Source organism: Leguminivora glycinivorella, chromosome 1 (assembly GCF_023078275.1).
Source record: "Leguminivora glycinivorella isolate SPB_JAAS2020 chromosome 1, LegGlyc_1.1, whole genome shotgun sequence".
In the NCBI taxonomy this organism is placed as follows: Eukaryota; Metazoa; Arthropoda; class Insecta; order Lepidoptera; family Tortricidae; genus Leguminivora; species Leguminivora glycinivorella.
This window is the reverse complement of record NC_062971.1, coordinates 10,274,346-10,418,524: the sequence shown is the minus strand read 5'-3', so window position 1 is coordinate 10,418,524 and position 144,179 is coordinate 10,274,346. Positions and strand designations below refer to the sequence as shown.

Below are 144,179 nucleotides of genomic sequence, written 5' to 3'. Positions count from 1 at the left end.
TTCTACAGTCATTTTCTCTAGCAAATCGGGGATCGTTAAATCAACCATTTTATCTAAAGGTGGCCTTTTAGCTGAATCCTTGCTAATTTGTCGAGTGATTGTCGATAATTCTGGTACTTCATCGTTTTTCTCAGCTAGCTCTGTCAAAGATATTTTAGACTCTCTTTCTTTGTTATCGTCTGTTTCTTGTATAATAATCTCGGGCCCATTACGGCCTTTCTTTGGTTCTACTTCTATCTCTTCAATAACTAAACTTACTTCAGTTTCGGGCTTCTTGTCGAAAACATCTTCATCTTCTGGTTTGATTGTCTTATCACCTATTGGTTTCTTACTATCTGAGCTATCTTGGCTGGCCATGCTAGGTGTGGTTAGTTTAGGAACTGAATCAACTATCCTGGGTTTGGTGGGAGGTATCTTCCAGTCGACCGGCTTGCGTTGTGGCGAATATCTTTTTACAAGTTCCTCGAACATCTTTTGATGGTCTAGTTTCTTCAAAGCGTCAGTATCTGGCAAGCTAACGATTTTGGACCTGAATTCAGGATCTTGGTTCTCTTTTCCACTATCGACTTCTGATGGACCTAAGTCCACGGTAACTTTGCGCACAGGAGGTGGAGTAGCGATTCGCTCCGCAAATGGAAATTTGTACAAATTTGGACTCTCTATCTTATAGTTTACGGAGCCGCTTCTTACTGGCATGGAAGCACGTGTGCCGGCGCGCGTGAATGAGATATCGTTGCTGGGTTCGTGCAAGTTCGAAGTTAAGAATTCTCGTCGTAACTTGGATAAACGCCGAGTCCGCTCAGTCATGCTCCGTCTGTAATCCACATCGTCATCCTGGTTCGACTCCGAAGTGAAATTGTCGGAATATTTACGTGTTCGGAATTCGAAAATTTCCGAGTTGTCTGTTCGCGATTCTCTCATGCTTGAATATCCAGGGCTGTTACGTTTGAAATTAGTGGTAGTCTTTCCGTGGTTGGACGTGACGATAGGCTCGACTTCGACGTAAGAGGGCGCCAGGTTGGTGGGCGACGGCAGCGGGAGGAACACGGTGTCGTGTTTGTCGAACACTTCGCGGCGCTGACTGAACTGATCCACACCGATGATTTCCCGCGACTTCAAACTTAATGTAGGCGATTTGGCCGCCATTTCCGCTCGATTACAAACCGCAACACTTTTGTTATTGACACTATTTTCCTGTAAACGCACGGTTCTATTTTTATACGGCGCACATTATGACTTCACCGGTAACATCGCGGCCACAAAAGCGTTTTAAAGTTAAATTGAACAATAAGGCTGGTTCTGTCGTCCGTTTAAGGCGAGGCGAGCGCGGTTTATGGTGAGCGATCAATAGAGTGTTCGCGATAAGATACTGGCGTGAAACGTAGGCACTTTGGTAGTTTCTTTATCTTTCGGCGGGCGAAGCAGTTGAGTAAATAGAAGCGCTGCGCGTACACAATCGTCTTCGTAATTAATCGCGGATGGAGTGAAAGCCGCGCGCGCGCCGGCGGCGGCGCGCCTCGTTATGTAACGATAATGAATATTAAAAGGCAAAATGCCCCAAATACGCTAGACCTACTTAGCGGCTCATTGTTAATTACTATAACTAACACATTAACACCAGCGAAATAATTTTATTATAATCTTTACACTTGCTAAATACTTAGATTAAATAAAACCCATGGGTACCTTTTTCGATACAAAATTACAATAACAATAGTACCCGGGTTTTAGTCAGAATTAAATCTGCCTAATGAGGTCAATGGGGAAGGATAAATAATATTAGTTGTATGCCGGATTAATTATGTTTATGTTGTTATGTCAAGGTAGGTTTTAATAATATGCTTCATTTGTTTATAGCAATGTGTACAGTCGACAACAACAATGTTTGGACTGTGTATTAAGAAAACAGTCTGTACCTGGAAACTTATGAATAAATAGGTACCTACATAATAATGTTAAAAGCATCTAATGAACTCATCATTAAATGATACGCTGAATTATCTAATAAAAGATGTTGTTGACATTTTAAAATTGGGTTGCCCTGGCGCCTATTGCAACAACAACTTTTTCACAAGGCTATGTCAACTCCTAGCTATAAGAGATCCACTCCGGATTGACCTCCGTTTGCGCTTTTTTGTGATGAATCTCGAGATCATTTAATATTTTTTGATGAGTCTACTTTTCGCGTGATACGTTATGTGAATAGATAACAGAGCTTTTCCTCCAGGATTTCGATGAATCTCATTTCGTAATCGTCACTTCGCAATTTTGGTTTTACGTAGCAGTAAAATACTTATTATCCAAGCGACAGGTTGGAAACAATATGAATACCTACCTAATTGGTCAAAGAAATATTTTTTACGATACCTATTTATAATTTCTGTAGGCCTATTTCGGGATTATAGATTGTGAAATTGATCTGTATAAAGTTAATTTCGAGTTAGTTGGCGAGCCCTAGAACGCGCAAGTAGCGTTTAATCAAATACCTAATATTCTTCCTACTCTTATAGAGGCAATGTAAACCGATTCACCTAATATCCTAAGTCAAAGTAAGACAAAGCGACGAAAACCTTGTTGTTCGTTCAAAACAATTTTAAAACTTGTATATCCAAAATGGGACTCGGGTTAGCGCCAAAATGTGAAGGCTATATTACCATATCAATGGACAGACAATGATCTCATTCCATTTACATACAGTTTTGGCTCGAACTTCTCTTTGAATTATTAAAAAGTATGCTCTCACGTAAGCGTTACAAATAACATACCTACCATATGTTTGCCTACTTACAGATCTGAATGAAATTCTCTCTTCGTATATTTTTGGTGTGAGATCGACACATGTGAAAGATTTATATGAGCGTGCGCATTTCCGGTTATATTTAGATCTTCCCATTAAGGATTAAGTAATGTGTTTAAAAGCTGCCGTAAATCTATCTAATTAAAGCTCTAAATCGCTAAACAACGACTAAATCAGTTTTGTAGGAAGGTACGGCCGGAATACGATGTGAAGAATCTGCTTTAGAACTCTGTCACATTAAAGTTCAAATAGGTTAATTCATTGACGAATTATTTTACCGTTAGATTGATTGAACTGATTGTTTACAGCCTATGGATATTTCATTATAAGTATATAATAGGTATCTAAGGTCAGTGCGGGCAAGACCGGCATAGTTTATTTGAAATAAAGTTTGAGTGGATAAAACTCTATAATTAATGTAGTCTGGCGTAATGCGCATGGTCCTATGAGATAGCAAATATTATATTTTACAAAGCTTTTATAATATTTTGGTGAAATAAGGTACTTTTAAGTCATAAAAATCACATTTTATAAGGCTCGGCGGGTTGACTGTCCTCCCGCGATGAGTACAGAAAGACCGTCTAGTGCTTGTTGTCGCGTAATTTCATATGAGACTGGGTTCCAAAATCATGATCATTGTTATTTTACGTAATAACAGGGCAGAATGTGCTAGATAATTAATAAAATAATGTTAAAATTTTGAACGTATAAGCATTTTTCTATTTATAAGGCAAGACCGGCATAAGTCCCGTAGATGGGGTTCATAACCTTTTTTTTTCAGGTCCAGATATTGCATAATACTGTTTTTACAACGAACACCTGCGATACAATTTAGTCACGATATTACAGACTCATATAAATCCAACTACTTATCTGTTTTTGAAACTTTTTTATTAAGAAAAGGTAATAGGATATTAAGATGTCGTGAATTGGTTTGGTAACATTTCTTAGCAATGCTTGGTTTTTCTATAGTTACTACCAGAGTTACCACCTACCTGAGCTACCACCCCCGAAAACCTATTGACAACACCCATGACGACTTTTTGTCAAAGTGACAGCCAGCAATGTCAATTAACGGTCGGGTAGCCGTAAAATAGTCGGCCAAAAGTGTCAAAACCGTTTTAAAGGGTACCCATACGGTCCCTGTTGGGTAATGCTGATTATAAAAATAATAACCAACTTGAAACCCTACTCTCTTTTGAAATATTTGTCGCCGCATGTTGCACAATCTAAATATAGTTAAACAAAAATAATAAAAAACGGTTAGAGCTTACGATAATTCTACCAACTTAAATATGATGATGAATAATGCAGTGTAGGCTTACTTCTGTTCACCTCTTATCATTCTTCACAACCATGTCACATATATTTTATTTTTACTTAATACTTTCGAATGATTTTAGTAACACCATACGAATCATTATCAAAACTGTATTTCGAAGTTAAAATCAAAAACGGTACAACTATCATAGGCCAAAAACGTACCTATATATTGATATTGTTTACACTCTACTTATTTCCAATAAAGCCTAAAAAAGGTTGGCAACTCCTTGTTTATCATATGCCGGTCTTGCCTTTCTCTTTAATGCCGGACTTTCTGACTAGGCACAATTTCTAAGTTACATATTTCAGAACATAAAACTAGAATATGAGCGCGTTTTGAGTAGAATAATAGTACTAGTCAGAAATAATGGTTATTAAATGACTGCGTTACATACATGATATACAAATATTCCGACTGCTTCTATTTTATTTTATTTTTTTGCGGAACCATGTTGAACTTGATGTTCGAGTTCGAAACGAGAAACAAGTTTATTGTTAACTAGTGTTCGTCCTAGGGATATGTGTTGAAGACCAATGGATTAAAGATGAAAAACTGCTTGTACCTCCAGAGGTGTGAGAGGCGTAGATATATAAACAAAAAAGTTATAGTCAATAGACGGTCTTTCCGGGTAGACGGTCTTCCCCACACTGACCTTATATTTTAAAACTAACTTGTTTTGTTATCACTAAAATAAATAAAAATATATGTTTTAAAACTAATATTGAAGATTAATTTCATAAAGCACGGCACAGGTTCTAAGCTAATGTACAAGTTAGATTTAGGTTTATAGATCTTTATTTTTTCTCAAAGAAATTATACATTTCACTTTAGAGAAATATAACTAAAACAGAAATAAAATGTTAGGTATAGTAAGTATAACGAGTGCACACTCGCTTTAAAAAAATAACTTAACTAAAACTTAAATTAAATAAATTATAGTACTTACAACGCGTCTTTTTGTAATTCAACAATTACAATTGTGTACAAGAAATGCAAGGTATATTTACTTTTTATGTTTTTAGCTAGCTAATAACGTTTAAGTAGGTAAATGTGCTTTCATAAATTTGCCTCATTTTTTACTAGGTATAAAACAATTTTAGTTAACATAGCCATTAAGTAGATTTCACTTTCATATGTGTGATCATTTGTAGTATACCCCTGCCTGCTACACCGCGGCCCCGGGTTCGAATCCGGGTAAGGGCATACTTATTTGTGTGATGAGCACAGATATTTGTTCCTGAGTCATGGATGTTTTCTATGTATATAAATACCTATTTATAAATTATATATATCGTTGTCTGAGTACCCACAACACAGGCCTTCTTGAGCTTACCGTAGGCCTCAGTCAATCTGTGTAAGAATGTGCTATAATATTTATTTTTTAATTATTTATTTGTCTAAACTTCAAGTTCTTACTTTACCTAGTCTAGTATCCATTTAAGTTCGAAATATATAAGTACTGCAATTAGCAACGAAGGAAAATCAGTGAATAAAGATGTAGTTCTTGTCTAGACAAGGAAAATTAACACACTTCGTTAACTCTGACTTTAGAAAATCCCAGCCTTGTGTTAAACCGCTTACTTCAATAGGCTATTGTAGGTGGAGCATGTTAGCGGGTAGCTAATATACCTACCGAGTCTACCTACTATATATTACATCCATTCCATTTATAACTTAGACAAGAACTATAATGAGACTTCATCTAGACATTCCCTTATTTTCTTTCTATTCATTTCAAGCCAAAGTTAGTTTCGGATTGTACCTACTATAGTAGAGCGGCGAGAGGGTCTCGGAAAAAGTTGATGTGACTGGAGAGTATACTGCTGACAAGTGGTATCTTTGTGATCGGTAGATTTTACTGAGTACGAAATAATGACTTGTCGCATTCTCAGACTGTGGGGGGGTTAACTATGACGTCACAAAGATCGCGGTCCCGGGTTTCAATTTTTTGCCAATTTGTCTAGAACCCCTTATCCAATTTTGAAAAATGAGGTGTCGATTGAAAGCGTATAACATGCTGATTAAGATTTATTATATGTGAAAAGTATAGTTTTGTTAGTTATTTTTTAATTAACAATAATGCAAAAAATACTTTTTTTTTACTCTCTTTTTTGATTTTTGTGACTCAAAAAGGCAATGAAAACGCCCACTTAGCTAAAAAATATGTTATATAAATCATTTAACTACATTATTAAGCTATCTGTTGCTTTTTGAATTTCTACGATCAGATAATAAATGAGCAAACTACAACCACATACCTGTAGGCGGGGAGTACCGCTTGACACGCGTTCCCATACATTCGGCGTCTACCAAATTACACCTCGCGCAAAATTCGTTTCAAGCAGATATACCTCTAATCTTATTCATCGTAACCTATCAATATTGATATCATTTGAAAGCACAATTAAAGTACTTTAAAAAACAATGTCAATCATTTTTTTTAAATCAATAATCGCCAGTCTGTGGTGGTTACAAAGGAAAAAAGTGGGTATGCAATTTGACTGGTTTCCTAGGTTTGATACCCTAGACGAGTTTAAAAGGGGAGGTAAAGGTGACATATGGGTTTTTCTCTGGCCTAAAAGCTACACAGAGGGTCAGGGGAGAAAAAACTAGGGTTTAAGTTTAGTTTTAAGTTATTTTTCCTTTATTTGTTGATTTTGTGTTTAATTTTTTTGTAATTTTATCAAGGATACACGTTGGTTTCTTTTGCTAAAAGTTGCCTTTTTTATGAGAAATGTTATGAATTTTATGGCTTTTTCCGATAGAGACTAAAATTAACTTTCAAATAAGGCCACATAGTCATACTTTTACTTATATAATATTAAGGGTATGACTATGTATCAGTAGGCCACATAGTCATACTTTTACTTATATAATATTAAGGGTATGACTATGTATCAGTATGACTATGTGGCCTTATTTGAAAGTTAATTTTAGTCTCTATCGGAAAATGCCATGAAATTCATAATTTCTCATAAAAAAGAGAATTTTCAGCAAAAGAAACCAATGTGTATCCTTGATAAAATTACAAAAAATTAAACACAATAAAATCAACAAATAAAAGAAAAAATAACTTAAAACTAAACTTAAACCCTAGTTTTTTTCTCCCCTGACCCTCTGTATAGCTTTTAGGCCAGAGAACAACCCATATGTCACCTTTACCTCCCCTTTTAAACTCGTCTAGGATATCAAACCTAGGAAACCAGTCAAATTGCATACCCACTTTTTCCTTTGTAACCACCGCAGACTGGCGATTATTGATTTTAAGAAAATGATTGACATTGTTTCTTAAAGTACTTTAATTGTACTTTCAAAAGATACCAATATTGATAGGTTACGATGAATAAGATTAGAGGTATATCTGCTTGAAACGAATTTTGCGCGAGGTGTAATTTGGTAGACGCCGAATGTATGGGAACGCGTGTCAAGCGGTACTCCCCGCCTACAGGTATGTGGTTGTAGTTTGCTTATTTATTATCCGATCGTAGAAATTTAAAAAGCAACAGATAGCTTAATAATGTAGTTAAATGATTTATATAACATATTTTTTAGCTAAGTGGCCGTTTTCATTGCCTTTTTGAGTCACAAATTAAAAAAAGAGAGTAAAAAAAAAAGTATTTTTTGCATTATTATTAATTAAAAAATAACTAACAAAACTATACTTTTCACATATAATAAATCTTAATCAGCATGTTATACGCTTTCAATCGACACCTCGTTTTTCAAAATTGGATAAGGGGTTCTAGACAAATTGGCAAAAAATTGAAACCCGGGACCGCGATCTTTGTGACGTCATAGTTAACCCCCCCCACAGTCTGAGAAAGCGACAAGTCATTATTTCGTACTCAGTAAAGTCTACCGATCACAACGATACCTCTTGTCAGCAGTATACTCTCCAGTCACATCAACTTCAAAACTAGACGACTTTTTTCAATTCCGCCGCCTTACTACTATGCAGTCTATGCATGAGGTCAAATGTCTTAGTTCAATATATTTCGAAAGCTGATTTTTGACCTTTCTGTCTAAACTCTCAACGCTATGACTCTGTACATAGTTCACTCGATTATGTAACTAAAACGAATCCGAGGTAAATTTCGTTTATATTTAGTGTTATCGTATGAACTACAGCGCGGAGGTCGAATCAAATCGCTAAAAAATGTGCCTATATCATTAGAGACTTTTGTACGTACTCAAAACTTTTGTAAAGACTATCAACCAGTTTTAATGCCCAATAACTTTGCACTAAAATAAAAGTATAAAAGTTCTATTGGCCAATTTATCTAAGCGTCGTGGCGTCAGTCTTTGTATATGTATAGGTACCTACCTATAGGTTTTGGATCCGGACAATCCTTTTCAGTCCGAACATGTTTCATGATTTTTGTCATTTCTTCATGGATAAGAAATGAGGCCATCAGGCCACCCGTGTTATCTCACTAAGTGTCGCCATCTACATCAGCAGTGAAACAAATGTTTATTGACAGTCTTTATTACCTGCGTGCTCTTATAATAATAATCCTCTGGTCACAGAGAAAAATGCTAAATAGTGCTTAGTTGCTTACATCATTACAACGATAAAAACCATTTAGAAGTTTTAAATAAGGATTACAGACATGCGAGTTTTATAGGAGAACTCGTGATGCATCAGTGAGCACTCTATAAGTAGTTACTAATTTCTCTATACTTTGGTCTAGTAGGTCAATACTCGATGTGACCCAACGAAATCAGCCTTCGCGTTGCGATCGGCATATACGTACATACATATATCCGGTCATTGTGCACGTGAGTTCATTGATATCGCAGCTAATTTCCGATTCAAAATATCTATGGACGACTATAATAGCCAAGGAATAGAAGCGATTTTAGAAATATTTATAGCGAGACTGGTTCCGTTTCGTATTAACTTTCTTATACATTGAAATAGGGACCTTGGTATGAATGCATAAGGTTCATCGCAGGTTGTTAACTATTATGGACCCGGAGAAATCGAAGTGTTCGATTAAGGAATAAAAAAATGAATAATATCGATACTAAAGTTAATAATAGAATAGAAAGTGTTATAGTATCAGATATGTTGTCACCTAGTTTAAAGACAATTATTAGGAAAACTTTTAGTTATGGACATCGTATTGAAGCTAGAAGACTAGGCCTAGAAGCTAATTGTGAGGGATCTTATTAAACTAGTCAACTAGTTTGCAAGTAAGTGTGGCCAATGGCCACTCTTGCTACTAGTTAGATAGAGTCTACTATTTACAGCGCGTGAGATGTCCAAAGAGTTTTAGGGTGAAATCGGACGTAACCGTAAAATAATCCCGTATTATCGCTCTAAAAACCGCTCCGAAGGCCCTTTTGAAAGCACAACCACTGTATGTATGTTTTGGACGACACCCAGTTGTCTGCGTACTAGAAAACTGGGTGTTTAGGATGCATACCTTCAAAATATTAGGTACTTATCAGTGGATAAAATTGGAAATCAAAACCTGAGAGTGCGGTAGATATTTAGTTTTCGACTAGTTCTCATTTCGGGGCCATCTACCGAATACTTAGTCTAGAAATCCAAATGGAATTCATGTCATTCTGCTAAAACGCTCAACGTGATTGATGGTGTCTTGGTGTCTCTAGCAAGGGTTAAACTTGCTTCTAGCCTTGACGAGCGTTATATGAGACGTTATATGCGGGATGCAGGAGATAGCAATATCGCTTGCCCCTTTAGCAAGTATAACTATGTATATCCCTTCGATTGGTCTAATTTGGCCCAATATGTGTATTGTAGTGCCACAGATACCAACCATCATAGACAACAAAACATCTGACTACCGATAAAAACACGTCGAAAGAATCGGTGGTCTTGTGACGAAATTCCACAATCATGCATCAATGTCCATACATAATGTTTTATTACAAGTGCTGATAATCGACATATAAGTAGGGTAGGCAACTCGATAACACAGTTAACGATTTCAAGTACGTTGATAAAATTAAAATTAATCTTCTAGAATGTGTTACGTAAATCTTAAGAAATAGAATATAACAGTATAGCTTTGTATAAATTCTACTAGCATGATAATTTAACTATACAAAGATAATAATGGTAATAAAGGAGTAAATAACAAACAGAAGTAAGTTATAATATGTTAAACATTTATTTATATTTTAAATACATTTCGCATACAATCTAACATCACATTATTATTTGAGATATAAATTATTAGAGAGGTACACAATCAAAGTCAAAAGGAAGGCAGAAGACCGGCACGCATGGAAGTTGCTCCACCGACAAGAGTCCAACTCTTAAATGATTGATGATGACACAATCAAATCTCTGCACTAGGAACACCTACTGTAAGCTTATAAATAAGGATACATAATGTATGGAAATTTTACGATTTGGATAATATTTCTTTCATAGCAAGTTCAATTTTAAGTTGTATACAAGCAACTCTTTCTTGGAATATTTGATTTATCAAACTCAGTCTTTTCTGTTCTAGCATGGCGTTTTCTTTGATCAGTCTCTGTCTCAATTCTTGCTCTTCGGGCGTATAGTTTTCCTTGTTTTCCTTATTGCAGTGCAAATTGCCTTCCTGTTTGTTTTTCAATGCCACATGGCTTCGTAGTTTAACGATTTCAAACTGTTCGGAATTGATTTTGGCTTGCAGTAATGATTTTAACTGTAGATACTCTGCGTTTTCTAATTCTAGACGTAATACTTTTAGTTCTTTTTCGGTTAGTTTCGGTTTGTCCTGCTCCGGTTCGGGGAAAGCTTCATCGGCCGGCGATTGTTTTGCGTCTTCGAATTTCAAATCGAATTCGTTCTTATTGGCAGCCAATCTTGGCGGTTCTTTTGGTGGCTCTTTATCGTCGAATTTCTCTTCAAACTTTACTTCGAATTCGTTTTTGTTCGGGATAACTCTATGTGGTTCCTTAGCGTCTTGGAACTTGGCATCGAAATTGTCTTCAAATTCGACGGGGAATGTGGGATCGGGGGCGTTAGGGGAGTCGGTGGCGTCGGGGAAGGCTTCGGCGGCGGACGGCGTGAGCGGCTCGGGCTCCGTGACGGCCTCGTGCGAGGTGCCGGGAGCGGGGGAGTCTTCGGTCTTCTCGTCGATCGATGGTTGTTGTGGCTGCAGTGAATTTGGCTCCACTGATTTCTGCTTTGATCGGAGTTTTCTCTGCAAAAAGAAACGTAAAAATTCAAAATATTTAACACAAATGAATACGTTGTAAGATGAAATAGATGTCATAGATATACTGAAGAAAAAGTGACCAAGTATATAGATTTCCAAATAGATCTACAGCTTAGGTGATATTAACCCTCTCAACCTTCAGTTCATAATATACATAGTACGAAAAAAGCTACCCTAGTTGTGAAATTAACAAGGTTTGGTTTGTTATCAATTAAGAATCATATCAGATAATAGATACTTACCTACGCTATCAATAGTGAAAGAATAGATAAAAGCCTATATAATTTATATTAAAACTCACTAGACATTTTCATGTTCATCTTGAATTCTGTATTAATTTATGGACACTATCGCATATTTGTCTACAAATAATCGGGTAAAATTAATCTTATCTCATCCTGACAGACCATAATCCTAGCGTGGAGTAACTAAAGGGCACCTCCATTATATCAAGGCCGTTGATAGCCGTATCAGTCACCGTCCAGTTATGAGTAAATATTTAACAGATATTGATACTTAAGCAAATATCGAGTTCGCTAAATATGAATAATACTATCAATTATGCATTGATTACGAAAAAAGGTATGTGCATGGGACTGGTTTAAAAAAATGTTTTGACAAATATGTAGTAGTATAATCTTTTGAAACATAAAATTATTAATTGTATCAATTGTATTTATTGATTTTGGCGTTGTACATACTATTCGGTAGATTAAACGCTAAGCATGTTAAAATATAATAATGTACGATAATTCAATCTTATTTCAAACGGCACAAAGTCCTACGAGACATTAAGGACGAAGTAAGGTCTGCAGCATGGATTTGGTTGAAGAAACACGTGACAGAGAGGAGAAATGTATGTGCGTTGACGTTGATCTATCTTATTACAAACGTGTATCCGCTGCGCCTCATAACGTAGACCTAGAGATAATTTTTACACTATTCGGAGAACTATTATAGTTATTAGTTATTATCCATACAGTATAGTCTGACTTAAAACGTACCTTGAGTTGTGTGACTATCCGCTGCGCCTCCCGTAGCCTCTGGTCTCTCGCATTAGTTGTAAACCCGGCGTGCATTTCTGCATGGATCTGGTTGAGGAGAGATTCTTGTTTGCGCAGCTCCGCGCTGATTTCGGTAGCCGAGTCGAACGGAGCTGTGTGAATCCGCCGCCTCCCATAGCCTCTGGCAGGTTGGGGCGTGCAATGTATCTGGAAAAAGTATAACATGAAAATACACAGTCTAATATGCATAGGAGTAATTGATAAAAAAAGGTTCTTTAAACTTTGCTTTTTTATTTTTTTGTTGTGGTAATCAAAATGCCAAATATGATATTAGCAATCAATTAGCAAGCAATTCTTATCGCATTATTAAATATTTTTTCATTGTTAAAAGTTAGAATAAACTCAATAAATCTTTTGTTGGTACTTAACGACAACTTTTTAATCAAGACATATACTCGTATTGGTTAGCTAGGAAAAGTTGAAAAGAGTATTAAATCAAAATTAAAATAAAAGATCTAATGAAATAAAACTATGGAAACGGATTAAACGGATTATGGAACGGATTAGTTTTATTTCATGAGTAACTATCGCAGTAACCGAAGACAATATTAAAAGATCTAATATTAAATACCAGTGCACTGATTTTGTTTACCGACACCATTATGCTTACTTTTGTAAAGTGACGTCAGAGAAGAGTTTCTCGGCTTTGTTGATGAAATAGGTGATCAAGTTGAGTGACATGTTGAGCGCCGGGCCCATAACTGTCGCTATGGTCTGGATGTTCACACTGTTACTCTGTAACCAAGAAATTGACGTCATTTAGCCTAATGAACTGAAGTATTCGGAGAAGAAACAACATGCTTCGATTAAACAGGGTTAGCATACTGGGTGCGACTATATCTCGCGCGCGAGATAGACGACTGCTCTTTTGCTTTAATTAATACGGGTAGTCTAACTCGCGGACGAGATACTTTCGCGACAATCCGTTTCCTGCGCCGTTTGTACTGTATGCCTACCATCTCCAATTCTCCCTCAATTGCTCAAAGGTTAACTGGAAGAGATCCCTTAAAGGGATAAGTTCGCCTTTGTACTTATAATAAGCTCTTTTTCCTGTGTGTTGTATTATTTTCTGGCACAATAAAGTGTTTTACTACTACTACTACAATCATGAGCTTGCTCTGCTGAGGCGGCAACTCTGCTGTGATCTTACTACTGGTCGCTTCTCACTGCGTCTTGGCGATAGTAGTCGCTTTCTCGATTTGCCGATGAAGGGTACGTAAATATCTGAGGGATTGTAGTGGATAATATGGTACCTAGAATTATGGTAAGATCGATCCTTATAATCCTTACCTGCTCATTAGCGACGAAGTGTCGTACGAGCCAGCTCAGCATGCTTCGATTCGGTGGGGGTAGCTTCGCCATGAGCGCTACCATGGTCGCGATGGGCGTCGCTTGCTCGAATTTTCCTTGAAAGTCTAACAGTTGTACCGTCGCAGGGAGTGAGTAATTTGCCTATATTGATGGTAAGATTGGGTCTTACTTGCACATTAGCGACGACACTTTCCAAGTGTCGCACGAGCCAGCCCAACATGCTTCGGTTAGGCGGCGGTAGCTTCTCTATGAGCACTACCATGCTTGCTCGGATTGTCATTGAAGCACTAACAATAATACCGACTCAGAGAGTGAATAAATGCCTATAATGATGGTAAGATTGGGTCCTACCTGCTCATTAGCGACGACGCTTTCAAAGTGTCTCACGAGCCAGCCCAGCATGCTTCGATTCGGTGGCGGTAGCTTCGCGATGAGCGCTACCATGGTCGCTTCTCGCTGCGGCTCAGCGATAGCCGTCGCTTGCTCGAACTGTCCGTGGAGTTCTTGTGTTAATATCGATTCTGGGAGTTCGCTGTAAAAAGAAAGTCAGGATACAATTGGTTGACAAAATAAAACAAAAATTACATGTTTTACGCGTTTGATTATGGCTTGATATGGAACATTTTAATGATTTCTTAAATGAGAAAGAGCAACAATATGATCATTAATTGTGATATTTCGTTGATATTGTCCCGTTACAGAGCTGCTGTATAGCATACGAAGCTCTTGCAGTTTGTTAGGAGCGGGTATTCTGTACACCATTGACATACCTTATACATAAAAGCCTTCAGTATAGCGCACGCGACGGGCACATTCCATTTAGGAAAGGCCACCATGCGATCTGTACAGCTTACGAAGCAGCAGAAACTTGATATTGTCGACCTCCGAGTGGGTATTATGTACAATAGGCTAGTTTCCTATACTTAAAATAAAATATTTTATGCACTGCACGAAATAAAGCTCCACAAAATTTGAAGAAATATATGGACAGTAATTATATTTCAACAAAATTTCTATTTAATAAGTCAAAGAGAAAGATAAAAAGTAAATTAATTGGCCGTGACGTCACTCCTCAGTATTTCATAGTAATTCCATACTAGCAAATCGTTTTGACAGTTCTTAAAAAGAAGCTGATTTGACTAGTAGGAAACTAGCCTATTTGGTTGATAAATCCCAGCTGGTGATATTTGGTTTCGATCTTGTCGGCTGTCGAACTGGTATTTTGTACAATAATGTTGACATACCTGATAAAAGCCTTCAGTATAGCGCAGGCGACGGGTATATCCCAGTGGTAAGGGAAGGCCACCTCGCGGTCAGTGTACAGCTTGCGAAGCTGTTGCAGTTTAATCTTATCGGCTTCCGAGCGGTAGATCTGGTTGGACTTCAACCGTTTGCCTGCGAACAAAAAAACGGTAACAGGGTAAATTAATTTAATAATGATTATTTTATTGCTTCTTTCTATCAAGTCACAAAATTCTTCCTAGGATAAATCCACTATACCTTCTTACCCTTCTTACTCTTACCTTTTCATAATCATAATACCAAAATCACTAAACCTGACAATTAGATTTATCCGAGTTTAAAGTTGACCGACTCCATTGTATGTAAATGCAGCATAGTTGACTGAAAAGGTTATTTTGATAGGCCAACCAATGTAAAAAGTTAAACCGCTTTAGATGTCGCAGATTCCTTCACGGTTTGAATTGTTTGAAATTATCTTATCGATTATATTTAGGAGCACCAGATTTCAATCAATTATGATAGGTTGATTGTGCCCTGATGATGATAAAAACACTTTCAAACGTTGTTGGCAAGTTGGCATATTATATCATTAAACATCAAATCTCACAGAGTATTTATAGTATCACCATAATTCATGTTTATCACTTTAACAAAGTCGCAAATATACAAACTAATTTTATAACTTAGTAGGATATTCTCTGCCTAATATTTCGAACAACCATTTAATAGGTATTTGGTTAGTAGTAGTCAAAGTAAAATGTGTAATCACAGTGCATAGACAGCCATCTCTCGATACAGGCTTAAAACTTTGGAACCTCAGTTTTGACAATTTCGCCCGTATTCTTAGCTTGATATGTTTTAACTATAAAACTCCCGTGAGACTCATACATATTTAAAAATATAAATATATTTTTAAATAGCTTGATATGTGTTAAAATTTCAAATATTAATATTAGCGCCATCTCGCCGAGCGTCCCCCAAAGTTGTATCGCCATCTAGGTCACCGTACCTTTTTCTGTATGGTTTTGAGGTACGTTTTTTCTTAGACTTTATCTTTCTATACGGAGTTAAATATGTCTTTGGTATCAAGCTAACAATATGGGCCAAATTGTCAAAACAGGTTCAAAAGTTTTAAGCTTGTGTCAAGAGATGGCAGTCTATGCACTATGATTACACATTTTACTTTGACAGTAAGGGCCCATTTAGACGGTACGAGAACTGGCATACGAGTTTTATTACATTGCGGTATTTGATGGCTGTGCAAAATTGTATGTACCCTCAACATCCCGCAATGTAACTAAAATCGCATACGAGTTCGCACGCCGTCTAAATCAGGTCTAACTCTCTATAATACTCGATCCACTTTGGTAGTAGGTAGTGTAGGTACTCCTACATTCGAGGTAACTATGACCTTCAGATTATGCACGCGTATCTGTTTGGTAAAATTGGTGTCGATCATTATCTCCAATGCCAATATTAATTCATCAATTAATGCGTCAATCTATCCTTCAGATATAACACTTTGCTATTTATCATTTTTATGACATACAGATTAAGCGCTTAGCGAAATTGCAATAAGTAGGTATTTCGTAATATAATGAATAAGAAGTGCAATTGCCGAGGGAACTAATATCCCCATTTGCTGTAGCAGAATACCAGGGCAATGTTCGAAAAATAATGAAATTAGATTTTTTTTATCAAGGGTCTAAAAATACCTACAGGCCTACAGCACATGGGGATATTGGTCCCTCGGCAATGTAAAAATAAAGGTAAGAAGTAATTTTTACAAAAGCTGATGCTGCTATAGGCATGATCATTTGACACGGGGTTTATATTTGGGTCAGTTTGTGATTGTAGTTTAGTTTGCTTAAGTATAGATTCACTCTTCAGAGACAAGTTCAAAGGTGAAGTTCAGGTTTCAAATGTGAAGATCCCCATACCTGTATGTAGTCGATACTGTCTCGTACGACCAAGGGAAGACTGGTGTCGTCGTGGCATCGTGATCGCTCCACCGACTGGCTCAGCGGAACGCCGAATATTGGCAGCGCCACTGCAAGGAAGAAAAGGGTAGGGAAGTTTACTATGTAGTTCATTTCAATTTTAAACCTCGTAGGTTATTCAGAAGTCGGGTTCTTCTCAAAATGAGCATGTGCTTTTGAGTATTGCAAATATTGTTTTGAAATAAAAAAGTAACCTTGAGTTTTCAAAGTATTGCTGATGCTCAGAAGGCCTCAAAAGTACCAATTCAACAACAATTTGGTCTTTTAATAACCTGTCTGTCTGATTTAAAAACATAAAACATCTACAGATTTTCAAAAAACGTCACTAACGTCAAAACCAAAAAAATAACACTCACAATTTACTTTACTTCCTGATGGTTTATCTTAACTGCCCTGATAGGACACAAATTAATTAATTACATAACAGTTTCATTGGAATATTTGTCACATCATTATACGCGGTCAATGCTTCACCTTTGACATCCATTAACTTGACGAAATTATCAAATATTAAACGAGTGAGACGTCTATAGTTCAGGTTATTTTTATCTAGTCCACGTTTGAAATGTATATAAGGATAAGGACCTAAGATTATTAATTTTGAATTTTGCATGTGTGTAGGTATCGACTGTACCTACTATACAAAATATTTTTTTAAGTTTATCTATGTACATACCTTGGCCTATTAGATATATTTGAAAGCAGTGCTAGGTTACTTTGATTGTGTGTATTTTCAAAACTATATACTGTAGGTACTAGGTACCTAGGTATGTTTGAAAATCATGTTAGGTTACTTTGACATATAAACGCAAAGGTTAGGATACACATTTACATCGAAATAAAGATGTAATTTGTAATTGTTACAATTTTTTATCTAATCCCAAAACACGCCGTTAATTAATGATCTCATTAAGTTACGCGTAGTAACTCTCAATAGAGCGATCATGATCATCTAGTTAGTAATAGTAATACACAATCAAATAAAACAATGCATCTTATCAAACAAACAAGATGGTTCTTACGATCAATATTATAGCCGTTAGCGAACGGGTTCATAACTTTCACTGAGATTCAGGGAACCAACTCATTAGGCACTGCACTGTTATCTTCCGTCAAGACTTGATAGTGACACTGACTTATCAGTGTTATCAGTGAAAATAAAACATAGGTGTAAAAAGTTAATGGAGAATTTAATTACGTCAGACAATTATTTTAATTCGATAGTTGATGTTTTGAAATGTTACGTAGTTATATCATACATGATCTGTATGCTTAAATATGATTACCTAATTTACCTACCCACTATGGTTAATCACACATAATGTAAATATGTACTATGGTTATAGTATACCTAATATAAATAGGTAATTAATACTCTAGTAAGGACTAGTGCGCCATACGATGAATATACTCCATATCCGGGTTTAAAAAAAACTATCAAAATTAGCAAGTTGATGTTAAAAGGAGTTTCCAACTTTTAAGTAATTGTGATAACCAAATGATACTTATTGTTATTTTTCATATTTGTTGGAATTAGTACCTAGAGCTTTTATAATATAAAGATGACACAAAATAGATATATAAACCTTATAGTAAGAATATCGCGGGTTCGAACCCCGGCTCGTACCAATGAGTTTTTCGAAACTTATGTGCGAAATGTGTTTTGACATTTGCCAATCGCTTTTCGGTGAAGGAAAGACGTGAGGAAACCGGACTAAATCCAATACGAATTGACGACCGGTCTGGCCTAGCGCGTAGTGACCCTGCCTGCTACGCCGCGGTCCCGGGTTCGAATCCCGGTAAGGGCATTTATTTGTGTGATGAGCACAGATATTTGTTCCTGAGTCATGGATGTTTTCTATGTATATAAGTATTTGTATGTTATATATATATCGTTGTCTGAGTACCTGCAACACAAGCCATCTTGAGCTTACCGTGGGACTCAGTCAATCTGTGTAAGAATGTCCTATAATATTTATTATTTATTTATTTATTATTATTTATTTATTATAATAAGGCCTAGTTACCCTTCGGGTTAGAAGGTCTTCGTAAAAACTAGTGCCAACTCCAAATCTTGGGATTAGTTGTCAAAGCGGACCCCAGGCTCCCATGAGCCGTTGCAAATGCTGAGATTACGCAAGGAGGATGATGATGATGACTGAAGCGTTAGCGACGGTTTGAGTCCAGCAGTTACTACGTTAGTGCTATGTAGCGTAGGTATGTAACCAATGCAAATGTAACTTCATGGGTCCCTGCTCCATCATAGCATGTAATATGTTGTGAACTAATAATCTGTTATAGACAACTCAAATTAACCTAAAAAAACTAAAATAACCTAAAATTAAAGTAAAAAAACCTAAAGCATATTATACAGTATGATTTTTAGTAGTGGCTCAACAGGCGGTTGTTGTTTGTTTACTCAATATCGAATCGAGATTAGGTATGAGATTTTAACGAGTATTGAGTGTTGGCAGATTTGTTTATATGTAACTAGTTTTTTCCCGCAGCTTTACTCACGTTTAATTCGAAAATTGCGGAATGCTCCATACAAACTTCCACCCCCCATTTTGGGGAATTGGGGGGGTTAAAAAGAGACAAAAAGTAGCCTATGTCACTCTCCATCCCTCCAATTATCTCCACTTAAAAAATCACGTCAATTCGTCGCTCCGTTTTGCCGTGAAAGACGGACAAACAAACAGACACACACACTTTCCCATTTATAATATTAGTATGGATAATAACATTTGACTCACCTCCCAAAGTAAATATTTCCTCGAACGGCACTCCCGAGGTCACAGTGGAGGGCACTTTCGTGAGTTTCTTATCCTTTTTGTCCTTGTCCTTCTCCTTCACTTTGTCTTTTCCTTCTCTTTCACTTTATCCTTGTCTTTGTTTTTCATCTTTGAGTTTCTCTTTCGATTCCAACTTGAACTTAGCTTTTTCTTCTTTTTCCTAGAAACAAAAATACATTAACTGTTATTTTTTTATACCGTATCAGTAGCAAACTTGCATACGGCGCGCCTGATGGTAAGTAGTTACCGTAGTATATGCAATTATGCATGCCTACGCCGCTGCCAGTGTTAAGAAGTTATTGCTACTGCGCATTGCCGACACTTAAAAACCTGTGCACTAACTGTAGGAACAGACTTTGTAATGGGTACGCTTTTCTGTTTCGTTTTTATATCACTCAGTACTTATAATAAAAAAACAGTTGTTAAACAATTGATATCACTGTACCTATAACATGAGCGTTGTTGACCAAGTGACTAAACACAGGACTGCGTACAAAACGATCGTTTACGGAATTTAAGGGATTGACTTAATAATTTTAAGGTATTACTCAGCATATCACAGGTGTCGAAAAACGATCTAATAAGATACACTTGTGATGGTAACTAATAAAAACAACGAGGCTATACGAACTTTACAAACATACGCAAAAAACAAATAGGACTCGTTCGGACGCATAATCGCATATCTGCCCCCTATCTGACGTCAACTCATTAACGAATACGCACGTAGGGTAGTCACACACAGTTACATAAATCTATAACCGATAGAAAATAAAGCACCTTAGTAAAAACGGTCCGTAGGTGGTGCATGACGCAGTTTTGAAGCGCAACTGAATCAACCTGGTATTGTCCCGCCAAGGCCGTACTACCTACTAACAAATTATGAATAATGAAACCTTCTCAACCGTGAAATTGATACAGCTTTAACTTTATGCAAGTATATGTAAGGCCCAATGTTGGTATAGTGGTTTTTAATGCAGTTTTGGTGACCGAATACTTGTAATGTATTCTAATGACCCAGTTTACATTAAGTCACATCTTAATCTTTTTTGCTATATTTATTTTAATCCGATTCGCATTATAATCGCTAATTTCTTTGGATACTGATGACAGGTAAGGTAATAATGATTAATGATGATGATGATGACTATTTCCGGTTGTTTGGTAACTGTCAGGAATCTGTCTACCAATTAAGTTAGGTAGGTATACAGATAAACATTTATAGTGCTAGTAGAATTTATATAAAATTAGAAAATCGAACCTCATAATTGCGCAAATATTAAAACTCGATAGATATAAGTATTCGGTTCTTTCATAACTTAATATCTCAGACCTTTCCATGTATTTGATGGCGACTGTACTGGAGAATATAGCGTGCCATCTTAGAATACCTAGAATATTGTAGAAAATTTTCAAAGCCGCATTTAACTACCAAAGGCCTTGTAACCATCGAAGGATAAAGCGGGCTGCCATGTCCTGTGTTACTTCTGTAGGAAGGAAATCTTTTGCAGCGATTGCAGCGAACAATATAAGCGTTCAAGGCTTAGTTACTTATCTTTGTCAATAGAACAAAACGTGAGCTAACAACGGTAATAAATAATAATTTATAAATGACTCACAAGCAAAGAAATTTGTCTGTTTTAATTTTCTTTTTATGAAGAAGTACCGTACCAAATACCAAATGAAACAACTTATTTATAATACGAGGTCGTGCCTAGCCTACCTATTTGTGCGAAAAACTAGTATTTTGTGCATAAGAGACAATGTCACTATGCTGAATCGAGCTTAATATAGATACATTGGTACATATATGTATATTTAAAATATTGACTAGCTCTAGCTAACCTCTGGGTAAAGGTAAAGATGTGTGAAGTCTACACGGCCGTATATGTTTTGTACCTAGTGAACCTGGTCTAATAATGTGATCATACACTACGACATACAAGTATAAAGTGGCCGTAAATTTAAGGATAGCCTGTGACAAGTATTCTAAATTTGCGTGCAGCTGGTAAATGAATAGACCAAATTGTTTGCGTGGAAGTACCTAACATAGGAGATATGGTGTACAGTAGATCAAGTAGATATTATGGAGTTCATGAAAAGCGCTTTAGCATCGGTTTAGCCAGATCGCGAAATTGTCTATAAAATATTTCACTAATTCTTCAATCAATAACTCTGGATGTTTCTTATTAAGTATGAGTAATAAAAACCCTTCAATGAGTCACACCTTGACCCGAGTTATTAAGTACATGTCTGTCACCCATAATTGGAAGGGATCAATTGGTTTAATTTAGGTGCCCTTTAATGGTCAAAAGGGCTTCAGAAAATATGCAAAATATAACCATTCGAAATAAAGTTCAATATATTTATGCTAACAATAAAAAAGTCCCTATCTGTAAATTCATACAATTATTTATATTTTATACTGTTCAATTTTATTATTCTTCTTCAAATGTTTTATTCAAAATTTTTAAATCTTTTGTACATACTGCATGTACAACATTCATGATAAGCAAGGCATTATAAGTATTTTAACCAAATTTAAATTACTTTTATTTCTTCCAATATTAAAACAACAAAGTAATAATAAGTTACCTTATCTTTTTCCCTCAATTTCTCGCGCTTTTCTTTTTCTTTCTTCTCCCTCTCCCTCTCTTTCTCCCTTTCCTTTTCTTTTTTCTTCTCCTTCTCAGTCAATTCTTTCTGCTTGGTGGCATCGTCAACAACCTTCTCTTTGTCTCTGGATTTCTCGCGTTTCTCCTTGCTTTTAGTGCTAGTGGGGAACTTAAAAGACTTTGTCTTCTTGTTTTTGGATGGGCTCCTATGGAAAATACTTTAACTCAATGTTATATTGCTACTTTGATACCATTGTGGCAATAATACAGTTGTAAAACCAAACAGATTGGCATGAGTTTCCTTCTGGTTGAAATTGTGCACAATAATGCAATTCATGCTTTTCGCTCTGAAGGATCTGATACATAAGAACACTAAGGGCCAGTTCCAGTTGCATCAACCACATTTGACAGACATCAACGTTATGCAGCAGATGTCTATGGAACTTCCTATACAATAAAATTTAATGAACACTTTAACGGTAACAGATGGTTTGATGCAACTGGACCCAGTGCCGGCCCGTGCGCTCGATCAGAGTAGAGCGAGTTTGAGTTTTGGCGCTCTTGATAAAATCTTTCTGCTTTCCTTAGGCAGTAATTTCGGTGTTTTGTCACTGCATGTATGCCCTTCGGTTTTTAAGTGCTCTGAAGTTCTCTCATCGTCACGCTTACGCTCTTTGACTTATACAAAATTGCGCCTCTCTTTACGATTTTGGCGCCTAGAGGGCCACTTCACTCACTCTACCCTTAATTCGGCCTTGACCAGACCTTAGACTATAATATAATTATGTATGATGATGTAAAGCATATGTGTACACATTGTAAATGGAGTACAGTAAAAAAAATAGTGTTATTAGAATTAATGCTAAACACACTAACACCATTATTCATAAACATTCACTAGTTAACAAGCTTATAAAAATTGTTTGTCTTTTCTATCACACTAATACATGAGAAAGGGACAAACAATTACTATCGACTTGATAACTTACTTTAGTGAACATTTATGAATAAGGGGGTAAATTATTACTGTATTTTATAAAAATATATGTTGAAATTGGAATGTTAATAGCTACTACTACAATTTAATATAATATCAGCTACGAATATCTTCGAATTTGGTAAAAGGTTATAATTTAAAATGAACTAACTTGGTATCAGTGTCTTCTTCTGGTGAACTATCTCCCTCTAATGCAGCATAGCCTCTATCTTTTTTCTCTTTCTTGTCTTTCCTGCGGCCCAACAGGTCTTTTTTGCTGGGTTTTTCGTGGTCATCACTGACTAAAATATTTAAAAAAAATTGAGCATTTCCTATACATTCTACATAGTAGGTATCTGATCTACATGTACATTACTCAAATTACTAAGTTAAATTTTCAGAAAAATTCTTACAGATAGAAGATAGAAATAATAAAATACTAAAGAATGTATTCTTCTGTATATATTATGTTTACACTATAGTATATGAAATGTATAAACGGCAAGGCACATTCTTCTCCTCATGTCTATATCGATTTTGTAGATAGTTACTTCTACAGATGCTTTTAATCTTTAAAAGAAGACGCAGAAGTTCTATTTTAACTACAGTTAAGGTTGATTGAACATTAAATTACGATATTCGAAAATATAAAGCAATAAACATTGAAATCGTTCTTATACGCAGTTTGTATCAAAAACTTACAATCACTTTCATTACTCTTACGCCCAGTTTCTGAGGCGTAGAGTCCTGGGAAATCTTTCTCTACATCTGGACTTTCGAAATCCATGGTAAATGCACTGAAATACTGAATTAATTAGGAAATTGTGATTACACTTTACCGTAGTAACCTCATTTTTGACAATTATAAGGAGTTTTTTCAGCTGTTAAACTTTATAGCATCGGTGTTGCCAGTATTAATTTTATAACTTTGCTACTCGACACTAGATGACGCTGTACGGGTAAAATTTCTAGTTCCGAATTGTACATTAAAGTTATCTCCTTGTCTGAATAACAAATTATTTTACTATTTTTTAATGCTATTATTCTTGTTTGTTATAATACTGTGAAAATATGTTTATCATTCTTATCTTCAATCAGTTATTGGTTTTGTAAATAAATACGGGACATAATAAAATTCTTCTGGATTCAAGTATTTTCATGTCCATTTCGGACTGTCAGTTAGTATGTTCTATGGCTGTGGTGTGGCTTGTTTACGTGTAAAATGTCAAAGTCAAACGTCATTCGTATTTTGATTTTGGATTAGCTTGAAAATAAAATTGTAGAAACGAAATTTATTAGAATTGATATGTATCTTAATGATATATACTTGTGAGTACCGATAACTAGATTTCTTAACTTTAAAATATAACATGTATGTGTCCTTAATAATTTGAATTAGATAATTTTATTGATTCTTACTGTTTCTTACTTGGTTTTCCAAACATAGTCTAATATTTCATTTCAGACGTGTAGATATTTGAAATGGCTTGGCTCGCTGACCTTGCCGGTAAAGCGGAGACGCTGCTTAATAACTTAGATGAGCAGACAGGAGCCGCACTGCGAAGCAATGGTCCAAGGAGGAGACATGAAAGGGAGTTGCCTGTCCCCATTGGGAACCGGCCAGCAAGTCCGAGTACACGATTTCCTTTATCAAAGGCAACACGAACTGAAACAAAACCAAATTATCTCTCTAGAAAACCAATACTGTCTTCTAAACCATTAGACCAATCAAGCAATCAATCAAATCTTAATAACTATAAAAAAGAAAGGTCTATGAAGGTTTTGAATAAACCAACCCATGACAATGATCCTGAAAATTTTGGTGGTGGTGCCATGCCCAGTGAATATTATGGAGTCAGACATAGAAGTAAGAAATATTAAATTGTTCTTAATAAAAGATAATATGTCTGCAATCTAATTACCAAGACCCATATTTTGATACAAGCATAATTCCACATAACAGAGGAATGTTCATTACTAATTATTTTAATGTATTTTTTTTTAATAATTAATTGTGCAAATTTAAGTATCTATAAGTCGCTTATAGTCACTAGAGATAAAGTAACACTTACAAATGTATTATGAATATAAATAAACATAAGGAAGTGGTCACTTAAGTAACAGTTATGTGAAATTGCTCACAAGATGTATGAAGAGTCATGGCAATTAGACTCAACCATGGTTATGTTTATAGAGAACTTGAATCTTTTTTTTTGATCATAAAGACCAATACAGTTTTTTTTTATAAATAATAATAAATATTGGGGACACCTTACACAGATCAACTTAGCCCCAAACTAAGCAAAGCTTGTACTATGAGTACTAAGCGACGATATACATACTTAAATAGATAAATACATACTTATATACATAGAAAACATCCATGACTCAGGAACAAATATCTGTGCTCATCACACAAATAAATGCCCTTACCGGGATTCGAACCCAGGACCGCGGCTTAGCAGGCAGGGTCACTACCGGCTGAGCCAGACCGGTCGTCAATAGAAATATTGTAAACCCTGATAATATCACATGACAACAAGTTATTATATCTATTGTGATAAGTTTTTAGTACAAATAATGATTTCACCGCTATCATTTAATTTCAGGATCAAGTTTACCAACAACTAGAGAACTGTTGTATCAACAAAACTATGCATATGAAATGAATGATGTAATGGTTGAAAACACTGTATTGAAAAATGAACTCAATGTTTTACATAAAGAGGTATCCCAATTGCTTGACAGGCTGGGGCAGACGGAGGATGGTAATGATGTAGTTAGTGAACAAGGTATAGTAGTACTTAGTATGGTATGTTTAGTATGGTGGTTAGGTTAGTTAGTTAACTTAATAGTTGGTAAAGCTTAATGGTATTATGGTAAAAGCTTAGATTAAGGAATTTGAACACATTAAAGTGATCAGAGACTAACCCCCTTATTCATAAACACTTACTAATGTTATCAAGCCGATAAGGTTTGTTTGTCCCTTTCCGACATATTGGTGTGAAAGAAAAGAAACGGACAAACAAACTTTATCAGCTTGATAACTTTAGTGTATGTTTCTGAATATGGGGGGGGGGGGGTCCTACTAAAGTTTTGAGTAGTAGATATTAGCAGCTTTTTAGTATCATGAGATTTATTACTTATGGATAGCATGCAGGTTGTTTTTAGCAATGCTTATTTTAAGAACCTTTAATGAGTTTTGTTGTTTGATTCATTTGTGTCAAATATCATATTCATACATAAATAAGTTAGAATAAATGTATATCAAAGTTATTAAAAACTTTAAAAAAACATCTACTGTTTGTCAAAAATTACCCACAAAAAGGAAATATTTTTTTAGGCCAAATTGACTTTCAACTCTAATAACTTGGCCCCAGAAATGTACTGTTGAAATCATTCAGTTTCCTCATCGCTGTGTATTAATGACCATACATACATGTGGTACATGTCAAGACACACATAATATTCTTACAAACATTTCAAATGTTATGTTATGAGTCATGCATTTAGGCCTACATTTCCATTTCAGAGCTATCAAAAGCGACAGTAAAGCTTAAAACAGCAGAGCAAGCGAGCCAGCAAAACCAAGTAGACAAAATATCTCTTTCTGCCCAGTTTGAGGAGTTGAAAATGAAAATACACGAGCTCACGGTCACAGAGATGGAAAGGCAAAAGCAGCAATGTAAACAGCTGGAGTTGGAAGTGGAGCTGATGAAGAACAGAAATATGGAGCTGGAAAATCTGTTAGTGTTGAAGTTATTTATGATACTGTGACTACTGATGTGCCGACGGAAAATTTTCAAAATTCTGAAATTTTCACATAGCAAAACTTCGGAAACTTTCCATACTTTGTACGGACAATTGCATGATGGAAACTTTCCATTTCACAAATTTAAATTCCCTTTATTTTTCGTGAAAGTTTCGTGAATTTTTTTCATGAAATTTAATTTTTTTGGAAAGTTTCCGCAACTTGCACATCACTAACTGTGATCCACATTTGAGTAGGCAATATTCAGATTTTGTATGAGAGGTCAAACTTTTCGTGTCTCCTTTTCTTTAACACATTCACAACTAGAAAAAAAAAACCGCACTAAGTCAGAAACCAGTCGTAATTTATAACCGCCCGCTTGTATGGCGAGAACCCGTCCACCGGGTTCTCCGGCATTTGAGCAGAGTTCAAGAGTGCCCACCAGCATGGTTAGCACATGATTGCCGCGAGTCGCCGCGAGATAGACCACACGTCTTCTTCTAATGTTATTAATGACATTTCTATCTCGCGGTGACATCTCCGTTCTTGGTTGCTGTTAAATGGGCATCTATGTCTTCTGATAAAGTACATATATTTCTTCTTAACATACTTTATGACTAAGACTTTTCTTAGTTTTATAGCCTTTCGACGTATGACGTTGATTCTTCGATATCGCGTGTGTCGATCTTATGTTAGGCATTACTTATTGCCGTGGCAATATCGCGTCTGTGGGGCTCAAGTACGCCTAACGCTGAAATGAAAAATCCACTATCTTTTTAGGAAATATGTGTTTCCTAGCAAAAAGTCCCACTTTGTCGCTTGCCATAAGGACCCTTTAACAAGTTAAAATATTCATATAAAGATACATGTGGATCTTGTTCTTATTGTAAGAGACAAAGATAAACCTTTCACTGGACTTCAACACATAAGTATATACCCCATCACTTTTTCTTAATACCTTCCAAAATCTTTTTCCGACTTTGAAGTTATCTACTACCAATGTTTATACACTGTGTTTCTATTGAATTCCGTTAATTTCGGCATATAGTTAGGTTCAATATAGGAAACAGAATGGCATAGTCAGTTTTCTTAAATTCGTATTGTTTTTTCTAAAAAAAACCATACACCTGCGATAGCTGTTACATCAATTACTGTTCAAAAACGGGCTTTACAATTAACTTTACTAAGTAAGAGTCAAAACTACCTATGACATGTCAATCTCATATCAAACACACCAAGCCCGTTTCTCAACAGCAATTGATGTAACATCTATCGCAGGTGTATGGTGTTTTTTAGAAAAAAACGAATTAAAAAAAATAACTATGTTATTGGCTGGTTTTAATGTCACGCGAACCGACCGCGCGGAGCGATCCGCACCTGACTAATATCTATTAAGTTCAGGGAGCGTTTTAAAATGACGCGGACGGGACCGCGCGGACTACAAAATCAACTTCATACAAATTGGTGGCGCGGACACTAAAATCAACCATTCTGTTCCTTATAATGGACCTAACTATAAACCGAAGTTCGCGGAATTCAATAAACGCACGGTGTAGAATATATCTAGTATATCTACTCGATTTCAGTGTAAGACAGCTCAACAAAGAAGCGTCCGAACACGAGTCCCACCAAATCAAAGCCGAGAAAGATATAAAACACGCACAAACAACGATAGACGAACTTCAGTCTGACCTAGAGAAGAGTACAGCGGAGTGTAGAAGGCTCGAGGCGGAGTGGGAGGCCTACAAGTCGAGGGTCAAGAGTACGCTCGCGGCGAAGGACAAGGAAATCAAGCAGTTGCAGCAGGGACTCAATTTGACTGAAGATACTAAGATTTTGATTGAGCAGTTGGAAGTGTTGAAGTGAGCTGGGTTTTTGTATGATATTCTGAACAAGTTTGTGGTGAAAGACGAATTAAGATAAAATTGAAGCAATTTAAAGTACCTGTAACAACAGATAGGCATTCCGAACTCGAAACAGTGAGATACGGTAGTTTATTTTTTTTAATTTTGAATATCACTGTAGACTTCCAATGTTTTCACAGGAGTATATCGTCACTACTTTTAAAAAAACTCGTATCTTCGTCTGTCAATGAAAAGAAAATTGTAGTAAGTATGTATGGAATGCATATATATATAGACTTACTGCGTTTGAACTTTGAGGAGCAGCGTGAGATACGAGATTTTTTCAAAGTAGTGACGATACGTCAGTTAGTAGTCTTAGTTTCTCCGCCTAGGAGATTTAGGGCCCATCACGGGCCCATATATACTGTAATTTTGGTAACGGGATCCTTTTAATTTACCGAAGATTTTTTTGTCGAATTTCATTTCCCAAACGAATTTTGCCAACTACACGTTTGTCAACTCAATCTTTCCCATAATAACATTTGACAACGTTAAAATCCGTCAAATGATAATTTCCCAAACTGTTGTAATGCAACTTTTATAACCCCAACTGTTAATTTCGCAAATGTTTCACTTAGACTAGAAAAGTTTGCTCAACTTTACTTTCGTCAAATTAATTACTGGACAAAATTATTTTGTCAAATAATTTGTTTAAGTAAAAAAATGTTTCTTTATAAAAACACACAATGTAAACCACTTTTTGACAAGTGTTTTAACATGATTGTTTTCATTTACCGAATTTCATTTCCCAAACAGATTTTAACAACTACTTACACGTTTGCTTCCCACTGTAAACACTTTTGACGAAAATATCATAATTATGACGAGTCAAATAATCTTTAAAAACCGAAAAATAGCCTAAAAACCTAAAAGTAGGTTTAGGTTAGGTTGGATTGGAATTGTGAGCCCCACAAAAAACTGTTGCTAAGAAAGTATAGGTTTAGATTAGGTTGGAACTGCGACCCCCACACAAAACTGTTGCTAAGAAAGTAGGTTTAGGTTAGATTGGAATTGCGACCCTCACTCAAAACTGTTGCTAAGAAAGTAGGTTTAGGTTAGGTTAGAACTGCGACCCCCACACAAAACTGTTGCTAAGAAAGTAGGTTTAGGTTAGGTTAGAACTGCGACTCCCACACAAAACTGTTGCCAAGAATGTAGGTTTAGGTTAGGTTAGAATTGCGACCCCCACACAAAACTTGCTAAGAAAGTAGGTTTAGGTTAGGTTGGAACTGCGACCCCCACACAAAACTGTTGCTAAGATAGTAGGTTTATGTTAGGTTAGAACTGCGACCCCCACACAAAACTGTTGCTAAGAAAGTAGGTTTAGGTTAGGTTAGAACTGCGACCCCCACACAAAATGTTGCTAAGAAAGTAGCTTTACCCGCAGCGTCGGAGCAGACGCGGAGTCCGACTTGTCACTAGAGCCTGACTGTTTTTTCTATTTTTGTCAACTGCTCATTTTGAGTAAACGAGATTTGTTAAAATAAAAAATGCCCAAGAAATGTTTTACTAAATGTTAGATTTGGCTTTTTTCTTTTGGGATAATATTCGTTGGCAATTAATTATTTTGAGTAATTAAAGTTTGATATAATGAACATTGCCAAAGAAAGGAAATGTCTAAATATTTATTTGGATATCATTATTCTGGCAAATATGTATATGGCACATGATAAGTTGGGAAATGATGAGTTGCCTTTTAAATTTTTGGGATAGATTGTTTGGGATGTGAAAATCTGGCAAATAACTTTCGGTAATACATTAGTAACCCTTTGGTAACATTGGGTACTCAAGTGTACTGTTGAAATTATATACAATTTAGCACACCAATCAAACACCGGAATGTAATCGCGCACCATGTAACGATTTGACCCTAAACTGCTTTTTTATTCTATGCCTCGATTTCAAGTCGATGATGAATGGCGTTTACCGATTTTGTTAAAATGTATGGTTTTGAACCTGAGAAAATGAAGCCTTATGAATTGAAGGTTCAAATATTTTGTTAATTAGCCGGGTACACACAGAGTTTATGTAGACGTGACTAGGCCGAGGCAGTGCGCGCGTTTTGTTCGGCCGAGAAACTTGCCTCAGCGTTGGCATATCTACATTGGACTTTTTCGGCGCGAGCATATTGTTCCGTGACGTGGACATTATGGGTGTTCAAATCATTAAATTAGCAATTCTAATCCTTAGGGAAGAACGAGAAGAATTAACGGAGTTAGTGGCAAGCATTCGGCGTGACAGCAGAGAGACTAGGCAGCATGTTGAGGCACTAGAGTCGCGCTGTGACGCCGCGGAGCGCGTGGTAGCCGCATTACGGGAGGCGCTCAAAGACGAACGGAGTCTCAAAACGCGCGCTGACGCGCAGGTGGCTGCGCTTACTAAGGTAAAGATGTCTGTAATCCTTAGCTAATGTATAGTCAGCAGTACTAACCGTCAGGGAGGAGTGGGAACTAACCGAGATGGTGGCAAGCATACAAAGCGTAAGCAACACTTTGAGGCATTAGTCGCGCTCAAAGACGAACGGAGTCTTAAAACGCGCGCTGCGCTTACTAAGGTAAATTAAACAAGCCTGTTCTTTAGAGCACTGTATACAAACATGTATACTGTATAAGTTTAGGGCAGAGATAGTAAATTAGGGCAATGACACAAATTTGTAGCCAAGTTTGTACTAGTTTGTGACGTATTTTTTTACGTCAACAAATAATCCGAACAATACCTTATAAGGAAAAAGGAGTAACCAGAATTGAGGACAGTATTTAAAAGATGGCAAACTGTATTATAACTCACTTTCTAGAAACATCAGTCAGTTTGTTTAGTTTTACGAATCCAATTTCGTAAATGTTGACTTTCTAATAATTATGTTATTTTAGGGCTCCTAGACAATTTTTGTAAAAAGAGCCTTTTTCGTTGATTTGCATTGTTAGTTTTCAATCAAAACTATTTTTGTAGGCACATTTTTTTTAAATCATTCACTCTCTTTCAGGAGCTAAAAGCCCTCCAATCCGAAACCAACCAAACGCTCTTCGCGCTCCACGCGACCCTGCGAGAAAAGGACAGCGAGATATCCCATCTGAAAGAGATAGCTGCGCACAGCGCCGACACTAGCGCCCTCAACGTGGCGGATTACGACGACCAGGCGAGCATAGACCACGAGAAGATACATTACCTAACGCAGACCTTGGTGCAGAGGCAGGGGAAGATTGACTCGCTGCTGGCGGATAATAATATGCTGAGGATACAGATGGAGAAGTTGGAGGTAAATTATATGATTTTTAGTTGGGTTAGTGGGGATAGTTGCGGCTGGCAGGATAAATGCGTCTTTTCAAGATATCGTTTAAAAATATTGGCATAAAAAAAGAGTTTATAATTTTTTTTTCTCGTACGTATAGTTTTTTCAATATCGGTAATGACCAATCTTCATTTATTTGAAACTGGCTTTTGCCCGCGGCTTCCCTCGCGTTAGAAAGAACCGAAAAGTAGTCTATGTCACTCTTCATCTCTTCAACTATCTCCACGTAAAAAATCACGTCAATTCGTCGTTCCGTTTTGCCGTGAAAGACGGACAAACAAACAGACACACACACTTTCCCATTTATTAGTATGGATCAAGGCACAGAGTAGAAAGGCAGTTCCGGGTCAAATCGTGTTATCCTTAACGGTTGTCAAAAATCACGTAATTATCAGAGTATTAAAGAGTGGCCGGCCCCTGACCGAAGTCTTCTAAGATTGTTTTCGCATAACATCACGGGATTTGGTAGATGCCCTCACTAACCCACTATCAATACATCCCGTATATTTAAAGTATGGTTCTGCAGGTTCTGCTAAATGTTCTACTATGCTTCGTTTAGAAGATATCTTCAAAAAACGCTTTTATCCCACCAGTATCATTTACCTATCTAGTTTTAAGGGAGATCGGGTATTATAGACCCCAGACTTTGATAAAGAGCATTCTCTGATTAAAATCCATAAAATATTTAGTGATGTTTCTTATCGAAGCGTGCGAATGTTTGTGTTGATAATGCTCGGTAAAATGACTGCAGTATTGGCATCCCCGTAGGTAAATAGATAGCAAATGTGGGTCAGAAGATATTGTTTTAATAGGCATGATGCACCTAATACCTAAATGTCATTTTAATTTTGAAAGGTATAGAAGAAAGAAATAGAAATTTTATGTAGTGCACGAAATAAAGCACCACATAATTAGAAGAAAAATATGGACAGTAGTTATGTTTATACATAATTTCTATTTGACAAGTTAAAGAGAAAGATATAAAGTGACGACCGGTCTGGCGCAGTCGGTAGTGACCCTGCCTGCTGCGCCGTGGTCCCGGGTTCGAATCCCGGTAAGGGCATTTATTTGTGTGATGAGCACAGATATTTGTTCCTGAGTCATGGATGTTTTCTATGTATATAATTTATATATTAAATATATCGTTGTCTGAGTACCCACAACACAAGCCTTCTTGAGCTTACCGTGGGCCTCAGTCAATCTGTGTAAGAATGTCCTATAATATTTATTTATTTAAAGTAAATGAATTGATCGTGACGTCACTCCTTAGTATTTCATAGTAATTCCATATTAGCAAATCGTTTTGACAGTTCTTAAAAAGAAGCTGATTTGACTAGTAGGAAATTAGCCTATTATATATCAACTTTGCTGTTAATAAACCGATGAAACTGTATTAAGCTGCGATGTTCTTCATAATTTAAGAGACCAAAAAGGTGAAACAGATAAATATTTATAGAATATTAAATTCAGTCGTGTATCATCATTTGCCCTCGCGAAATTATTTAGGTACATACATGGAGCACTTATTCCCACCTTTGCTCACCGGGGACAAATGTGAGTGTGTTTAGTAAAACGTCCCACTTTGTCGGTTACCATTAAGGCGATAGTTACTTGTATCTTTATTAAATACGAATAAACTGACAAAGCGGCTTTATAGCAATCGACAAAGTGGAACGTTTTCCCGTGAACACTAAAATATAGACCGTATACCTTAAATTCACTGTGTGTGTGTGAATTGTCAGAAGTACTCGAAATCGACGAGCGTGTATGAGAGACGTTATGAAAGTGTGTGAAGCGAAAGTAGTTTGTCAGGATCATAGTATAAATGGAAATCCGTGATCTCTGCCTACCCCTCTGCGAAACAGGCGTGATTGTAATGTATGTACTAAAATTCATACCTAACTGTCCAAGTACAATTTCAGTGTAAATATAAGTCGGAGTTGTCGGCCCTCCGCACAAGAAACTCGCACAGCGTGGTCCAACTGCAACACGAAGAACGATCCCGACGCACGCGACAAACCGGGTTCTTCGGCGGCCTTTCGGTCAGGATCGGACACATGTTCCGATACCCGGTGTTCAGGATGTTTGTGCTGTTCTATATGGTGAGTGAACTTGCTTACCTTTACCTACAACGGTAAAATAGAGAGAGAGAGAGAGAGAGAGAGAGTGAAATAACGATCCCGTCGCACCCGGCAAACCGGGTTCTTTGGCGGCCTGTCGGTGAGGATCGGACACATGTTCCGATACCCCGTGTTCAGGATGTTTGCTGTTCTCTATGGTGAGTAAACTGCCGTCTTTATCGTAGTATAACGGTAAGATAGAGAGAGATGATAGAATTATTGAATAATATAACAAAAAATAATATACTAACAAATTGTATAATTCTTATTTAATATAACGATCATTTTTTCGAATAACATTTATTATAACATACTTTGAGTATAATGCTTATTTCCAATAATAAATAAATTGTATAACACAAATTCTTTCTAAAGCACAGATAAAATAAAAAAAATTGCACAATAAATTAGATCCATCATTTACCAGAAAAGTAGGTTAGGTTAGAACTGTGACCCTTAAACATATGTACTACTATCAGAAAAGTAGGTTAGGTTAGGTTAGAACTGTGATCCCTTCAAAAAAGAATAAACTTAATTCATGGAATGTTTTATATTGTTTGCTGGTTATATTATGCTAGTCGTATATCAATAGATAGTTATACCATATAACGATTATTATAAATAAGTGTTATACGAAATATTGATTATACAAAATAAAAGTAGATATTTTGTTGTTATACCAAATGTTGATTATGTCAAATGAGTAATTATATCCTTTAAAAATATACCAAATGTTGTTATATCAAATGTTACTATACCAAAAAAAGTTATACCAATCATTACACACCCAAGGTATCAATGTATGTCTCGGTGAGAACTGCTGTGGAGGTAAATGCATATGTTTACCATATACTTAAGTTAGTTTTTATACAAAATTAGGTACATTTAACTCTGTTTGTTCTCCTAATAAATAAATAAGTAAAGTTATAATCACTTTTGTAAAACCGGTCGAGACTGACTTACCAAATTTTTAATAGTACGTCAAAGAGCTAATGCGCCAGTTTATTTTTGGAAGTATTTACCTCAATGTATTTCTCTGAACGTCTAGACATAAAACAAATAGGAAACTTAAAAGGAACACCGTCTGTTTTTAACTACATATGTACATACATAGTGTTTCTGTGAATCCCGTCAGTTACTTACGTAATTTTTCCGAAAGAAGCTCAAGGAGCAATTCCCAATTAAATCAACTAGGTAATTTTAATCAAGAAAAAACCTATTCAACCATACTAGAGATGGGCCGAATATTCGGTATTCGGCATATTCGGCAAGTTTTTAATTGTTTGTATTCGGCCGAATTATTCGGTTGCATTGCCGAATATTTACCTTCAATAAACAAAGTAAATAACTAATGAAGATCTTACGTATTCCATTGGATAATACGCTCAAAACAATTTTAGTAAGTCTTTTTAAGGAACTGCTGAAAAAATATTTCAAAATATAAATACAATATGGTTTTTAAAAAGTTAAAAAACCGTAGTTTAAAGAGTTGAGAAGAATTCAGAGTTGTTTTAACTTTAAGCGATTATTATCCACTAAATCATAAAAATAGTTGTAGATGGTTGTAGTAAGTTAGTAAATATGTTATTTAATTTTTAATGATACTCTATCCAAAAATATATGGCAACGTTGAATGTTCGGCCGAAAAAAATATTCGTATTCGCAACTTCCATATTCGGCCCATCTCTAATAAAACATTTTTTTCCATTTAATTTTTTTAACATAAAGTAAAAGTGAAAAATATCACACCTTTGGTACCAAATTTCGAACCTGCTCTATGCTAACAGCTGTCCAATTATCCGCGGAAACTCTGACGGACGTTACGGACGACGGAATGTAATAATAAATCTAGTTGAAAAATATGGACTACAGTATGGGGTTCTTCAGAAAAGGAGTGTACAAGTTTCTAATGGGTCGGCATCGCGCATGTGACACCTCTTGAGTTGCAGGCGTCCATAGGTTACGGTGACCGCTTTCCATCAGGCGGACCGTCATACCTGTTGGCCACCGACGTGGTATAAAAAAAAAGATGATTTCTAACCTCTAGCGACCCACCATACAAAAAATTTGCCAATCAAATTTGAATCAATGGTACTATAGAACAGGGTTGAATTTAATTTTTTTTTGAAAATCGAACGAATCAAAACAAAAGCAACTCAATTCTATTTAACGTAGATTCAAATTCCATCGTAGGTATTTTGTCCTAGTATTAGGACATTGAACCCCAGGAGGCTAAGCAAGTGTTTTAATGTGACTACTTTGTTTCAGCTGGGTCTACACTTCTGGGTTATCACCGTGCTCCTCACAAGCACTCCAGATGTTTTCAACAAAAGCTTAAGAAAAGAGAACTTAGATAGAACTCATCCATTCCAGACTTAAGGTCAACCAAGGAGATCTTGCGTCACTAAATATCTTCGAGGCATAAAGCACTGGTCCCACCGCGAGCTAGTAAGCTATGAGCTATCGGCTATAAAAACAAACAAAAGATAATCACTCCCGTGTAAATAAAAGAGACACGGCGACGTTTATAGTTACTCGCCCAGCGGTGAGCTATCAATATCGCCGTGTCTCTTTTATTTGCACGGGAGTGCTTATCTTTTGTTCGTTTTTATAGCCGATAGCTCATAGCTTACTAGCTCGCGGTGGGACCAGTGCCTAAAGCGGTTTCGTCAAACCGACTGTCTCCAGTAAATTGTGGTCAAAGAGAAGTTTCATAATTGTCTTCCAATTGACAATGACCAGTCTGTCAGGTTGTTGTAAGTGACCCTACGCCGTAATGTCAAACGCCATGAATGAAAACATTTTTTACGAATGCACCATTTTATGGTAAGGTATACGATTTTACCGTTCGGAGACGAAGTAAAGAATTGATAAGATATTGTTACATATTTATTTTGGTGCTAACTATAAATTTAGAGGATGTAGAAACGAAATATAAGTAAGAATGTTGACTAATTTCATAATTTGTTATTTAACTTGTTCTCAGTTTGGTGTTACTGTATCTTTATAAAAGTGATCTTGCCACCATTGGGGAATCTTATGAATATTATATTTTATTACGTCGTATTACATTACATACATACATACAATCACGCCTGTGTCCCATGAAGGGGTAGGCAGAGCACATGAAACTACTCAGGTTTCAGTGCCACTCTTGGCAAATAAGGGGTTGATAGAAAACGAAATTGTGCCATTGCAGTGACAGGTTGCCAGCCTCTCGCCTACGCCACAATTTAACCCATTTGCATTACTGTGATAAATCTAATCTTTGCCATTTCTTTGTGACATATGTTTGAGTTCCTTTTTCGGGTTCCGTACCAAAAAGGTACAAAAGGAACCCTTATGGTCTTTAGATGTGTGTTAATTTTCATACAAGACTAATATTTGTTGTTAGGGTACCGTTCTAAAAAGGTACAAAAGGAACCCTTATTTTTTTTCTTAGGTATATGACGTCTTCTTATAGCTCTAAATGAAATTACAATTTGATAGTACACAAAAATGATTTAACATCAATGTAAATTGAGACTCCAGTGCCTGTTAAGATCTATTCTTACGGGTAGATGTTTGCTATAACGCCACCCTAAGGCGGTTGAGAATTGAGGGAAGGCATGGATAAATTCGCACACATCCGGCAGGCCTCCGTGGCGCAGTTGGAAGCGGGATGGCCCCGGCAAGGCCAAAGGTCGCAGGTTCGAGTCCTGCCGGAGGTGTGAATTTTTCCATTTTTCCTTTAATTTAAAAATATGATTTAATATCTTGTATTACATATTGTGTAATATTTTAAAAATACTAGCGGGTTAAAAGCTGCGTTGTCTCAAATTAAAGTGCACAATAAATTGTGTCTCCATAAAATGCATTTTTCCTCGTGAAATTCCATTTTATGTACCCAACGAAATCAGGTCAGGGGTGGAGCGACGCGTGATAAGTGGCGAAAAAAAAAACAAGGAAACATAATTATGTACAGTCGTTTCATTCACAATGACGCGCGAATATGACGAATCTCACCTTTAATTTCATGATAATACGAACCAACATTCGTTCTCGTGAATGACACATCTACAATGGTAAGTTTACCCGTATATTGCTAAAGCGATTAAGAAATGTTAACGGAAGAGGTAAAGTATTAGGATTACGTATATTCCTCGAGTGATTTCCTATCCTCTAGGGTCCTCTAGGAGGTATTTACAGGTAATTGTTCATTTTCTGTAATTGGTTTGTTTTCCTACTTTAATACACATTAAATAAAGTCTGTATTCAAAAGATCCCGGCCAAGCAACGGTGCTTGTAATATAAATAAATAAATAAATATTATAGGACATTCTTATTTCTTCTTATAATCATATGAAAGTTACAACAAGGTATGAAATCAAATGTACAAGAAATTAGTCTAGTAGATATCTATAAAGTCTGAAAATCTCGCTCATGACAATTCATGTACCGTCAACTGGGGTTATTTTGATTCGTGGGGTAAAGCTGATCGTTGATTTTGCTGATTTTGCATTAAGGCGAGATGATCTGTCAAAGTAACCAATCCAAGGGGGTGAGGTGCGCGGCGTCCGGGCAGCACCGCCCGCGCGGCTCTGTTCGCTTGTCGCACGCGGGAACTCAAATTCGCGCGGCAGCATGGCACAGACGGATCGCAGTATAATGATCGCCGTATTTTAACTGGGCTTTCTTAGTTTTTGCATGAAATAGGAGGCAAATGAGCAGCTGTATCGCCTGATGGTAAACGATCACCGCCTTTATTTTCTTTATTAGGTTTCATCATTTGTGTAAGTAATACTAATGATTTATAGTTACAGTGTGTTTAGTCAGCGTTGTCGGAGCTTTTAAGGACGTACCTAAACTACAATCAATTTTATCGTTTTTTTCGGATTCTCCAACTGCCATCGTCGAAACTTCTTAGTAATCGCACTTAGCTACAGATCGACAGGGTGAAATAAAAAGGACCATTCAAACTTTGCATAGTGACTTTTGAGGTCATTATGAACAACTTTTATTAAGGGTCCAATGCTGAAACCACGAAAAAAAAATGGATGTTCCATAGGAATGAGCTGTATCATGACAGTCAAAATGTATAAAAAAAGATATTTTTTTTTGCGTTTTCAGCATTAGTCCCATAGTAAATAGGAGCATAATTTGAAAATTACGAGTTACAACTATTTACCTGCAAAGATAATACTGTGTAGAGAATTTTATGGAAATATACCTACTTCTCCAAAACATCATAACTGTAAATTTATTTTTAACAAGCAGAAACGTCTGCTAACGATTCTAAACATTTTTATATTAAAGGAAAAAATGGAAAAATTTACAAGATGTAATAGTCTGTCGGTAGATGGCGCTAGACGTCACCCCAAGACGTGTGTACATAAGGAAAGGCATGGAAAGATTTGCGATGTCTGGCGTGGCTTCCGTAGCTCAATTGGTTAAGAGCCTTGCACGGATTGCAAATGATGTGGGTTCAAGTCCCGCCGGAAGCGTAAATTTTTCCATTTTTTCCTTTAATATAAAAATGTTTAGAATCGTTAGCAGACGTTTCTGCTTGTTAAAAATAAATTTAGTATGGGTTAGCACATTGTTACTGGTGAATTCTCAATATAACTTGAGACTCCAGTGCCGTTACAAGATGTAATAGTCTGTCGGTAGATGGCGCTAGACGTCACCCCAAGACGTGTGTACATAAGGAAAGGCATGGAAAGATTTGCGATGTCTGGCGTGGCTTCCGTAGCTCAATTGGTTAAGAGCCTTGCACGGATTGCAAATGATGTGGGTTCAAGTCCCGCCGGAAGCGTAAATTTTTCCATTTTTTCCTTTAATATAAAAATGATCATAACTGTAGTTTTTACGGTTTTCCTGGATATATAAAAAAAAACTGAAAATGAATATATGAAAAACTGAAGGGAGGAGGGGAAAGATTAACATCTCGGCGAGTTTTCTACTTCATGTAGAAGTTTTTTCTTATAAACATATTGTTAACAGAATACAGTAACCGTCAGCTTCTTTGACCATAGACTTTATGTAAAAAGATTATTATGTCATGTCACTGTTGTTTAAAAATACACATTAAATTTGTCAGTCGTGAATAAATAACGCTTTTTCATTTTCACATTGAAAGCTTTTAAGCTGTATACATGCCAAAGTTTCGAATTTTATTCTTGTTGTTTATGAACCTACTAAGAGCAGGTTACTTACTTGTATATTTTGATGATCATCATTCAAACATGATGAAATCACTCATCCAGTCACTGATGAAATCTATGCTATTTATATTAAGAATGAATAAAATCTAAAGTATGAAAACTATGCAATTGAAACTTTGTCTATTTAATAAAGTTGCTATTGAGTATTGATATCATATCCTGACAATTATATTTATCTGGTTTAAATCAGACCCAAATTTCGAGGATTCAGAAGAACGACAAAATGCTTCAAGAAAACAGCTTTTCTCTTTGCTTGACTCGTGTTGGCGGGGGCATTACCGCCACTACCGTACCTCCAAATAAAATACAACCAGGGGCGGCTCACTCCGCGATCCTTTCGCCGCGCTACAAGTACATACCGGCGGCCGCGAGTTCGCGGCCCATTCAGTGGCGACGACCTTCGCGCGGCGCAATAGAATTCGATGTCGTCTGCACGCGTGCGGTCCGTTTGTTAATGTAGGTAAGAATTTAGAATGGCGGCGTTTTGTGAACATCAAAGGAGTGAGCCTTCTGTACTTGTACTATTATATATTCTGTGATACAACCCAGCACAATACCATTACCAATCAATACCATTCTATGCCTACCTTGAATTCTCAAGTATATTCATATCAAGTATCAACTGTTGTCAAAGGAGTCAGACAGCTTGTTGAAGGATTCATATAATCTTGCAAATTAGACAAATATCTGTAAATATAAAGTACCGTAATCATACCCACCAAATAAAAATAAAAAAATTGTCCAGCTTTATCAATGTATGATTATGGACTTTCATCAAAATTTATTGAGAAGTTAAAATACTGAAATCTCTTAACTATTGTGGAAAAATGGCGACAGTTGTCAAACAAAATTTCTGTCAGGCTGGCCACATGTTTGGCATAGACACAGAAAAAATATAGACGGAGGGTAGCACGATCTAATTAACCTTATACCAAATTTTGAAAGACAGAAATACCTACCCTACCTGATCTTCAATCAGTACTGTACCTACCGCCGCCTTTTCTTTCGAACAACTCAATATTTTTATGAAAATTATACGTAAGTTTCTTCACTAGCTGGATATCAGTCATATATTTTCCAAGTGGAAAAGTTGTGCTGTAATGACGTCACAGACGCGTCATCTAGGGGTTTCTAAAATCTATGATGTTTAGATATCGTAAATGTCACTTAATAACATCATATGAAAATGAAATACTTACGAGTATATATAAATTATCATTTTCCTCCCTTTTCACAGTCTTTGATTAGAATTTTCTTTATTTATTTGTTTTCTAGCACGCAATTATTCTTTCTGCCTCCTCAAAGCTTTGTTCCCCATTGTTTCAATGACACGTGACCACGCGGAGAAAACTGACACAGGTCCATCCTCTGAAAGCGCCGCCGCGCGACTGAAGAGGCCATAAGTGCCATCGAAAATGTTTTCAATTTCAAAAATTTTTTCAAAAAAATTTTTTTTTTTGCAAAAACAGGATTAGTAACAGGTCTTAAAATTGGGTTCATAGTTGTTCCATCTTTCCTTTGCGGATTTGGTAGTATTTGGTAAATATTATATTATTTTAATGACGCTACCGGCACAAACTCATCAGATTCGTCTAGATAATCTTATTACCTATATATTGAAGTAAAAAACAAGTCAAAAAAGTTTTTATCCTAGGTATGGGAACGATTTATTGTTAAAAGAAGAGGTAACTTTGGAGTCATTTTCTATCGAGCGAAGTTGTAACATTCATGTTGTTCAACTCCATAACATACTCACCAGATCCTGAAATTTAACATATATCGTTTTCAGATTTTTCCATTGCGTTTTCCTATGTTTTTAACGGCTTCAAAAAACGTGTGCGCGCAGCGTCTACGGAAATATATCGCCTTAAAATGAATTTGGTTCGAAATGTTTCATTATCCATACAACATAATATATTGTTTAAATTAGCGTTCAAAACTCATCTCTTTATTCTTCAAAAATCGATGATCAATGTTACCCCAGTTTACCGGTACTTGTCTATGTTACAGGATTGCCTACCTACCGAAATCCGTCATAGATATTTGGTCTATAATAACTCGCGGTTTACTGGACAAGAGAACAACATTCAACTGTGGTTTTTATTAAGGCTAAGCTGCCCTGCTGTTTGCGGCTTTTAAAACCACAAGCGTGAGCGTTCAACAACTTATAAGTTTAAAATCATGACAAGGATAATGTACAGACCGTGCGATCTCGCCGCTTTTCTCTTGAAACATGTAAGTATATTTACAATACTTGGAAGTACACGTCCTTCTTTTGATCGTACGGGATATCTTGTATGACTGTGGTTTTACACGAAAACATCCTCAATGTAAAGAGCGCTTGTAGCCTTGTGCACAAATAGGCTAATACACACCACACCCGTAGATATTAATTGCTAGGCGGCATGGTCTAGGAAACAATTTGTATGACGGTGGATGCATATAATATATTATGAGTTGCCGACAACATCTATAAATATGATTAACAGTCAGAAGCGATGCGCCCCGATAATATTTAAAAATCGCAGAGATCCTGGGACGACTTGCCTTGCAAAATGACCTATGATCTTTATAGGAGAGACAGTGGATATTGCCTGGTTAATAGTTGTGTGGGAACCGGTCTCCGAGGCTTGTCTTTAAGCGTTGTCATCGTCTAATCTGGGGACTCCCTTGGATAACGACTCTCTGATGATAGTGGACGAACTTTGTTTATTTCGACCCCCTTTTATAGGTAAGTCCCTTTGCAAACTTTATTTCGAACTCCGTTAGACCAGAGATACTTGCAGCCTACAGGATATTTAATATTAAAACATCCTGCCTCTCGCCTGCTCCTTGCACTTGACCAGACAACCGTCCCCTAACACCTGCGCTACCTTCACTATGGCCACTGGCCAGGAATAGGTACAAAATACAAAATCATTTATTCAGCAAATAGGCCACGGGGGCACTTTTACATGTCAACATTACAGAGTATTCATTAAAGTTAAACAAATGTAATTAATAGAAATATTAACTAAAAATATGAATCATAAGCAAAGTAGCTATACACTGATATAGAATTAGAGATGTATAAAGTCTCTAAATGTCATATTATTACTAACTATAATCAATACATAAAGAAAGCGCAAACAGATACAAAGATTAAGATATCTATAATACTTCAACAGTTGTAAAAGACTGAATGTTACAAGTAAAAATATTATACTTAATCAAATAATCCATGGAGATGTAAAGAGTCTCCAAGAGTCAAATTTTATAAAATTAAAATATTTAAAAGTAAAAACCTTTGTCAAATCATACAAAAAAAATACAGAAAATGAACAGCTAAATTACACATTTCAAGAGATGTACAAGTCTCTAGTTGTCAATCATTAAAGAACAAATCAAGTTTACAAAAAAATATAATCAAAATCTCAGAGATGTATAAGGTCTCTAAGTGTCCAAAAACTAACATTAACTTAATCAAACGACAACAAGATCATTAAAGTAAGGAATCTATTTTAAAATAAAATATAATCAAAATCTCAGAGATGTATAAAGTCTCTAAGTGTCCAAAAGCTAAAATTAACTAAATTAAACGACAACGTGATGGTCTCTAGTGTCATCCTTAAGACATTACTTACTTAAGTTTAATTCTTACAAGAACCGAATGTAGTGTCTCGCAATCCGCTCAAAAGTAAAGTTAAATAATCTAACAAAACATGTTTGATCTATACTTTCTTGCAAAGGTTATTCCAGCACTATAATCGTTTTACCAAATCTTCTTTTGCTTGAACTTATGAAATTCAGGTATTGCCCTGAATATGCCCTGAATAACACGCGTGGGTACCTATGTAATGTCATTAAAATTAGAGCAGCACGGGAAGCATGGTCGCGCGATAGACGATAAAATATCAGGCCGTCCCTATCGCACATACAAATAGTGCGATAGATCGGCCTGCTATTTTATCGTCTATCGCGCGACCATGCTTCCCGTGCTGAGTTGCTCTATAAAATAAAAAATAAATCAAAGCCTTTTAACAAAAAGGAACAATAAAATTATTTAAAACATAAAAGTAAATAAAACTATTTTATAGAGCCCCCTTTTTGGGTGAAGGCCTCCTCAAGATTTAGCCAGTTTTGGCCTGTTCTTCGCTTTCTGTGACCAATCTTTTCCAGCTGTAGCCATTATTTCGTCGAGCTATTTTTCTTATATGTTCCCTTTATTCCTTGTCCCCGAAGGGTTTCGCCACAGTTGCTCTATAGGGATTGCGTAACAACGTTCTACAGATTAGTCACAAAACATTGAAATGCTGGGACATGCCCGCTCGTTGGAAAAATTACAAAGCTGCCGTCGTGCTCATGCACAACTTACGGCTTCAGCGTGCCTTAGCTGAATGCACAAACGCTCACGAAACGCTCACAAAACGAAACGCTCGTAGATATCCATCTCTATCGCTCTTGTGTATCGGCGCGACAGAGCCAGACTACCTTTCGCGGCGGCGTTTCGTTTTCGTTTCTGAAAACTTTGGCTTCTATCGTCAAAGTAGGGACCTAAGTCTCTATTACACAATACATGTGTACTGTTTCGAGTATTCATGAGTTCGAAGAATATTCTAAGGCTTCGTCTAATACTCGTAACATTTTTTTTTTCTAAGAAGTTTACCGCTAGTTATGCTCTGAAGAAGTCCGATAAGTATACCTTACCTCATCTTTTTAAGAACCCAAGTATGTAAATAGTAAATTTATTTTTTGGAAGATGTTAATTAAGTAGGTAATGGTCGATAGTTTTTAGATTAGTTTGGTTCAGAGATGAACGTGACGTAAAAAAAATTGTAGTTAAAATATCTGAGATTGAGTCCTATATTATTATATCTACAACCATTTCACCAAAAACTTAACAATACTCATAATGTTTGCCCTAATTAGGCCCATTTCGTAGTAATTTCTTTTGTTGTCACTAATCCTATTGTTAACGCTAATTGACTCTCAAGGTAGGAACAACAACACCAAACTGCCCCATTTCGTATTGATGTGGAACAAACAAGGATTGATGTGTGACCACGTCTCTGCTTTGAATGAGTATACCTATCTTTAATAGCTTCTTCAATATCTAATACTGACAGATACTGAACTGATATTATTATGATGCGTTTCAGCTTTATCAAATCCAATACGTTTATTTTGTTAAGTTTAAAAACCTGTCTAAATCTAGTTTATCTAGGAGCGCCATGAATGTCAAGGTGCATGAACTCGGTTGGAATCCAAGCAGGTTTCAATGTTTACATATACAATATACATACAATATATGTATATTGGTATATAATCATTAAGATAAATTAGTTTATTATTGTCGTTAACCTGCTTATCTCTGAACATAATTCATAAATGTTTGTAACAAAATAAAAATGTTTCTATAATCAGGGTAAAAACTGCAATAGTACTTGAACATGATCTAAAAGGCTACTATGAAAGGGTTATGAAGACGTCCGTTAAATTCACGTCAACAAACCGAACCAACCGGTCGTTATTATACGCTTCTCCTGGTCATCAAGTTCAGTCGCGGTCTGCACCTCATCATGTCCACACGTACCGTTTTAAAATAAAAACAATGCTCATATATACATAACGATATATTCTATAGTGTTTTATTAGATTTTAAAGAAGTGTGTCCGAATAGATTTTTACTAGCCGAACGAATTGCTACCTTGAACTTAGTTATTTGTCTTGTGGTTTTCCTTGTTTGACGAGATGACTTTAATGCTGTGTTTAATACTTTTTGTCGGTAAGTTTGTTTGACGTGCTCTCGTAATGACTGTACCTATATGCTCACATACTATGCCACTATGTTTCTTAATTGTGACTGTGATGTATATACCTATGTATGATTTGGAATTTAACAGCTCTTAGTTTGTTAGCGGTCAAGGGTAGATGTTAAGCGTGGTGGAGCTTGGTAGTAGCCTTTCTACCTCCATAACATATTACAAGTAGGTATACTAGGTGGTAAATAGGTACACTAATATATACTTAACATTATCCCTCTAAACATTTAAAAATTTGCGAATAACGATGGACTAGTTGTAAGTTTCCTACATATTAGTGACCGCTGACCGGTTTTCATTGTACTCGAGTACCTATGTATAAACATTGAATATAATTAAGTATATAAATAACAGATATACATAATTATGTAGTACACATAAAGTAGTTATGTTACTTAAATTGGTTCGAATCATTAGTAACAATAACTCCAATTAGCAGTAGTATCACATCTTCGGTTTTGGTTGACTTGTTTTTTCCTCATAGCATGTTTAAATACGAATTTAGTTTAACGCCGCGATAAGCTGGTCTCTTAGTAAAGTTTAAATATGGTGTATGTAAATAAGTTCTTGGGATTCATATAATTAGATTTGCTTAAATCTTTAAATATGGATATGTATTTATATGATTATTTCTAGTAAATAAACGATTATCAGTATCATTATCAGGTCGAAAGGTTGAAGAGCTTGACACAAATAAGCACGATACGAGCTGTTTCTTACAGTATCTTTAAGTACTTACGGTTGAGTTCATAAACATCTTTACAAGCCAGCATGCCAAAAGTATTTGTATATACACGTTTCCAAAACAAAAGCAATAAGGTCGTGTATGCATATATTTGGAATGTTAATTTGTAAAGATGTTTGTGAACTTGACTGTACCTAAGTAATTATTAATTGTATGTCACGTTTGGACGCTAAGTATGTTCCTTATGTTCCGAACCGCGCTATGCTATAGCAAGCGATAGGCAGACATAATGTGTATATTGTGTATGAAACTGGTTTTGTTCATGTCGTGCAAATAATATCCGACTTTAGAGGTCATCTTCCTAAGAATTAAATGTATTTGCCAGCATTTATCATAGGTAGATTTAATATTTACTATAAAAACAAAATGTTATTAGTAAGTATTATGATGAAGTTCAAGTTTAAGTTAAAGAAGACTTTTAAATGTCATCTTTGTTAACCACTGTTAACGTTAGTGTTTATCTTCCCCAAATAGATTCTTTCGGGAGACAATTGTACAAGTTACTGTAAAAACCTACTCGCTATCGATCGATGTGAATGAATGCATTGCATTCAAAGGTTTTTCGATTTCTCCAGGATCCCTATTACATTAGTTGCTTCATTTCTTTAGACTAAAAAGGAAATAGTTATAAATAACTATTTATCCTGCCACTTCTGCCAGCCAGCTTAAGATATCAAGTTAAAATTTGTATGAAATTACTTTGCACTCTTGTGGATAAAATGCAATTTTGCTATCTATTTTCGAATAGCAAAGAGAGCCTTTACCAGTTGATGTTAATATAGATAAATAGTTTTTCTAGTTAATCCGTCGGAACAAAAACAAAGTATGTTGGCACTCTATTTACATTTAATATTTGTAGATGAGAAATAATTCAACTGTACCTAAATTAAATATGGCGTTTAGTTAATCAGTAATCCTTTGATAAATAAACAAACATGTATCTACTAACATAGTAATATAATTTCATCTAGTATTTCCACACTAAGTAGACTACGGGTAATCGTGACCGAGTAGAATCTGGTTTTCCCTTCAACATAGGGAAAACCTTAGGTAGGTACTAATCATTAATTGATGACAGAATGACCCAAAATATCCGGTTTCTATAATTATCAACACATGAAACAATTACCTAACTCTTTAGGCCATTTTATCACTTACGTTAGGTGTTTGGCTTTTGGGTTAGGAACAAACATCGAAATACTTTTTGCTGAGCACTGCTCAGTGAGCACGTAATTTATAGTGTGTGTTATTAAAATTAAGAGGAGGCCGCTCCACCGACGTCTTGCATCAGGCTGAACGATTCCAAAGATTCTGGACCATCGACCTAACTTCGAACTGATCACATTTGTGGCATCAAACTAGGGAAATATGCCAGATAGCGTTGTGTGTTGTAAGAATCCTGATTATATTCCTTTTCCAGCTCCACTGACACAATGCAACCAGGTCCCCGACCCACAACTACTTCAAAGCGTGTTTGGGACCCCAGCGGGGTACGCTGGCCCTCTCCCCGGCCAAGTGGGCAAGCCTCAGGGAACCAACGAGACCCTGGTGGACCATGACTATTGGGACTCCGATGATTATTATGTGCCGTCGCCGGCTGACTACGACTCGTTTGATTGGACGGTTACTAAGGTTAGTTATGAATATCTGATAATGATACTACGAATAGCTCATAGTGCATTTTGTAAAGGTTATATATATATATATATTTTATTTATTGTTCAGAACACATACAGTCATATATCAAATAACATAGGTAGCAAACATGTATAAGGGATAAAAGACCTGGAGGTTCATAAATGTTTTAAAGAGTAGAGTATACATCAAAAACATGCAAATGCGTCTTAGCGAGGACAGGGTGTCCACTTTCTGGAAAGTCAGGGAAAGTCAGGGAAAAGTCAGGGAAGCTCATAGTGGTCATGGAAAGTCAGGGAAAGTCAGGGAAATGATTCGGAGGTCAGGGAAAAATTTGGCACCAAGAAAAAAAACAAAAAGTATTGAAAAAATTATATGGTTTCTTGGGTTGGCCACATCCATAGTCATTTTAAGGCAACTTAGAATTGTCTCTTTAGACTTTTTATGACAAGTATAGTGCCTGGCCTCTATCCCAGTGATTACTAATGAGGGATATCTTCATGCTCTTGCTGACCTTAATTTATCTATACATAAATATTTGTACAACATTCATAATGGGCGACGTGAAAACGACAAAGTTACGTCGCTGTCCAAATTCTAAGAATCTATCCAACGTTCCAAAGCGGAGTTCCTCATTAAGCCAATGGCGCAAAACGTCACATAGAGGCGCAATTTTGTATGAGTTGAAGGAGCATAGGAGGATAATAAGCCTGACGATAAGAATCACTTAGAAACCTAAAGGCATGTCATGGCAAAACACCTAAATGGGCATCCCGACTCTGACAACAGACAAAAAATTTCGCGCTCGCTTCGCTCGCGTTTGCTACTTTTACATAGGTCATATTTTAGTTTTTGGTCAATACTTCGCGCTCACTGCGCTCGAAATCTCGTTTTCATTTCAAGCCTGCTTTCCTGCTCTCCTACTCGCTCTGGTACTCCATTTTGTTTGCTATGTCATGTGCTATCAGCTGCAAAAGTGCATGGCGAATTTATCGTCAATGAGTTCATTTATACTTTCTCCATGCAATTTTTCAGCTCACTGTACGTAATAACTACTATCAGCCCCAGGGACGTATAAAAAGGGAAAAATTTTCGCGCTCGCTGCGCTCGCGATATTTTTTTCTACTATACCATATCCAAGGGTGCCGAAACTCAAACTCGCTCTACCCTGATAGAGTGCACGGGCCGGCACTGCACTGGTATAGTCAAAAGTAAATGGTGATAACTACCAACTACAGATTTCGTTAATGTTAGTTTTATAAAACCAGAAATTAAAGTTTAATAGTTAACATAAAGGTAAAAAAAAACCGTAGGTATAAAAGTATGAACTGCCTTGCAAATTTTAATATTTCGTACTTTACGTACCTACGTGAGAAAACAAACATATTCCAGAAAAAATTAGCTGCGACAGACGGACAGACAGACGCACGAGTGATCCTATAAGGGTTCCGTTTTTCTAAAAAAAAAAACTGCTTTTTTCAGGTTTTTTTTTTCAAGACAGAAAAAAAACCGTTTTTTCACAACCCTGAGCAAAAGTGGTAAAAATGTCATCATAGAATGAAAATTTGGTCAGGGAAATTTTCTTAAATGGTCATGGAAAGTCAGGGAAAAGTCAGGGAATTTTTTTTCGGTTTAGTAGTGGACACCCTGGAGGAGAAAAACATATGATAAATTTACTTTAACAACAAAAGTTTAGATCTAATATGTCCTTTTAAAGCTGGAAGTGAATGCATAAATGGATCGATGTCATAGAAATACTCATTGTAATTTTTAGATACACGTTTGAAAAAAGTATGCCTAGAATAATTAGTACGTGCGAAACTCACATAAAACAAATTACGAGGACGTAAGGAGCAATGCGGTATATTAAACATAATATTTTGTAGTAGATTTGGGCTATTAATTTAATTTTTTAAGATTTTAAATAAAAACATTGTGTCTATAAAAAGTCTTCTATTACAAAGAGAAATTATGTTGAAATGCTTAGCCGACCTGACTGATGACTCAAATAAAGTGCCGGTTCTGTAACAGAGTGCTCGTAAGAAAACATTTTGTATTCTTTCTAGGCGATTAATATGGATATGGTATTGAGGAGACCAGATCAGACCCAAATTCCAGAATACTCCTGACATATGAATTGATATATAGTAGTACGTTTAGACCTTGAAACTGGAATGCTAATCAAGAAATCTGTTCCATGATCCTTACCAGACCCTTAGTGCGCGTCGGTGAAAATAAATATATTTTTTTAAATGTTATGTACTTATTAAATTTCTTAACTAAAGTGTCAAGTTCTAGTTAATGAGTGACTAAAAATTAGACAAACCGGTGAGAATAGAACATGAAGCAAACGCACGCTAAGTAGCGTCGCTTATTTCGTTCAACGGATAGCATCTTATCTAGTGTGTACACCTGTAATATTGAGTACAAGTTATATGACTAATTTCTAGACGTAAAATCCTTACTTAGTCCTTGGTATTTTGACCGGTCATGAATCAGACTGACAGGGCAGGAAAAAGGCGAGGACGTCAATTTACGACTTTTATGAATAATGCAATGCAGTACCCCTGTACAGCTAAATATGTACAATACCTAACTATGCATTGCTTAGAAATGTACCAAAAATAAATAAAACCTTCAAAGCTAAACAGTTTCGATCACTAAAAACCCTACTTGCATGATTGTAGTCGTTTAGTGTTTAAGTAATACATATACTGTCCTATTCCTATACATAAGCAAAAATAAAATCGTTTATTCTCAAAATAAACCCTTTTTGACAACATTAAATCTTCTGCCAAACTGCAGGACAGTTTGTTGGCAGAGGGGACTCCCTTACATAATCTAAGTGGGTAGAACTATCTAAGTAAAGTTTACGCTAATAGGTACAGTTTTGATGTATGTATTGCTTACAGAGAGTTTTAACTTCAAATTATCTATGAAAATAACTATCTAAGTAGATAAATTCTAGGTACAGCTTTGATTTACATTTTACAGTAATTTCAACTTAAATTTTTCTAAGAGAAAGTTTTATATGTCATAATTTATGACGTGTCATTTTTTGCGGTCGCAAGACCGCTTGATACGCGTACGGTAGCGTAGTATTGTTGTGGTCACAAATTGGCTGCCTATTTATGATAGAAAGATAATAGTAAGTACTTACCCGAGTCGTTCTGATTCATACATATTTGAAATACATGTTCTTGTGAAAAGGGTATCCTAGTACCTATTCTATTTTGGTCATAAACATTTTAAGAAAATTACAATAGGTAATAGGTAGCCGAAAGATATGATGGACAAATGTAGGTTTCACATTGTGGGCGTGAGCCTCTTGAGTTAGCTCAAGGCGGTTTCGATCAAGTTGGCGCACGTATCAAAATTGCAAATAAAAATCCGGGAATGAATGTAAATTACTACTTATACTATGTGTCATTTGTTTAACATTCTGTCGTTTTATTTCAGCGCATAGCGACGTACTCAGAGGAAAACTTCCTACTTTCGCCTTTAGGCCTGAAGTTAGCACTGGCCATCTTAACTGAAGCAGCAACAGGCCCCACTCAAGCGCAGTTGGCCTCCGTCCTAGGCTTTGACGTCAATAGGACCGTGGTTCGGACTAAGTTCTCGTCAATCATATCCTCTCTCCAGGTGAGCTAGAATCACTTTATTTTTAGTTGACTAATACAATCTGTTTGGTACCCCTCTCTGCCCACATACTGTTGTAATTTTTAATATCTCGAGTTCACGTTAACTTCTTGGGCGTTTAACCTAGATAACCCTAAATGCAAAAATTCTTACCCCCGGATTTTTCGGGATATTTTGGTATATTGTCACTTACCCACTAGAAAAAACCAAAAAAAAGAATCGGTGTTATAACACCTGGTAGGGTTAAGTGGGTGTCCAAACACAATTAACGCTAAGTAAGAATGACTTTCAATAGATTATGTGTCTTAATTATATGCAACATTGTAATTTTAAATCGAAGCAAATTCAACTCTATTTTCCAATACCATATCTATTAAAGTTCGACTGACATTTTTTTTTGTATTAACTATGGTGGGTCACTAGCACCTCCTGTACCTTCTTTGTGAAAAAAATGGAAATAAATATAACAATGACAATACCTTGTTCCAGCTAGTAAATCCGAACTACACCCTAAACGTTGGCAGCAGAATCTACGTGGACAGCTCAGTGTCTGAGAGACAGCGGTTCTCTTCGATTGCTGAGGAGTTCTACAAAACTGAACTGAAGAAGGTCGACTTCCGGTATGCCGTGGAAACGGCGGCTCAGATCAATGGATGGGTGTCTAATCTCACTCATGGGAATATACCTAATCTAATCGATGAAGGTGAGTGCCTTCTGCACAGTGATAAAAATGCATACAATCATACAATCACGCCTGTATTCCGTAAGGGCTAGGCTGAACAAATGAAATACTCAAGTTTCAGTGCCACTCTCTTGGCGAATAAGGGGTTGAAAGAAAACGTAACTGTGACAAAATCGCAGTGACAGGTTGCCAGCCTCTCTTCTACGCCACAATTTAACCCAACTGTAGGATTACAGTGTAGCCTTCTACGATACCCACGGGAAGAAAGGGGGTGGTGAAATTCGTGACCCGCCACCACACGAAGGTGCTGAAATAATGCTTGTTTAATCATCAGAGGTAGAGGAAACACACTGAAATGTCATAGTCTTACTGTCCTGCCCTGGGCTATTAGATGAATGGACACGTAGAGAGATTTGCTGACAAGTCTGAGAGCGTTAGACTTACGTCTGAAGCGGTAGATATGTTTTTGTTTATACCTTCAAATGTTTTATTTCTAGACGAGGTAAAAGGCAGTATAGTCCTGGTCCTAACGACCCTGTTCTTCCGAGGCACCTGGAAACACCAGTTTAACCCGAACACCACCAAACCAAGGCTTTCTACGTGACGCCGACATTACAGAAACAAGTGCCTTTCATGAATGTGAAGGACAAGTTTTACTATGCGGAGTCGGCGAAGTATGACGCGAAGATTTTGAGGATGCCATACTTGGTAAGTCAATCAATCAATCGTTTATTGCAAACCATATCTGAGAGTAATCTAATAGGAAATTTTTTACTTTGTAAATGTACAAAAAAGTTCCTATTAGATACTCTCAGATAGTTCATTTTAAGTTCATAGATAAATTTATAAATAAATAGCTTTAATATGCTTCATGGGAGGCGGCGTAAGATGTAAACAACCTAAGTGCATACATACCAAATGTAGATTATAGCATAGGATATGATTGGATCTGTTAACATGTTATTATGTGTCCTCCAAATTCAAGTTTTAGTGGTTAGTATGATCTTGTTATATTTAATTTATGGTTTTAGTTATCCTGCCATTTACATCTGAATTTCCGGCTGCAACTTTTATGGCAATTGCCAATCGGCGGTGTACTGTAATAGATCTAAAGCGCATTCTTCATTTACTAACTAAAATATTGATTTCAGGGTAAAAAGTTCTCCATGTATATCGTAGTGCCGAACTCCCTGAAGGGTCTTCCTCGTATCATGGACTCTCTGGGTGACCTGCGTACGGAGATGTCGCATGTAGCCGAGCGCACTGTCGACGTTACGCTGCCCAAGTTCAAGTTCGACTTCACCGCAATTTTAGACGGAGTCTTGAAAGACGTAAGACCAAGTGTTTACTCGTATTTAGGTACCTACATAGTAGTTTCTGAATTACCTGACGGCGCTCCCTCAGGCAATGGATTGCCATAGCGATCTCCTAACTATGTCTGCGCATTGTCCGCGTCCAGTGAAATTCAAGTTCGGCTTGACCTTTTCCTTGAACGGAGTACACGTAAGACCTATTTAATAAGATAGCATTTTTCGACTTCCTTTCGTATATAAGTCTCTGTCAAAATGAAAGAGCTAGTTTTGATAGTGTTGGTTTTGCATATATAGCTATAGGAAATCTTACATTTATAAACCGGTTAATTGTCAACGTTAGTCACTATGTATCCGAGATCGATTTGCAACCATAAAATTTAAAAGGGCTTATGTAACTTAAACCATGAAAGAGGGTCGTAGGTGGACATAGCTATTGCACATTACATGGGGTAGAAAATCAATTTGTATTTTATTTAACGCATATAAGACCAACATAAATTCTCAACTCAAATTAAAATAATAAACCCTTTTATATGTTTAATCAATTGTTGCAGTTGGGCATTCGGCAAGCTTTTGAAGACACGGCGTCCTTCCCCGGCTTGGCCAGGGGGCAGTCCGCTCAGAACCGACTGAAGATCTCCAAGGTCCTACAGCGCTCTGGCATCGAAGTCAACGAGTTGGGAAGCATAGCTTACTCTGCCACAGGTTCGATAATCAATAGGAACTTTACTATTAATACAGCAGAAAGTAGCTGAAGAAACGTAGGTATACTTGTCAGTCATTGGTTGCGTTGCAATTTAGGTTGACCTCTTTGCTTAGTAACCTATGCTCTGCTTTGACTACTTTTTGCTAGCAATAATATTCCTAACACACGTATACAAAATATGATAGGTTCGGCATTGTTTTTAATCCCCGTCAGTGGCAAACAAGCATACGGGCCGCCTGATAGTCATGGTCGGATCCAGCTTTGTACTTACAATTGTTAACTTGTCTTTTAAAAACTGTATAATTCTTCGATTTAAAAATGGGAAGTACGCCATACAGTATCTTCTCGAAAAAATCTTCATAATATATAGAGAGTACATTCCACAGACCTTAGGAGATTCTCTAGCGAGTTTCGTTAAGAAGTTATACTTAGTTGTGTTTCATTTTATATATTTTTTAACCTACCCATTTTTTTGCAGAAGTATCTTTAGTAAACAAGTTCGGCGAAGACGAATTCAGCGCTGGAGAGGTGATCGCCAACCGGCCCTTCTTATTCTTCATTGAAGACGAAGCCACAAGACAACTGCTGTTCACCGGGCGAGTGTCTGACCCTCTTGCGGCCACCGCGGAGTTTAAAGCGCACACGCCTAGCGCGTAACTTACAGCTTATATATAAATACTGATCAGAATCCAACTTTTTAGAAGCTACACTAGGTGGTCTAGCATACTTACCTTGCATTCTCGGGCGCGAAACCATACATCTAGCGCCACTTCAGTGTGCGTAGCCGAACACTCACGATAATATCTCTTTCGTGTAGCTATCTATCTTTATCGCTCTTGCGTATTGGCGCGATAGAGCCAGGCTGCATATCTGCGGCGTTTGGCGTCGCAGAAATGTCATTCGGCTATGGGGCCTGCAAGATCATACCATCCCATACATTAAAATGCGACCGCCTACGAACGCGCTTACACTCCACCACACATAGATGGCGCCAGAAAAAATGCCTTGTTGCCACCGATTATTTGTAGATTGGCATTAAGTGTCAATTCCGAGCCGTAAATCTATGTCAAAAGTGACACTTAACGCCATCTACAAGTATAATCGAAAGCTACAAGACATTTTTTTTGTGGCGCCATCTATGTGTGGTGGAGTGTAAGCGCGGTCTTAGGCGGTCGCATTTTAATGTATGGGATGGTATGATCTTGTTATATTTAATCTATGATGGTATGGACTCGCGCGCGCGAGTGCAAGTTGAGATGGATAGCCAGATGTGTATGACGTATGCAGCAAGATTGAAGGACGTGTAGTTTGTAAGCAGTTTGTAATCTATGTAGGTTTAGAAATACCTATCTAGATCGGAGTCCAAATGGTAAAGTAGGATTTCCACCTCACACTGCAATCAAATTACACTAGACCCTACTTACTCAATAGAAGCATTGAAACTGTAATAATCATACAAAAGTGTAAAGCTTATGTTACAAGTGTGGTGCGTATTATGTCTGTCAGTTTTATATTATGTGATAAGGCCTTTTTACATAACAAATAAAATATTGACTAAGCTAAGTATTTCACATATATGTAGATAAGTAAGTGCCATCGTATACTACTCAACTTCAGACGAAATAAAAGTCCAATAAATAAAACAATAGTGTAATATAAACCATTTGCTCCAATTTCCCATCCAGCTTCCTTACTTCTTATACCCACACGCTTACGATTTCATAAAACGACCTCTTAGTTGAATATGGGTGCCTAGGCAAGGTGACAGTGGCTTGTGATATGATAATGAAGCGATGTGTTCGCTACGGAGCGTAGACTATTGGCACGTTGGCTACGGCACCTGGGAAGGTTCACGGAGTGTCAATCCAAAACCAGTTGCAGTGCGGTGAAAAGGTTACAAAAATAAAAGTGATCCACCTACCAGGATCCTCCAGTCCAGGATCCTCTCGACTTTTCAGCGGAGTGGTTTGTATGTACCTAGAAGATAAAAAACAATTATAACTAAAAACTTATAAGAATAAAAACAATTATAGCTATATTTTTGAATTTGGTTGGTTAAACGTTTTAAGACCATAAACACATACCAAGAGTCATCGTGAGTTCGCTAAATGAAATAGCTGCACAATTTGGTGCCAATTTTAGTGCTCCGAAGCGGGAAACGTGGGCGTCTTTTTTTTTGTTCCAAATGTTCGGAAACAAAAGGAAGACGTAGTAACTGGTAAATTACAAATAATTAAAGTAATTTTCACATTGACTCGCCAACTAGTGTGATAACCGTTCATAATTAAGCTTCGCCAAGAAGCGCTTACGCTCATTAGCTAACGCCGATGTCTCGTTGGCACAACATTGAAAAGTGATAGGAGATAGTCTATCTGGAGTGAATTGGAGCCACAAAAATAAGTTGTCCTTCAATGTGTCCAAATGCAACGTAGTGACATACAGCAAAGCCGTCTCTCCATTGGTGCACTCGTATAACATTGAAGGGGAACCAATAACGCGAGTGTCGTCTGTGCGAGATCTGGGTTTGCGGGTTGAGTCGGATCTGTCCTTTAGAAAGCACATAGTAGATACTTGCAAGAAAGCTTTTAGAAACTTAGGCTTTATACTACGCCAGACAAAGGACTTTAAAAACACGGCAACAGTCAGGGCTCTCTATAACGCGCTAGTAAGGAGTAGACTAGAAAGTGGGGCAATGATATGGAACCCTCATGAAGCGAAGTACTCTTTGATGGTAGAAAAAATCCAAAACAAATTTACCAGATATTTGTACTTAAAAGAGTATGGAGTGTATCCGTTTTATCCACTCATGTACCCGACTCTCTTTGTTCTTGGCATGGTAGGTTACACGAAACTGGAAGTGAGGCGAAATCTGTCATTAGCGACATATGTGTTCAAAGTTTGGCGGGGGATCGTGCACAATCCGGAAGTGCTGGGGGAGTTAGGACTGGTGGTGCCGCGCGCGCGCGGCCGTGCCGCCGCGCTCCGCGCATGCTGGCGCGCCCGAGCGCGCGCACTAATTTGCTAGCTGCAGCACCGTTGGTCGCGGCAATTAATATTTTAAACAAGATCTCAGTTGAAATAGATCTCTTCAGCTGTACTCTTACTAAGTTCACAGAGGCCACTTACAAATATTTGTGTAATTTAAATAAATGAAATTATATTAGCTAAATAGTGTATATATTAATGGTAGATTTGATATTCCTATTTTAGAATGAAATTTGTATTATTTTAGTAACTTATTTTATATTGAATTTGACATTGAATTTTGTGATAATGATAAGTAATGAATAATAATGTATTTTTAGTGTTAAGGTGACTAGTATATAAGCGCTTTGGTTAACACTGTAATGCTTATGTATGCTAAAATAAATGAAATGAAATGAAATGAAATCTATTGGCAGTTTGGCTATGCACCGAGCCGAGGTGCAATTTAGTTCGGTTGCGCCAAACTGTCTGTTACCGAATTTAGCGTTCACATTTTTCTTTGTTTATGGGAAATTCTCTAGAATTCTGCTGCATGACTTTGTGTCTGTTAACTGTGGTTGATGCAACTGGCCCTTACCTTACTGATCTGTAATTGATCGACAGAGAACAAGCTATATTGCCGGTTTCGAGCAACCGACAGGTTACGAACGAATCACGAAGCTTAATGTGATTGTCAGCTTTGTTTTGTTTATCACACTAGTCTTGTACTGTTTGTGATGGTGTGTGGTTGTGTGTGTAGATATATACATTTTTTTTAACGATGACTGAAATTTAAAACTCATCTAGCTTTCCTAACATTAGGTTTTTTCAATTTAGTTTTATATTTGCTCTGTAATTAGGAAGGATACAACATGACTCGTGTTCTTTTGTGTGGTAAGTTTTTCAAGTTTATGTTAATAACATTTTGTAGTTTGTACCTACAACCGGCAGAAATAATTTTACTTATTTCTCATTCTGACCTTCCTTATTTATAAACTCGTTTCTATAAAATAATGTCATTCCGGTTATAAATTACATTAATTAGACCTCTTGTTTCGAAATATAGGTATTTAAACCTATTGAAACACTGTTGCCCATTATTCTCTAAAAATGCGTATGCGTTTTTCGTAGGTACTTAGAGAAACTTCGCCATCGTTATGAGAAACGTGCATGATATCCACTACAGTGGCAAAGTTTTAAGTTGTATTTTTATTATTAGCTGGTGAAAATGGTGGATTCACTTTGATAGTATTGAATTACACATAAATATGAAAGCGGTCATTGGGGTTGTGTGGCAGTGGACACCCTCGCAACGTTCAAGATTCTGTTTTCAGACCTTGTATTTTTCACAATCAAACAAAAATATACATTTCCATGATGCTTTCAGTTAGATGCGCCCAAACATTTATATTTTATTTATTTATATCGGTTTACAGGTGTTTTATTAGCCTGCCTCCAAAGTTTGCAGTGCATGGATAACAAAAGGCCAGACAATACTCGTCTAAACTACTTCGACACAGATCTCCTTAAATACACAACTGAAGAGCGAAGTGGCAATGTGGTGGTGTCGCCAGCCAGCATCAAGTCAACGTTGGCTATGCTTCTGGAAGGGGCTAGTGGGAATACTGAGGCTGAAATACGAAGTTCCTTGCGATTGTCTCCGAATAAAAATGAGTTTCGAGAACAGCTGAATGTTTATTTAACGGCGTTACAGGTAAGGGATGTTTGATATTGATTTTGAAAATAAGACAGAATTTAGGTTATGCTTAATTCTGACTGTTTTTCTAACGGTCTTTATCCAACATTGGAATCATAGGTTGTTTATCAAACTACACTTACAGATAATTTAGTTGGTACATATTTGTATTTGAACAACATTAAAGGCCAAGCACTAAACAGTCTTGCATTGTTAAAAGGTTTGTGCAGTATATTTATGATTTGTTGAATTTCTCGAAATGTGATCCGCCTATGATTGGTGGAACTGGTCCTTCAATCGGCTATATTTTACGTTACAGTTCAACACTACAGCAGCCAAACTTCAAAATGCCAATGGCGTCTTCGTCTCGAACAAATTGAAACTGAAGAAAGAGTACGAAAAGGTCATAGAAAAAATGTACCTTACAAAAGTCGTCAGTTTGAATTTTATGGATCCGGTGGGCTCTGCTGCCGCTGTGAACGACTGGGTTGGCAATCAGACCAGGGGACTGATACGATCTCTGATAGAACCTGGTATGTTCAAAAAGATACCCTATGCGGATCCTTTTTTTTTGACGGAGTGGGAATGAAGTTACGCACGATGTGTGGGACTTGCCGGTTCTTTCACCTCCCCTAGCGAGAGGGAGAATCTTGGCCCTAGCCACTTAAACCCACTCCGGCGTTTCATCATCTTTGCCGGTTGTGAGGGCGCGCTGGGATCGATCGGGAATCGGATCCTGCAATATGTTTCCCGTGATATTCAATGCATGGGCCTCTCAACCTCCTTAATACGTACGGACTCGCATGTGCTAACTAAGAATTATTCGACAATGTGGTTTTGGTCATTGCAATGTGCGATAATGTTAAAATTTTCATTTCCAGCCCACGTCCCGCCATCATCCGACGTCCTCCTCATCAACGCTTTGTATTTCAAAAGCGCCTGGCAGCATGCCTTCGACCGTAGTCTGACACGGTCTGCCTGCTTCCGCGTCCAGGGCAGCTGCAAGAAACAAGTCGCTATGATGGAAATCAGCACTGAGCTCAACTACGCGTTCGTTGACAACTTGAGGGCTCATGCTGTTGAATTGCCTTATGAGGTATGTCCATTTTGAAGATATCCATATACCTAAAACAAGTGTCTACAAGCCCAATTTCTGCATCTACAAGAGCGCCTTGTTCCACGCCTTTGACCGCAGTCTAAAAAGGTCTACCTGCTAATATTGACAGGGTAGGTACCTAAATACTTTATTTTTATTCTGGGCACTATCTCGATGCTCGATGCCACAGAACACAGAAAACATTTTGTAGCGAGATTTTCGTGAAATTATTTTTAATCTTTGCTTAAGTCTTATGACGCATTCCATTAATAGACGGGGAAAGCCCTGAATGGAGGCCATAATATCAAAATGTCGTTTTCCTCCTAGGCGCATATTATTTTAAGACCCAGGGAATAATGACGTCTTTAAGAAATTATTATAATCAAAGGATAATCCCATATTATGAGTATAATTATTAATGGGAATGAGACATCAGTTGATATGCTCAATACAGATGGTACTTAATTGTAAATGTTAAGTATTAGGTACTTAGTAGTAACGCAAATCAATATTTTCTCTAAATAGATTGGAATTGTTCTGAGTATATGACTAAACTGTACCTATAGTTATTATGGTTGTTAACGTGGATGGTATATATATATATATATATATGGATGTTTTTAGTTACAAATCCATACTAATATTATAAATTGGTGGTTGTTTGTTTGTCCGTCTTTCATACGAATGTATTTTTTAAGTGGAGATAGTTGAAGGGATGAAGAGTGACTTAGGCAACATTTTGTCTCTTTTTAACCCCCCGCTTCCCTAAAGTGGGGGTTTCCACTCCCTGCCGCGTCACAACACAAATAGTATGCTATAATGTAATTCTTGTGCATATCTTGCAAAACCGTAACGAATGAATTAGAAAATATAACATCCACTCACACACATAAAATCCTACATACTTCATACCTTTTAAATTTACAGGGCGGGCGTTACTCTATGGTCTTATTGGTCCCACAAGACCACGACGGCCTGGCTGCGTTGATAAGGGACCTGCCCTACATGAGTCTCCCTCAGATTTGCAAGACGATGGAACCGTCTCATGTGCAACTCTCGTTGCCAAGGTTCACCGTGGACTATAGCGAGGATATGGTCGGACCACTTAGGAGTGTAAGTATTGCAAACTGGCGTTACTCTTTTGTCTTATTAGTCCCGCAAGATCATGACGGCTTGGCTGCGTTGATAAGGGACTTGCCCTACATGAAGCCTCAGATCTGCAAGAAGATGGAACCGTCTCACGTGCAGCTCTCGTTGCCGAGGTTCACCGTGGACTAGCGAGGACCACTGAGGAGTTTAAGTAATTACAAACTGGCGTTACTCTATTGTTTTATTGGTTGATTGTTGTAATGACATGACTGTGTTGATAAGGAATTTGTCCTAAATGAGTCTGCCTCAGATCTGCAAGACGATGACGGTAATAATGCAACTCAAACTAGGAATTGATAACACCATAAGGTCCATAAGTGCCTAATATATTCTTCATTACAGATGCGAATTACAACCCTCTTCTCATCAAAATCAAACCTGTCTGGAATCATCGAAGGTGGCCCCGCCCAAATCAACCACCTATACCACAGAGTGTACATATCCGTCGACGAAGACGGAACAGTGGCCGCCGCCGCCTCAGCCGCCATGGTTGTGCCTTTAATCGCAGGCAGTGTGCAACTTGTAGTGGACAAACCTTTCGCGTTCTTTATAAAGGACAATAATTTGGGTTTGGTCCTTTTTGAAGGAAAGATTGAAGAGCCACATGAGTATGTAGCATCGAAAAAGAACCCAGAGAACAATGTCGTTAAAAGCAGCCGGAATAGATACGGGACCCGATTCTAAAATTTGATTTTAGTGAGATTTTAAGACTTTATGCCATTATATACTACCTATATAATTATTTTGTGATTGCAAATCTACATGGGTTGATAAAAATGAAATCACCTTATGATTCCTCTAAACTCTTATACCTACTTTTATGAGTAAGTCTCTCTAGCTCTAGCTACCTATATAATATCACATACAAATAATTAAGACCTTCATAAATTTAAAAATGTGTTTTTGTCTTTCCTCGACCCCGATTAGTGTACGTCAATGTTGACTATTCTATTGCAGCTACTCCTAAGCTTTGCCAAGTGACAATCGTTGATAAAATGCCAATGGAAAGTGAAATTATGCATGGAAATGATCACGTGACACTTCTTAGTGTCTTGCCGGTTACCTAATAGAGTTACCTTTTCGTAAGGAGTTTTCATAAGGAGATATGCTTGCAGATGATTATCATCTTGGAAAGGTTTCCAGAAGTGACTGTGAAAACTCGTGGTTCGTGAAAATAGGCCTTATTCTTTGTTATAAGTATATGTTATATACCTATATATTCTTTGTTTCGTAGTTAAAATTTGTACAAGTATGTATATTTTTCGGTGACCTAGCGGTAAGAGCGTGCAACTTACGATCCGGAGGTCGCGGGTTCGAACCCCGGCTCGTACCAATGAGTTTTTCGAAACTTATGTGCGAAATGTCATTTGATACTGGCCAGTCGCTTTTCGGTGAAGGAAAACATTATGAGGAAATCGGACTAATTCCAATAAGGCCTAGTTACCCTTTGGGTTGGAAGGTCAGATGGCAATCGCTTTCGTAAAACTAGTGCCTATATACGTCAAAACTTGGGATCAGTTGTCAAAGCGGACCCCAGGCTCCCATGAGCCGTGGCAAATGCCGGGATAACGCAAGGAGGATGATGATGATATTTTTCGGTGGGGGTTACGGGTTACATATATGTTGTTAGTAAGAATGTACGGGAATGTTGTTAATGAGGGGTACAAGTGAATGTGCAAGAAATCCAGTGGGTATTCAAACTGCAGGACGGGATAATGTACTTCTAACGGGCTGCTTTCTTTTCCTTTGACCGCATGGCTATGTAGGCCATTGTTTTCACAGTTGGTTGTTTGTAAACTATTTGAGTCCGAGGAAGACAATGTGTAAAGCTTAAGCAATGTAGACACAACAGGTTGCCAGTAAGTAATACAATAAGAAAAATGTTCTTTTAGGATTCCGTAGTCACCCTTATAGTTTCGCCATATCTATCTATCTATTTGTACATTTGCGAGTTTTCTTGGGACCTATGTCACACCTCGGACACTGGCGATCAAATATATTGAAAGAGGCGCATTCCTAGCACACGGTCTTAGCTCGTGTAGGTGAACGTACTATGCTTGTATGAGTGAAATATGACAGGTCGACTGTTCGTGTTTTTGACAGGCGGTAACTGTGAGATAACCGAGAGGGGGTGGGCGGCACTTTCAGCGGGGAGCGGGAGTGGTCATACTGTAAGATATTACTCTTTATTATACTGTGCCTATGTGCTAGAAAACTGACATTTGGACTGTTTAAAAATATAAGATAAAAAAAATGTATACAATCAAAATGGCAGACAACAAATTAAAAAAAAATGTTGAGGCGTCTTCCTTTCATTTAAAGCATGACAGTTTTTTTCGCTTGTGCCGAATTCGGCCGTGGAAAGTATTATTATTATTAGTCTAGATATTAGATGACTTTAGATTTATTAAAAGCAGTTAGAGAAAACAGGAAATGTGCAATTTATAGGAGTCCAGTGAAAACTAGCCGCCGGACTGGTTATTCCATCTTGTTTGCAACCTTATTAATGACAGTCACTTAAGACTTTTACTTTTTATTAAATATAAATTTTACATAACCTTCAAACTTTCAGGAATCTCACTCAGCTGTTTTTACCTTATTACGATATTTGAGTAAATAAGCCTTACTTTTTTATTGATGTTTCCAAGATTGTCATATATAATAACTAAAGTCAGAACCTAACATGGCATCCTGAAAATCTCCCGTTATGGTTTATGGAACTCTGTACTCTGTAGCTCAAAGTCGTTTCAGCAATATAGCCACAGAATATAGAATAGGTAGTATGTACGTTGATGTTCACAAAATGCTGCCATTCTAAATTCATATCTACATTTACAAACATACCGCATGCGAGCATCCCACATTGAATTCTATTGTGCCGCGCTACGGTTGTCACCACTGGGCCGCGAACTCGCGGCCGCCGGCATGCACTTGTAGCGCGGCGATAGAATCGCGGAGTGAGTCGCCCCTTAGGGTCAGAAAGAAATTATTTTAAGTGCAAATACGTTAGAGCCAAGCTGTCAAGCCATTTTGTAATGTGGCATCAAAACACATTAATATTAAATAAACTTATTATTTTAACTTGTTATTTTAAGTGTTACTGCTTAAAATAACAAGTTAAAATATTTTCTATGAAAGTAATTTAATTTGTTCTTAGACTGCACATTAATATTCTATAAAAAGTAATCCATTTTAGGGTTCTGTAACTGAATTGCAAATTGCGGAACCCTTTTATAGGCGCACTTTGTTGTTCGTCCGCATACTGTACCTATTACTTATTTATCTTAGGCCTTAAAAATATTAGAATTCATTAAGTAGGTACTTGAATTTTTTTTAATTTTCGTTTATAAATTTTGTTACTGCGGTTAACCCGATAGGCTTGAAAAATTTGCGCTAAAATTTGTATGCCGTGCTGTGTTTATTTACGACTTTAAAAATTATAGTGTTTTGTAAAATTAAAACAGACACACTCATTATTATAAGATTTTTTTTTGCAGCTAGCTAAACTCGCAGTGGTTTTTTTTTTTTATTTTACCCTATTAATGGAGACAAATATACTCTGTCAACCAAGTCTGTCAGTAAATAAGAACAAAGAAAACTATATGCATCCTTTTCTTTACGGTGCTAGAGAAAAGGATACCTATAGTTTTCTTACTTCTTATTTCAGCAATTCCCGTCAACTTTGTACAATGCCACGTCATCAAATTTTAATTGATTCTATTTTGTTACCAACATTTAGTAATATAATTCGACTTTCGTAAGATATATACAGGATAATTGTTATAATTAAGAAAATATAGATACTAGAGAACCTTAATGACGAAATAAAACTTAATAAAATCTCAAACTTTTCCCTTAATTTTTGTACAAACTTTTCGAGAACTGCTGATTTACTGACAGACTTGTTTGACAGAATATATTTGATATTTTTTTGTAGTATTTTTTAAAATAGTAAATTATATTTAATGATTAATTCACAAAACCGCACTTAAATAAAACTGATCGTAGGATTGTGCTACAAGCTACGCGTATGGCTACGATTAATTAAACAACCGGCCAAGAGCGAGTCGGACTCGCGTCCTGATGGTTCCGTACACATATTTTTAAACTTTTTTTTCTTATGTTCGACTTATGCTTCACCATAAACTCTTGATAAGTTTTCTTATAATCTACACATGTTGGAAACTTTCCTATTTTCTGTATTTATATCAAAACTTTTAGCGCAGTATTTTCCGGGATAACTTCGAAAGTATTTGCTCCAAAATGATAAAAAATACATAATTGTGATCATTGATTTAAGCCTTTTATTTTACTGTTATTTATCACATACAATAAATAATATAAATAATTACGGTTTGGTAATTTACATACATACATACATACAATCACGCCTGTGTCCCATGAAGGGGTAGGCAGAGCACCTTACTTTTTAGTTTATAAGGGGTTAAAAAACTTTGACATTGCACAAGCCTTTAAAATTTAACCCATATCCCACAGTCGAGTTCGAGTCGGTTTGGTAATTTACTTTATTTATTTAAACTTTATTGCACAATTTAAAAAAAAGTACCAATGGCGGACTTAATGCTAGCAGGCATTCTCTACCATTCAACCATGGGCTAAACCGAGAGATCGTGTTGGTGCAGGGCCATAAAACAGTTAAGTAGTGAAATAACAAGGAACTATATACATACATATACCTAAATTTGCCTAACTAGTTATATCTATATATACATACATAAATAATGCTAAATATAAAATTTTCAATTTAACCAAAAAAAAAAATACGGAAAACGTTAATCTTTTTGTTATGTGTACCAAATTTTAGCCCAATTGGTCCTATCCTATAGTTTCGAAGAATCTTGGATGTGATAGACGAACATGCAGACAGATGCACGAGTGATCATATACGAGTTCCGTTTTCTTTCTTTTTAGTTACGGAACCCTAAAAACGATGTCATTTTTTTGAGATTTTTATTGTTAAGAAAGGAGGTCGCACGAAATGTTTTATTTATTTTTTAAATTTTTAAATGGCTTCCTCTGGATCACGTACGGTACCTCTCCGTCTCCGCAAATGTGGACAAGTAATTTGACGAAGTGAACGTTTAAGTAGGCTAATGAACGGTTTCAGTTCAGGGGGTACCATTGCCTTAATTTAATTGAAATTATTTCTGTAAGGTCATTGGGGCCAATTCCGTCACAGAGCCTATTCCGTCCAAAAGGGTGATATCTCGTATTTTTAACCGTAGTTCTACAAAAACCCATCTGCTTAATTTGATGAAATTAAAACCAACTGCTATGGACTTTATCGAAGAAATTATCAAATGTGTAGTTCTTCGAATAAACTCATATGAAGACGGAACTGGCCAAATATATTAATATCTTACTATAATTATACAAAACTACTACATTGTGAAATTTATCATTTCATTTAATGCTAATCAAGTTCTTTCATTTTTTAATTGGTCTTACTAGCGAGATCTCTTAAAAATAACACATAAGCAATCATATTTTTATAACAATTTTCACAAGAGAAATTGCCTATTCTTCATTATGAATGTATTCATAAAGTTATTTTCACATACTTCTTTACTAGCTTCTTGTTTTTGCAATGACCCAGAAATATTGTGAAGTTTCATCCATTGAACTTGATTTTTAACACAGATTACTGACAAGACAATCACTAACGGATTGTTTAGTTGTTTAATTTAATTAATATTTAACCCATTTTACTTAGTTGCGTGCCAACAAGGACAGTTTTTTTGGCTGATGGCGCCAGTCCTCCGTTGTTTTGCATTTTTATCCGATTTTGCATGCAATATCATATGCATAAAAAAATTAGACATGGCGTCTTATATGCTTTCTAAATACCTTAGATATTTAATAGTGTAATTTAAAAATTGAGTTTTTTGGTGATTTTCATCCAAATTTTGATTGTTTTCATATCATTACTAACTTTTTTGAAAAGTAGGTACACTATTTATTTAAACTCAAATATTCCAGCCTCTGGATTTGGTCACTTTTTCTTTCATACATATGTGTGTTTTTTGGAGTTTTAAATAATTATCACATTAAGCATATGGCACGAAATATAATCTTGCCAGGTGTTATTAAAAACATCGGTTGCTAATGTGGTAATTTAATACTTTACTGTATAAGTTTGTAATTAAATTTGTGTTATTAGTCATCACGAGTAAGTTTTGATGAAGCACCTGGCGAGAAGTGGCTTATAAAAAAAGTTCAAGTTTTATGATAATAGGGAAATATGGTAAAACTTTTTACTGGCTATTCCACAGCTGTGCCGGCTCTAAAGGCTTCAAAGCCAACACAAACATAACTGTTAAAGGTCTATATATATAAAACGGTGTGTAGCAGCTTCCGTGCACGTCATTCTCGATTGAGCACGCTACGGGCGCGGCCGCACGATTCCCGCGCATTTTGACGTTTAAAAAAAAAAAAAAAACTGTGGTTTTATTGGACTGATAGAGTGCGTTTGTGTTACAAGTGATCAGTCGTGTAAGTATTTTGTATGCTGGCCAATGACGTCAAGTCAGATTATGTAGGTCAGGTTTGTTCGATTTAACGGGTTCACTTTATATTAGTAGAAAACAGTTGAACAACTAGTTTCTAGAAAACAATTGCTTGTGTTTTAGTTAATTAGTTAAAAAAAAAAGTCAGAGTAGCTATCTACCTGGCCTATCTAAAATATATATGCAGGCATTTTATGATATCTCCTTGATTATTTAGTGAACAACACGAAATCCAAAAAAGCTAAATTATGTAGCGAACTTGTTTTCAAATATGTGTCCTTCTCAAACCGGATCTCCTGTCTGAATCTTAATCGTGGCTTCTTTATTTTTTTCTGAAATAAAAAAGCTACTCTGGACTTTTGCAGTTAAATAGATATGTTGTGTATGTTTACCTGAAGGTACTAGCAAGGTAGTAGCAAGAAGGTATAGATCTGTTATGCATCGAATGTCAGTAATTGACCAATTATTTTAAAAGTGTTGTATTTTATTTACAATTCAAAGTGCGTCTATATGTACAGCTATAATTGTAAGTGTATGAAATAACGATAAATAAATTTCTTTTGCAGGCCTAGCACGTATCACAGTTCTTCATAATGCGAATACTATTTGGTGAGTTTTCAAACCACTCATATCTTACGCATATCAATCAACATAAACATAGTTAAATGAATAACTATTCCAAATTACAAATCCATAGCATAACCAGTTCTCAAGATATATACATACATATATATATATAGTAGGTAATGGGACAGACAGACAGACAAACAGACATACAGACAGACGGATACAGTCACACCAATGGGTTCCATAAGGGTTGGTACCCTTTTAGTACGGAACCCTAGAAAACACATTGTACCTAAAGGCATTTTCAAAATTTGGGTCCCCCCAATTAGCGTAAAAGTCGTTAACAAAAATTAATTCGCTGTCAGTTTTGTGACGACAATTAAGAATAAAATATGTCAAAAAAATTACTTTTTTCACATTATGAATGTAGATTATCGCTTAAAGTTTATGTAACTAACACAAAAACAATATTTTTATTGAAATTTCATGCTTAATTATCGTCACAAAACTGACAGTGAGTTAATTTTTGATAACAAGTTACGCTAATTGGGGGGTCCCAAATTCTGAAAATGCCCCTAAGTCATATTAAGTTGCGTATAATTAGCAAAGCGGTACAAAATATTAAGTTAGTTAAGTCAAATAGTAATAATGCAAATAAACTTTTGTTAATAACATGTTCCAAATATATTTTTTGTAGGCACAACTTGCTCAAATATGACAATTGGTAACCGTAGTAGCATATTTAGTAGTGAACAAATTATTTATGTCAACCTTAAACGATTGTTACGGGTAACGGTACTACAGTTTAGCCGCAGTATAGATTTGCTAATCAAATAATTTGAACACATATCTACCGAGTTGCTAATCAAACTTCGTTAAACGGGAAGCATGGTCGCGCGATAGACGATAAAATATCAGGCCGTCCCTATCGCACTTACAAATAGTGCGATAAGGACGGCCTGTAGGCCTAGCACATGATGGCCGCGAGAGTATGTCGCCGCGAGATAGATGACACGTCTTCTTCTAACTGTATTAATGACATAAGGACGGGTAGTCTATCTCGCGGCGACATATTCTCGCGGCCATCATGTGCTAGGCCTACTGCTATTTTATCGTCTATCGCGTGACCATGCTTCCCGTGCAGGCAGGCAATCATGGTCGCGGTATAAATGATATATCATCAGGCCGTCCCTTTCGCACTATTTGTAAGTACGATAGGGACGGGCTGATGTTTTATCGTCTATCGCGCGACCATGCTATCATTGCTATCGGTGCATAAGGGACGCATTCAGTACTATGAACCCCTAGAGCATATTCCTACCAAAGTCTTCAAGACCAACTTTGATATTTATTTAACCCTTATTGAGATAGATACCTCGTGACTTGAATCATGTTGTCTTATAAGATCTGCATGTTAGAATACATGTTGTCATTGCGTTGATTTGTACCTTTTAAAGGTAAGTATGTGATTGAGTACCTAAAGGTTATACATGTATGTAGATAGGTACATATATGATGTCGCTGACATTGACCCTATTTTAGTCATTTATCGCTAGGCTTCAACTTGAGATGGTATTTTGTCAAATGTGTACAAACAAAATATTTATTATTTATATTATCGGTTTTATTCAAACCAAAGACATATATCTCCATATAGACAGATAAAGTCTAAGAAAAAAACGTACATCAGTGCTATACAGAAAAAGGTACGGTGGCCTAGATGGCGATACACCTTTGGGGGACGCTCAGCTAGATGGCGCTAATATTAATATTAAACATTTTAACACATATCAAGCTAAGAATATGGGCCAAATTGTCAAAACTGAGGTTTAAAAGTTTTAAGCCTGTGTCAAGAGATGGCAGTCTATGCACTGTGATTACATATTTTACTTCGACAGTAACTCTCTATAATACTCGATCCTCTTTGTCCAAACTGATTCGCTGGCTGTGAACACTTAATATGATACAAGTCTATTTATGGAAGTTACCTAAGCTAAGGTCGTGTGAGCTCATCTTGAGAAGCATAGTCGGGTTGTTAAGCATTTTATCAAATCATAATATTTAAAAGATGATCTTATACGTGCTTCCAACAAACAGGATTCTCGTTGTCTTTGTCAATGGATAAGTAAACAATTATAAAGCAAAAGTGTTTTTTAACTTCTAAAACACATACCTACGGCGCAATTTAGGTTTTGTTGAATGTAGACATTGAAGACTTAAAAAATTAGGGTTGCGTACCAAAAAGATACAAAAAGTAACCCAAGTGCGACTCTGTCCGTCTGTCTATCTATCTTTCTGTCTGTCACATTGTTCAATATCTCGGGAACTACTTATGCTGTTTGGATTTTAGAACAGTTACTTATGTATAATTAGACAACTCTCAGGCATATCATATAAATCTATAGTACATTTATGTATTAGCTTCTATAGTCACCCCCTTATTCATAAACGTTCACTAAAGTTATCAAGCCGATAAAGTTCGTTTGTCCCTTTCCGACGTATTGGTGTGATGGAAAGGGACAAACGAACTTTATCGGCTTCATAACTTTAGTGAGCGTTTATGAATAAGCGGGTAAGTATGTATACGTCAGAATTTGAATATGTATACGTCAGAGGATAACAAGTTGGACTTGATTAGAATTTGAAAGTGGTTTCTTACATCCCTTATATGCACCTCGTGGCACTGCACAGGATATCGGTAAAGCCTAATACCAGGGGCGGCTCACTCCGCGATTCTATCGCCGCGCTACAAGTACATGCTGGCGGCCGCGAGTTCGCGGCCTAATCAGGGGTGGCGCGCATTCTCACGGAACGCACGTTCGCAATTTCTATTGTTACTTTACTTCGCGAGTTTTTTTAAAGTTTTATATGCGATGTCCGCGTGTGAATGGCTTAGTTAAATAGACATCATGAATAAAATAGGACAATCTTACACAGATCTACTATTGATTAAGTCCCACGGAAAAGTTCAATAAGGCTTGTGATGTTGGGACTTAAACAAAAATATATATATACTGTATATATACCAAGAAATACCCAAGACTTAAATATAATAGTATAACATTTTATCTGAGTATTAATTCGTTTTAATCCATAGGCAGCCCTATCGTCCGACGCTGCGCACGTGTGGCTCGTTTCTTTGTTAGAATTTTGTAGGCATTTAAAAGGCGGCATTTTGTGAACATCAAAGCAGTGGACCTTCTGTACTTGTACTATTATATATTCTGTGATTAAGGGTTTCATTATAATACAACCAGTATTAAGGCTCGTGTAGAAACATACAGAGGTTTCTAACTTTCTCACATTTTACTGTCCGCTTCACTTTCTTATCTTATGTAGATATTTTATAACAGCTGATAGTTATCATCTATCTCTTTTATGTCGGTAGTAAAGAAGCTAACAGGCCGCTTGATGGTATGCAGTCACTATTGCTTATGGACGACACTTTAAAATCCTGTTTACTCCGTAGGCCCCGGAGAAAACCTCACTGGGCACTACAAAATTTTATACTATTTTTTACATTACCTGCCATCGTTTTTATTGGGCTAGCGTGGGCACTATGATTAGAGCCTGTGCCCAACAGTGGGACGTAAATAGGATTAAATATTATAATTAGTGGGTACCTACTTATGTACCTATGACATATTTACAAAAACGAAAGATAATTCATACTTTCATACTAATATTATAAATGGGAAAGTGTGTGTGTGTTTGTTTGTCCGTCTTTCACGGCAAAACGGAGCGACGAATTGACGTGATTTTTTAAGTGGAGATAGTTGAAGGGATGGAGAGTGACATAGGCTACTTTTTGTCTCTTTCTAACGCGTGCGAAGCCGCAGGCAAAAACTAGTAATTTATAAAAGTTCACATAAATAACGTTTATAGTCTTCACTTACAAATATACCTATTACCTACAGCAAATTTTAATTACAGCAGAGTTTATGTATGTCGTTCCTTCCTGCGGTACCGGGCCTCTAGCCAAACTTACAATCATTGACGCTGAGAGGCAAACGATGCGCAACTGGCTCCGTCTCGTTAATACGGAAGAGCGATCCTTGCGTTATCCCGGCATTTGCCACGGTTCATGGAGCCTGGGGTCCACTTTGACAACTAATCCCAAGATTTGGCGTAGACACTAGTTTTACAAAAGCGATTGCCATCTGATCTTCCAACTGGGCCTTATTGGGATTAGTTTGGTTTCCTGACGATGTTTTCCTTCACCGAAAAGCGACTGGCATTATTATCAAATGACAATTCGCACTTAAGTTCCGAAAAATTCATTGGTACGAGCCGAGGATCGAACCCGCGACCTCCGGATTGAAAGTCGCACTCTCTTACCGCTAGGCCACGAGCGCACTCATAAATACGATAACTACGACCAAAGACATAATGTAACTCCGTATAGACGGATAAAGTAAGAAAAAAACGTAGGTACCTCAAAGCCATAGAGAAAGAGGTACGGTGGCCTAGATGGCGTTACACCTTTGGGGAACGCTCGGCTAGATGGCGCTCATATTAATATTTGACATTTTAACACATATCAAACTAACAACATGGGCCAAATTGTCAAAACTGAGGTTCAAAAGTTTTAAGCCTGTGTCGAGAGATGGCAGTCTATGCACTGTGATTACACATTTTACTTTGACAGTAAAAAAAAAATATAGGACATTCTTACACAGATTGGCTGAGGCCCACGGTAAGCTCAAGAAGGCTTGTGTTGTGGGTACTCAGACAACGATATATATAATATATAAATACTTATATACATAGAAAACATCCATGACTCAGGAACAAATATCTGTGCTCATCACACAAATAAATGCCCTTACCGGGATTCGAACCCGGGACCGCGGCGCAGCAGGCAGGGTCACTACCGACTGCGCCAGACCGGTCGGTAACTCTCTATAATACTCGATCCTCTTTGCTACGACGACGTGGCGTCAACGATCGCACTGTTGGCTGAGGGCCACGGTGGAACGGTTCCGTACAGTGATAGCTCTCGCGGGTGGCAAGCGCTCGTACTAGACCGCGAGATTGCTTTCTCAGGCGGTATGCGCTCGATCGCTGCTTACGGTCAGCAGGAACATTTTAAGAATTTTGTGCTTTGTTTTACAATTTTTTTATCGGTATTAACGATTTTTAGGACTAAGAACCAGGAATAGAATTTGAAGTGTATCTTTGTGATAAAAAATATTATGAACGTTCTATGTCACACATAGAGATGTCACACATAGGTGGTTCACGAATGTATGGAGAAAAAAAAAGGTTTTTTATTTTCGCTCCACAGGTTTTTTCTTGTTTCATTATGATCAAAATTGATATGTACCAAAAATTAGCTTCTTATTGGCTCATTTAGAGGTTGCGATAATTTGCAAGTAGGAATAGTGGATAGAATACAACAATCTGAGGTATCAAAGCTCATCGCTATTACTCATCTCATTAGTATGGAAGTCGAAAATATTCAAATTGTAAAATCAGCAAATATGTCCGGCGCAATGCAAGCAAGACTCATTTTGGAATTCGTATTCCGGTGTCTGTTCGTACTAAGTCACATTTAGTGTTTTTAGACATCAAAATGCACAAAAATTGGCTAAAAACTGTTTATAGTTGACTTTTAAGGCTACAGGTTCAACCTAGTCCATCAACATCGCACAAAAAATAAAGTCCAATAATATGTTATCATCGAAGATAAAATGCCTATTTTCTATATTATGCTCTAGATTTTTTACTATTGTGTACCAAAATGTTAAAATTTTATATGAAAACTGAAAAATCGTCAAATCATAGCGACCCTTAAACACTATTTTATCTCGCTGAAATTATGTATACTGACATTTGGGATCAAATCGAGTAAAAAAAGCCCTGGGGAAGAAGAAAAAATAAAAAACATATTTTTTGAACCACCCTAATAGATACACTACCTAATTATTTTTATCGAATGTACCTAATAAGTCATTCAGTCAGTAATTCATCACAATGATCAGAGAATGCATTGAATTTTTTAGTTTTTTTTTTGTTTCCTGAAGCAATAGTAATTAGTCCGTTTTCACATTATCCGATCCGATATCGGATGTCGAAAGGATTTCAATGGAAAAAATCCAAGATGGCGCCTGTAATATATGGGATATCGGTCCTACATCCGATATCGGATTGGATAATGTGAAAACGCACTTACGTGCTTCAGGATGAACACCTCCAATTAGCGTTTAACCTTATATGAAATTAAACATTTTTTGATAAAAACGTAAAAGATAAATAAGAATCTAAAATAATGGCTCTTTATTAGCTTACTTATAAGTACTTTTTTAACGATAATTACGAAAACTAACCTTTTGTTTATATTCTTCTGTTAACAAGATGAAAACGGTACCTGTTTGTCTGTCGGTACCGTTGCATCTGAGAGAGTACAATAGCGCAGGGTCAGCAAAGTGCGTTCACCGCCTGCGCTTGTGCTTTACTAAAGCCTGCCTTTCCTACTTCCACTACATTTCGAAGGTTAAACGTTAGTTAAGGTTTTGTTTTAAAGTATTCTTCAGTGAAAAATATTATTTTCAGAAATCATTTTTTTGTTTCTTGTAATGAAGTTTACTAGAATACCTACACCTAGGTATTTGAGATGCAACAGAAGTTTTGGAAACCTGGACGCGAGAAAATATTGCGTAAAAACTTTAAGATTGAAATTTCGCAATCTTAAAGTCTTAAAGAGTTTTCACATTATCCGATTTGATATCGGATGTAGGACCGATATCCCATACATTATATAATCCTTCCGACATCCGATATCGGATAGTATAGTGTGAAAACGGACTTACGCAATATTTTTGACCTTAGTAACCGAGTTGTTCTTTGCACTAATATTACGAACCGCTCTCGTCAGTGCGACTGGTATACATAATTTACCTAATATTCCAAAATCAAAAGAGGGAAAATTCTTCCTTCATCTTTTTACCTATAGCTCCTATTATTTCAAAACGGCGGTTTTGTCGCCTTAGTTTTTCTACCTTGATACATAAATTTAATACTTTATCCATGAACCGTTGGTCTGAGCAAGCGTGACTGGTGCATGCTGTGCGTAGCTGAATGCACAAACGCTCACGATAATATCTCTTTCGTAGCTATCTATCTCTATCGCTCTTGCATATTGGCGCGACAGAGCCAGACTACATTTCTGCGGCGTATGGCGTCTCAGAAATGCCATTCGGCTAATACGGGGCCCGGTTGCCGCTGCGATCTCGGGGGCTATTAAACTTCGTTGCTTTCTAATGCTTTGTTCGAATATTATTGTACCACGTTGGTGTAGGTCGGGAGAGGTTTAACTGCAGAGTAGTTTTGAAAAGCTTTTTGTTTACGATTTGTTTTTAATAGTAATGGTTATGACACTTTATGATAGGTATGTAAATGCCTGCCCGTACCAATAGACCTGCTACCTGTAAACCTATGTTTTGCGCCTTTAGCACACCTTTTTGAGGATATTATTGTTCGTTATTTTAATGAAGGAGTATAGGAATATGAAGACCATTCACTGTTTAGAAAGAACTCGGATTATAAATTGCATACCTACTGTAAATAAGGCAACTTGAAATAAATGTCATACACAAAGAAAAAATTACCAAGGCCTCCAAGTGGCCGGAGCTGGAATCGAACCAGTGTCTCTGTTTACCGGACTGACGATGCCTAAACCGCTCGGCCATCGGGTCACGGTGGCAAGGCTCTAAAATTCCAAGTACATGTCAATTTCCGAAGGCTTTTGGCGCCCCACTATCTATGACAATAATTTAATTTGTTCTTAGAGTAGGTAAAGAACACAGAAAATTCAATATAAATCTTGTGCCTTATTGTTTTATATTTTTGAGGTTAAAGAGTGAATGCAATTGCGCTGCAGCATTCGCGTCGGTACCGCTAGCTCGACCTACCTATCGATATCGACAAGCAATCGACACAGTTATATCGAGATGTTGTTAATTCTTTATTGCCGTGTTGTGTCGGTTTAGCGGACGATGTGCTAATTGGTTGAGCTGAGAATACGGAACGGAATTTACTGAGATAATTCTCTGATAAACTTGTTTTCTAGGTGTATGTAAGTTCATTGACAGCGATTATAATAGACACTGACTTCAATATAATATAATAATGGCCTATTATACTAAAAAACTGTGATTCTATCATCCACATTGACAGCTCGTCTATGACCTCATCCACTAATCTCCTGTCAGTCGGATCGAGGCGCCCTTGGTGAAAACATCTAAAGAAAAATAAGAAAATATGCCTACATGCGTTGTCAAACTGTGTCAAAATGACACCTGAGCATTTTTTTTTTGCCAATAATTTTTTTTTATTGATTTAGGGAATTTTAGGTAAATTGTACTCAGAATCACGAGTACTTTCAATCCCACTGGGAGACAAAAAGTGTCCCAGAATTTCCATACATTTTTTTTTATTTACTTTCCTCTTTTCACGAGTACTTTCACCCCATACAACATGTACGAAAAATGGTAACAAAATAAGAAAAAATCGTATGGGACAATTTTTTAACTACTAGCAAGGACGATTATAAAGGACCAGCAGAGTCCATACTAAATACCGTACCCCGTTGGCAGCCGTAAATCTATGTCACTAGATGTCACTAAGAGTGTCATTTGAATAAAAATGTCGTTTTTTTTTTTTAATACGCACGCGGTAGTTCAACGGCATTACAAGTGATACAGTGAAAAGTATATAGATGACGCTAGGGGCCCGTGTCATGTTTCAGTCCCTGTTTACAACGCAAACCATCGTTCTTATTTTGAATTATGACAATCATGCAAAAGAGTACCATACTGTCAAATTTTCTATCTCTTTCATTTTGAGCGTGACGTCAATGATTAGTAATATTACTTTCAATATATTTAAAATTTAGATTTTAATAAGGCCATTTCGAACGGTGTTTATGATAGATATCATGTTGACAATCAATCTCCTGACCGTCTCGCTCATACCAATCCTATCCTATATTTGAACGAGTGCGACCGAAACAGTTGAGTATTATTGAAGATTTTTGAATGTCTAAAATCTTATTGGTACTTAGTTGTCGAAAACCCGCTTTTTCCATAAAGTGTTGGCGCGACGTCAAGTGGGTGATAGGCGTACGAGCAAGTACGCGTTGGATGGTCGACTACTATGCGCAGCGGTTTTTACGCGTACTTACGGTGACACACAATCGAAAAAGGTCGTCGAGCCATAAGTACGCATACCTGCTCGTATCGTACGTTTATCACCCACTTCAGACTGCGTTTCGATCGGCGTTTAGCGTCAATGATTATCAGCTCGGCTTCATGGCTTTACGAACCTTAGCTCGGACCATCGAATATGAAACTTATAAACTTCTTTATACACAAGGGTATAAAGAGTTTATAACCAGGTGCTCCATGACACCATTGCACCAATCTGTCGCCAGCACCGCTACACTTCAACGGCCAAGTCACACAACATCCATACTAATATTATAAATGGGAAAGTGTGTGTGTCTGTTTGTTTTCCCCTCACTAGCTCAGAAACACGTGTTTTGTCCTTTAATACCAGCGGGTAAAAACGCATTTTATCCACTAGTGAGTAAAGTAATTTGACCTTGAATAAAGTCAAAATAACTGCTTTAAAAGTGATAAAAGTATGTGAATCTAGTAATAAAGATGATTTACCACCTGTGGAACTACTGGAAGCAGTAATAAACGCATTTTTTGCGTTGTGGTTTCCTCGCTATAGTGAAGGGAAAAGTTTTGTGTTACACTCGGGTGCAAATGTATTTTACTTCTCGTGTGTTAAAAAACTCGCAAGTTCAGGATTCTATTCTCGAACCACTCGCTTCGCTCGTGGTTCAACTGTAGAATCCTTTCACTTGCTCGTTTTTCAATTCCACACTCGGCGTTAAAATACAACTTTGCCCCCTTGTATAACAAATAACTATTGTCCATCTTTCACGGCAAAACGGAGCGACGTATTGACGTGATTTTTTAAGTGGAGATAGTTGACTGGATGGAAAGTGACATAGGCTACTTTTTGTCTCTTTTTATATCCCCCCACTTCCTTATAATGGAGGATGGAAGTTTGTGGAGAGATTTTCGAATTTAACGCGAGCGAAGCCGCGAGCAAAGGCTAGTTAACTATAATAATAAAGAAATCGCAGTAAGGAACTTTATGTAGATTTCATTACTTTTTAGAGATAAACAAGCAGCTCCATCGAGACGGCTATTTTTTACAGAATGTTTTTGGTGGGATATACAGGCATAGGTATATAACACTAACAAGGTATCTATTGTCTTAGTCCGTTTTCACATTATCCGATCCGATATCGGATGTCGGAAGGATTTAAATGGAAAAAATCCAAGATCGCGCCTGTAATGTATGGGGTATCAGTCCTACATCCGATATCGGATCGGATAATGTGAAAACGCATTTAGTCTCATTAATTATTACTTATATCAGAGTTTCACTAATTATTTCCTTTTATTCATTTATTAATCTCAGTTTAGGTTTATACGAGTACCAAACGAGTATAGTATACGAGTAGAAAATATATTACCAAAACAATACAAACTATCATTAATTTATTATAAAAACGTAATCCAAAGTGCCACACCTGGCGGCCTAACTATCGGCGTTGTGTCCAAGACGAAGCCTGACCGACGAAGCTAGCAAGTCTCTCTACATGTTAGCTGAAATACTGTCAAACCATTCACTTGAACTTTCTGGACAATTGAGATGCATGGGCGCAGTCGAAACCAGCTCGCCCCTTCAGCCGTGTCCCGTTGAAAATCGGAAAGATTCTTTTCCTTAGCACATTAAATTTAATGTTTACAAATTGGATTCGCCTTCTGTCACCTAAACTGGTAATTTTATGTATGAGGTCATTGGTCATACAATTATTAATTTATACAGTTATTAATTCTGTATCTCTACTCGCATTGCTGCTGCGATTCTAAAATATTTAATATCCATATATTATGAATATTCAATAAATCATACAATGACATTTGTGATGTGACATGGATGTCAGATGTCACTGGATGTCACATCTGTTGGCACAATGATTGCGTTTTGTTGAACGTATTTGAGCTCAACATATAGGTTTATTATCACTAAGTATATTATATTAATGAACAACGAAACGGGTGTGACATTTTCCTAGTCCACCAACGTCATCTATTTTATTTGGCAATAGTTAGACAACATGCGAACAAACTTAGCCAGCGAAGCGATCACAACTACGTCGAGGCCGACCAAAAAATATAATTTGTAAAAATTATGTTTTGAGCCAATATTTTGATATTAAAATAAAGTTTTTTGATAGTTATTCATAGTATAATATAAAAACAAGTAAACATATGTGTGAAAATATGTTTTTTTCCACTCCCGGGTTACGAAACAACGCCATCTAGTTTTAAAGCAAAAACTAAGCTTTTTTCAGGGGTACGCTTTTTTGTATGGGCTATATCAGTCTAGTATTAAATGGTCCTTGCTACTAGGATTGAAAAGGCTAGTAATTCTGAGTAGAAATAGCATATTTTTTTTCAAAAATATCACACTTTATAAAAGTGGCAAAAAAAAAAGAAATGCTCACCTATCGAAAGAAAAAAAAATACAGAGTAACTTTTCATGCGTAAATTAATACGTTAATATCACGTTATTATACGTAAAATCACAATATTAATTAATGTTCATAATCATAAACCAACAAATTGCAAAACAAGAATGTGACCAGTATTTTTTTAAACAGAGTCATTATTATTTGTTAAAAACAAGATATTTCTAAGTTTCAACTGAAATAATTAATTTTTGATAAATTAAATGAAGAATTGATTTTCTTTTGACCTGAATTATAATTATTTTGATTTTAAATCGTGTTTGCACATCGCTAACCGTCTGCCATTGCTGGCTTGAAGGTTCCGCCACCAAGCCATAAATAGAATTAAAAAAAAGTCCGCCATTGTAGGGTCACAGCCGGTCTTCAGTGAGGCTCTCTCTGTTTCTATTACTACTCTATGGGTTTAACATTATTATTTACTAGCTTTTGCCCGCGGCTTGGCTCGCGTTAGAAAGAGACAAAAAGTAGCCTATGTCACTCTCCATCCCTTAACTATCTCCACTCAAAAAATCACGTTAATTCGTCGCTCCGTTTTGCCTTGAAAGACGGACAAACAAACAGAGACACATACTTTCTCATTTATAATATTAAGTATGGATAGTATGGATACGTTAATTAGTATACCTACTGTCCATTCAAAAACCTTAGAATTTATTTGTACGAATAAAACGTAATTATAGTAGTACGTTTATTCTCTGGGTTAAATTAAAATAATATATGATTAATTGACATAACGAGCCCAATCAAATATTTATCATCTTTACTGATCGTAGGTATCTAACGAACCTGAATCCCAAATCGTGTGGAATATATAATAGTGTATAATATTATAGTTTTATAAAAAAATACTAGTCTTTAAGTATGTTATTATTGTATATTATTAAAATTGCTAACTACCTACTTGATAGTGAACTTGTAAATGCCAACAGGTATAATAGATTTGCGATTTATGAGCACGGTATTTGATTAAAATCTAATGTATTATTAGAACGGAAAATTCGTCATCGTTTCAAATGTATACCTTGTTATTGAGTTTTCTTTCGAAGGTAAACTCCATCTTCAGGCCCCGGGTCCCACATCTAGCGTCTCCTGAGCGTAGCGTCGGGCCAAATGTATGGCAAAGCCTGACGCCGCGTCGACGACCTTACCTGAAATACCTCCCAGTTTTTCTTCGTTTCTTCACCTCAAATCTCTTGTACTTTTCGTTTATGTTTGATTCTAAAATCACTAGAATTCTAGCTCAAAGAATAGAAATGGAAACTTTCGTATAGTTTGACTGTTATTCTAAATTACCAACAGATATCATGCTCCAGTTCGCCATTACCGTAGCGTGTTATCTGCGATCATCTCACGACTTTGAGCGATATTTACAGCTAGGGTTGGCGTCTGTAGTAAAACTGTGGTAAGATTTGCCACATCGATAGCGACCAATCCTGCTTGTGCAACCGATGGTCTATGGTTCGCATCTCGGTAAAATCGTTTAGGTATCTGTTGGCTTGATGAAACAGCTATTTTTTTTGAGTCATGGATACATAGATATGTATATATACTGTACATACAGGGTGATTCATGAGTCGTGAGCAGGAGTGAACAGGGTACTGGGGAGGGTCACGCTGAGCAACTTTCATAATGGGACAACACTGAATTGTGATTATTTTTCTTAACTATGACTTAATTGATAAGTACTTAATTGATAAGTACTTAATTGATAGCTAATTATCAATTACGTTCTAATTATGACTTAATTGATGATTAACTATCAATTAAGTCATAGTTAAGAAAAAAAAATATCACAATTTAGTGTTGCCCCTTTATGAAAGTTGCTCAGTGTGACCCTCCCCAGTACCCTGTTCACTCCTGCTCACGACTCATGAATCCCCCTGTATATCGCTGTCTGAATAGGTGAATACCAACTACATTAGCGTTCATGGGCTTACGTTTGGGCTTAGTAAATTAATGTATCTTTTGAATATTGGACCGAGAAAAAAACAATGGTTCTTAATTTATCTTTATTATTGACTAAATTTATGTAAGATCAGAAATTGAGAGGAATAAATAGGTAGTACCTAAAAGGCAACTTAAAAATACTTTCACGTAAAAAAAACTAAACTTACGCATCTCAATTCAAAGTATTTCAGTCTGTGAGTGCAACCCTAGTTGAAACGTTCCACTTATTGTTATTTACAGTGGTATGCCTCGCGGTGGGTCTCGGCAGCGCGCGGTGGGTGCGGCGCGGGCGAGCCCCGCCCAAGACCACCGGCTTCGTCGGTGAAGCCACCAACCAACTATCTACTGCCATCTTTCAGGTAAAACTCATTTTTCAGTTTGACGACCGGCCTGGCCTAGTGCGTAGTGACCCTGCTTTGCCGCGGTCCTGGGTTCGAATCCCGGTAAGGAAATTTATTTGTGTGATGAGCACGTATATAAGTATGTAGGTATTTATCTATATAACTATGTAAGTATATCGTCGCCTAGCACCCATAGTACAAGCCTTGCTTAGTTTGGGGCTAAGTTAATCTGTGTAAGGTGTCCCCCGATATTTATTTATTTACATGTGCAAAAATCAGTGCGAGAAATGTGTTTGTTCTACTCTAGGTAAGAGTGTATACACTCTTTCGTTCTTAAAACAAGCACATCTGGATATGCATGCACCTAGTAGAATTACAGCCTTCTATACTGTTTATGAAAGTTATTTGCTTGGATGATTTCTTTTGTCGTAATTGTCGCAAAGAGAAAGATTTACGTGGAATGCATGTATAATGTCAATCAAATCATAGTGATTCGATATGGGTACAATATCAATTAATCAAAGGCGTACTAAGATTTAACGGTTTTTTTGTCGCAAGTAAGTAATTGTAGACTGGAGACATACTACATATATTTAGGTAGTAGGTAACTTAAATTTGTGTATCTTTGTATTTAGAAACACTACAAGTACAGGTCAATTCACAAGAGCTGGCACGAATGGAACGAATGTTTGAATGAAAATATGCATGTGTGTGACAGATTAACCAATAAAATGGTGGCTCTTGACAGTTACGACTGTATACCAATACAGGTGTCACTCACACAATCAAAGTTTCGTTCATTTCATTCGTGCCAGCTTTCGTGAATCGACCTGTACACGCTTATTTAAATTAAACGTCAACCTTTTATAATTTCAGGGTTACATCGACGATAACAAGAACATAGCGTTCTCGCCTCTTGGTTACTCGGCTATCCTTGCCATACTCGCAGAAGGCGCGACGGGCCAGACGAGGGAACAACTCGTGTCAGCCCTCCACCTCCCCGACGACCCCAACCTTATCAGAAAAACATATCGATACATCATGGAAAGACTGAAGAACACACACGAGTACAAGTACAACCAACCGGAATTAAAGAACTACTTCTACATCTACAAAAATTACACAATAAACGATGACTACAAGAAAATATTAGAAGATTACTACCTCACAGATGTTAGATCTGTCGAAAGGTATAATGACGTAGACCATTTCAAGCCCGATGAAACTAGTGATGATGAAGAAACAATTGAAATCTCGGACAAAAAACCTGCAGAGAGTACCAAGAACGAAGAAATCGTAGATCTTGTACCACCTAAAGAGTCTGGTGAGAAGTTTATTTCTTTTGCTGTCGAAGATAAACCTGAGAAAGTAGACATATCTCAAATTGAATACAAGCCCGCGAAGAATATTAAAGAAAAGATAAAGCTTGTGAAAACTTATCCTAAAAAGGATGAATCTGGAGAAGAAGAGGAGACTATGGTTGCTGTCGAGGCTAGAAATCATGCACGAAGCCACCAGCCTGTTCTACAGGAAAAAACAGACATTGCGTCAAGTATATCTGTTAATACTGTCGGAAAGAAATCTGGAAAAAGTAAGTCATTTTATCCAAATAAGGATGATGGATTAAGGCAAATTTTGACTTTAGATTTGCAGAAAATAGCATGCCAATATCATTACTTACATTCGATTTAATATTTAAATACTTCTAAGTAAGTTTTGTAAAATAGTTCGTTTCGGTGCGTTTTACAAAACTTAACTTTTATTCATAACTGAACCTTCGGTCAAAACAGTCGTGATATTTTTATGTCACAAACCAAAACTTCACCTAGGACCCTAATAAATAGCTATAATTTATCAAACAGCATTTTCAACACATAGATCAAGAGCCCAGGCCCGCCAGACCTTCCTCAAATTCTCAAGGATGAAACTTTGGGACAATGTAGAGTTCACATCGGCGTTTAATGTGTGCATATTTTCTAGTTCGGCCCATCGGCCAATTTTTTGCTATCAAGTGATGAAGGTGAAAAAAAAAGTGCTTACTTTCCTTAAATTCTCAAGGCTGATTTTTATATATGTGTTAGAGCACGTTGTTAGAAATTAGTTATCATCAATGCCAGACCGTTTCCGCCGGCCATAACTTTTACCAGACGCGACAAAGTTGGCAAAAAACGACTCTAACTTACCTCATTTTCTCAAGCCTGATTTTGATATATGATACGCAGGGACCTGTAACTAGACCGTTTGTAAGCAGCCAGACCAATCGGATGGACCCAACCATCCGCCAGACCGACTTAAAGTTTCGATATGAGCATTAGTAGAATTGAAATATTCCGGGTCTATAAAAGCTAAAAACTTGAATTTTCTACATTAAGCTACGTGTATATTGTATACTTGACGTAATAAGCGACTTTCAAAAATTTTACTTCTAAGGAAATAAAAAAATGAAAGTTTATATGTGGTGCAAGATTAATTTTAAGCTATGAATTTTATTTACACTGCGTAAGTACATGTGTATTTTATTATAAATATAACTTTTACCAGACGCGACAAAGTTGGCAAAAACGACTCTAACTTACCTCATTTTCTCAAGCCTGATTTTGGTATATGATACGCAGGGACCTGTAACCAGACCGTTTGTAAGCAGCCAGACCAATCGGATGGACCCAACCATTCGCCAGACCGACTTAAAGTCTCGATATGAGCATTAGTAGAATTGAAATATTCTGGGTCTATAAAAGCTAAAAACTTGAATTTTCTACATTAAGCTACGTGTATATTGTATACTTGACGTAATAAGCGACTTTCAAAAATTTTACTTCTAAGGAAATAAAAAAATGAAAGTTTATATGTGGTGCAAGATTAATTTTAAGCTATGAATTTTATTTACACTGCGTAAGTACATGTGTATTTTATTATAAATATAACTTTTACCAAACGCGACAAAGTTGGCAAAAAACGACTCTAACTTACCTCATTTTCTCAAGCCTGATTTTGATATATGATACGCAGGGACCTGTAACTAGACCATTTGTAAGCAGCCAGACCAATCGGATGGACCCAACCATCCGCCAGACCGATTTAAAGTTTCGATATGAGCATTAGTAGAATTGAAATATTCCGGGTCTATAAAAGCTAAAAACTTGAATAACGAATTGAATTTTATATTATAAATAACGTAAACAAGGAAAAAACAAATTAGTACAGTGCATTATAAATTAAATATTCAATTCAAAGAAGTAAACAATCAATGTTACAACGGTATATAACTAAACGAATTTCCTTTCTCCTACAAAACATGGTAACATACCTAAGTGACGAACTTTAGAATTACAAGTTTAGGAAGTTTAAACATTTGTACTCAATACGAACATCATCAACCCTGTTATAACCCATGTCGGAGATGCTGAATTTTCAGACACGAATACATTTTTGGCATTCTTCAAATACATGTATGCCGTTATAAAAAGTTTAGAATACTTTACGTGTGTACACAACATATACACTTATACTTTCCACCTCATTTTAACTGAACTTATATATATGTTTAAATAACTTTTGTAGTATGCGAGGGATTTGACATTATATGCAACATACACATAGTGCCTTTATACATAGTGTGAGGTCCCTCGCCCACAAATTAAAAAGGATCGATCTTAAAACTAATTTTAAACCACCTTGTTCGACGACCGAAAAAAAAGTTTAATTTACTTTTCTTCTTTAAATTTATAATAAAATACACATGTACTTACGCAGTGTAAATAAAATTCATAGCTTAAAATTAATCTTGCACCACATATAAACTTTCATTTTTTTATTTCCTTAGAAGTAAAATTTTTGAAAGTCGCTTATTACGTCAATATACACGTAGCTTAATGTAGAAAATTCAAGATTTTAGCTTTTATAGACCCGGAATATTTCAATTCTACTAATGCTCATATCGAAACTTTAAGTCGGTCTGGCGGATGGTTGGGTCCATCCGATTGGTCTGGCTGCTTACAAATGGTCTAGTTACAGGTCCCTGCGTATCATATATCAAAATCAGGCTTGAGAAAATGAGGTAAGTTAGAGTCGTTTTTTGCCAACTTTGTCGCGTCTGGTAAAAGTTATATTTATAATAAAATACACATGTACTTACGCAGTGTAAATAAAATTCATAGCTTAAAATTAATCTTGCACCACATATAAACTTTCATTTTTTTATTTCCTTAGAAGTAAAATTTTTGAAAGTCGCTTATTACGTCAAGTATACAATATACACGTAGCTTAATGTAGAAAATTCAAGGTTTTAGCTTTTATAGACCCGGAATATTTCAATTCTACTAATGCTCATATCGAAACTTTAAGTCGGTCTGGCGGATGGTTGGGTCCATCCGATTGGTCTGGCTGCTTACAAATGGTCTAGTTACAGGTCCCTGCGTATCATATATCAAAATCAGGCTTGAGGAAATGAGGTAAGTTAGAGTCGTTTTTTGCCAACTTTGTCGCGTCTGGTAAAAGTTATATTTATAATAAAATACACATGTACTTACGCAGTGTAAATAAAATTCATAGCTTAAAATTAATCTTGCACCACATATAAACTTTCATTTTTTTATTTCCTTAGAAGTAAAATTTTTGAAAGTCGCTTATTACGTCAAATATACAATATACACGTAGCTTAATGTAGAAAATTCAAGTTTTTAGCTTTTATAGACCCGGAATATTTCAATTCTACTAATGCTCATATCGAAACTTTAAGTCGGTCTGGCGGATGGTTGGGTCCATCCGATTGGTCTGGCTGCTTACAAACGGTCTAGTTACAGGTCCCTGCGTATCATATACCAAAATCAGGCTTGAGAAAATGAGGTAAGTTAGAGTCGTTTTTTGCCAACTTTGTCGCGTCTGGTAAAAGTTATGGCCGGCGGAAACGGTCTGGCATTGATGATAACCAATTTCTAACAACGTGCTCTAACACATATATAAAAATCAGCCTTGAGAATTTAAGGAAAGTAAGCACTTTTTTTTTTTCACCTTCATCACTTGATAGCAAAAAATTGGCCGATGGGCCGAACTAGAAAATATGCACACATTAACCGCCGATATGAACTCTACATTGTCCCAAAGTTTCATCCTTGAGAATTTGAGGAAGGTCTGGCGGGCCTGGGCTCTGGGTCTAACATGATTAATGAAAAAAAAAATGTAACATAACATATTTTAGAAGACTGTATCTGCTTCCAGTAAAACATTTTTTCTTATTCCAGCTTCGCCATCCAACTCCCTGATGCTCATCTTCAACGGCATGTATTTCCGTGGCGCGTGGAAACAACCTTTCCTGAAGGTCGAGCCAGCTATGTTCTACACATCCAACAGTGAGAAAAAGCAAGTGCCGATGATGTGCACGAAGGGCATCTTCAAGACCGGCTCTCTTCCTGGTCTTGACAGTTCAGCTATTGAACTGCCTTATGACGTGAGTGTGGTTTTGATTTTAGATTCAATAATATTTCATGGTAGAAAATAAAAATCCCAAAATAAATTTAAAACTATTTTTCATCACACTAGCATAGTATTTAGGTGTGCAATTGCACGCAGACGTAGCGGGAGTTGTGAAGTTGCAAGTACCATAATTAACTTTTTTTTAACTTTTTTCATATTAAAACATTAAATAAATGTCATATACAAAGAAAAAGTGACCAAAGCCTCCAGTGCTCCGAGCTGGAATCGAACCAGCGTACTCCGCTTACCGGGCGGGAAGTAATTTAATTTGTTCTTAGAGTTTTTCATATTTTTTTGTTGCGAGTGATAAAAATCATCTTGTGTAACTCGGAGCGTGGGAATATTGTAAATTCGAGTCTTTAAATCGCTCCGGTAAGCCGTCAACCTTACTCTCGTTTGCAATGTTTAACTTCCGCCTCACGTTGCACAATTTATTATTCCAGCAAATTAATTGCTCGGAGCATTTGATGATAAAGTAACAACTGACCTTCTAGGGTGGTCGCTACTCCTTGTTGATCGTGTTGCCTCGCACCCGCGACGGTCTGACGCGACTGACGGCGGATCTGCCCGCGGCGCCGCTCGAAGACATCCAGGACAGCTTGCGTGAGGAGGAGCTGCAGGTCTCCCTGCCCACGTTCTACGTGGAGACTACTACAAAGCCAGTTGCAGCCTTAGCTAAGGTATATACTAGTATTTTACTAATCGATGACCAGCTTGACCGTGCAGGATTGTCACTACCATCTTGATGCATTGTGCTGAGCTTGGGCCAAAGTATACCAATTTCGGCTATTGTTCAAAAAAATATATTTTTTGTGTTTTCGACCTGACACCTATATAAAGTTCAATCTAACGATTAGCACTTGTGAAAAAATGGAGTGTTTATTTATATTTTTATAAATTTATATTTTGATTATGTTTTTATTTCCGCTACCCAACGGTTGACTGGTAGAGATCGCTCTTTAGCGATAAGACCGCCTGTTGTCTGCCTCTATTTATAATTATTTGTTTTGTCTCCACTGTATCTTTTGCTGAGGTGTGCCAATAAAGAGTATCCTATTTATCTATCTATCTATCTATCTATTGCAGTTTGGAGTGAGCAGCATCTTCAGCCGTGACGCCGAGCTGTCAGGAGTGTCTTCAGCGGAGGGACTCTTCGTGCAGGAGTTGGTGCAACACGTCGCGGTTCGCGTCGACAACACCGACACGTCTGCGACACAACTCTCAGGTACTTGTTACATCGTACTTGCCTAGACGTCTAGTTGGAAAGTAATGGCAAATGTATGAAGAGTACGTAAATTTTCTCGATCACCCGATATTGTAGAAGGGCATTTTCGCGAAAAAAGTAAAAAATGTTTTTTTTTCCGAAATAGGTAAATATAATGCTTTTCTTACGCAGAATCACAAGCCCTTTTCACAAGTCCTATTCGTTACTATTTTTCAAACCCAGCGGTTATAAAGTGGAAAGTATGCAAAATAATAGAACATTTTGAGACTACTTTTTTGTCTCTCGTTTTTTTTTATCCTAGATCGAAAGGGCTCGTGATTCTGAGTAGGAAAAACATAAAATGTACCTACCTTAAATTTTTTTTTGTTTGGTGATTCTTCTCGCGAAAATGCCCAGAAAGTACTAGAAACACCAGTGCACTAACTTTTTTTTCGCACCATTTTCTCTATTGTGTCATATAGTAAATTTCCAAGCTTACTACTTATAGTCAATGTTTGAAAATTAGACAAAAAAAAGTTCATAATTAAGCGTTTAATTTACAGCATCCAACGCGGTTCAAGAGTCCCTCAAGAACATCCCATTGTCCAGCATCAAAGAGCCCCGCCGCTTCAGCGTCGACCGACCGTTCATGTTCTTCATCATCGACCGCCTCGACAACTTGGTCGTCATCGCTGGAAAAGTCATTGACCCAGAAGCACCAACGCCGTTCGAAATTTAAACAACTTATATTATTTTAAGAAACAAAAGACTTAATTTTTTATGACTATTTTCAAGTTCGATTCAGGAGTAAGCCGTTAGTCAATTGTTTGTTTAGAAAACCTTTTTCTCTATTTGGAACATGATTATGTTTCGCTGTGAATTATGTACTGTAATTGTCTTTAATTTTAAATCTACAACAAAGGAAACCAGAAGCATTTGATAATTGAAAGTACACAGCGTAGGTTTAAGTAATTAGATTAAGATTAAGATTATTTATTTTAGTGGCAGTTGTGATCGTGATTAAGATTATATTTATTTTTATTGAAATACAGTTTAGTTTTTATGCGCCTAACTACCCGTCCTAGTTTTTAATAAAAATAAATACCTTATTCAACAAACATAGCTTTAAATGGCATCATACATTATATTCTTATTTATTTTAGATAATTTAGCAAGAGTTGTGTTTGCATATTTTCATTGGATTATGACATTTATGACTAATCAGCAGTCGCAGTCGGTAGTGACCCTGCCTGCTGCACCGCGGTCCCGGGTTCGAATCCCGGTAAGGGCATTTATTTGTGTGATGAGCACAGATATTTGTTCCTGAGTCATGGATGTTTTCTATGTATATAAGTATTTATATATTACATATATCTTTGTCTGAGTACCCACAACACAAGCCTTCTTGAGCTTACCGTGGGCCTCAGTCAATCTGTGTAAGAATGTCCTATAATATTTATTTATTTATGACTTTTATAAACATTCATTTTTTACTTAGGTACTTACTTAAAATATTTGTATTCCATGTGTAAGAACTAGAACCATGTTACATAAAATAAAATACATACATACATCATGGACCTAATATTATACGGACGTAACCACAGAACTAAATCAAGATAGAAGGAAAATGCTCGGCGATTAACAGCGAAACCGAGCGTGTAACGTTTTGTGTCGAGCCTATGACGTCACGAGTGTACTTTAGTGATGGGAACGTTGTCGCCGCGTAACCCATTCGATCGATTGTGGAGGTTGCGTGCGGGATGCCCGCCGAAGTTAAAAATATCGGATGTTCATCTTCGTTGTGAAATGAAGTAAGTATATACCTGTATTCGTGTGATGACAAACAATTCACTAGTAGGTATATAATTTGCCTAAGGCCAGGAACAAAGATTTTAGTAGGTAGGTATTTAATACTAGTTAATATTTCGTAATATTTTTAAGAAAATCGACCATGTACTCACAGCATTATCCTCATGTTATTTGTTACAACTTTTAGTAATATATAAATATAATTAACCATTAACACATTTTTAGAGTTATTTTTATTCATAATAAATATAGAGCGTATTATGTTTGTATTTGTTTTTCTGCCGACCACAAATTCAACGTTAATACCGTAACTGTAACCTATTTTAAAGTTAATTTACTTTTCACTCGTACTTTATATGTATAGTTATATAACAATATAAAAACATATTATAATTTCCACTGCTTCGCAAAATAGATTTAAATCGAATAAGAAAATCGCAGCATACATGACGATATAGTTCCGTGGTGCACCACTATTCTTAAGTTCGACGTGAGTTCGACGGACAAAATAACAAATCTACCTTCACTTTGTCTCGACAGTTTGAATAGCCTATTTTTATATCGCTTGTTTTAAACGCACGCCAAGTCGGACTCGTCAAATTACAGCCGCAATGGAAAACTAGTTTGACAGCCGTACGTCAGCTAATGTTTTGATGATAAAAATAGGAAAATCGTGTTTTTTATTTAATAAAAAATATTTTAGGACAAATGGTACTTACCGATGATAGGAAACACTTTGTTTAACACCCTTGCTTTTATCGGTGGTGTTTGAACAGTTAATTATCGAATACCGACCCATTTTGTATTTTTCACTGTATGTCACTCGCGGGCAGCGGTCGGGAGCAGACTGACTTGCGCGGCGAACAATGTTGCTCGCTATTTAACTTTTTCGCACGCGAAGTAGATACACTTTTTCCTTCTATCTTGATTTAGTTCTGTGGACGTAACGCTCAATACTAAAAAAACTGTGATTCTATCATCCACATTGACAGCTCTGTCTATAAGCTCATCCACTAATCTCCTGTCAGTCGGATCGAGGCGCCCGTGGCGAAAATATCTAAAGAAAAATAAGAAAATATGCCTACATACGTTGTCAAACTGTGTAAAAATGACACCTATCGAAAAAAAAAATACGGAGTAACTTTTCATGCGTAAATTAATACGTTATCAAGTTATTATACGTAAAATCACAATATTAATGAATGTTCATAATCAGAAACCAACCAATTGCAAAACAAAAATGTGACCAGTATTTTTTTAAATAGTGTTTGCACACGGTGCACAGAGTCATTATTATTTGTTAAAAACAAGATATTTCTAAGTTTCAAGTGAAATAATTAATTTTTGATAAATTAAATGAAGAATTGATTTTCTTTTGACCTGAATTATAATTATTTTGATTTTAAATCGTGTTTGCACATCGCTAACCGTCTGTCATTGCTGGCTGAAGGTTCCGCCACCAAGCCATAAAATAGAATTAAAAAAAAGTCCGCCATTGTAGGGTCACAGCCGGTCTTCAGTGAGGCTCTCTCTGTTTCTATTACTACTCTATGACATACATAAAAACGCCTGTATCCCATAAGGGGTAGGCAGAACACATGCAACTACTAAAGCGTCAGTGCCACTTTTGGCAAGTAAGGAGTTGAAAGAAAACGAAACTGTGATATTATAAATTAATTATGCCTATTATGAACATTACATTTTATAATGAAATGCCCTTCTCATTCAAAAATAAACTGGTCAAATCACAACTTCAAATAAACGAAGTTTGCCGCATTATTATTTAGAAATGTAACATTTAAGTTATTGAAATAATCTTTCATTAGGTATTTAATACATTATTTGGCGCTTGACGTTATACCTACAGTGATCTACTCAAGATGTAAAAATTAGTTTTGTGAGAGAAAAGACGGTAGACGATACCCGATGTGAAGAGACTGACGAGTTTTATGAAGCTACCCGACATAAATCATCTTCAGTTTAAACACGGCGAATAACGGTCACGCTGGCCGTGACTCGTGCCTGCAGGTTATAGTGCAATAACATTTATAAAACAAGAATAAGATAACCAAACAACAAGTGTTCATAGAAGCTGTGTAAGGTGATTTCACTGAAGTCGAATATGGATAAATACCAAGACAAAGAAAATGTAAAAGCGAAAACAAGGATTCCTTTACCATTGGCACCCCTGCCAGCTCTGCCAAACCACTTGCTTAAAAAAATAAGCGAGAGACCCCCATTGAATACATTAGCTGGCCCTAATGGACTCAGTCAAAATGTGCCCTCTAGTTTGCTGTGCGTGGCTGGACCAAGCAATGCAAAAAACAAAAGCATCGTGGATAGACTGAAAAGTCCTTTTCAAATTGACACAAAATTCGTAACAGTGCAACGGGGATGTGAATATTTGGACTTTAATTCTGTTGCTTACCAAGATGATAAGCGAAGAGTTTCAGAGCCAACTGTCATTACTGTTAGCAGTGATGAGGAAAATGAATCAAATGAAAAGGAAATATATTTCACTGATAAAGACAGCCTTGCTAATAAGAGGCGGATGTCAGCAAGCACTCCGGCTCTTAACACATTAGTTCCAGCCAGGGTGAAGAATATCAAGCGAAGCTTAAAGAGACCTCATAGTAGGGAACTGCAAGGGTTAACGCCGCTGGAAAATCGGGAAAAGGTGGATGATAGAGTGAAACGGAGACTGAATTTCAATCAGACAGTTACAGAGAGGATGCAGACACCAGATTTATGTACGTAGCATAACCTAATCACAAAATTAATATTAAAAAAAAAAAACCCCGACCGCGATATAGTGGACCGATTTCCATGAGACATGGCTAAGAACACTCCCGACTAATTCAGCTTTCAAACAAAAAAAAACTAAATCTAAATCGGTTTATCCGTTTGGGAGCTACGATGTCACAGACAGAAACACACACAGACAGACAGACAGACACGTCAAACGTATAACACCCCGTCGTTTTTGCGTCGGGGGTTAAAAATGATTAATAACAATTTTTTTAAACTTTTTCCTATTTAGATCATTTGGATTTCTATTAAAATCATATTGTGTCATTTTATTTACAGCACTGAAATCATACATGGCTAATATGGACAGAGATTACGCAGGTGAAATTCTATCATATCTTCTACAAGCCGAGAGGAAAACAGCGGCGCTCCCGCGGGTGAAGAATGAGACGAGAGCTTGCGTTATCAACTGGCTGATGAAAATAAATGTATGTATCATATAATTTCCTATCTTTATACTCGTACTGCAGATGTTATGATGCATCATTTTCAAATACAATGAGCCCGATAGGTACATGTTATAAACCTAAATATGTAAATGCAATGTACTAAGAAAACGTGACCACCGGTAGCATGGTCGCGCGATAGACGATAAAATATCAGGCCGTCCCTATCGCACTATTAGTAAGTGCGATAGGGACGGCCAGATGTTTTATCATTTATCGCGCGACCATAATTGCCTGCCAGGGTACGTAGCCGAATGACACAAACGCTCACGAAACGGTCACGAAAACAACACTCGTAGATATCTATCTCTATCGCTCTTGCGTATGGGCGTGACAGAGCCAGACTACCTTTCGCGGCGTTTCGTTTTCGTTTTGCGTCGCAGAAATGCCATTCGGCTATGGCACCTCGGCAGGCCTCCAGTTGGCCGCGGCTGTAAACCAGCGTCCATTGCTATCGCGGTGCTGATTCAGATTTACACATCTTGTGATGGTTTTGATTTTATTTTGATATGACTAAAATATCGATCTTGGTGATTATGATTAGTGTATATGGATTGAATTGTTTGCTCCAAAGTCAAGATTAACGCTAAACACCAAAATGATCTTCAAGGTCTTAATAAAGCTATATCATAATGTTGTCTTCGGTTACCGCGATAGTTACTCATGAAATAAAACTATGGAAACGGATTTAAAGGTCGGGATGAATTTTAAATTCATTATACGCGATTTAATCCGTTTCCATAGTTTTATTTCTATATCAAATGATTAAATTAGATATTTGATAAATAATCCATTTTGTAGTTAAAACTACGAACCTATTATTGTTTGACGAGTAACTAAGTTCGAGTTTACTTCCATAATGATGTTTGTCATTGACAATCGAATTCAACCTAGGGCGTAGACGGCAACCCAGCCACCATTCAAACTGCGGTGTGGTACCTGGACGCCGTGCTGGCCACCGGCAACGTGACGCTAGAGAATATGCAGCTAGTGGCCGCAGCAGCTTACTGGATTGCGACCAAGCACCACGGCCCGCTGACTCCTGCGTCCAAGCTTGTCAAATACGCCAACCATGCCTTTACGCACCAGAGGCTGTTGGAAGCGGAGAAAGTAATATTGGCTAGATTGGTATGTACCTATACTACATATATACTTCTGAAAAACAGAACGCTTATAGGACCAGTTTCTTGATCATGGGCATAAGACGCTGGAGAACATACAACTGATTCTCGCGGCGGCCTACTGGATTGTGACCAAGCCCCACGGGCCGCTGACTCCTGCGTCCAAGCTTGTCAAATACGCCAACCATGCCTTTACGCACCAGAGGCTGCTGGAAGCGGAGAAAGTCATATTGGCTAGATTGGTATGTATCCTGTTTTTTTTATGAGTTCCGTGAAGTTTGTTTGATCAGTGTTCTGAAAGGTTGCAAGTTAAAATCTGTTTTTGTTAATGGATTTTAATTTTTCAAATAATACAAAAAAAAATACTTCTCACTGACGTAATGCACTAAACCCTGATCCGTCCTTAACACAACATCAACAAACGTCACCTTATTTTATCAGTTTACTAGCTTTTACCCGCGGCTTCGCCCGCGTAATAAAAGTATTCATTAAGATTTTCATTTGGATACTTATGTTTCTCTGTAGGTATATTTATCTGCGATTATTTCGATTGCACATAATACTTTTGCTTGCAATGATTGTAGAAATATTACACATCGACCACAGCGTAGGTAATTCTATATACGCTGGGGAAACCTTTATAAACATCCCACATAGCCCGTATTTCGACACTATGATCGGTGGGTAAAAAGTACTTTTTTCTATTATCCCTTACAATTTTTTACATTTTGCTTATACTTATCGCAAACGTAATCTTCAAGCAAGCAAACAACGATCGTCTTAGAGCACATTGATTGTAAGAGACCGCCGACCGATTATCCGTATCCCTCTAACGATACCCATATTATCCGTATCCGTATCCCTATCCCTATCGCTATCGCTATCGCTATCGCTATCGCTATCGCTATCCCTATCGCTATCCCTATCCCTATCGCTATCCCTATCGCTATCCCTATCGCTATCCCTATCCCTTATCAAGATGTTTAATGATATAACACTTTAAGTTCTCGCGCTTTGTACACATATTTAAAGTCACAGGTCGAACGCGATTAATTAACATTATTTTTACCTTTTTTCCCAACGTTTCGGCCAGGTTGCACTGGCCATGGTCGCGGAAGACTGACGTCCCAGCAAAATGTCACCGGAGATGTAAACAACACAAAACTACCCGATATTAATTTATATAAATGTTCGGGGTAGACAAATAAATATAATCTACCCGCTTTTAGTTAATGTTTATTTCCCACCATGTTTATTTTAAAGGTAAAAATAATGTTAATTAATCGCGTTCGACCTGTATGTGACTTTAAATATATGTTTAATGATTTCTTATCAAGTGCTAAAATATAAAGTTTCATGGTTTTATCTTTTAAAATTAAGAAATCCCATACAAACTTTCAACCTCTTTTTCAACCCCTTCATCCCTTTTTTTCGAAATAAAAAGTAGCCTATGTTTTGTCTCAGGGTCTAAAGATTATCTGTTCCAAATTTCATCAAAATCGGCTGCGTGGTTTAAGCGGGAAAGCGTAACAGACAGACAGACAGACAGACAGACAGACAGACAGACAGACAGAGTTACTTTCGCATTTATAATATTAGTATGGATTATAGTTATAAAATGTACTCTTTGTTTTGTCCAGAAATTTCCTCTCCTACCAGTAGTGCCCCAAGACTACATTTGGTACTTCGCGTGGTGGTGCAACCATGAGCGGCCCGGCGAGATCGAGGTGGCCACCACGTTCCTCTGCCTCTGCGGGCTGATGGTGAACAAGAGCCTCTGCTCGGAGTACCCGTCCGTCGTGGCCGCAGCTTCCGTGAGGAATGCACTGTTGTTGCTGAAGAAGAAGGAGCTGATACCGAGACTTCAGAAATGTCCAGCGTAAGTGGAAATTCATATTTTTCTATCATGATCACCTTAAACTATAATCTGGCACATACGAGATACCAAAATAATTATGGATCGGTCTAAAATGATTAAATTAATGATTATTTAAAACAGTGAGTAGGTATTCATACAGCTGATATATACAGCTGTATGCTTGGGTTAAACCATTTAAACTCAACATGGTAGGGAATCCCCTTGTTGATGTTGGAGGGGATCCCCTTAAATGACGAGGGCTTCACTTTACGCATTATCGCCGAAAAAGGAAATTTAATGTGTGTTTATCAGCGTTTCGCCTCACTGTGGCAACCTTTAAAGTTTATGTAAATTGTTGATACTATAAATTATTTGAATATTTGTAGGGTGCTAAATCTAGGATTTTAATTTAATTTTATAAGACTCGGTTGAGTTGGCTGAAAGTAGTCGCTCAAGACCGTAACATAAAGTGAATTGTTCTGAGAGCCCTATGTCCCTATAAAGGATAACAGAAATGTATCATCATGAGGGTACCTACCAGTAAAGTTGTAGCAATTGTCTTATTCGTCTATTTTTCCTTTGGTTTTAGATACGTAGCAGCCGAAAAAAAGGCCGCGAACTTATCGCACATATGTGCCATCCTCCGCCACGCGGTGCGCGTAGTGGGCGCAAAGAACTACAGATACAAGTTCATATTCGAGCAGTACGGAATGCCGCCCAAGTATATCGCGCAGACCATCGTGAGCTGGGCCAACGAGCTCGCTGTCATGGACACTAGGAGTACCGCTGTCATATTTTGAAGGGTTCACCGGGTGGGCCCTGTAACAAAAGCCAAAAATTTTGCTGTAGGCTCCTTAAACTGACCAACATTTGTTCAGCGACTTTCAAAAATGTTGAAGTCTTAATTTATATTATTTTCATACAAAATAAATATTATCTTCACGTAATTACGCCATTATTGTTGTCACTGCAATGTCACAGTTTCGTTTTTCTTTCAACCCCTTATTTGCCAAGAGTGACACTGAAGCTTTAATAGTTTCATGTGTTCTGCCTACCCCTTATGGGATACAGGCGTGATTGTATGTATGTATGTATGTATTGTTGTCATTGTCGTTGTCTGTCACGCTTTAGACAAAATTAGTAATACATTACCTCTTAGTAAAAACTTTCTTAAGGCTAATAAAATCAAAATACACGTTATTTTTAAAAGTCGCAGAACAAATGTTGGTCTGTGGAGTATACTAGTAGGCTACAGTTATTTTTCTTGCTTTTGTTACAGGGCGCACTCTTGTGGAATGAACTGCACTTGTATTTATGGTTAAAGATTTACTTTTATCCGTAACATCGCTCACATACATATTAAACATGAATGATTAGACATGTCTCTAAATGGTTATTCAATTAATGTTAATTAGTTTGTTTTTAATTAGTCATTCTCGGTAGGTAGTAATTTAATTCAAACATTTTGCTAAATTAATTAATTCGTTGTTTGGTGAAAAAATATACTTATTGTTTTTTCATTGTTCATAATCATTCTACACAACATATTTAAAAATGATGTAATATTTAAATATAAAACTCGTAATGCATAGATCCGCATAGTTACTAGTATAAGTAGTTGTAATTTTATTATAGGGTGTTTAAATGTGACGTAATTACGTATTGCACAGTTGGACTTTGATTGATTAGCAACTAATTAATGACGTATTAAATTAGTTTATTATATGTATGAAATTAAATTATATATGTGACTTTATTTGTTATTGTATCTTGAATAATTGTTACATTGCCGTTAAAGAGATGCTCACAGTTGCTAGTTGTTTTGAAAAGTAGACATTAATAATGAGCTTAATTGTAAATATGTATTAGCCTAATCTGACTTTAATATTAACCATACTTAACTTTCACAAAAAAAAACTATGCATTTTAATTCTATGACTAATCATGATAAAATTTATAAAACTCTGACATTCTTAATACACGACACTAGATGTAACATACTTAATAGTAATTGATCAAACCGATTTCAATGTTTTTTAACTTTAATTAAGAGGATATTGAGGGTTATCTGACTTATAAAATAAATCATTTTTTTTGCGTGGATACGTGTAAGTTTAATTTGGATAGTAAGCACCACAATGAAATTAATAATTAAATTAAAGATTTTAAAAGGATATTATTTACTTTTTCCCCTCACTAGCTCGGAAACACGTGTTTTGTCCTTTAATACCAGCGGGTAAAAACGCATTTTATCCACTAGTGGGTAAAGTAATTTGACCTTGAATAAAGTCAAATTAACTGCTTTAAAATTCATAAAAGTAGGTGAATCTAGTAATAAAGATGATTTACCACCTGTGGAACTACTGGAAGCAGTGACAAACGAATTTTTTGCGTTGTAGTTTCCTCGCTATAGTGAGGGGAAAAGTTTTGTGTTACACTCGGGTGCAAATGTATTTTACTTCTCGTGTGTTAAAAAACTCGCAAGTTCAGGATTCTATTCTCGAACCACTCGCTTCGCTCGTGGTTCAACTATAGAATCCTTTCACTTGCTCGTTTTTCAATTCCACACTCGGCGTTAAAATACAACTTTGCCCCCTTGTATAACAAATAACTATTATTGATCACTCGTAGGACTGTATGACGGCGATGAGACTTGAAATCGCGATTTTTTTTAAACTTGCCAGTTAAAAAGGTAAATAGCCACGTGCTAATATACTTCCTCCCCCCCCTCCTCCCTCCCACCTTGCACTCATAAAATGTCATCCAATTTTGGAATAAAAGTAAAGGCGTAAAGCAGAAGCAAACACATTCATTCATAAACATTACAGAGATTATTTTACCGTGACAAAAAAGCACACGGCTGACCCTAAGTACTTACCTACGATAGGCGTTTACCATAGCCATATACACCTATCGTACTTCTGAACACCATACCTATGGCAGCAGATTTAGGAATTCCAATGAATTCTAAAAACAGAATTAGCTGTTGTCATTCCCCAGAAACGGTTACACTGCCAATCCCTTCTGACGTAGTTTCGAAAAAATATAAAATTGGATACAACAAGATAATACGAAACAACAAGGAAACATGAAACCGGCTAAGAGGAAAATCCACAACGTAAACCTGATTGGTAGTGGAAGCTAAGTTGATAATGCGATATTAACGTCACTGTGCCATAGAAACAAGCACCTTGCAGACATTACAGTAAATTCCATTTTAAAGACTTTACCAGTATGACGCACTCGTCGGAATTAATTATCTTGTTTATAGTCCATCCCGAGATCTCATAGAGACCGGTCATGTAGCGCACAGTGACATAGCCAAATAAATAATCTATCAATTTAAAAGTCAATGTAATTATTGATAATAAAATTTAAGTGTCTACATATTGAGACAGTGAAAACTAGAAAAATAACAGTGTACAAACAACATGAGGCTTCAGAGTAAGTAGAACCGGTTTAGGTTATGTTGAACTTTTGTAAGGTGTAAGTAGGTCGTCGTTTGTTTACCTCTGTTCATAGAACGTAAAGGACCGTTATTTATACGGCTTAATGCATTGGCACATTTGACGCCGTTGTCATCAATTTGATGTTTCGTATATATTGTTATCTTTGTGGACTTTTATTTATACCTAATATACAACTTTCCATGATTTAAATTGTTTCAGTTTTATTGACAATAGTCTGCTTGACAATAAGAATAGATTCGCAAAGCCTGACAAGGACTTCCAACTCAAACGAACCTGGATCTGGACAGTTATATTTCGAAGATAACTTGCCCAGGAGTAATAACATTAAGAATGTGAATCTTAATAGTGACGATGCAAAAGCCAGCATACAACAAGCGCAGGCGCAGTCAGGACAACAAAACCTAAGAAATGGTAACAAACAGGATGACATATTTAAGACTGTAAATAAACCAGTTACACAAAATGGTAACTTACAGAATCAGTACCAAACGATTAATCAAAACGATAACTTACAAAGTCAAGCAAACAATTTGCAGAATCAGTATAACTATTTGAATCTGCCGGTAAATCAGAATAATGAACAAAACCAAAATCAGTTTAATCCTAATTTGAGCCAGAATTCGAACTACCAGTTTCAACAAAGCTTGGGACTTGCACCGCCTTCGCAATCTAGTCAAGATTATTATACCAAGCAAAGTTTAACTCATTCAAACATCGGTGCTGGTGCCGATAACCGATACGCAACCCGAGCAGACCCCGTCCCTTTATCTCAGAATACTCGCCAAGTAAATTTGACAAATGATATGAAACTAGCGTCTGCGGTTATCTCACACATTGGCATTTTTATGATGAAGGTAAGCTTTGTTACATTTTTTCCTTAGAATAATTGCTTAGCTCCAATGTTAATGAATTTATAATTACGACTTCTGATACAATCATAATGACTGTTATTAGTCATTAATTACTACATATTACAGGTCAATTCAAACATACACAAACATGAGAACGGTATCTAGAAAAATTTAATATAATTATTGTGCGTTCATTCGCGTTAATACAACTACCGCCAAGCACGAGCCAGATGCACGATATTTGAATGCTGTATTCAATCCTCTTGATAGAGTTCAAATAGGCATAAAGGCACTTTTATTTATGTGTTTGTCTGTTTCAGAGCGCTAGAGGAAATCAGTCAAACATTGTGGTTTCTCCAGTGTCTGTGGTGAATATGCTGGCGCTCCTGCAAGCCGGTGCCACGGGCGCCACTCAAGAGCAAGTCACTAATGCATTGAGACTGTCGCCAGAGAAGTCAGCGGAAGCATTTCGACTTATGAATACAGAATTTCGGGTAAGGAATACCTATAAACCTTTACCTATGCCCTATACATAAGGCACAGCGGGGCAAATCTCGACTGGGGGGCAAATGTAACTGGTCTATTTTTTTCCGTGTTTTACAATATTTGCATTATTAAATAGAGCGTCCACCGGTTATATACGGTAGGCGTGTTCAGTGGATATATGTAGAACTCAACATCATCTAAATATATAAAAGAAGAAGCTGACTGACTGACTGACTGACTGACTGACTGACTGACTGACATATCAACGCACAGCCGAAACCGCTGGTCCTAGAGATTTCAAATTTGGCACGTAGGTTCCCTATATAGTGTAGAGGAGCACAAAGAAAGGATTTTCCAAAATTCACCTCCTAAGGGGGTCAAATGGGGGTTCAAAGTTTGTATGGGGAAACAAGATTAGTTTGACTAATTTATTCGAAACTTCACAGGAAGATTCCTTAAGACATATGACTGAATACGTGTTTCAGGTTTTTTGAAAATTTAACCCCTAAAAGGGTGAAAAGGGGGTGATAAAGTCAAAAAATCAATATGGGTATCGTTTTTATGGTTTATCGGGCCGCTGATCACGATAAATACAACGTTTTTAAAATCTAACGAGGCGGAAGTGAAATACCTTCTCCCCTGTTGTGGTGCAATGGGGTTTAAATATCAAAAAAATATATAAAAGAGGATATTGACTGACTGACCGACATATCAACGCACAGCCGAAACCGCTGGTCCTAGAGACGTCAAATTTGTCAAGTAGGTTCCTTATATAGTGTAGAGGAGCACTAAGAAAGAATTTTCCAAAATTCACTTCCTAAAGGGGTCAAATGGGGGTTCAAAGTTTGTATGGGGAAACAAGATTAGTTTGACTATTTTATTCGAAACTTCACAGGAAGATTCCTTAAGACATATGACTGACTACGTGTTTCAGGTTTTTTGAAAATTTAACCCCTAAAAGGGTGAAAAGGGGGTGATAAAGTCAAGAAATCAATATGGGTATCGTTTTTATGGTTTATCGGGTCGCTGATCACGATAAACACGTTTTTAAAATCTAACGAGGCGGAAGTGAAATACCTTCTCCCCTGTCGTGGTGCAATGGGGTTTAAATATATAAAAGAAGATATTGACTGACTGATTGACATATCAACACACAGCCGAAACTGTTGGTCCTAGAGATTTCAAATTTGGCACATAGGTTCCTTATATGGCGTAGAGGAGCACTAAGAAAGGATTTTTCAAAATTCTCCTCTTAAAAGGGTGAAATGGGGGTTCAAAGTTTGTATGGGGAAACAAGATTAGTTTGACTATTTTATTCGAAACTTCACAGGAGGATTTCTAAAGAAATTTGACCCCTAAAGGGGTGCAAAGGGGGTAAAGTCAAAAGCACAATATGGGTATCGTTTTTATGGTTTATCGGGTCGCTGATCACGATAAATACAACGATTTTAAAATTTAATGAGGTGGAAAAGGAAATTTTCTTCCCTGTTGTTGTAAATTGAGTTGAAATAAAAGAATTGAATTCCTTAGAGGAGCACTAAGAAAGGATTTTTTATAGTTCACCTCCTAGCATGATAATTTGACAGGGGCAAGGACAGGGACAGGAACGTGATAGGCTTAGGGATAGGGATAGAGACAGGGACAGACAGGGGCAGGGGCAGGGGCAGGGGCAGGGGCAGGGGCAGGGGCAGGGGCAGGGGCAGGGGCAGGGACAGGGACAGGGACAGGGACAGGGACAGGGACAGGGACAGGGACAGGGACAGGGACAGGGACAGGGACAGCGACAGGGACAGGGACAGCGACAGCGACAGCGACAGCGACAGCGACAGGGCGACAGCGACAGGCGACAGCGACAGCGACAGCGACAGCGACAGCGACAGCGACAGCGACAGCGACAGCGACAGCGACAGCGACAGCGACAGCGACAGCGACAGCGACAGCGACAGCGACAGCGACAGCGACAGCGACAGCGACAGCGACAGCGACAGCGACAGCGACAGCGACAGCGACAGCGACAGCGACAGCGACAGCGACAGCGACAGCGACAGCGACAGCGACAGCGACAGCGACAGCGACAGCGACAGCGACAGCGACAGCGACAGCGACAGCGACAGCGACAGCGACAGCGACAGCGACAGCGACAGCGACAGCGACAGCGACAGGGACAGGGACAGGGACAGGGATAGGGATAGGGATAGAAATAGAGGACGGGGACGGGGATAAAATGCAGGTGGCTCAGTGGGAAGGTATTAGTAAGTAGGCATCGGCGAGTATCCTGCATCCGTAATAACTATTACATTCAATGTGCTGTAAGAAGATCGTTGTTTGCTTGCCTTTTATATGTTTACGTTTGCAATAAGTATAAGCAAAATGGAAAAAATTGTGAGCGATAATGCAAGGAAGTACTTTCTACCCTATCGACCATAGCGTCGAGATACTGGCTATGTGGGTTGTATGAAGTGTTGAAGTTGTTTTGTGGGTTGTAAATATTTAAATAGGTAAAATACATACATATTCGTACCTACTACCTACGCTGTGGTCGCTTTGTAACAATTCTACAATCATTGCAAGAATTTATTTTAAAGCAATAGTAATATGTGTAAGGTACAGTCAGCCAAAACCGGACCGTACAGCAAATAGATCAGTTACAATGGCCCTCCAGTCGAGAATTGCCCCGCTTTACCTTAATCGAAATAATCGCGGACATCTGTACCTACAAAGAAACCTACGGATCCAAATGAAAATCTTATTTTTTGTAAACGTTTCAATAAGAATACTTTTATTACGCGGGCGAAGCCGCGGGTAAAAGCTAGTAGTGTAATAATGGAAAAAATGGATCAGTTACAATTGCCCCCCAATCGAGATTTGCTCCGCTGTACCTTATGTTAACTAACATAGGTACCCGTAAACAAAACGATTTAATACTGGACTGACAAAGCTCATACAAAAAAAAGCGTATCTACCCCTGAAATGTATGGGCCTTTTAGGCTTAAAACTAGATGGCGCTGTTCGCAGCCTGGAAGTGGCCAAAATCATATTTTCTAATGTTATTGTAATGTTAATGTATGTTTTATAAGAACAAATGACATAAGTATTTCTTTATTTTAAAGTCATGATCATGATATCACGTCAATACACATTTTGAAAAAAAAAAAAAATTGTAGGCATCATCAGTGTAGGTAGTTATGATAGTATTTAATAGGTGGTGCTAAAAAATCGAACTACCATTCTTAGTATGAAGTATGTAAATTAGATATAAATAATCCTTGCCCGTAACTTTGACTACATTTAGCTTATCATGTCGTTTATCAGACTAGTGAGCTACGTCTCTTACTCGTAGCCACAGACCAACCCCTATAGACATCCATTACAAGACGACTCGCGGTCACCAGCCTTACTTGTATTTGCCATGATATAAGCGCGGGCGCTCGCCGTGCCCGATCAGTAGCGACCAAGTAACCGACCCGAAAGCAGCGCGTGTTTTTCGCAATAAAAAAATTGAAAAAGGGTATTTTGATGCCTTAAAGATGTCCACCTGTATTGTGAAATGGTGTGGAAAGGTAACAACATGCTCAAATTTAAAAATAGACTGCATTACATTCCACAAATAACTCATATTTATAATTTATTCAGAGCCGGCATAGGTCAACTTACACTGGCTACTTACGCGACAGTAGAGGGACAGTCATACTTCTGTCCCTTTTCATCTGGCGCGACTGCCCGCCGTCCTTGAAACGACCAATCGCAGCGCGCTAAACACATTCCCCTCCCGCTCCTCGCGCCCCAAGCACTGGTGATTTGTACCGCGCACAAAATTTACAATATTCGTACTCTATAGGAGGTTCTCTGTGCTCGTAGCTTAGCTCTTTCGTAATATCTGTTTTTTAACTCTGTCTGAGGATTTGTTTTGGTTTTGTACCTATTAATTTTGTTTACAAAAGCCATCTTTACGGTTTCAGAAGCGTGGCGATGAAAGAAACATTTTGCGATCAGCGAGCAGTATTTTCGCTTCAGATTCATTCGAGCTTAGTCGTGATTTCAAGAATTTTGCAATTCAGAACTTTGGCAGTGAAGTTTCAAGAATCAGTTTTGACAATCCAAATGCTGCTGTCCAGAAAATAAACTCTTGGATTGCTAGCAAGACTAACAACCAGATTAACAAGCTCGTATCCCCAGGTAAGAAATATATTTGATTTGGTTCTGACATCATATAGTCGTAGTCATCATCACATAGCACATAGTCGGTACCCAAAAGATTAGAAAATGTATGGTTTATAATGTTAACAACTGGAGCTTTTTCCCATAGACTAGGAAATTCAGGCACGCTACCTACCCTTCAAGGATGACATCGAGTAGTGGAAGTGTTAGTGATCTAGAAACACTATACTGGGTGGTCTAAACCCTGAGGTCCAAATTTTTTTTAGATTCGTCGTATCGCGGGCTATCAGAATGTTAGCATGTATGTTAGCCGATTTTTTGTTTTCGAGTTACAAGTATGAAGTTTTGAAACTTTTTACCTTTGAGTATTTCGGGTGATAAATTTTAATTCATGAGGCGCTCTCAATTATAAAGAGGCAGATAAGTACTAAGGTAGGATTAGTAGATCATACACGCTTTGACTACGTATGTAATACAAACCAGGTTGGGTCCAAGCGGGTAAAGGAGATCAGGAAAACCAAAAGATCGTTGGGTCAATGAAATCAAAAACATAGCGGGGATAGACTGGATGGAAAAGGCACAAAAAAGTGATTAGAGGCAGCTGGAGGAGGCCTATACCCGAACAGGGGTCATGTCTTAACCATGTTTTTAGATTGAAGTATTTATACATTGTTAAAACTTGTGTGGTGGCACTGGTGGCTAATTGGCTATGGCCTACCGTGAATGCAAAAGAAAAGATTTTATGACACATGTATCCTTAAATGTTTCAGATTCTATCGGTGTCAACACTCAACTCGTGCTGGCCAACGCAATATACTTCAAGGGTATATGGGAGACCATGTTCCAGAGGTCAGAGACGTCTTTGCAAGACTTTAATCTGAGCAATGGAGGCAAGAAGTCTGTGTCGTTCATGACGCTGCGGAGTGGCTTCAGGGCTGGCTTAGACAAGGCTAATAAAGCCATTGTCATTGTTTTACCTTTTGAGGTAAGGATTTAGGAGAATAATACTTCATATTAATTTGACTGAGGTCTATTTTTCTACATGGTTTGAAAATTTGAGCGCTTTTGTAGAAACGAGATCTAAATTTTGAATAAAATTATCGAACATGATTCAAAAGAGAGTCAATCAAAAAACCGATACAAAGCAGCGCTATAAAAATGTATTTCAAGCGCAACAAACGATATGTCCATAGTTATTAAGCTATGCGTCTAAAGTATCTCACATTCCCTGCTAGCTTTCCAAAAAGCGACATGTCTCTAAATCATAGACCAATTAAAACTGGAAATACATATATTTTTATGCAAACTCTCGAGTAATATCTATACATAGGTTCTCACTATACATGTGTGTGTTGTACTGTATTTGAATGACTGTTTGTAGGTAAATAAAATGATAATTGATATATTTCCAGAACAATGAATACTCCCTGGTCATGTTGCTGCCCGTTGCTGGCGCCGACGTGTCGGCTGTGTTGGCGTCGCTCGATGGTGAAACTCTTGCAAACTACCAGAACCTACGGCGCCAGGACGTTCTACTCGAAATACCCAAATTCAGTGTCCGAAGTAATGCTGATCTTCAACCGATTTTCACAAAGGTAAGTCAGCCCATACCAATGAACCTTAAGAACCTGAAATTAAGACTTATCTGACTTAGTCCGTTTTCACATTATCCGATCCGATATCGGATGTCGGAAGGATATCAATGGAAAAAATCCAAGATGGCGCCTGTAATGTATGGGATATCGGTCGGTCCGACATCCGATATCGGATCGGATAATGTGAAAACGCACTTAGGCTGTGGCTAACGGTCTGCTTGACCAGACATCATCCACGACGGGACTGGCAGCGACTCTGTTTTTAATTGTTAGTGTTGCATAAACTGGAAGATGAACCCGTGGTAGGTTATTATAAAAATAGTCGTGCTCTGTGCTACAAGAGCTCTGATTTGTGTTTTTTTACGGTTAATTTAATTATAAATCTCTGGAAAGAACAATACGGTTTCACTTATTAAAAATTATATTAGCCCTCAGTCGATCTCGAAGAAATAAGTGATACCATTTAATTAAACAACGCTACAATATTCCTTCGGTTATGTCAACATAGTTATTAATAATTTTCAGATGGGAATCACAAGGATGTTTTCTCCAACATCGGAGCTCAGCCACATCGGCCTGTACCGCGCCACTTCGCCCCAAGTCTCCTCCGCGGTTCATTCCGCCATGATGTCAATAGACGAGCAGGGCGCCACAGCCGCCGCATCTACAGTGGTTGCAGTCGTAGCATTGTCTTTCGACAACCCCTCCGTCGTGTTCAGGGCAGACCGGCCGTTCTTAGCTGTGCTGTGGGATAATCAGCTAAGCGTGCCTTTGTTCATGACCAAGATTGAAGATCCTTCACTGTAAATTTAGATCTTGCCGATTTTAGTAACGTAACTGTTAAGGTTAGGCTAAATAAATTTGAGTTGTAGGTAACTTTACGAGTCATAAAGTTGTAGTGCCGCCTATGACTTTGAAATTGTCTAGAATGTGTCTACTTAAACTCAAAGTAATGTTAAATACTTCTGGGCAAGCATGGTCGCGTGATAAACGATATAATGTCAGGCAGTCCCTTTCGCACTAGGTATTTGTCAGTGCGATAGGGACGTACCGATGTGATAAAGTTTATCGAACTAGTGTGCTACGCTCGCAGGTCTGAAATACTCGTTTTTATAAATATGTAATAATATTATAGGTTTAGATTTATATAAAAACTACAATAAACAGTTCATAATTCTTTAATATTAAAGACAGATGTTATGCAGTTTCGTTAATAACTAATTCTCGACTGCAACATGCAAACAACATGGGAAACTAGTTATAACATTATAGTAAAATTAAACTAAAGACACTAGTTAAAAAAATAAATAAAAACAGCAACTTGCTACTTGAATATAAAATTCATACCTAATCACGATTCGACTTACTGTCCTTTGCATTACTTACATCGTAGGTATTTCTTTGCAACGTCTGTTGTTTCAATATTGGTTGCTCAAAAATATATAAATATATTTGGCATAAATTTCAAGACAAGCTCGGCAGAAAGAACCAACAAATTCTTAGTCTCGATAAGTTCAACGAATATATTAAGTCTTGATCTCTGTAATGGAATAAATAATTTGAAACCAAAAAGACTATCTCTTGAATCTCTTAAAAAGGTTGATAACGGGATCATCGGCGAAGGTTTTAAGTTTCCCATTATAATACGATTCAATTTCCTGTAAACTCTTCCCCTCTGTTTCCGGCAAAAAGAAGTATAAATATATAGTTCCTAGAAAGCTAAATGTGGCATATACAGCATATGTGCCCCATAGATATGTGTTTGTCTCCAAGTCGATGAATGTTTTAGTAGCAAGGAAGGTAACTACGTAGTTGAGCGCCGCTGCTATTCCTTGAGCAGTAGCTCGACTCCTGTAACAATTAGATAAAAATATTTATAGTGAAATATGTAACAACAACCTGCGCCTTATTACGATCACTTGTTGGTAAGTATGGTATGTGTTCCGTTTATGAGAGTTATGACGGAGGACATCGTATAAGTAAAGTGTACGAAACAAAACCGCTTTCATCTTTAGTGTTGCGAAGTTGGAATTTAAATTCCTTTGTGATGAGCGATCGAGTGAAAATCTAAGGACCTTCAGAAGGAGTCTTGGTCGAAGGGTGTGTGGAAATACGTTTGTATGTAATATCATCCCCATCCTTAACCCCTAAGTTACTAAAAAATCATCTTACCTAAATGGAAACACTTCTCCAAGCAGCACCCATGGCACTCCAAATCCGTTAAAAATGGCGATCATATAGAACAATACGAGCGGCACATAACTCTTCTTGTCAGGAAACGTATCAGTGTCATAGGAGAAGACCGAATCTTGAATGTTGTTCCTAGCGTAGGCGCTGAGAGCTGCGCAGGAAATGGCAGCGCCGAGCATGGCTAAAAGTGCCAGTTTCCGTTTTCCAAAGATTTTGATGAACCCAATCGTCACGATGCTAGTGACTAGGGTCAGTATGCCGACCATAAGCTGAGAAAAAATTAAATGGCAAATTAGTTAAGACTTAGAATCTTACAAATTCGCGTTAGGTAAGTACTCCGTTAGACGACCGGTCTGGCCCAGTCGGTAGTGACACTGCCTGCTAAGCCGCGGTCCTGGGTTCGAATCCCGGTAAGGGCATTTATTTGTGTGATGAGACTGATGAGCACAGATATTTATTCCTGAGTCATGAATGTTTTCTATGTATATAAGTATGTATTTATCTATTTAAGTATGTATATCGTCGCTTAGCACCCATAGTAAAAACTTTGCTTAGTTTGGGGCTAAGTTGATCTGTGTAAGGTGTCCCCAATATTTATTTATTTATTTATTTACCGCTTCATTAGGTACGTAGGTACTTTATGTTGGTAAATAAATGGTAACTTGAAGCCTTCGGAATACATTAGTCTGTTGAAAGGTTCGCTATTGTCATGATAATGGTTATTGCAATAACAACAACTTATTATCCTACTGAGAGACGAGCGTGGAAAATGTACTCTTTACCGAAGTATTTTTTTCATATTTCATGTCTTTTAAAAATGCCAATTACGACGCCTGTTGTATTGAACAGAGTACATAATTCATACCACTATGTTTTTTCCATCGTCTGCCATTCCAAAGGCTCCACATACGTTGACCATGTTTGGCCTCGTTGGGGCCAGCCCGCTCATCACCAGGAACGTGAAGTATAAAAACACGAGCAGCAATGGTCGAAGAGTCTCCTTGCACAACATTACGTATCTGAACTTCAGTGTCATCCTGCAAACAAAGAGGTGCTTATTATTGTTATATGTTTTGTGTATATATGCGGTGTCAAACAAGTAGATACAAGTTTATTGTGATGGGTCTAGTAATGTAGAAATTGCAGAACATTCCCAAAAAGCGGAAACATTCTTGAGAATGTTCGCAGAACATTCCCGCAACATGCAATTTATTATTTAAACAAGAGAATATACTTGAAATAATGTTTAAATGGGCATAATATAAAACTATATGTTATTATAGGTATAATATTGTCTATTACAGTTAGCTATTTTGTTGATTAAGTGATAAGTTACCTAAATTCTCACTATAAGTTGCTTAAATTCTCACTATACTTCAGGGAACATTTCGACTTTCAGACTTCACAGTTTTAGTCCTGACTTTTTTAAATTAGGTACCGAACTATTATTTCTTGATGCCTGTTTTTGGTCATGCCAATATATGTATATACAAAAAAAAAAAAAAACAAAATAAAAACAAAAAGATCGCTGTCAGGATCGAACCTGAGAACATCGGCATACGAAGCCAGCGCACTACCACGGGACTACGTCTTGACTTGCTGAGTTCGACGAAATTATGGTATAAACTACGAAATTACTAAGTATTCTGATAAATTCTCGTTCTCGAGAACATTCTCAGAAGTTACCGAAAATTCTCATGAGGAATGTTCTGCAACTTTGGAAACTTCTCGACCGTGCATTGCTAGATGGGTCTAATACGATTCAATTTTATGAGCATTGACGATGAATAAATACTATAAAATTTAGGACTCAACACAACACAAAAGGTATTTTATAATATATCTTACTTAATCAAGATTTGTCCAATCGGGGTGCTTTAAATGAGATTTTCAGATCAGATATCCTAACTTTTATTACTAACCTCCTAATAATATTCATTTTGTCATGTTCACAGTCAGTCGGAATCTTATTGTCATTAGTTTGTTGGCAGATGACGCATTGCTGTAAAGTCTTAGAGTAGACGACGAGGTCATCGAACTCCTCGCGAACATTCTCGGGTGTAGTCCAGCCTCGGAGATAACACAGAGACTTGAGAGCTTCCTTCTCACGTCTGTGGACTAGCAGCCAAACTGGAGTGTCCGGGACCTGAAATAGTTTAGTTGGGTCAAACATTCTAAGTAGGAACCAGTAACTTTTGTAGATATTCATTTGTTTGTTATGTTTCGAAATGCGCCGTCCTGCGCACCACGGTGACCAGAACCGATAGCATGGTCGCGCGATAAACGACATAACGTCAGGCCGTCCTTTTCGCACTATTTGTAAGTGCGATGGGGACGGCCTGATGTTTTATCATTTATCGCGCGACCAATGACCATGCATCACGAACATTGCGATAGACATCAGCAGCTGCGAGAGTATGTATAGCGCTTCACATTGTTTGGTCTGTAGCTGGGTTCATACCAATAGAATAAGAAGCATGGAGAGAACGGGAGCCACGAGGCAGATGAGCGCCGCCCTCCGCCAGTCCACCACGGTGCCCAGGAAGTACATCACGAACACTCCGATGGACGTAAACAGCTGCGAGAGCGTGCATAGCGCTCCTCGGATGGTTGGCTCACTGTAGAAAATGGTGGTTAAACATTAGCATAGTTGGTAGTAAATTTATTTTTAACAAGCAGAAGCGTCTGCTAACGATTCTAAACATTTTTATATTAAAGTAAAAAATGGAAAAATAATTACGCTTCCGGCGGGACTTGACGCGGCTTCCGTAGCTCAATTGGTTAAGAGCAATGCACGGATTGCAGAGGATGCGGGTTCAAGTCCCGGCGGAAGCGTACATTTTTCCATTTTTTTTCTTTAATATAAAATGTTTGTTAGTATGTACAGTCAGCTGTAGAGATAATTGACCGCCTGCATATAAATGTAAAGGGGGCAACTGTCTTTGCAGCACTATAGACAATTAGACACAGCTGCTAAAGTGCACATTCTTTTTATGAATAGATTTTATTTGTAACCTATACCAAAGAGGATCGAGTATTATAGAGAGTTACTGTCGAAGTAAAATGTGTAATCAGAGTGCATAGACTGCCATCTCTTGACACAGGCTTAAAACTTTTGAACCTCAATTTTGACAATTTGGCCCATATTCTTAGCTTGATATGTTTTAAAATGTCAAATATCAATATTAGCGCCATCTAGCTGAGCGTACCCTAAAGGTGTAATGCCATCTAGGCCATCGTACCTTTTTCTGTATGGTACTGAGGTACGTTTTTTTCTTAGACTTTATCTGTCTATACGGAGCTATATAGGTCTTTGCCTATACATTTTTGCAATAGGTGTCCTCATCTCCTCATCCCCTATAAAAGAAAAGTCTAAAATGGTTTTGATAAAATATAGTATGTCGATGGGCACATCCATACTAATATTATAAATGGGAAAGTGTGTGTCTGTTTGTTTGTCCGCCCTTCACGGCAAAACGGAGCAACGAATTGTCTTGATTTTTCAAGTGGAGATAATCGAAGGGATGGAGAGTGACATAGGCTACTTTTTGTCTCTTTCTAACGCGAGCGAAGCTGCGGGCAAAAGCTAGTACCAAATAAAAAAGGCCATGATAGGGGCTGTAATGAGAGTAAAAATATGTGGAAGATTAGATCATGCCTTTGCTGCACGTTCGGGACGTTATGTACTAATTAGCAATTAGGTACCTACTTGTAAGTAAGTGGGCGTTGTGAATTTAAAACAAAGTAAGTACTAAGTTGCGTTAGATATTTATTACAATATTCTGTTAAAGTAACGTGCCTCATTTGACTTTCTATAATCTTATGTAGTTAAATGTTAGTTACAGAAATAGGTAATATTTATCCCTAATTTTCTATGAAATGCACCGTGCAATATTTTTTGTATCTAACTTAGGCCTGGCTTAGGGGTTTTTATCGCATACTGTGGTTCTAAAATCTGTACTTTACTTTGACTTCGAAATTTTTTCATATGGCGACTCCACGGATTTTAGAACTACAGTATGCGATATGCGATAAAAGGTCCTAAGCTTACTAATTCGGTATATTGTATATGAGAAGTTCCAAAATAAAATTTTATAGGGAAAACAAATAAGAATTAACATTAGTTTTCAATAAAAATATGTACTTATAGTAAATCCATCCGTACCATTAATGAAATGTTATTGTTGATATCTATAGTTATCAATGTTACGAAATAGTAGGCAATGGATCAAGTAACATTGACCTAAAACGATACAGATATATTCTGACACGGAATTCAGGTAAGTAATATATTAATACAATGTAATGTAAGTAATATAGTAATATACTAAATAACAATAAATATAACCTACTGAAATTGATAATTGAAGGAAAAATTGAAGGGAAGCGTGGCCGTGGTAGAAGCCGCATATTATGGAGTAGGAATATAAAAGACTGGTTAAAAGTGAAGAGCATAGACAAACTAATTCGCATGACTGAAAGTAGAGAGACATATGGACATATGGTCGCCGACCTCCTGGACGGAGATGGCGCATGAAGAAGAAGAAGAATATACTAATAACACATCATATAGTTATTATCTACTTGCTGGCGGTAGCACAAATATTTAACAAATATCAATAGTGACTACCAGTCATTAGAAGCTACATGTCCAATTTTAAGTAAGTAGGCAACTATTTGGCGAATATCGCACTTAGCATATCAATACGAAAAACCGTGGAAAAACCACGCTGGTTAGTTGGCGTGTGGTACAGAAAAGTGAAGCCGAGAGTCATAATGCTATGTTTTCTTTAACACGTTATTATCATACCTACACTGAGAGAAAATACAACCAGTTTTCATGTTCGTTCAACAAGTTTTTTTGGTTAAATAGTGCTCTTTGGTTCAATTAAAAACAAGCTACTTGTCATTTGAATCGGCAATATATTTGAATCAACAAGTCGATTTTATAAAAACAACCTGACACATACGAGGGGCGTTCAATAAGTAATGATAATGAGTATTATAACATAAGAATGTAAGTATCCTTATATTTTTATAATTAAAAGTAACTCTTTTGTGATTTATTTGCATATTTAATTTTTTCAATTATTATTTTTTTACCCCCTTTAAAAATTAAAATCTTAACGATAGTCTAAATACCATGTCAGTAAGCACTTCACTTCATTATACTTCAGACTAGCGATTATAAATATTACAATTTTATTTAAAGGTCGGGTATAAAATATTAATGATCCTTATATTACCTTCAATATTAGGTATGTCACTTGTAGCTTTAAATACACTAACTTGAGCAGCACCCTCGGCAATTTGAGGGTTCGGCCCTGTCGACTGTCATTTTGAAGGCCAAAAACATTATTATTTGTTTGTTTAAAATGTTCTTATTGTAACTAATCATTTTTTTAATATTGTATGTTCTTCTTTAATACTAACGTAATTTTGTTTCCAATCTATATTCTCAATTTTCGTGATAATCTGTAAAAATCGTGAACATGACCCAAAACAGCACCTATATTTTTTTTGGATACCATACCGTTTGAAAATGTATCTATACGAACTTTTTTTATTGCTGTTACTAACAAAGGATAAACCCAGCTTTAATTTAAAGTATGATTATTTTTGATATTCATGTCAGAAATGAACTCACGACATTTCAAATGTTCATGAAAACATGCTCTTATTTTACTGAAAATTTTCATCCCTCACCTAGTGTCAATTATTTACATATCAAAGAAAAACAAGTGAAAGTAGTAAAAATTTGAATTATGCAATTTCAATTTAATGAGTGCAGTACTCATTAAATTGAAATTACATGGACAAACAAATTAAATCAAGATACAGGAACATATCCATTCTCATTACTTTTTGAACGTCCCTCGTATTGTTTTAAACATACGTTTGGCTGATTCAAACGGATAAACCGCAACAAGTCGAACTTGTTAAATTCACAATGCAAATTTCTCTCAGTGTAGGCGAATTATAGTTTCAAATATAAAATACTCGCTGTTTCCCGCGGCTTCGCTCGCGTTAGAAAGAGACAACATGTAGCCTATGTCACTCTCCAATCTCTCCATCCCTTCAGCTATCTCAACAAAAAAATCACTTCAATTCGTCGCTCCATTTTGCCGTGAAAGACGGACAAACAAACAGACACACACACTTTCCCATTTATAATATTAAAATATGGATAAATTCGATCTGGATTAGATATGGATCGGATTGATATCCTTAAAATACGCTTGATACCTACACTATTTGCGTACATTTCCCTCAACATGACTGACAACTGACAACAAGAGTAAGCCCATTTATTATAATGGTGACGAGTTAAAAGTCGTCTATGGGATATGTCACAATTTCGATTTAATTTAACCCATTGCTTAATTGCTAAAAGAGTAGTACTGAAACTTCAACGGTTTCATGTGCTCTGCCTACACCTTACAGGCTTGAGTATATGTATGAGTGTATGTTATGTCTTTCCTTACCTTACTTCTCCAACGTACGAATTGATTGGCGCTTCCATGACTCCAGTGCCAAATCCAAGCAGGATGTTGGCCAAGAATAGCGTGGGCAGGTTCCAACAGAAAAACATGAGAAGCCACGCGCAGACATGAGGTAGGTTGGCGATGAAGTTGGCCTTCTTGCGACCGCAGTAGTCTACCATGGGACCGGAGAGCAGTGCTCCGATTGGCTGAGCTAGGAAAGCTACGCTTCCTGAAAATTATTACTATTATTCGTTTCGTTTAGATGGCTGGAAAACACTGTTGACTCGACTGATGAGATTTTAGTCTCGATAAAAAATAGAAATTTATATTTCACTCTGGTACTTATGGTGGTTGGGTGGACAACATCCGTAAAATTGCGGGTCACAACTGGATGAAACTAGCTCAGGACCTGTACAAGCGGCGTACTAGAAGATAGGCCTATTCTCAGTAGTGGCGCGATAAAGGGCTGATATGATGATGATGATAATGATGGTGGAGTACCATGATGGAGTACCAAAAAATGACTGTTTTGGATGATAAAAACGTGTATCTCTATTCTCTAGTAAAAAATACTTTTCCGTATCACCCTAGTTTTTATGGTAACAAATAAAAAACTGTCAGTAAATGTTATGCTGTTGTTTTTTATTCTGCTCTAGAATGACCGTCATCAAATACTTATAGTCGTATTTTCCGCTTAAATTAAGGTCATTACCAAGATGTTTTACTGATTGTTCCATCTTAGCGATAGATAAAATAAAATGTTCGTTTATTGTGTTTTACCGACTTGTATAATTTTGATGGATATTATGACAACTTGAAGTAAAACATAGTTTGATAGACGAATAATGATCTGTGTACTGCTTCTAATTGCTATCAGCCATAAGCATGTTTTTGCTTGCCACCGACTAGTTTTAAAATATATTATGAGTACTTAACTGGTCCGGAGCAATAGAAAGGAAATAAAGAGCAGAGAGTCTTAAAAGGCATAAGGTGTAGATAACTCGTATTTCTTTATATTTATCGCTATTCCATCTCATTTACACAGCTGCTGTGAGTAAAATATGTAAATACATACATACAGTGTTCAAAGTTAAGCCTAAAATGTATTGAAATCGTGGGAAACAACGCTGAAAATAATCTTGAAAAACTTTGAAGTCAATAAGTTATGTTTAGGTATATATTATGTTACATAAGTAAAGCGTCTTAGAGAAAGTTATTTATCCTCTCGATAACAAGCACGAGTATACATACTCGTAGTTCATGGTCGACATTTCTCTAATTTTAATTCTTGTTTGCTTTATAGCTGTAAACGTTTCCATAATCATGACCAAACCAGTTTTAGCCAATTTCACTAATTACTACATAAATAAAAATTTCAAACAAGGATCAAGCTGTTTATTTTGGCGAAGTCTTTTATTAACTAATTAGATTAAAAGAATTGCCTACAAAGATTTGACTTTAACAAATAAACACTTGCGCTGTCTAGACTAGTTATAATTTATACTGTAGATTGTGTGGTATTTGGATAAGTTATGCAGAATCCATTTTCGTCTTAAGTATTACCTACGTAATGTAGAAATGTTAAATCTGATGATATATTGTGCAACATGGGGTTTAAGTTCAATTGGCAATATTTAATAACTTGTATACACGACAATGTTTATCATCAGTGTCATCACACTTCCAAAAAAATATTAGTTAATAATATTACAAATTTCTCGACAAAAAACTTATTCTATAATTTCCGGTCTGCCCGGACCGCGTGCGATCGCATAATTGTACTGATGAAGCATTGTAATAAAAAATAATAAATACTTAAACCCTAGTTAACACGGGCTGACTGCAAATTATAAGCTGAATATAGCATAGATGAATATATGAATAAGCTTTTAAAAGTACACAGCGGTCTGCACTTGGCATTCAACTTGACTTTGGCGCAAAAAATAAACTTACCGAACCACGAAGCCTGTCGTTCATCTAGAGAAAGGCCTTCCGGAGCGTTCAGGAGGTCTGGCACCGCGATGGTTGAGAAGCTGATGGCCATGCCCAGGTCCAGCAGCAGTAGGTTTGGAGACATGCATGCTACCACCTGGAAATTCACGGAGTTTTGCCTTAAGTTCATTATGTCGGGTTTTTAGAAGACTAACCTAACCACAAAATTAAAATTTTGAAAAAATTCCCGACATAGTGGACTCATTTTCATGACATGTCTAAGAACACTCCCGACTAACTCAGCTTTCAAACAAAAAAAAAAACAAATCTAAATCGGTTCATCCGTTCGGAAGCTACGATGCCACAGACAGACACACACAGAGAGACAGACAGACATACAGACAAACAGACAAACAAACAGACAGACAGACAGACACGTCAAACTTATAACACCCCGTCGTTTTTGCCTCGGGGGTTAAAATACTTTTGGTAATTTATTAGGTGCTATTCATAGATTGTCCAAGCAGGGTCTCTACTGGCAATCACCTGGCAGTAAAACTTAATCCCCTAATGAGGGATAACAAGATCTCATCATCATCATCATCATCATCATCATCATCGTGAATGTGAAGATAGTTGAAGGGATGGAGAGTGACAAAAGCTACTTTTTGTCCCTTTCAAATCCCCCACTTCCTATATGATAGGGGGTGGAAATTTGTATGGAGTATTCCGCAATTTTCGAATTTAACGCGAGCGAAGCCGTGGGCAAAAGCTAGTAAGATATATTTTCTACTAAGCGTTTCATCTTTGGTTTCAACCGCTCGAATTAGCCAGTGGGTGATGTAGATCCGAATTAAGGGTACCTAAGTGTAATAATTGGATTACTACAACGTAGGTACTTAAATAGTAAAATACTGACTAAACTAATGAATGTGGTTCAGTGACCTAAAGAGAATATTAGGCTCAGGGCATAGCATTTTCCCGACTTTGCGCCGTTTCCTGCCAATTATTGTTTTGAAGATACATAAAATATTAATTCGTGTGGATGTGAAATTCTAGGTGCCCAATTTTTTACGCAGTGTCATAGGTAAAATTAAGTCTTACATTATGCAAACTGTATGGAATGTAAATATTTATGCCATAAAGTTACGTAATCAACTAAAACAACAGACTGCACGATTCTTAATCGATGTTTTACTGTTTTTAGGGTTCCGTACCTCAAAAGGAAAAAACGGAACCCCTATAGGATCACTTTGTTGTCCGTCTGTCCGTCCGTCCGTCCGTCTGTCAAGACCCTTCTTCTCAGGAACGCGTGGAGGTATGAAGCTGAAATTTATATCAATTACTCAGGTCTACTGTCCCTTGAAGCTGTGAAAAAATAAAACTTCTAAGCCAACGCAATCAAAAGATACAGCCGTTTATGCCGCAAATTTTCGACACTTGCAAGGGAATCAAAACCTACAGGGTGCTTCCCGTGAACTAAGAATCTTGAAATTTGGTACGAAGCAACGTCTTATAGCATAGATAAAGGAAAAATTACGAAAACCATAAATTTTTAGTTACATCACATAATATATTTTTTTTTAATAATTTTAACCTTACTACCCATTTCCTCATAAACGCGTCTATAGAGGTATTAAATTGAAATTCATACCAAATACTCAGGTCTATAATACCTTTAAGCTGTAACAAAATCAAACTTCTATGTCAACGCAATCAAAAGAAACAGCAATTTAAGCTGCATATTTTGAAACTCACAAGTACTCGCAAGGGAATCAAAACCTAAAGGGTACTTCCAGTCGACCTAGAATCTTGAAATTTGGCATGAAGCAACGTTTTATAGCACACATAAAGGAAAAATTCCGAAAACCTTAAATTTTTAGTTACATTACAAAATATTCTTAAATTTATGCTCCTCCATCTTTCCCCATTGTAATGTTATGAATTTCATTTTGCAATAAAAATACCATAGTTATGACTCGATTGTCGTAATGAACGAACTTTGTAAACCTTGCAGGTTTGTACGGAACCCTCGGTGCGCGAGTCCGACTCGCACTTGGCCGGTTTTTTTGATAAGGAAAAGCAATAGGTATAAAACACAGGGAACTAACTGAATAATTGAATATGCTCTGCTTCGTTAAATCTAAAATTATTTATCTAACTAAGCTGTTTTACTGTCTTCTAAATATTATTAAACAATACTACAACTTTTCAACTTAATACTTTTCGTTGTTGAAATGTATACGTACCTAGATATTATTATTTTACATGAAATTATAACCTAACCATAAAATTAAAATTTCGATAAAACCCCCGACCGTGACGTAGTGGACCGATTTTCATGAAACATGGCTAAGAACACTCCCGACTAATTTAGCTTTCAAACAAAAAAAAACTAAATCTAAATCGGTTCATCCGTTTAGTAGCTACGATGCCACAGACAGACACACACATACACAAACAGACATACAGACAGACACACAGACAAATTTACAACAGCCCGTCGTTTTTGCGTCGGGAGTTAAAAAAAATCAACGAAACAATACATAAAACTAATTTGCGTTCATATCGTATAAGGTACAGCGGGGCAAATCTCGACTGGGTGGCAAATGTAACTGGTCCATTTTTTCCATGTTTTACAATGTTTGCATTATTAAACAGTGTCCACCGGTTATATATGGTAGGCGTGTTCAGTGGATACATGTAGAACTCAACATCATAGTGTAATAATGGAAAAAATTGATTAGTTACAATTGCCTCCCAGTCGAGATTTGCCTCGCTGTACCTTATATCAGACTATCACGAAACTACCTTGAAATTTAATATTTAGTACCTATATACACCGTGGGCTCGAGTTCATTCGCAGATTTAGGTGTTTTCTGCACACGTTGTTTCCATTTAAAACTTGTTGTTAAAATAATGCAATGAATAAGTTATATTTTATTAATAATTATAGGTATAAACTTTGCGACTTTCTTTGAAAGTTTCACGTAAGGCGTTTATCACTGAGTTATTACTCCAAACAAATTTTCACTTGTCATAATATTTAAATGAAGACCCATATATATGACCCAAATATATGAAATTTAAGTCTCTAAATGCTTATCAACAGTCAACCTGTAAATTTGTTAGAGTCAGCCCATGATAAGTCTGCAACGATTTTGATAGCCCTGCCTCTGTAAGGGTTAAGTAAACGTCATCATTTCTAGAAGTTTGACGTTTAAAATAACACTTGCACCGCTGGGGCTGTCAAAATTGTTGCAAACTTATTGTGGGACGACTTTAGGTTACTCGAGCTCACAGTGTATATAAAGACAAACCTTTATGTACCTACTTGACACAAAATTATTTGTCTTGAAGACTAAATGGGAAGTGTAATTAACACACACAGATACCAAATCACCCTTTAATGGTGCTTATTTTTCCCAGAGCTAGTAAAATATTTCTTCTGAGTTTTCCTGCCTTTCTTTATATAAAGTCTTGCATAATTACCACCAGACATAGGAAATTTAAAAAAACATTTTCCTGAAAATTAAACAACGATCAATATGTACGATCGATGTAATATACCAATTTTCATGTCATACGTTATACTTTTATGTAAAAGTAAGCAATAAAGATATTGATTGATTGATTGAATATGTATGTTATTGATAAGTCAGTCATAGATTAAAGAAATTCTACTCTTAGTCTAAATTAACTGAAAAATTCCAGGAAAACAAGTCAATTACAAAAAAGGTGTATATTTAATTTATTACATCTCTCTTGCCTACTTAAAAATTAAAACGTAAATACCTATTTGTAAAGGTAATGAAGGAAAAAAATGACTACCTATGACTGCGATTACGGATATGTTGATATTTAATTTTGTCGATCACATAATTTTGCCACAAAACCTTATAAGTATGTATACACTAACAACAGGGTAAATACCTGCGATGTGACTGATCTCAATCGACTTATTGCTGGTCCATCCGCAGATTCAATTTTAAACTTGTGCACCATTGTAATTCACAACTCAATTAATAATATATTTAACTGTTTTGAATACTAATTTTAATGTATATTTAATTATACGACTCAAAGTACAATCACCCTATTTAACTGTGTTAAAATTTTTATAAACATTTTGTTAGATGTTAAAATTTGAAGGTAGTAACGTTTTATTTTTTGTTTTTATATCGACCGCGGGAACGACCAGCGTTCACTGAAGCCGGGCACCGTTCGAATGGCTGCTTACGCTGAACCATAAGATTAAATATGGTGATGTTGTTGTTTTACTACTGAGTCAGTGTTAAAAATACAATCAGAGACTGTACCTAACTAGTGGAGACAGCTATGTGCGCGAAATTCATCCATTCAATGATGCATTCATGAGTGCATTGTTTAAATGTTTACTATAACATGATGATTGTTGCATGACCTAATATCATTATTTTGCAAGAACTAAGAATTATTTGCATTTGCCGAAAACTACCAAGCCTACACTGGCTTTGATTTCCATCTTCAATCAGACCATTTAATACTAATATTTTATACCTATAAGTACCTATTGTTCCCTGTCCCTGCATTATGGCCACGTTCACTTTCATCCAAGGGAGTTGACAAGAGTTCTCTTATAGGGGCTAAAAATGTCTTTCTCACAAAATAACTATAAAATAATCAAACCTTCAAGATAAGAGCATTACTCCCATAATAAAGGCTGGCAACGCGCCTCCAAGTCTTTTGGTGTCCATGGACAGTAGTGATCGCTTACCATCAGGCTACCTGTCTGCTTGCCGGATTTCTATCTAAAAAAACTTGAACCATAAACAGTTATATGAGATAAATTAAGGAAAATTATTGAAATATAACGTAGACCGGTACCAATTACAGCAGTAAATATTATCTTGGTTAAGGTAAGGACATAGGCCGAATGAACTCGAGGACAGGCCAGAAATCCGCCTTGTATTGTACTTAGTTATTTCATTTGGTCATGTGATTATTTGGAAACGATTATTTAAAAATAAAATCGGTAAGTATCTAACGTAAGAATTAAAAAAACTTAATGGTATAGGCGATTTTTATAAAATATCGAAATTACGTGTCTTAAAATTATGCACATTACGCTTAGTCGCTTACTTTTATAAAATAAATATTTAGAAAGGACAACAAGTTAATACCTATTCAAAACGCAGCTTGCAATAGGTATAGTGTCGTGTCGTGGTCGTTACAAAAAATAATATATAAAAATAACAGCAAATTAGCACGACTAGAAACTCCACATAGAGTGCATTCCAAATCATAAAATAATTAAATAGCTATTGTCATTACAATTACTAATTACATATTAGAATTTTTGTCACAATTCGTGAAATAAGTATATAAATGTCGAAGTATGTATAAATAAAATGTATTATTTTAATTACACAACGGGAGTGAAAAATGGAACATATTTCATACTTGAATTACTAACATTAGATCTCAAATTTTTATAGGGAGTCCTATTCGAACTTTAAGATATGTCAATTATTATCTTTAGATAAGATATGGATCGGATATGTCAGCGTAAAATAAGCAGCATAATAAAAGCTCCTGTTATTCTGGTCGTCTTGTTTGTAAGAACTATGGAAGAGTTTCGTATCAAATAAAAATGCTCGGTTTACACAATACAGATGTACAGTCGCCATGTGTAGGACAGTCGCCCTTATTTTGGTGGCTGAAAATAGTAGTAGTACTAGTAAACTCTTTATTGTACAATTAATAACAAAAAACACAGTAATTACAGTAAAGAACAGTACAAAGGCGAACTTATCCCTTTGAGGGATTTCTTCCAGTTAACTCTGCGGCAAAGAGTCGACAGTAAGTAACGGCTATAAATGATCCAATTCTTTTGAGGAAATATATCAGTGTACGAGATGTTTCACCGACGGATGTTTGTTCTTGTTATTAATGTATTGTTTAGTTTAATAAAACAATTATTTAAGCTCACATAGTGTATTATCGAGACGGTTACAAGTTCGTGTCGTTGACAGATGGGACGCGTCGGTCACGTGATATCTTGGTGCGTTCTAAACATCGACTTATAAAACTAAGAGCATGATACATCTTCCCCCTTTATGGTAAATCTGTTTCATAGTCTTTAAGATAAGCTGGAGGGTTAACAACACGTTTAGGTCTTCCTTCACAAGTAGGTCCAGGTTCTATAATGTTTTCTGAATCCACAGGCAACCCTGAGTTCCCATTCTCTATAGGTATAACAACAGATCGTCTTGGCACCACATCAGAAACATCTGATGGGATGTCGGAAGTTGCTGATGGCTTCAACTGCGAAGAGTTTCTTCTTAGAATAGTACCCTTTTCATCCTGAATAAAATATGACCTGGGCGAACTGTGAAGGCCCACTATTTTTGCTGGCAACCATACATTCTCCCTGCGATACACAACATCTTGCCCTTTTTCTAGAGTATAATTATAATGTCTAGCAGTTTTATCATAATTGGTTTTATTTATAATGTTTCTTTTTTCTTGATATTTATGAAAATCAGTGACAACTTTTGGTGCAAGCAATTTGTCGTGTATTGGCAGTGTAGACTTAGTAAAATGACTAAATAACAATTGAGAGGGAGAATATGGTGAACCTATAACTGGGCTATTCCTATATTCTAAAATAACAAGGTGTATATCTAAATTCTCATCTTTACATTTTTTTAACATAGTTTTGGCTATACCAACATATTTTTCAACAAAACCATTCGACTTAGGATACAGAGGGCTAGATGTAACAACAGAAAATTTATACAGTTTTGCAAAGTTTTTAAATTCAATAGAGTTGAATGGCATGTTGTCAGCTCTGAGAATGCTCGGTATACCATGAGTAGCAAATAAGACTTTTAAAATGTTTATAACTGATGCAGCAGTCATTGAATTAACTTTTATTAGATCAAACCACTTAGTGTAATAGTCAGCTACTACTAGATAGTTTTCATTCCCATAACTTAGAAAGTCACATCCCACTTTATTATATGGAAGTGATGGTGTGGTTTCATCTAATAATAATGTTTCCTTTACTTTCTTAGCACTATATTTCTCACATAAGCGACATTTACTTATAGTATCAATAATATCATTTTTCATGTTTAGCCAAAAGAAAAGTGACTTGGCTCTACCTATGGTTTTAGTAATACCAAAATGTGAAGAGTGTACTCTTTCCATAACAGTTTTAATAAGAGATGAGGGAACTATAATCTTATGATCTAAATATACCATATTATTTTCAACTGCAATGTTATTTTTAATTTTCCAATAAGGTTTGACAAGGTCTGTGACTTTATCAATGTTTGTAGGCCAACCATTATTATAATAGTCAATCAATTGGGATAGTACTGCATCTTTACATGTGGCTTCTATGATCTCTGTCAAAAATTTGTCACCTACATTTACTGTATGAACAACATGGTCCAGTGATTGTTCAAGAGTGCTGGCATCAGCTTTTGATGATGCTCTACTTATGACATCTGCAATCAACATCTGTGAACCCTTAACATACTGAACATCAATATCATATATATTTAGTTTTAATCTAATTTTCCGTAATCTTTGAGATGCAATAGAATGCAGTTCTTTTTTCATTAATGCAACTAATGGTAGGTGATCAGTTTGGACTACAGTATGTCTGCCATATATATAATAATGAAATTTTTTACAGGCATATAGAATGGCTAAAAATTCTTTGTCTATTTGACCATACTCACATTCAGTCTTACTTAAACTTTTAGATGCAAATGCAACTGGTTGTTTAAATTGCATTAAAACACAACCAATAGCATTTTTTGAGCTGTCTGTCTGGATAGTCAATGGCTGCTTGGGATCAAAGTTTCTTAAAACGGGTGGACTAACAAGAATATTTTTTATTTGTTCAATGCATTTTTCATGACTCTCTCCCCACTGAAACATTACATCTTTTTTTAAAAGTTCTCTTAATGGACTTGTTAATTCCGACAATCTTGGAATATAATCTCTCATATAATTTATCATGCCCAAAAACCTTTGTAAGCTTTGTTTATCAGAGGGTGAGTCATAATCCATAATAGCTTTAACCTTATTTTTATCAGGCATCAAACAACCATTAATTATCTCATGACCAAAATACTTTACTATTTCAGGGAGATACTGAAATTTTTTAAGATTAAATTTAATATTTAATTCTTTTGCCCTTAGTAAGACTTTTTGTAAAGCCACATCATGTTCCTCTTTTGTTTTGCCATATATTAAAAAAATCATCAATATAAATAAATGTATTGTCAATATTTTTGAAACAATTTTCACAGTTTTCTTGAAAAATTTCAGCTGAAATATCTAACCCAAAAGGTAAAACATTAAAATTATATGTACCAAAAACAGTTGAAAATGTACAAAGCTTTTTACTAGACTCAGAAAGACCAATTTGCCAAAAAGACTCTTTCAGGTCTAGGACCGAGAAATATTTTGCTCCAGATATTTTAGACTTTAAATCATTAATAGTTGGAATTTCGTAATATTTCTTGAGAATACACTTATTTAAATCCCTTGGATCTAAACACACACGGATGGCATTTTCATCTTTTTCCACTATAACAATTCTGTTTATCCATTCTGTGGCTTCGTCCATCTTTGAAATCACACCTTTTTGGCACAACCGTTCAAGTTCTGATTTAAGCTTTTCTTTTAATTTTAGAGGAACACGATGAGGTGGTTTTGAAATTGGTACAGATCCTTCTTTCAGTAGTATTTGGCATTCAACTGGAAATCTCCCTGTCCCAGTAAAAACATCATGATATTTTTCCATTAATTCGTTTTTTCGTGGATCACCTGTAACAATGTCATTTTCCAATGAGTCAATTTTATTGATATATTTTCTTTCAACCAAACCTAGCATTGTACAAGAATCTCTGCCAAGGGTTGGTTCAAACTGTGACTCCGTGACAATGAAATCTATAAAATAGCATTTATTTACTAATTTCACTTCCAACAATACAGCCTTCCTTCCTTCCTTCCTTTATTCCTGTATTGTTGAAAGCATAAAGATTACATTTAGGAGAATCCAACTGCAGCTTTTTTCTTTGTTTAAGTGTTTGATAAACACTGTATGGAATCAAGTCAACATCGGAACCAGTGTCTAGCTTGAACTTGACACTTGTGGTGTCTTGTAGTAATAATGTTTGTCTCCATTCTTTAGAACGTACCTTCTGAACACCTCCACAGTAAAATTCACTATCACTGTCTTCTTGATTTTTTAAATTATTGTCCGCAATAACTTTTACATATCTGCTGCGGCATACTGTTGCAAAGTGATTGTACCGATTGCATTTGGTACATAACTTGCCTCGAGCCGGACACACTTCAAGTTTTCTTTCATGTTGTTCTCCACACCATTTACATTTCAGGACCATATTATTAGGCATTGGTTTACTATTGAATTTTCTGTCAACCTTGTCAACCTTGACCTTTCCTTGTACTTCTGCAGCCTGCTGACGCCCCAACTCCGCAAGTCGTAACTTCGTGATAACGGTATCTAAATCAGCATCTCCTTCTATTACAATTTTCTTCTGTGTATTTAAGTCATTTGTGCCCAATACCAGTCTATCTCGAACAGCCTCATCTTCGGCTTGAAATTTACAACTCTTAACCAATTTCTTTATGTCAGTGAGAAATTGGTCGAAGGGTTCGTTCTCCTCTTGCTTCCTATTGTAAAATAGAAACCTTGAGTGTAAAACATTTTTCTTAGGCTCGCAGTAGTCTCGGAATTTTTTAAGATATCTTCATATTTGCCCTTCTGGTCCTCCGTCAGCCCGAAATTATTAAAGATCTTTACACCATCTTCTCCAATGATATTTAGTAGAATTGCCACTTTTCTTGCATCTTCACTTTTATCCAAACCGGACGCTACTAAATATATAACCAAATTTTGTTCAAAGGTTTTCCAATTCTCAGACAGGTTACCTGATATGTTTAATTTTTCTGGCAAGTTAAACATCGACATCGTTGATGTATTCGACTGCGCCATGTATTGTTTAGTTTAATAAAACAATTATTTAAGCTCACATAGTGTATTATCAGGGGCGGCTCACTCCGCGATTCTATCGCCGCGCTACAAGTACATGCTGGCGGCCGCGAGTTCGCGGCCTAATCAGGGGTGGCTCGCGTTCTCACGGAACGCAGGTTCGCACTTTCTATTGTTACTTTACGTCGGGAGTTTTTTTAAAAGGTTCATATGCGATGTCTGCGTGTGGAATGGCTAATATTGCTTATTTAAATATACATCATGAATGAAATAAATACCATAGGACATTCTTACACAGATCTCTATTGATAAAGTCCCACGGAAAAGTTCAATAAGGCTTGTGATGTTGGAACTTCAATGAAAATATATAAATACTGTATAGAAGGTACCCAAGACTTTAATATAACAGTATTATATGTTACCTGAGGATTAATTCGTTTTAATCCATAGGCAACCCTATCGCCCGACGCTGCGCACGTGCGGCTGGTTTCTTTGTTAGAATTTTGTAGGCATTTAAAAAGGCGGCATTTCGTGAACATCAAAGCAGTGGGCCTTCTGTACTTGTACTATTATATATTCTGTGGTATTATCGAGACGGTTACAAGTTCGTGTCGTTGACAGATGGGACGCGTCGGTCACGTGATATCTTGGTGCGTTCTAAACATCGACTTATAAAACTAAGAGCATGATACAATTAACATATACAATGTATTGTTGTAATCTGCATCAGTTTGTCAGCGCACAGTACATCGTTATATAAATATAAGAATATGTTTCCTAATTGTGGACAAATACGTCAAGTTAACCTTGCCTCTATTTTTTCCTTGGATAGTTTACTAGCATGTTACATGAGTTACATTGTATCTGACGTGTAAATAAAATGATGTACAAAATAAGCATAGGTACGATACAATGCGTACGTAGGTAAAACAATTTGTTATTAAAAAAAAACCGGCCAAGAGCGTGTCGGGCCACGCTCAGTGTAGGGTTCCGTAGTTTTCCGTATTTTTCTCAAAAAATACTAAACTTATCAAGTTGAAAATAATTTTCCTAGAAAGTCTTTATAAAGTTCTACTTTTGTGATTTTTGATTTTTTTCATATTTTTTAAACATATGGTTCAAAAGTTAGAGGGGGGGGGACACTTTTTTTTCCTTTAGAAGCGATTATTTCCGAAAATATTAATATTATCAAAAAACGATTTTAGCAAACCCTTATTCATTTTTAAATACCTATGCAACAATATATCACACGTTAGGATTGCAATGAAAAAAAAAATCATCACTACCCACATTACGTGTAGGGGGGTACCCTAATAAAACATTTTTTTCCACTTTTTATTTTTGCACTTTGTCGGCGTGATTGATATACATATTGGTACCAAATTTCAGCTTTCTAGTGCTAACGGTTACTGAGATTATCCGCGGACGGACGGACGGACAGACAGACATGGCGAAACTATAAGGGTTCCTAATTGACTACGGAACGTTCCTTATTTGAACACTAAAGTGACCACGACAGGCCAATCAGGCTATTAGTATTATGGAGTGAGCTTACTGCGAGACTTCGGTATAAGAAAATTATATTGATTATTTCAACAGACTCTCATCATCTAGTCTTTATAAAATTGCATTAATCATTCGGACAGTATTAAAAATGAGATTGTTATAATAATAATTTTTTTACAGCTATTTTATGACATGTGCAAGACGAAAGATTAATCAGCTTTACACACAGAATATTCCTTTGTAAATTTGCTTTATGATGAGAAACTAAACAATTAAAACAAGAATTAAGATAAATGCTTCAACAATGTCTTGAAATGTTAATGTTACTTACTCACTGCTTGATTAAGATTATGAACATGAGCTACGGGCATTTAGATTGTAACTAAGTATTAATTAGCTGTACCTAGCTGGTACAATACATTTTTTATTTCGTATGTTCTGAACCTACTGGTAGTTGGCTGTGAATAAGGCTAATTATATATTATGGCAAACAAGATGGCGTCTAAATGACAAATAAAGTCGGAAATGTTAATGTCAAATGTTTTAAATGTAAAGAAGCCGGACATTATAGAAATCAATGCCTAATGAATGAAGAATTCGACGCTAATTAAAAAAAGTACATGGAAACAGTCTCATGCATGAAGTTAAATGGGATACTGCATCATAGGACAAAGCCTTATTCTCCTGAGCCAAATGGCCTATGCGAATGCGAAAACCATGTGATATGTGAGAAAACTGTTTATTATTTGATGCTGAGCTGCCCACAGAGTTCTGAGCCGAAGTGTGTAGTTGTGCAGTTTACCTACGGAACAAGACAAGAGCTTCAGGGCTGCACAATAGAACTCCATTAAATGGATTCAAATTCTGAAACGTGGACAGGGATACAGCCAGACCTGAGTCATCTAAATTTTTTTGGCAGCACTGTCCCCATTTCCAAAGAGAAAAGGTTAATGTGTCAGAAGAAGCCTCAGGAAGCTATCCTAGTGGGTTCCCCAGAATGAGGTCAAAGCAAACAACCTGTTAGATCCAGAAATAATAACCTTTTTCACAGCAAGGGATGTTAAAATTGTTAAGATGAAACCAAATGATTGAAACAGGTACATGTGATGTCTTCACAATTTGATTTTGAAACAGTGTTTAGACGTCAATGTGTGAGTGGATAAAAAAATATAACTTTAGATCAGCAAGATTATGTGGATAAGTGTTGCATATGTTCCTTGGACACAAAACGCACACACGCGAAGACTGGATGTCACAAAATACCTGGCAACTCATCGAAGAAAGGCGCGGGTTACATCTTCAGCTCCTGGCAACTAGTGACGAGGCAGTGCGCGAAGACCTGAGGCGCCGATACGGACAAGTTCGCAGAAAAATCTACCGCAGTACCCGTCATGACCGTCGAGTATGGGCTGAGGAGGTTGCGGACTGTGCCCAACGCGCTGCCAACTCCGGAAATCTCAGGGAGATATACAAGGCGACGAAGACCTTGGCCGGAAATAGAAACCAGAGGAAGAAGAAGCCTTTGAAAGACAAGACAGGCCAGTTTATTGTGACATCGGAGGGACAGCTTCAACGCTGGCGGGAGCACTTTGAAGAGATCTTCCAAGTCCCAAACGACCCCGCTACGCTTGCAAGTGCGGCCAGCTTGCCCACACAAGGCCTGGACATCGATGTGTCTCCCCCTACAACGGACGAAGTAGTGAAGGCTATCCGATCGCTGAAGAATGGGAAAGCCCCAGGAGAGGACCTCATCACAGCGGAAATGCTGAAAGCCGACATCCCTACCGCTGCAAACGCGCTGACGCCTCTCCTGAGGAACATCTGGTCAGCCGAAGAGTTACCTTGTGACTGGAGCAAGGGCCTTCTGATCACCGTACCCAGAAGGGAGACCTCAGTGACTGTGGCAATTGGAGAGGCATCACTTTGCTCTCGATTCCTTCCAAGGTGCTCTGCAGGATCATCTTGGACAGACTCTCGAGGGCCGTAGAACCTCTTCTGCGCAAAGAGCAAGCTGGCTTCCGGCCCAACCGATCGTGTACGGACCAGATCAACACCTTACGCATAATTCTCGAACAGGCATCAGAATTTCAGAGGGAAATGTACCTGACCTTTGTGGACTTCGAAAAAGCCTTCGACACCTTGAGATGGAACTGTATCTGGGACCGGCTACAAGAAATTGGAGTCCCCGAGAAAATAACAAACTTGATTAAGGCCATATCTACAGGAACTATTCCTGTAGAGTAACTCACGACGGTCTCATCTCGGAGGACATACCGGTTCAGGCCGGTGTACGACAGGGGTGTCTTCTTTCTCCTCTCCTCTTCCTTGTCGTCCTCGATGGCATCATGGTCAAGACCAATAGAAAGCGCCGCGGCATAGAGTGGGGGCTGTCCAACGTGCTGGAAGATTTAGACTATGCCGATGATCTATGCCTATTGAGCCACACACGCGCCGACATGCAAGCCAAATTGGACGACCTACGGCGAGAGGCTTTGGAGACGGGACTCAAAATCAACACCAGGAAGACCCAAGACATGAGGTGCAGAGCAACCAGTTCGGTACCGTTGCTCATCGGCACAGAGGGTGTGGAGACAGTCCACAAATTTACGTACCTTGGTAGTGTAGTGTCGGAAACTGGAGGGACCGAAGAGGACATCGCTTCGAGGATCGCCAAGGCGAGAGCAACCTTCGCACGACTCCGTCCTATATGGCAATCGCGGAAACTGACTCGGAGAGTTAAGCTCAAGATATTCCGGTCCAACGTGAAACCCGTGTTGCTGTACGGATGTGAGACGTGGAAGGTCACTAAGGACATCTCGCAACGGATCCAGGTCTTTGTCAACCGCTGTCTTCGCCGCATTCTCGAAATATACTGGCCCGGCTCAAAACCGCTCGGGATGGCGACGCACTGTGGATGCCCTCTGCCCCATCTAGGGGACACAGGACATTAAGTCAAGTTGCATATGTTCAATATGACAGACTGTAACATTGCTTCAACTCTCAGTACCTTCCACTTAACCACGTAGAATACCTTCTACTTAAATACATAGAAAAACTCGACACAAGTCAATTTTTTGGGTAAGGGTTTTAGGGTAACGTCACTACCGACACATCTCGGACACTGGCGATCAAATATATGAAAGAGGCGCGTTCCTAGCACACATTCTAAGCTCGTATAGGTGAACGCATACCATGTTTGTATGAGTGAGATCTGACAGGTTGACTGTTCGCGTTTTTGACAGGCGGTAACTGTGAGGTAACCGAGAGGGGGTGGGCGGCGTTTTCAGCGGGGAGCGGGAGTGGCCATACTGTACGATAGTACTCTTTATTATACTGTGCTACCGACTAGGCCAGACCGTAATCAAGTAAGTAAGTAAGTAAGTAAGTAAGTGCTTTATTTGTAAATATAGGTTACAGTGGTGGTCAGTTATTATAATTATATGGTACAGTTTCACTATATTTTACCAGTTGGCGTACAAAAACATTAAACTTAATACTAGAAATTAGACTATCATGCTCCTGTACAAGTATTAACACAATCTTACAGCTATGGCAATTCAATCATGAATATCAGGTAAATACTTATTCTATATGACAGATAATAAAATATAAAATTGAAATCACAAAATTACTAAATTAAAATTTGAATTAACATTATCATTTTAAAATATAAATTTGTATTAATTAAAATCAATAGATATTATTTATGTCACTTATAATTTTGAAAAAAAAAAAGCAACTAGTAATTATGCATAATTATCATTCCAGGTCATCGTTTAAATAAGCTTCAATAGAATAGTAGCATTTATGAACCAATAATGTTGTTAGTTTGTTTTTTAATTCTAATATAGTTAATGACTTCAAGTTATTTGGTAATTTATTATATATTTTGCTGGCTAAGCAATACACACTCTTTTTCAACAGTGATGTTTTTGCTGGAATAGGGCATATATTGTGAACATGCCTCTGTCTTAGATTTCTCTGAGAAACGTCAACATGTTTTGTAAACAAACTTGGATTGCTTTTGACAAACATAATCACTTCAAAAACCATTTCCATTTTCAAATAAGGAATCACAATGTTTTATAGTACATTACATCAGAGGCCGGGAAAATGAGGATTTCCGGCCAAGTGAAAAGCGAGGGCATCGTCAAAATTCTACCATTTCCATTTTCAAATAAGGAATCACAATGTTTTAAATATGTTTTTGAATATGACATGACATTGTAGATAATTTTATTCTATAGGTCATACAATAAATAGTCTTCGGAGAGTTTACACTTATTGCATTAATAAGAAAATGTCCTAATTTAAAATCTTGCGCGAGCAAGGGGACTCAAAAGCATGCAACGTAAATAACTTTTCCCCTCACTAGCTCGGAAACACGTGTTTTGTCCTTTAATACCAGCGGGTAAAAACGCTTTTTATCCACTAGTGGGTAAAGTAATTTGACGTTGAATAAAGGCAAATTAACTGCTTTAAAATTGATAAAAGTAGGTGAATCTAGTAATAAAGATGATTTACCACCTGTGGAACTACTGGAAACAGTGATAAACGCATTTTTTGCGTTGTACACTCCTGCAAAGTGATTTTACTTTTGTGTTACAAAACTCGCAAGTTCAAATTCTATTCTCGAACCATTCGCTTCGCTCGTGGTTCAACTATAGAATTCTTTCACTAGCTCGTTTTTCAATTCCACACTCGGCGTTAAAATACAACTTTGCCCCCTTGTATAACAAATAACTATTGCGTTTCTGTGTCACACATAGAATTTTTCATCTTAGCAGTGAGAACATATTAATATTAGAACGAAAGTACCTTGAAAACTGCACGAGTAATCTGTCTTTATTACTTAGGTTATTAATGCTTCATTTTGAGGGAAATCCATATCATAAAGTTTAACTACCGCAATAAAATACAAATACAAAACGAAAAAAAATCTGTAATTGTTCTGAAAGTTTCAACCTCAATTTTATCGAAAAAACGTTGTAAGGTACGGTCCGATTTGCGAATACTACTATTTCACATCAATATTTAGCTAATTTATCGTAAACAGTAAATACATGAATTGTTTTTTTTGCGTGACAATCTTTGTAATTTTTTAGTTCATGAAGTATTTTAATTTGACATAATTATTCATTACCAAATTTGTAATTTCATGTATATTCCGGTATTCCTGAATCCCCATATCTCTACTATGAAATTTAGTTAAGTAATTACTACTGTTTCAAGTACCGCAGCATATCTATGGCACATTATTGATTACTTAAAATCGATTAGATATTAAGGATATACTTTATTTGAAGGTCATCAATTAGGGTCATTGTCGTGGTTATGGCTTCGCATTCGTCTGTTCTCATTACGTTTGATGTTACACATAAGCCACATAAGCTGTTTTATTACTTATTATATTCCAGATACTAGTGATAGTTTGACTGGCTATTTTATTAATTAGGTTGTATTTAGTTTTAGTTTAATTTACATAGTTTATAATTTTTTCTTAGTATTTGTATAAAAAGTAACATTTTTAGGAAATAATTATCCATTGCTCTTTTACTTTTTCTAAGTAACCAATTATCCACATTTTCTAACAATTTTGTATAACAGATTGTTTAAGTTTGGTTGCACATATTGAAAATCTTTGTTATGTTATTTTAAGGTTCAGTTCATCGTTACTATGTTATAAAACCTTAACAAATTAAGTACCTAAACCTTCCTCGAGAATCATTGTGTTTGTACTTGAAAATCGCATGTTTAAAGGAGTTTACTAAAACATAGCAAGCAATTTTATCATTTTTGAAATAAGCTACGGCATTTACCGTTTAGCAGTCCTCTGTACTGGGCCTAGTTATGATCGCGAAGGGGCTCCACACGGTTTTCATCGATGGGCTTTAGAAATTATCATAATATCAATGGATTCAAATCGAAGGTCATTAGCGCAAGGAATACCCTTAACAGCGGCCTTAATAGCGGCATCTAGTGTCATTTGCTGGAACTATTAAGCCTTAACGTTACGGTATTCACGGTTTTACGATACTGCAGATAGTCCGAAGGTCCACCTGTTTTCGATTTACTGGCGAGTTAAATAAACATATAACCGGGAGATGGTGCTGGGTAGAGTATAGACGAAATCAAATTACACCATGTATGAGTAGGAGTATTACGTATTTAATATGTACCTACGAAATAATAGAATTCTTTATTCAAATAAATTATTCAAATTGACTGCATGGCAGCTGTTTTGGCAGCCTCGCCGGTGCATACGTTTTTAGGGTTCCGTACCAAAAAGGTACAAAAGGAACCCTTAGTGCGTTTTCAGATTATCCGATCCGATCGATATCGGATGTAGGAAGGATTTTAAAGGAAAAAATCAAAGATGATCCGATATCGGTCCGACACTCGATATCAGATCGCATATTGTGAAAATGCACTTATTGTGTGACTCTGTCCATCCGTCTTTTTACCCTTAATGCGGCATGAGGATATCAAAAAAATATACCTAATTACTCCTTATATTGACCGGGATATAGACCGTGATTACCTTTTTTTACGCAACTTTGACATCCACCCACCTTCGTCAGTTTTTCGTGATCATGGATGCATGTATCTGCGTCGAAATATCGGGAGCTCGACCAAAATCAAAAAGGTAATCACGGACTAAGTATATCCTGGTCAATATAAGTCTAATGAAAATAACCGTGAATCATTCAAAACTCCTTATGCCCAATGAATCGTCAAACTACGGTGATATTATGATGTTTACTTAACCCTTGCACAGCCGGGCCTATCAAAATCGGTGTCGCCGATTTTTCTTGTTTTGAATCTATTTATTATCTGCTTTCGTATTACAATTATTTTAGGTCATTACAAAACCCATTGTGCACAACGTTCAGCCTGAAATTTCAGATAACAAGACGGTTTCAGGTGCAGCTTCATATCCTAACTAAATTTATATATATATGTAGTTGGGCACACAAGCGTCAAAGCTAGCCGAATGGCACAATCGCTCACGAAACGCTCACGAAACGAAGCGCTAGTAGATATCTATCTCTATCGCGCTTGCGTATTGGCGCGACAGAGCCAGCGGCGTATCGCTTTCGTTTGGCGTCGGAGAAATGCCATTCGGCTACGGGGCCAGAAACTGTATTTTATAGTAGCATAAATATTAGCATTGATATTGCCTATATATCTAATAAACATTGCCATCCAATATACAGGAAGTACGTCATTGGTTACATTTAAAATAATCGAACACTCTCATAAATTTGTACGATCTTGGAAATGTATCTATATTTTACATTTATATCTATTATCAACTATTATTAATTGATACTGACAATTTAACATGTATAATAAATAGCAGTAATAAATTAAAACGAGTCTGTTGAATAGATGCCATCATATTGTAACAGAACAAGCATCTATGACGACGAAATGTTTTTTTTTTTTTTTTTTTTTGATGGCTTTCACTCCTCGGTCTTTTTTCCGAGGTGGATTTTGCCAATGACGACGTTTCTCAACATACAACGCACGTAAAGAATGTTCGGTGAACTGAGGATTTTGGGAAGGATTGGGAACCTGACATGGACATGAAAGAATTGTTATTTAGACGTCACAGACAAAACAACACTTAATTATGAAGGGCATTGGAAGAAGCTAATTTTCGAGAGTTATAAACATGAAAGGGAGATAAAAACGGATTTAAAATTATTTTTTATATTTTTAAAGCAACTATAGAGCAATATATAATTACACCATAGACAACAAGAAAGCTCGGCAGAAACGAAACGTTAGAAACGTAAGATGCAAGATGGAGGCAAAGCAAAAAGGTAGAGTCAGTTAGAGATAGAGATATTATAGTTTTATGTTATTTTCTTTGATATGTTTTATAAGTATATTAGTGAAGGGAGGGTCCATAAAAGATAGAAGAGATTGGAAATTGATAGGTCGTGGAATACTGTCTGGTAGGACGTCGTATAATGAGTGATTGAGCCTGACGCAGTTAAAAAATATGTGGTCCGTGGTACCTTCATCGAGCCCGCACTCACACAGGGAGTTATCCCGTACCCTAATTTTGCAAAGAAACACCGGGGTGCATACGTGTCCCAAACGTAGGCGGCAAATAGTAGACGTGATCCATTTGTGGGTAGACTTAAAGCGAGAAAACCACGGCTTATAGGGAATGATTGGTTGGATGTTACCATAATGTTTGCCCTTTTGTAATCTAGAAGAGTTCCATAATTCCTGCCAGTCATTCCTCGCATCACTGCGGGCTTTCATCATTAAGTCAGCAGATTGTACTGTATTATGCATTTCCAACCCGTTAACAGTGGCCTGTTTAGCCCACATATCAGCCTCCTCATTGCCAGCAATGCCACAGTGTCCCGGGATCCAGGCAAGGACAATCTGTAAACCTATTTCGTGACATTTATAGAGCAATTGTTTTATTTTTAGGATATAAGGGGAGACTAACTTCATTTTCAGGTGGTTGCCTACTACTGCCTGCAGACAGCTTTTAGCATCTGAGAAGATTATGGCCTTGGGGATTTTGTGCGATTCAGCATATGCCAAGGCTTCCATAAGAGCAATGGATTCGCCAGTGAAGACAGAAGCCTGAGGTGGACATTTATATGGTAGGAGGATACGATACCTAGGGATCCATACCGCGGCTCCCACATAGCTTCCAGGTCCCAATTTTGAGGCGTCAGTAAAAATGGGTAAGAAGTCTTGCCATTTATTTAATTCTTTATTAAAAGTGATATCTGCAGCAGGGTCATTTTTGTCAATATTGAAGTGTAGAATTATGTTAGGGGAATGTATTAAGCTATTAAAATCAGTTTCAAATAGGGGGTTGATATTTGTTTTGTTTAGTGGGAAGGGAAGGTTCAAAAGTTTTCTGTAACTAATAATAATTCTGGGTGGTATTTTATGTGTCCAATATGCATTTACAGATGCCTCATCAGACAGGGCCTGTAATCTCGAAGTGAGCGGGTGATCCGATAAGGAACAGGCCTTAAATACGTATCGGTCTGACAAAAGTTGCCTTCGAATGAAGAGGGGAGGATCCACACACTCAACCTGTAAAGCATTCTTGGGTGAGGAACGCATGGCTCCAATAATGATTCGCAGACATTTGGCTTGGATACTGTCCAATTTACTGAGTGCCTGTTTGTTGCAGGGTTCGAGAATAAATGAGGCATAATCAATTTGGCTACGAATCAGTGCATTGTATAGCAGCTTTTGGCAGTAGGGGTGTGCACCCCACCAAACTCCAGAAAGGGCGCGGAGAACATTGATACCTCTCTCGCATTTACCAACTACATAGTTAAGGTGATGAATACCAGACATTTTGGAGTCCAAAAATACACCAAGAAACTTCACAAAGTTGCAGCTAGGAATAATTTGGTCCTCATATTGAAGGTTGACAGCAGGAATAGTTTGCCGACGTGTGAAGGTCACTGTACAGCTTTTAGAAGGGGAAAGAGATAGACCATGATCATCTAACCAGTCATTCAGATATGCTAGAGCCTCATTGAGTCTGTCAGCTGCTTCGTCGGTATGATGAGCTGTGGAGTAAATGACCAAGTCATCTGCATACTGGAGGATGCTGCAGAAAGGGGAGACAGATTGCTCTATATCATAGGTATATAGGTTATAAAGAATGGGACTAAGGACAGAGCCTTGAGGAAGGCCTCGCCATACAGTAAGCGGAGAGTACATAGTATTTCCAAACCGAATTTTAATCGTTCTGCCCATGAATAGCTTAAAAATAATGTCGACTATTCTCGATGGAATGCTCAGCTGACGCAGTTTTGCTCTGAGCAGAGGTAGTTGGACATTATCGTATGCAGCGGAGATGTCAAGAAAGCATCCTACTAGTTGCTGTTTTTTAGAGAGTGCCAATCTGATATCAGAGGTTAGTATACTTAAGCTATCCATAGTACTCTTTCCTTTTCGAAAACCGAATTGGGTGTTTGCTAGTATTTTTTTGTTTTCCACTAACCATTCCAATCTGTTCTTCACCAGGTGTTCGAAGATTTTACCCATAGTGGCAGATAGAGCTATGGGGCGATAAGAAGTGGATTGCTGCGGGTCCTTGCCTGGCTTCAAGATTGGGATTACAATCTGTGACTTCCAATCCTCTGGGACCTCCCCCGACATGAAGAACGAGTTGTATATTTGCAGGAGGAATTCAGTGCAAGGGGGACTTAGTTTTTGGATAAAGCAGTATGGGATGCCGTCCTCCCCGGGTGAGCTGTTACGTAGTCCTCTTAAAGCAATATCCAGTTCTGAGGTTGTAAAAGGGCTGTCAAAGTGATGATATGTTGGGTGAGTGTCTTGATGTGTATAACATTCCTCAGGCACAAACGGAGGAGCTAGTTTGTTGGCAAATTCTCCTAGCCAGGTTGAAGGGTCACATGATGCTGTAGGGTCTGATTTGAAGGAGCCTCTGAATTTCTTAATGTTTCTCCATACCAATGATGGAGGGGTTTTAGGGTTTAGACTTTCGCAGAAGCCCTTCCATCCTGCTTTTTTTGATTTGTTAAGGCAGCGTTTAGTTTGAGCAGATATTTTTTTGAAAAGGGTGAAATCTGAAGTTAGGCCTGATCTATTGTATTTACGTTCTGCCATGTCTCGCTCCTTGACAGCTTTTGTGCAGTCTGCGTTCCACCAGGGGAGATGGGATTTTCGAATTAAGTGTTTTTTTCCTTGGGATGAACTTATCGGCTGCTTCAAGAATGAAAGATTTAAAGAGATTATATTTGTCACAAGGGTTTAATAAGTTTTTGTTGATTTCTTTTAGTTTTTCCTCGACGTGTGAAGAATAGTTGGGCCAGTCGGCTCCATCGATTCTGTGCTTAAGGAGAGGCTCATGAGTAGATACAGGGGACACTGACGATGGTTTTGTCATAACAATAGGAAAGTGATCGCTTCCGTAAGATTGGCTCAGAACATGGTATGATAGAAGACAAGAAAGGCCAGGAGAGCATGCAGTTAGGTCTAAAACAGAGTTGGGGTTCTGGCCAGGGTACACCCGGTGAGTGGGTGTGCCATCATTGATTACTGAGACATTAATATCATCAAATAAATCAATGAGGAAAGAGGAGAAAGTATCATTGTGCGATGAGCCCCAGGCCGTGTTATGGCAGTTGAAATCACCCATTATTAAAAGGGGTGTGGAACAGAGAATAAAATAGTGGAAAGATCTGGAATTAAATTTAAATTAGGGTGGGGAATATATATTGAAATGATATTTATTCCTATGACATTAGCTGCAACTGCGTTAATTTCATGGGTGTGAGGAGGAAGTTGAATTTGGGAAAAAGGGAAATTTCTATTTATTAATAAAGCACTACCTGCACGTCCATCACCACGGTCATCCCGGAGGCATGAGAACCCCGAGACCCGGAACCGGGAACCCGGTCGTAACCATGTCTCCGAGATGGCCGCAACAGTTACGGAGTGCGAGTTTATTAGATTAATTAGATCTGGCTTTCTTAAATTAATGCTACGGCTATTCCACTGAAGGAATGAGGCCATAGTAGCCATTATCAAAGGTTAAACTTGACAGAGATTGTTTTAGAGAGTTCATGTCTTGGGCAACGTTGGGCGGTACTAAGTCTCTTAACCTGGTGATCATGCCCTCAAGGAAGGCAACACCGGACTGTATAAAGTTGTCAGTAGGGGGAACATCATCATTGTAGGGATGTTGGTTAAGAGCATGTCCGTTTGGCATCTGAGATTGGGGAGTAGAAGTAATGTTCTGGAGAGCTCGACGGTCGTATCCGGGAGAAAGGGGGGTCCTTGGTCTAACTGGACGGTATATTGTCTTGCGGTATGACGTTGATGTACAGGGAGGCTCAGTAGTGGAAGGTCTGCGTGGGGACGCTGGTGGTGGGGTACTGAACATTGTGTTAGCAATTTCGGCAAAAGTCTTACGCACAGCAGGAGTACGAGCTGCAGCCTCCTGGTAGGAGATGTTGTGTTCTGACATAAGTAGTTTAATTGACTTTTGTCTACCAAATTCTGGGCAATTTTTGTCAGTAGCCAAGTGGCGGCCTGTACAGAACAGGCAGCAAATATGTTCCGGTGCCACGTTGCAGGTTTCTCCAGGGTGTTTTTGGGCACATTTATAGCATCGAGCATCAGATCTGCATTGTGTCTGAATATGGCCAAAACGCAGGCATTTTCTGCACTGGATAGTAGGGAGAACATACACTTCTACATTTAGTGACGTGTAGCAGGCGTATAGTTTTGATGGAAGGGTTTGACCTTCAAATGTAACGACTACGGACTGAGTAGGGATCCAAGATGGGGAGCCGTCGTCCTTGGTAACTTTACGTTGCAGGCGGCGGGCTTTCAGGATTTTTCCTGTGCCCTCTTTCAATTCGGTAGCGGATACAAATTCGTCCATCGACCAATCCACAGGTACACCGCGGACCAGACCCATACGAGAGACATGATAGGATGGGATTACTCCTATTAGTTTGTTGCGAGTCAAACATTGGTTTGAGAGGAGGTTATTGGCATCGGCTGGTGATTTACATTCGACGGCAACGCGATTACGTCCTAGGGCTTTAATACCGTCCCTTTTGATACCAGGGACACTGTCTCTAGCAAACAATTGGCCTACTCTGATAGGTTGTAAAGAGGTTCCTGCATTGGGTGCTGCTTCTCGAGATATGTGTACCACAAACGGACCACTGTCAGTGACGTCGTATTTCCGGGATGTATTGTTGTCGAGGTCTGGGTGTTTATACACGGTTGAAACAGAGGCGTTGTTGACTTCACCTTGCATCTGACGCTTCTCGCTGGGTTCGAGAATTTGTCGTGACTTTTCCAAAGCCTTGGCGGCGTCTCTTTTCCGGGACTGAATGTCTATATCCATCATTTCTGTAACGTTCGCCAAGGCTGTGGAATTGCCACCAGTGCCAGTGCCACCACCCGGGTCGGGCGGCTTATCCGCCTCGTCCCCCATCACGAATACCCTACCGCCTATCAGTCGGTGTAATTATTTATGTACTCTGTGTTAAAATTGTTAAATAAACCAGTACCAAACACTTACAAACGGGAAGTTTTATTTATTGGGATAACCTAGAAAAAATCCGAACAGACTCACTCAATGCGCTTCTGTCAAAAAAAAACGCAAAACAGGTTGGAAAAACGTATTTATCAACAAACTACGTTCACATGGGCGAAATACTGACACTGACAGTTGTCAACTGAGTGGCGTTCCGATATTATATCTTGATTTCAATCACAGGTCATAAAAGTTCATAATGATTAGTAGTATACTTTCTGGAAGTGTTTATTGTAGCATTTAGAAACAAAAATGATATTTTATTGCGTATTTGATCTACAAAACTAACTAAAACCCTTTAACAAAAAAATATTTGCATACCTATACTTACCGCAATACATAACGTTTCATCACTTAACTAGGTATCAATAAAATTATTTCCATATCGCTTTGAAACACGTGCAGTCATGCAGGTGTTACTATTGAGAAGCAAAAACGTACGTGCTGAGTTGTCTTGGACGTTAATGCCTAAGGCGTACGGCTTAGTAAACAAAACAGTTATGATCTTTTTCTTATGCGCGTAATTTAGTGGCTATCCATTGTTCCATGTCTCTAGTCTCCAGTATGTCTCATGTGTCCATTATGTCTCTGTTGTGTATCCATTATGTCTCTGTTATGTATCCATTATGTCTCTGTTATGTATCCATTACGTCTCTGTTAAGTCTCTGGTATGTCTCTTATAGAGAATC

General features: G+C 37.1%; 8 protein-coding genes across 8 annotated transcripts; 5 read left to right on the top strand and 3 right to left on the bottom strand.

Annotated features, from left to right (window-relative positions):
- Positions 1 to 10,238: 10,238 nt before the first annotated feature.
- Positions 10,239 to 24,156, bottom strand: LOC125228420 (ralA-binding protein 1). Its single transcript, XM_048133002.1, is given in 12 exon segments — positions 10,239 to 10,347; positions 10,438 to 11,287; positions 12,307 to 12,475; positions 12,977 to 13,101; positions 14,029 to 14,209; positions 14,922 to 15,072; positions 15,791 to 15,800; positions 16,860 to 16,969; positions 19,673 to 19,871; positions 22,307 to 22,532; positions 23,475 to 23,604; positions 24,005 to 24,156. Coding segments are annotated over 11 exon segments (2,175 nt in total). The 5' UTR covers positions 24,090 to 24,156; the 3' UTR covers positions 10,239 to 10,347; positions 10,438 to 10,498.
- A 383-nt stretch (positions 24,157 to 24,539) lies between these two features.
- LOC125228416 (golgin subfamily A member 5-like) lies at positions 24,540 to 36,878 on the top strand. Its single transcript, XM_048132988.1, has 9 exons — positions 24,540 to 24,631; positions 24,768 to 25,169; positions 25,912 to 26,094; positions 26,835 to 27,048; positions 28,640 to 28,915; positions 31,148 to 31,340; positions 31,941 to 32,213; positions 34,169 to 34,348; positions 36,635 to 36,878. Exons 2-9 carry the CDS (start codon positions 24,785 to 24,787, stop codon positions 36,743 to 36,745), a joined length of 1,815 nt encoding a protein of 604 aa, XP_047988945.1. The 5' UTR covers positions 24,540 to 24,631; positions 24,768 to 24,784; the 3' UTR covers positions 36,746 to 36,878.
- A 9,212-nt stretch (positions 36,879 to 46,090) lies between these two features.
- Positions 46,091 to 62,835, top strand: LOC125233891. The gene is given in 14 exon segments (XM_048140051.1): positions 46,091 to 46,333; positions 48,536 to 48,747; positions 52,210 to 52,392; positions 52,879 to 53,092; positions 53,569 to 53,655; positions 53,658 to 53,779; positions 54,223 to 54,402; positions 54,939 to 55,089; positions 55,569 to 55,745; positions 59,491 to 59,768; positions 60,070 to 60,283; positions 60,632 to 60,846; positions 61,774 to 61,959; positions 62,338 to 62,835. Coding segments are annotated over 14 exon segments (2,595 nt in total). The 5' UTR covers positions 46,091 to 46,299; the 3' UTR covers positions 62,680 to 62,835.
- A 5,528-nt stretch (positions 62,836 to 68,363) lies between these two features.
- LOC125237855 (ovalbumin-related protein Y-like) lies at positions 68,364 to 90,719 on the top strand. Its single transcript, XM_048145116.1, has 8 exons — positions 68,364 to 68,508; positions 69,089 to 69,131; positions 82,894 to 83,012; positions 83,871 to 84,585; positions 88,235 to 88,440; positions 88,961 to 89,146; positions 89,553 to 89,691; positions 90,234 to 90,719. Exons 2-8 carry the CDS (start codon positions 69,116 to 69,118, stop codon positions 90,407 to 90,409), a joined length of 1,557 nt encoding a protein of 518 aa, XP_048001073.1. The 5' UTR covers positions 68,364 to 68,508; positions 69,089 to 69,115; the 3' UTR covers positions 90,410 to 90,719.
- Positions 90,720 to 93,376: 2,657 nt separating this feature from the next.
- Positions 93,377 to 98,676, top strand: LOC125228410. Its single transcript, XM_048132979.1, has 5 exons — positions 93,377 to 94,232; positions 94,570 to 94,718; positions 95,631 to 95,864; positions 97,498 to 97,736; positions 98,305 to 98,676. Exons 1-5 carry the CDS (start codon positions 93,605 to 93,607, stop codon positions 98,513 to 98,515), a joined length of 1,461 nt encoding a protein of 486 aa, XP_047988936.1. The 5' UTR covers positions 93,377 to 93,604; the 3' UTR covers positions 98,516 to 98,676.
- A 2,169-nt stretch (positions 98,677 to 100,845) lies between these two features.
- LOC125232667 (serine protease inhibitor 42Dd-like) lies at positions 100,846 to 109,847 on the top strand. Its single transcript, XM_048138423.1, has 7 exons — positions 100,846 to 101,159; positions 101,384 to 102,039; positions 102,357 to 102,530; positions 106,482 to 106,698; positions 107,451 to 107,665; positions 108,093 to 108,275; positions 108,801 to 109,847. The coding sequence occupies exons 1-7, from the start codon at positions 101,147 to 101,149 to the stop codon at positions 109,080 to 109,082; spliced, it is 1,740 nt and encodes a 579-aa protein (XP_047994380.1). The 5' UTR covers positions 100,846 to 101,146; the 3' UTR covers positions 109,083 to 109,847.
- On the bottom strand, positions 109,438 to 123,094 carry LOC125232691 (facilitated trehalose transporter Tret1-like). The gene is made up of 8 exons (XM_048138449.1): positions 122,816 to 123,094; positions 118,904 to 119,039; positions 116,951 to 117,179; positions 112,927 to 113,083; positions 112,388 to 112,611; positions 111,331 to 111,502; positions 110,448 to 110,734; positions 109,438 to 110,126 (listed from the first exon to the last, which is right to left on the bottom strand). The coding sequence occupies exons 1-8, from the start codon at positions 122,885 to 122,887 to the stop codon at positions 109,850 to 109,852; spliced, it is 1,554 nt and encodes a 517-aa protein (XP_047994406.1). The 5' UTR covers positions 122,888 to 123,094; the 3' UTR covers positions 109,438 to 109,849.
- Positions 123,095 to 127,235: 4,141 nt separating this feature from the next.
- Positions 127,236 to 128,719, bottom strand: LOC125233882. Its single transcript, XM_048140040.1, has 3 exons — positions 128,715 to 128,719; positions 128,086 to 128,659; positions 127,236 to 127,711 (listed from the first exon to the last, which is right to left on the bottom strand). The coding sequence occupies exons 1-3, from the start codon at positions 128,717 to 128,719 to the stop codon at positions 127,688 to 127,690; spliced, it is 603 nt and encodes a 200-aa protein (XP_047995997.1). The 3' UTR covers positions 127,236 to 127,687.
- Positions 128,720 to 144,179: the final 15,460 nt, after the last annotated feature.

Bases quoted from the DNA above. Each gene is read 5' to 3' on its own strand.
- LOC125228416 (XM_048132988.1), top strand. From the start codon at position 24,785: ATGGCTTGGCTCGCTGACCTTGCCGGTAAAGCGGAGACGCTGCTTAAT. The intron at 27,049-28,639 runs GTTAGTGTTGAA...ACTCGATTTCAG, and splicing joins AATATGGAGCTGGAAAATCT to TGTAAGACAGCTCAACAAAG. The intron at 32,214-34,168 runs GTAAATTATATG...GTACAATTTCAG, and splicing joins TACAGATGGAGAAGTTGGAG to TGTAAATATAAGTCGGAGTT.
- LOC125237855 (XM_048145116.1), top strand. The intron at 83,013-83,870 runs GTAAAACTCATT...TTATAATTTCAG, and splicing joins TATCTACTGCCATCTTTCAG to GGTTACATCGACGATAACAA. The intron at 84,586-88,234 runs GTAAGTCATTTT...TTCTTATTCCAG, and splicing joins CGGAAAGAAATCTGGAAAAA to CTTCGCCATCCAACTCCCTG.
- LOC125228410 (XM_048132979.1), top strand. From the start codon at position 93,605: ATGGATAAATACCAAGACAAAGAAAATGTAAAAGCGAAAACAAGGATT. The intron at 94,233-94,569 runs GTACGTAGCATA...TTTTATTTACAG, and splicing joins GATGCAGACACCAGATTTAT to CACTGAAATCATACATGGCT. The intron at 95,865-97,497 runs GTATGTACCTAT...TGTTTTGTCCAG, and splicing joins AAGTAATATTGGCTAGATTG to AAATTTCCTCTCCTACCAGT.
- LOC125232667 (XM_048138423.1), top strand. The intron at 102,040-102,356 runs GTAAGCTTTGTT...TGTCTGTTTCAG, and splicing joins TTGGCATTTTTATGATGAAG to AGCGCTAGAGGAAATCAGTC. The intron at 107,666-108,092 runs GTAAGGATTTAG...ATATATTTCCAG, and splicing joins TCATTGTTTTACCTTTTGAG to AACAATGAATACTCCCTGGT.
- LOC125232691 (XM_048138449.1), bottom strand. From the start codon at position 122,887: ATGGTGCACAAGTTTAAAATTGAATCTGCGGATGGACCAGCAATAAGT. The intron at 113,084-116,950 runs GTAAGGAAAGAC...CATTTTCTACAG, and splicing joins TCGTACGTTGGAGAAGTAAG to TGAGCCAACCATCCGAGGAG. The intron at 112,612-112,926 runs GTATGAACCCAG...AAACTATTTCAG, and splicing joins CCATGCTTCTTATTCTATTG to GTCCCGGACACTCCAGTTTG.
- LOC125233882 (XM_048140040.1), bottom strand. The intron at 127,712-128,085 runs GTACGTTCTAAA...ACATTGTTACAG, and splicing joins ACTGTGGAGGTGTTCAGAAG to GTGATCCACGAAAAAACGAA.